The sequence below is a fragment of the Triturus cristatus genome, chromosome 12 (assembly GCF_964204655.1).
Source record: "Triturus cristatus chromosome 12, aTriCri1.1, whole genome shotgun sequence".
NCBI lineage: Eukaryota > Metazoa > Chordata > Amphibia > Caudata > Salamandridae > Triturus > Triturus cristatus.
This window is the reverse complement of record NC_140595.1, coordinates 317,388,738-317,532,916: the sequence shown is the minus strand read 5'-3', so window position 1 is coordinate 317,532,916 and position 144,179 is coordinate 317,388,738. Positions and strand designations below refer to the sequence as shown.

The following is a 144,179-nucleotide window of genomic DNA, read 5'->3' as shown; positions in this document are numbered from 1 at the left end:
TTCTTGCTGCATTGCGCTGCATTACAGAATGATCAATCTGGCCCAAGATGTATGAGCTCGGGAGACTCTAGCTGGAGTAGGACACATATAGGGGTGGAGGTAGTTTTGGGTGCTCACAGGAGAGTCCTGTGGTTGTTAATTTTCCACACAAAAAAAGGTTGTTGTAACAACAAACAATCAGATAATGAGGATTTAAGGTGGCTTTGAAAGAGTATTTGTGCATATAGTGTGTAGTGTACAACTGGATGCACTCCTTGATATTAAAGATCATCCTGTTTTCTTCTGCAGCAAAGTGCACTCCATCTTGCCTATAGAGACCTGGCATTTCAAAATGGACGCTATTGTGATATGTAGAGCCCATACCATGGTCACGGAGAAATGCAGAAATTGCTTAATGGAGATGTCTCCAGGATTTCTCTATCATAGGAGAAAATGGTTATGGCCATTGCCACTTTTGCCTTAGACATATGTTGGAATATGAGGGAAGAGAGACATTAACTGACAAAAGGTCTCCTTCATTTGGATTTTAAGAGCAACACCTGTAATTGTGCCTAGGTCATTACTACCACAGTGCTCACAATCTAAAATGCTTCCAGCTATTAGTAACAATTGATGCCACTTCAAAGCTCTGTGGCTAATACACATGATGGCCAACTGGGGAAATCCAAGATCTCTGTCAATACCACAATGTATGGCATATGCTCTAGCCCACTGGATAAAGCTATGTCCCAAAATCCAGAGGCAAAACATAATGTAGTATGGGGATGCCAGTCACAACAGGAGTGTGCAGCAGAATGAGTATTATTCAGACAAAATCATGCCGTTAAAATCAAAGGGTAAAGAAAGGGAACGTGCCAAAAATTAGACATGCTTTTGATGGCTTATGGTCGGTAGGTTCGGTTAGGAGCTTTCTTTGTCTGTTGTACAGTTATTGGTTAAAGACTGACTGTTCGAAAGGAGTGTGCTATTGTTTTGAGTTTTCAAATGCATTTGTATATTTGCAGAACAAAGTTTCGTTGGTGCAAACTAGCTTTTGGTGTATCAACTTTTGACCTTGGTCTTATCAACCTGTACAAATGAGTTCGCGTCATGTTAAGGGTGGCTCCAGGGGGTACAGTTTCAGCACAGCGGACATGTGCTGGAACCTGAGGGTCAATTTGTTGTTTTGTTTTGGAGTCCTGGATGGGTGGGAAGTCTGCTGTGTGAATGTCTGTGCTGCTAATCTTGACTGTTCTTGCTTCTTCACTGACCTGGCAACAGCCGCCGCCCCATCGCTGGCCACTGTCATGATACTGACTGGAGATTGTAATTGTGTGCTTTATGGGACGTTAGATCGTGAGCCCCCACGGGAAAACACAAAACCCCATATGACTGGCCAACTGAGGGAATTGATGCAGGGGCTTGGCCTGTTAGATGTGGGTAGGGAGAGAACACCCAAGCTGTGGATGGATTACAAAACCTTAGTGCCCTCAACTGCATACCTGTTATCATTGAGTCAACAAATGCACACGGGATAACACTGGACAATTACCTCAACATGCAAGCACCCATCAGCACAGCCACAAGTATATTGCTTCAAAAATCTATAACTCCGGGTTTCTGTATCCTATTCCATTCAGTTTGGTGTCTAAATTAAGATAAAAACACACTCTGTTTTTATAAAGTGGTGTCAGATTGCTCTCCAGTCATGTCGATTACTTATCGCCCATGTTGGTACTCTGAAACTTTTAATACATGTTCCTCTAGCAAAGCCTGACTTCTCTTTGCCACACTAGCAAGATTGAGCTAAGGATTTATTAGTGTTAATCCCAAGGACTATCCTTGAGGTATCGTGTTAGTATTACATGGTGAAGTCTAACCCCCAGACCACATAATGCTCCACCCTCCTACAGTGATACTGATTCTGGTGGTAGTGGAGCACTCATACGTAATCTCTGGTATTAACTGCATGCACAATACAAACATGATAACGCTAACACTTGTCCTACGTGCTCAATTTTGTGGGTTTCGAATCGTTAATGATTGTATTAAAACTTTTCTCATGAAGTCTCTGTATGCCACTCTTGCATAAAATAAGTAGACATACAACAATCAAAAGAAATTGTCAAAAAAGGGGAAGGTCACCGAATGTGCAATGATTTTAATGCATCAATTCAACACACTCCCATGTTCAATAAGCAAAACATTTGGTCCAAAAAGAACCAGGTATTCCATATTTCTACATTACTCCTCAGGGACATAAAAATAAATACCCTACACTAGGATGACCCGTTGTATCGGGTATTTATTTATGCAGCTGTAGAACCCCTGTCACAATTCTGCTACTGTTTTTTTTAGACCTCTGGTATCCCAGATGCCATCCTAACTTAAAGACACTAAGGATGTGCTAAATCTACTGAAGGAGACAAACTTTAGTTCTTGCAATGTATTTCTGATTAGTATGAATGTAGAGTCCTTTTACACTAATATCCCAGAGGAAGAAATTTTTAAATAATTGTTAACCTCCACCTGACATCCTGTTAGGATCACACGATGCCTCGAAAATGTGTACTGGGCTGTGCACACATGGCCCTAACTCGCAACTGTTTTGAGGTTGAGGGAGAGTTCTTTTTACAAACACACAGCACATCCATGGGAAGCACTTTTGCTCCTAGTTTAACACGCCTGTATGTGCATGGTTTTGAGTCCGAATATATCTACAACACTGAGCATCCTGTCAGAGAACGCATCTCTATCTGTAAAAGATACATTGACGAGGTTCTCTGATTTGGAGTGGAATAGGTAATGAAGCAACAACTGTTTCAGAATGGCTTAACTCCCTTGATCCTATCCTGAAATTCACCACCACCATTAGTAATAAGGAATTAGCCTTTCTCGATCTGAAAATTCATGTTGAAGGGGGCGGTCTGAAATCTATGGATTATTACAAACCGGCAGTTTGGAATAACCTACTAAGATTTAAAAGCTTCCATCCCCGTTCACTCAGAGAAAATATCCTAGTCACCCAATTCCTACATATTAGACGTAGCTGTACTGGTGTAGACCTTTATAATAAACATACTAAGGAACATACTAAGGAACTTATTACAAATTACAAGATAAAAATTACCCTGAGCATATCATGAGGGCACAGAAAAGGGCTCAGAATAACAATAAAGAATAACTATTAGAAACTCATGTCAAGAAAGAAACTGCTAGCTTGATTTGTGTGACTACATCTAGTTCAAGTTCAAACTCTCTGAAAAAATTGTGAATGAGCATTGGTGTATCCTCACATCAGGAAACATCTCATTAGAAAAAAAAACACTGTTTTCTTTTAGGAAGAACAAAGTCTAAGCAACATCCTTGTGCACACCCGCCCACAAAAGACAGAAATTATCAAATGACCTTATGAAATAGGGCGTGTATCACAGGACATCATCTGTGTGGTAAGTGCAACGTATGTTGCCTCACTTACTACGCCACTGAACTCAAACTTAGTCTAACCACCCCATGGAAACTTGAACAGTTTACCAATTACTATTCTACCAATGTTGTTTAAGTCCATTTTTACCCCTGCAGACATATATAGGCATCAGAATTATTGAACATTGACGCAGTATAGTGTGCAAAGAAAAATGATTACACAATAGACCAAGCTATTTTGGGGGCAAAAACACATGGAGAAAGACTTGCAGTGGCCCATTACTGCAAAGTTTAAACCCCTACAAAGAGATATGACACTGTCAATCCTGTTCTTTGAACAGCGCTGGATATATAGACTGCATTAATGGATTAGAGATCTGCGTTATGATATTCCATGATCACAACTTAGACGACAACAGAACAACTGAATCTGTCACTGTCATCTGGCAAAAGTATCTTTATGAAGAAAAGAAAAAAAATCAGATGGAACACAAACCCCATAATTCTCTTTGACCTATAACTTTAGCATTAAAAGGGTGACAATAAAGATCAGGAAGTAGGAGAACTTTAGCATCCAAGTGTATGCAAATATATGTATGGAAAAACTCCCCTGAACAAGTTAGATCTTGTCTGGTGCTGAGACTGTGCTTCCTTGCACTTTATGATCCTCGTGTTATGGCTTAAAGCAATCTTATTTTGAACAAATTTCCTTTGAAATAATATATTTATTCACACATCTCCTCGCCCACAAAAAATATTATTTTATTCCTTATTTTTTAAAGGTTTTAAATTCTCCTTTATTTAATTTTGAGAAGCTGTATTATGCAATGATTATACTGTAACGCCAAACACGGGAGTCCTACCACACTACAATTCCCACCAGGCCATGAGCATGAATGCAACATTGATGCGTTTTTTTTTGTCAAAGGTGTTTTTATTTTTAGTAAGGTAAAAAAACAAAAAAAACAAAGAAAATCACGCGGCAATCCCGCCACAATTCCCACGCAGGGGAGATGCACAAGATGAGGGGGGCCGATATGACTAGCAATAGTACCGTTGTCCGGTCCAGCTGAGCTACAATCTAAAGGAGATGAAGTGGGACCGAGTCCAGGCCGCCAGTACAGAGGCTATATAGGCATGTGAAGGCCGCCCATCCAGCACGAACAACAACCTGCAAATTACTGGGGTCGGACCAGCCAATCCCATTACTGCAGGCTCTCCCCTCTCGTCGGTAGGACTGTCACAATATCCAACAAAACTAATAATAAAACCGGGAGAACCCCCCCCTATCCCCAACATCCACCCACCCCCCCCAACCCTCCAGTGGTGGCAGCACACAACCATACTACAGCAAGCTGCTAACGATAATCACATTTGAAACAGATGGAGGGCTCGGATCGACGGCGGGTACACAGCAGCTGGTAGCCCCCGAGATAGGAAGCGCACCAAAGGCCCCCAGCGGAAAACAACATTTTTTGAAGTCCCCCAGAAATATGTCCGCCATTCGCTCCATGCTCAACAACTTCCACAACCTCGCATGCCACAGAGAAATCGCCGGGGCCTCCCTCTTTTTCCAGGCCGCCGCCAAAGTGATTTTAGCCGCCCCTATGCAGAGCCAAAGAATCTTTTTGTCCGCTTGCGTCTGGTGTTCTAAACACGCGTCTCTAAGGCCCACCAGCACATGCTCCAGGGAATCCATGATCGGATACCCCAGGATGTCCTTAACATGGGACAAGATCTCTTCCCAATAGGGGCGGATAACCGGGCAGTCCCACCAAATGCGGCGGAAGTCCCCCAACAAACCACAGCCCCTCCAACATCTGTCGGAGGAGCTAGGGAAAATGCGATGGAGCTTGGCAGGGGGGAGGTACCAATCCATCATAGTTTTAATATGCGCCTCCCGAAGTTCCATCGAATGATTATGTCTGGCCAGATCCCGCCACAGCTGGGACCATTCCTCATCCGTGATGTCACGCCCAACCAGGCCCTCCCACTGACCCATATACCGTGGCCTAGGCGAGACAGCTGTGGTCAGGAGGTGGCTATAGATGAAAGAGATAGCCCCGCGCATGGTCGAGGTGCGGGAAAGAAAAGCTTCAAAGGGGGTAGGCGGCCGTGTCGCCGTCTCCCGAACCGACGGAGATAGGGCCCAGTGTAGCAACTGGCCATCGCGGAACCTCTCCGTCTCAGCAATCCCATAGTTCTGCCCACAATTCGGGAAAGTCAGCGGGGCAGAGCCGTGCAACAAATGCGTGAGGGCTACGCAGCCTCCCTCCCGCCAGGCATCAAAGGGACCCTCTCGAAGCGCAGGCGGAAAGGCCGGATTGAAATGAATGGGAGTGAAGGGCGATGGAAAAGTAGTCCATCGCTCGTCTCCTGAAACCGTATCCCAGACCTTAAGGGTGGTGCGGGTAGGGGTGCTAAGGTAAGCATTCTTGGGCCTGTCCCCCTTAGGCTTCCACACCAGGTCCCAGATCGTGCGACCCGCCACACTCCTATCCATGTGGAGCCAGTGCTTCTCCGAAAGGGGTTGGGTCCACTCCACCAAGACCTGCAGCTGCGCTGCTTCATAGTAAAGATGCATGTCAGGGAGGCCCACCCCTCCCTCCGTCCGTGGCCGCCGAAGCGTGGTAAAGGAAAAGCGAGCCCTGCCACACGAAGCATAAGAGCCCTTACGCGGCGAAAAAAGTCCCCGTCGAGAGCAATAGGAAGAGCCTGGAATAGATATAAGAGCTTCGGTAGGAGCGTCATCTTGATCGCATGGATCCTGCCCAGCCAGGAGATAAACAACGGCTTCCAGCGCTGCAAATCAGTCTGGATAGCCGCCAGGAGCGGAGGGAAATTGGCAGAGTACAGCTTGCCCACTGTGGGGGTCAAGCGGACCCCTAGATACACTAGAGAGGAGTGGGACCACGATAATGGCGAGATCGGTCGAAGCCGGTCCACCTCCGCCGAGGAGAGCGTGAGATTGAGGATATAAGATTTGCCGTAATTGACCCGAAACCCCGCAACCTCCTCAAAGTGCGCCAGGGCCTTCTGCACATGGGGGAGGGAGTGCGCCGGATCCACAAGGGAGAGGAGGACATCGTCCGCAAACAGAGAAATCTTGTGTTGCTCCCTCGTGAAGGGAAGTCCCTGAATGTCCGGGTGCTCCCGGATCGCCGTTGCTAGAGGTTCGATACTTCGGGCAAACAGCAGAGGGGAGAGAGGGAAACCCTGCCGCATACCCCGCGAATGCGAGAAGAAGGGGGATAAGTACCTATTTACCGCGACTCTAGATTGGGAGCCGCTATAGTTGGCTTTAAGCATGGTCACGAACCTGTCCGAGAATCCAAAGGCCCGAAGAGTGCGGAACAGGAACTGCCAGTCCACCCAGTCAAATGCCTTCTCGGCATCCAACCCAATCAACACCGCCGGAATGTTAAACCGGTTGGCCTTTTCAATAAGATGGACTACCCGTCTGGTGTTATCATGGGTTTGCCGCCCCTTGATGAAACCCGATTGGTCAGGGTGAATCAATGCCGGCATCAAGTCCTGTAAGCGCGACGCCAGAATAGAAGAGTAGAGTTTAGCATCTAACTTGAGAAGGGCTATCGGCCTGAATGATGAACAAGCAGATGGATCCTTGCCAGGTTTGGGGATCACCGAGATGACCGCCTCCGCCATAGAGGCTGAGGACACCCCTGAGTCGGCCATTTCATTAAACAGGCGAACCAGGAACTCACAGACTTCCACCGCAAAGGTCTGGTAGAAAAGGGCCGTAAACCCGTCCGCGCCAGGTGCCTTGCGGGGTTTCAGGGATTAAATGGCGCCCAACACTTCCTCCCTAGTGATGGGGGCAGAGAGCAGGTCATTCCATTCGGGAGATACGCGAGGGAGCGGAAGAGCGCGCAGATAGTCCTCCTGAGCAGTGGGGTCCAGGGCGTCCCCCGAGTACAAGGTCGCATAGAAGTCCCCGAAGAGTTCTGCCTTGGTCGCGTCATTGTGCTGCAGCAAGCCCGCGGCATCCCTCACGCCCCCTATGTACTCCCTCTCCCGCTTATGGCGTAGCTGACGGGCTAGGTGCCTCCCCACCTTATTTCCCTGGGAGTAAGAGAGATGGCGAAGCTTCAGGAGAGTGAACTCAGCCCTGTTGTTATAGTGGGCCCGGAGCTTGCCCCTGAGAGCAGTAAGGGAGCGCAACGTTTGCCTGGACGGCTTGGCCTTATGCGCCTGCTCCAGTGTGGAGAGCTCCCTCTCCAGCGCTTCCCGCTCCACCCTCCGCAACCGATTAAGCGCCGCATTGAGGGCCAAGCAGCTACCCCAGACCGATGTCTTAAAGGCGTCCCAGGTAGTGAAGCTCGAGGTGTCCCGCACCGGGTTGAGCTGAAAGAATTCCCGAATCGCCTTACGAAGATCGTTGTAGGAAGACTCGTCCCGCACCAATGACGCCGGAAAATACCATCTACGCGGTGCAGTCCCCTCTGGGCCCACTGGAGGCCCAGCGCCAGTAAGCTATGATCAGAGACGGAGAGGGGGAAAATCTTTGCTTCCCTCAAAGACCCCTGGAGGGACTGGCTATAAAAAACATGGTCAACGCGGGAGTAGGAGTTGTGCACGTGAGAAAAGAAGGTGTAGTCACGAGAGAGGGGGTGCAGAGAGCGCCACCCGTCCAATAAGCCGAGCTCCTCAAACCGCTGACGCGTCTCCTCAGAGAAGAGGCCAGCCTCGGCTCTCCGCTGGTGAGAACAGTCCAATTCCCTGTCCCAGCCCAGATTGAAGTCGCCCATTATAAAGAGGCCGCCCTCCACAAAGTCTTCCATGGAGCGCAACAATTCCAGGAGGAACCTATTTTGCCCCGCGTTGGGAGCATACAGCACTAGAAACGTGCAAGTCCTGCCGAGAAGCACTCCCTTGACAATGAGCCATCTGCCCTCCTTATCACCACGCACCCCCAGAGGCTGAAACTGAAGGGTCGAACGAAACATCAGGGCCACTCCCCTGTGCTTCGACGCCGCCAAAGACATATAGATAAGAGGGAATTGCCAATGTTTGAGGCGGGACTCGTCTCTCCGGGTCAGGTGTGTCTCCTGCAGCCCCACCACATCCAGGTGATGATCCAGGATGTATTTCCAGACCTTCTGGCGTTTCTGGGGAGAGTTCAGCCCCTTCACATTCCAAGTACCTAAGGTAACAGGCATCCTATATTGCTCCCCTCTCTCTTCTCTGCCAGCCCCCCCTCTCACACCACAGCACCATCACCCATCGTCCAGAGCGAGCCAAACTCCCTCTCCAAGCTAGTACCAGCAGCGCACCCCGGCACCATCGCCCCCGAATCACGGCACAGGGAGACTCCAAGCCATTCCCTAAGTTGACATGTGTCTCATCAGACCCACCAACCAGATGCCGCCTCGCGCCCCACCACAGCGAATAAGTAAAGGATCCCAGCCAATTCCGCCCCCACCCCCACCCCTCTGCCCGGAGCCAGGCCGCGTACAATCATTCATCCCAGGTCCTCCCTCGTTTCCACACACACCAAACAACCCCTGTACAGCTCGCACATGCCACCCCCAGCCGCCACCACTGGACCCTCCCCTCCCCAATCCCAACCGATCCCCCCCCAACCCCCCCACCCTCCCCGGGGACCACCCCAACCAGGATCCCACCAAAGAATAAACTGGAACAAGAAAAAAACCCACAACCCCAAATCCGGGACCACTGTGGTTATCCCCCAAGTCCATGAAGCGGGGTCTCTGCCCGCACCCCTCCAACAAACAGGCCCAGGGTGTCTCCTCACAAAGTACATCAATACCCCGTGGTACCTGAAAGGAGGGTGGCCCTCCGGCGGCAAGCAAGCAGAGGCCTCCCGAGTGGCTAGGCAGCCGAAGAAGAGTCCTGCAAGGCAGCCTCCGTCACAGTTGCCACCGAAGCAACCGCGGCACCTCGCTCCTGTACGCTAGTCTCAGGGTCCGGCCGACCCGGGGCGGGAGGGCGCCCCACTCGCTGCCAGGGGAAGGAGCGTCGACGTTGCCTCACCGGCGAGTCCCCAACCCCCAACGGGGGGGGGGACCCGTCGTCCAAACCAAGGAGATCCCTGGCAGCCTGTAAAGAGCGGATCTGAACCAGCCTGTTCCGCCACCGGAAAATAAGCCGGAACGGGTGGCCCCAGGAGTAGGAGAATTTCTGGTCCCGCAAGAAGGACGTCACGGGGCGAAACTCACGGCGCTTCTGCAGCGTCGACGCCGCCAGATCCTGAAACAACTGGGGGCGATGGTCCCGGTACAGCAGCGATGGAAGCCCTCTCGCCTTCCGAAGAATATGCTCCTTAAGTTGGTAATCATGGACACAAACCAGGATGTCGGGGGGGAGCCCCCGCCCCTCTTGGCAACCCCACGCGATGCACCCTGTCCATCCGGACTTCGCGGAGATCGTCCTCTCCCAGGATCTGCAAGAACAGGCCCTCCACGTAACCCCGCAGGTCCCCAGCCTCTCCATCCCATGGCACCGCGCGAATGCGGATGTTGTTCCGCCGGGACCGATTTTCTAAGTCCTCCGCATGGGCTTGGAGGTCCAAGTTCTGCTCCGTGAGCTGAAGAACGTCCTGCTGGAGCTGATGGACGTCGCCGGCGAGCCCCAAGTCATGCTCTTCCAGGGTTGCCACCCTCTCCCCAATACCATCCACATCCCGACGCACCTATCGGAGGTCAGAAGTCAGCTGGGAGCGGAGGCTGGTGATATCCTCCTTGATGGAGTTGAACAGTTCCAGCATAAAGGCCTTGGTGACAGGCGCATCGTCATCAGATGGTTTGGCAGAGGCACTAGCGCCAGGCGGCGTCGAAGGGGTGGCACCCCGCTGCGGACCGTCCCGCCGGGTTTGCCCCCCCGGGTCTTGCCAGACATCGCGCCCTGGTCAGGGAGAACTCGGCGCAACACGCCGCTCGGCTACACGGCACCGCCACCGGCGCTGCCCCACTACGTGTCCCTACAATCGGGGGTAGCCGGTCTCCGGGCAGGCCCCACTTCCCAGTCCGTGCCAAGCGTGGGAGATAAGCAGGCACCGGCAGGCGCTTAGCAGGTCAGAGAGTCCAGCGTAGGGGCCACGCACCTGGCTGCAGGGCGACCCCCCCACACGCCCCGGCTTCCTCAGGCCTCCGAGCACTCTCCACATCCAGGGGGACACAGCCAACAGGAAGGGCAGTGGGGCATGTTTCCCCCAAGCGTTCGCCAGCAGGAGCCCCCCAGGGGGACCGCCCACACAACGGGCCTCAAACTGAGCTCACCGGGCCCACACGGGAATCGCCTGTGTCCGGGGGGGAGCCCTCCGATCCGCGGCTCCCCCAGCAGTCCTAGTGGGCCAAAGCAGACTCCACACGCTTGGCGAGATTGCAGGCCCTCCAGCACCACCACGGGCGGAGCACGCTCCAGGCTCCCACGCCCCAGACCCCCACGAGCGCCTTCCAGTCGTGTCCCCCAATGGCCGCAGCACCTCCACCGCCCACGCCGCTCACCGCTTCACAGGAGTCCGGAGGGGTCTGGACACCACGCCGCGTCACCAGGGCGGCCCGGCAGGCTCGATCTCCGGCGCTGCAGCACTCCACTCTGGGGACTCCCTCAAGCATCGCCCCCGCTGCCGGAGCAGGGGCCAATGCTCCCAGGCATCCACCGCTGAGGCCACCCACTGGACAGGCCCCCGCACTCTGGACGGTTTCGCAACGGCAGCCAGCTCCGCCCCGAAGGGAGGCCGGGCTCCACAGCGCCAGCCCCGACTCTCAGGCGAGGTCCCGGCTCCTCCGTCAGCCGCGCCGCAGGCCACAATCAGGACGGGACAGCCAGCACTATGGGAGGGGCCGCCAGCGATCTCAAACTTCCTCCGTTGCCGCAGGGAACCAGGCGCAACACCAGGCAGGTCCCAGGGGTCCTCGGGAGGCCGCTAAAACAACGCTGTGCAGGCATGGCGCCGGAGGGACCGAGGAGAACGTCCTACTCCGTCGCCATCTTGACTCCGCCCCATTGATGCGTTTTTGATGAAGCCCGAGCTCCTGTTGGACACCCCCGACAGCGCAAGCTTTCTTAATCACTCCAGTGTCTCAGTTTGGTCAGACCATCATGACTGGACACATGGAGATGAAATAGGTTCACAAGTCTGGTAAGCTTCTTGACGAAGTACCTTCTAACAATACCTAAAAAGAGGTGCACATTGAACAGGGGACTGCTAGAGGCATTGTACATCCAGTGCCTTCCTCCTTTTTTGACACCTGCTTTTGATGGCTGTAGGTCTACCTCTTATATGCAAGACTGACAACAAAGAGTTCATGGGAAAAGTTTTAATACAATCATGAAGTAAAGATTCCAAATCCCAAAATTTGAGCATGCTGATTGTGTGCGAGCATCATCAAGTTTGTGTTGTGATGCAGTTATTACTAGATATTAGGTAGGAGTGCCCCACTACCATCAATAATATTTCTGGTGGGATATGGAATCCTTACCACTACCAACTAACACTACATTAATGATGATTGCAAACTAATGCTGTATAGTACGGTCTCAGTAATTAGCGTGAGATGCTTCGGTTGTGAAGAATGATTAATGCACTCCCTCTAACTTTTCCTTGTTGAAACTCTTTTGAATCAAGTGTTTGACTACAGAGGATGCCACCCTCCAACCATACTATGACGCTTGAAGAGCCCAGAGTTAGGGTAAGTTATAGAAAATATGAGTGTGTCCACTTACCTCTCTCTAGCCATGCATGCTGTGCTTATGGTTTGCTGTGTAGTGTCGCCAGTGTGCCACTATGATGTTGGTGTACTACTATGAATGCACAATGCATGAAAAAAAATTACTTATATTTACGCTTAACACATGCAGGTAAATGTACATGTTATTTCCTCTAGGTTTTCCATTATTATTACTTGTGAAGTTAAGACCCCCTTTCTCCACAAATTAGAAGCAGGGATTTCTTGAGCCCTGGAAAATGCCTCTGATCAGTTTTTGGCACTAAGACGGGAAGAAACATGACGGCGGGCTGCAAAATACTTGGGAAGATCCTGGCAGACCGAGTAACTGGTGTGCTTTCACGCTTGGTACACCCGGACCAATGCAGGTTCGTACCAGGATGGAACACCTTTCAGAATATACGTAGGCTATTTCATATTCAGGACGGGGTGCGGACCAGGTTCCCGCGTGCTGCATGCCTTATACTTGACCTGGAAAATGCCTTTGACACCTTGGCATGGCAATATTTATTCGCGGTTCTGCAACGAGTAGGGATGGGACCCCAACTCCTGGCGTACATTAAGTTGTTATACACCGGCCTCGCCACCCTGGTCCGTATAGGCCAACATATCTCTCCACCTATTCTGGTGACCAGTGGGTCACGTCAAGGATGCCCACTCTTCCGGTTATTGTTAGCCCTTGCAATGGAACCGCTGTCGATCAGACTTAGGGAAGGGGGCGAGCTTTGGGGTATACGGCTCTAGGGGCGGATTCACAGTGTATCTCTGTACGCAGATGACCTCCTAATATATGTGAGAGACATCACACCTTTGTGGGCCACACTTGAAGACTTTGAGAGAGGCGCTGGCTTGAGGGTGAATTGGGCCAAATCTATTATATATCCCCTTCATCCAGACACCCCCCCAGTGAGAGATAACAGCCGGGGAAATTAGGTTAGCCTGGAATGGGATCGCTCCTAGATATCTGGGAATCAGGCTGTACCACACTTCGCGGGATCTCCTTGAGGGCAACCACTTTCGGGCCCTACGGGGGATCAAGACACAGGTCGCCTTCTGGCAAACGCTTCCATTGGCCCCAATAGGGATGGTGGCTGTATCAAAAATTATCATAATCCCCCGTCTTCTCTACTTTTTTGTGAATGTCCCAGTGATCCCTCCACGGGCCTTTTTTCAGGAGCTAAATTCCGTACTGCTGACCTTGGTTTGGGGCAGAGGTCGCCTCAGAGTTGCTCTGACGACATTACAGCTCCCACGAGACGGGGCGGGCTGGGAGTCCCATCCTTTGAGGCCTACTTCCTCGCAGCACAACTGCAGTGGATCTCGCGTTGGACAGAAGGGGTGTCATGTGGAGGAAACGGAAACATCAGTGAAGACACTGTCAGCCCCAGAAATCATCCGAATACTCCTCCTGGGGACTAAACCAAATCCCTCCCACTCTGTCTTGGTGAAGGTAGCCAGATCCTGTATAATGCGGAACCACCGTCTTTCTCGAATGACGCCAATGTACTCCACATTATTGCCACTAACGGGCCTACCTAGGGGTCATGGCTACTACACATCTAGGGATTTCCAAACTTGGACAGAACATGCACTCACAGAGGTGGATGCCCTATTAACCGACGGCCAATTGACCTCGTTTGAAGGTCTAACAGAGGGAAGCGGGCTTCCGGCAGGACAATTTCTGCTTCATAGACAACTAATAGCGGACTGTGGAAGAACATAGGACCGGACGGGGGGAGAACCCAAAACACACCCTACACTACATGCGCTATTGAATATGGGAGCAGGGAGACACCTTATCACTTGGATCTACAAATCAATCATAGACCTCACATGTGCACCATTAACGAGATTGCCGTAATCAAGTGGGAGGAAGAATTTGGTCAGGCATTATATGATAAGGAATGGTTAACAGCCCTGGAGCACCATAAAAAAGTGTCGCGTAACCAGTGCTTTAAAAACATCCAATTTAACATACATCGCACGTACCTCACCCCAGAACGGCTCAAACGCTTCTTCCCTGCAACACACTTTGAGTGCCTACGCTGCCACACACCAGAGGCTCCCTTTGTACACATGATTTGGTCCTGCCCCACCATGCAGCCCTATTGGACAGAGGTGCATGCCACATTATTGACGGTCACGGGTCTGACAAGCCTCACCTCCTGGGATGCCAGCGCCCTGGGGATTTTTAAACGGAAATGGCAGAGGAAGGTGGAGACTCGTTTTGCAATTTTGGCCCTACTCCTCGCTAAGCGCAATATTACACTACACTGGCGCTCTTCTAGCGCCCCCCCCCCGATAGCGGCCTGGAGGGGGGCAGACCAAAAATGGGGAGCAGTCGCAGAGGATGCAATCAGGCTCGCGGAAGCACGGGGCGTGCGGAGACATCCCATATCCATGGAGTGGTCGATGCTGCTCCATAGCTTCAAACAGACACATAATACATCCACGAATTGCCAAGCAGTCGCACAAACGGAGTCCGACCCCGCAACACCCCGAGCAACACAGGAACTCCCCGAGAGGGTCCCAACCCCCACCCCAATTCCTTACAAGTCCCAAGGAGGGGACAAGCACCATCGCCACTAAACCTTTTAAGGTTTCGCCTGCACAGCGCGAGAAATCTATTGTTTTTAATATAAACTTAAAGGAGACTTACATTCTGCCTCCTATCTTTCCTGACTTCTCATTGTTTCCTGTGCGTGCCATTTCTATTAGTTGTATATTTTCCTGCATTTACAAATGCTTGTTCCTCGTCTGCTTCTCATATCATTTTCCTGCCGCAAAAATACTGTTAACTTCCGCTTTGGTATATTTTCATAAAGTTTTAGCATTTACTCTTGCAGTATATTTATAACAATTTATCACCTGGAGAGATTAAGTTATTTGCATAGAATCATGGGATGTTGCACGCCCTGCCGAGACTCGAACTGGGATCCCCGGCTCTCCAGTCAGCAGCTCTGGCCACTGTGCCACATCCTCTCAACTCCTGTGTTATCTGTCAGGGAGCTCTTTCCTTCTCCCGGATGATTATTGATAAAAACAGCTCTTCATTCATTACATAGGCGAAACCGATGCATTACCAATGCTTGCTGTGTTTGTAGTGACCCGCGCACACCTGAAGAAACTCATGTATTGCGGGCTGACCGACAGTCCCCGCAGGGGACCCTCATAAGAGCGCGGCCCCTTTAGTGCCACAAGATGGCACACTGGGCAGCCTAGTGTATGGCCTGAGACCCCTGTTGGGGTCCCCTGCGTGTCACTTCCGGCCGGGGGGGGGGTCAGGGAGAGGTATATAGTCCTCCCCCACCCCCCTGGCGGATAGGGAGCTGAGTAGTCGGACAGCGTTTGTGGCTTGACACACAAATCATGGCAAGGCACACATGGGGGGATGCACAATAGACATACAGTCACACAAACCAGAGGGACACCATTCAGTTGTTCGACACATTTCAACAACAGAATTGCCTGCACAAATGTCTGGTCGATGCAGGAGAGTAGGTGCACTCTGTATACAAGGGCATGCTACCAGTTGCCCATGTGAGACAAAACACCCGCCCTATAGCAGGGGAGCCAGGCATTTGCAGAAGTTGCCATTTAACTAGTGGGTTGCGGTGCACAAAGCTGGGGGGAACATGGGGTCATAGCATAATTTGGCTACAATGATTGAGGAATGTTTGTTTTGGCATTCCCACTGCTCGGGAAAGGGCAGGTATTCGTACATGTTGTTCCCTCCTCCTATACGTCAGGTACACAAGGACACCAGTGCTTAATGTCGCCTATCCCATGGCAGAATAGTCACAAAGGGGCGGACAGGCCATTGGCATGCCTTGCCAGGACAGTGATAGCCACTCACACTATCTGGAGCCTCTAGGGAGGATTTATATTGGAAACACAGATAGGGTGCGCTGGGCCCATAACCCCTCACCAAAGTTGCGGGGGCATCATGCTCTCAGGTGTCTTTGAGGGATGTGCAAGTGCATTAGCTCGTGACTAGGCATTTGCAGGGATGCAGAAGGGTCCCAGCGGATCCACCAAAGGGACTGCAGCGAAGCACGTGACACAGAACCTGGTAGTCTGACACCACTACTGGTGTAAGTATCAAGGGTCACAGGTGGATAGCAGGGACTGGGCATTTGTGACCGGTTGAAGTTTCAGCAGGCAGGGTGGGCTGAGTAAGTTGTCAGTCCACGAAAGGGTGCAGTGTCTAAGAACGGGTACCATTCACATATTCCCTCAAACCTGTTTTGACACCATTACTATGTTCGCCAGGGAGCAATCCAAAAGAACTGTAAAATTGTCTGGTCAGTGGGGCGAAGTAATGCACCCTAGAAAGAGACCACAATGTGCAAATTAGCAACCAGTTGGGGACAGGTGTACTTTTGTGGTCTGGAATCACCCCCAGCTCCCGTGGCAGGGAGCTCGGTTGGGGGAGGCGATGGAGCCTGCGCGCAGAAGGGTCATCTGAACTATGCGTTAATTCACTGAGCAGAGGGGATTTGGCTTCCTTAGACATGGGTTGCTACACACCAAATTCACAGGGTGCTTTGAGGACAATGGGGAACGTCTGTCCAGTTAAGCATTGACCTATTCTTGCTGGATAGGGGGAGAGGCACCATAAATAGCTAAAGATAAGGCCGCTACTTTGGGCAAAAGGACACTGCTTGAAAACATTAAGGCCACAGTTTGCAAATTAAGCAACCAGTTAGGGACATGTGAACTGTGGTGGTCCGAGATCACTCCCCGGCTCCTGTGGCAGGGAGCCCGATCTGGGGAGGCAATGGAGGCTGCGCGCAGGAGAGTCAGATGCGCGATGCGTAAATTCACCGAACAAGTGGGGTTTGGATTCATAAGACATGGTTTGCTTCATGCTAAATCCACAGGGTGTGTCGAGGACGATGGGGTACATCTCTCCAGAATAGGCATGGACTTGTTCCTCCTGGACCTAGGGGAGGCCCTGGAAATAGCGGAATGTAAGTAGGAGCGCCGGCCTTGGTGGGGGGCCCTGGCTGCGACGGTCGCCACACCCAGGGCTGTGGCGGAGTTACATGGCGATCCAGAGGCGGAAAGGTACTCAGGGGTACCCTCTTCAGGAGCACAAAGGGTGCTGAGGCCGAATATCCCCAGGAAGTCTGTGCGGTGGACCATGGGGTGCGACGGCGCTCCATCTGTCCTACGGGCAGTTGGAAACCTGTACAACCGGGGGTCACTTGAACGCTCCGCCCCTCGTAGGGGGGGGCGTGAGTTATATGGTGGACCAATGTTTCACCGGAAGTGGGAGGGGCTATCCCCTCACCACAACCGCTAAGCACCGATTGGCTAAGACCACGATGCATGTTGGCCCATTAGGTGGTAGGCCGCAAGGGGCGGCTTGCCTTTGGATCGCCTGTAAGATAACCCACCATGTTGGCATATTTGGTATGCTAATAAACCTGCAGCAATTTTCTCCACCAAAAAGTTGTCTTGTCTGCTTATTTATGCTACCTGTATGTTGCTGCGGGAGGGCTGGTGAGTGTGGCCGATATTGGCACTATGCGGGCTGACCGACAATCCCCGCAGGGGACCCTCATAAGAGGGCGGCCCCTTTAGTGCCACAAGATGGCACACTGGGCAGCCTAGTGTTTGGCCTGAGACCCCTGTTGGGGTCCCCTGCGTGTCACTTCCGGCCGGGGGGGGGGGGGGGTCAGGGAGAGGTATATAGTTCTCCCCTGCCCCCCTGGCGGCCTCTTTGTCCCCTCGCCCTGACGCCGACTCCCTCCCTACCGCTTACCTGGCGTGTCAGGGTGAGGGGAGAAAGGATGTTCTAATCTTTTTATTTGTGTTGCAGGCGGAGTTACATGGCGATCCAGAGGCAGAAAGGTACTCAGGGGTACCCTCTTCAGGAGCACAAAGGGTGCTGAGGCCGAATATCCCCAGGAAGTCTGTGCGGTGGACCCTGGGGTGCGACGGCGCCCCATCTGTCCTACGGGCGGTTGGAAACCTGTACAACCGAGGGTCGCTTGAATGCACCGCCCCTCGTAGGGGGGGCCTGAGTTATATGGTGGACCAATGTTTCACCGGAAGTGGGAGGGGCTATCCCCTCACCACAACCGCTAAGCACCGATTGGTTAAGACCACAATGCAAGTTGGCCCATCAGGTGGTAGGCCGCGAGGGGCGGCCTGCCTTTGGATCGCCTGTAAGATAACCCACCATGTTGGCATATTTGGTATGCTAATAAACCTGCAGAAATTTTCTCCACCAAAAAGTTGTCTTGTCTGCTTATTTATGCTACCTGTATGTTGCTGCGGGAGGGCTGGTGAGTGTGGCCGATATTGGCACTAAGTTTAAATGACTAGAACTACTCATGAATAAACATGTTCACTTCAGGGTGGCTCAGTGTTTACTCCTGTGTGACTGAAGTTGCACCTGGATCGCGTTGTGAAAACTGCAGCCTGTGGACACCATGAAATAGCCTCAGGTGTGCCATTGTAGAACTTACCCATCTGTGTCACCGAGGTCACAGGCAGATGTGTATGTAGGAGCATCATCCGGGTACATGTTTATACCCGAGTGTTCTTTATAACCCCCCCCCCCCACTACTTCACAACATGGCCTAGCCCAGTCTTCTGGAGGCTTCTCGGTTTTCAATCTGCTCTTCACCAGTCTTATGTTGCTTGGAAAAAAACTTCAGGAGCGAAACACATCATCTGGAAACAGCAACTAATCTTATGGAATGTGGGATGCAGCAAAACCTATACAGTGCAATCAGGGACTGGATGGCTGACGGGTTGCATTATGGGTGTTTCCAGTCGCTGTTGAGAAATCTATCAGTGATTTGGCCTGTAAAGTAAAGGCCATGAATGCAGGGCCCGGTATGGACCTGTTTCAAAGTCAGTTTTTAATTACTAAGACCCAGCAGGACACGGGACCCACTCAAAGCCCTACTGATAGCTGTTCCTGTGCGCTCTGGAGCGATCCCAATATGTACTCAGTGACACCCCTGTAATCCTCGAGTGATCCTTCGGGTGTGGCTGAGTGGCCCAAGACGCGCTATTCATTGATGCCATGTGGAACCCGGTGACTCTGCTTATCAAAGAGAGCTTCGCTCTCAAACCTCTGTAATGTATTGCCTTCCCCCACAGTGATGGACAGCAGCCAATGCAGGTTTCAACCTTTCTTTATTCAATTAACACTTCTAACACCTAAGTGCGCCGGGCAGCCGCCTCCGAACGCTTCGTTTCTCTCTCGCGCTCCTTCGCGCATGCGCAGACGTGCCCAATCTGGCCGCCACGCGCATTTGCGTGCTGACGTAGTGCCCGGTCAACTAGACCGCGACACTACATATCTCCCCTTTTTACACCACACACAAAAATATTTACATAACTGAGAAGGGGTTACCGTTCATAGTCTGTTACTCCAGTTCATAGTCCTTAAGCTTGGCTGGTCTCACCACCGCTCTCCTAACTCTGGTGTATCTTACCGGGGTAGCGTGTCCTTCTCGACCCTCTTCTGCGACAGGGCTTCCCCTTCTTCCTTCTAGGGTACCTTTCCCTTCTCTTCCTCCTTTCTCGCCCTCTTCCCGGGTCCTTTCTTCCTTATGTGGTCCTTCTCGTTCATCCTCTTCGTTGATATGATCTTCCTGCATACTCTCTCCCTTTTCTCCGTTCGGTGTTCCCTCTTCGTTCCTCATGTCCTCTGGGGCTGTCACTCCTTCATTGTCCTCTCGGGGCCACTGTAGGATTTTGTTGCACTTGGCCATGCGGTCTTGGGACCATACATTCCCATCACTGAGTAGTGCCGCTCTGTCATACACCTCTTCCACTCTCAGGGGTGGGGAGTATTTGCTGTCTCCCTTCCTCTTGAGAATTGCCAGCTTTACTCTGACCCACTCCCCTTTTTCCAAAGCTGTCTCTTTCACGTTCTTTCTGCTGTTGTAATGGTCAGTATATATCTTCCGCGCTTTCTCCAGGTTATGTTGCACCACTGCAGGTGACCACTTGCTTGTGATTGTCTTCTCCTGCCACACGACATTGTCTTTCGTGAAGGGTTGCCTTCCACGTAAAATTTGAAACGGGCTGTACCCTGTGCTAGTGGGGGTGATGCGGTATGCCCATAGTGTGCTTAGTACCTCCTTTTCCCAATCCTTGCCCCCGGAGATGGCTGCCTGTATAGAGCCCATTATCACCCTATTGAACCTTTCTACTTGGCCGTTGCTGGCAGGGTGATATACCGACGTGTGTTTAAGTCGTATGCTATTTCTTTTGGCGAATTGGTTCCATTTGTCCGAAGTAAATTGGGGTCCGTTGTCGCTAATAATGGCTCTGGGGATGCCTTCCCTGAGGAATACCATTGTAAGGAATCAAATGATTGTCTCGGTGTCCATTTCTTCTTGAATGTGTACCTCTGGCCACTTTGAGTATTTGTCCACTATCACACATATGTACTTCGGAATACCTATGTTGTCAAGTACCAGCCCCAAGATGTCTACCGCCACTTCTTCCCAGGGATTACATGGGTTCGTGAACCTCCCTAGAGCTGGTCTCATGGGTTTCAGAATTTTGTCAGCTCCTTGGCACTGCACACAGTCTCTGACATGCCTCTCCACCTGTAGGTCCATGCCTGGCCACCAATACGTTTGTTTAGTTAGTGCTTTTGTTTTCACGATTCCCAGGTGCCCCTCATGTATTATCTTCAGAAGATGTGGTATTATCTTTGCTGGTGGTACCACGCGGTTTCCTCGGTATACAAACACCCCATCATTTCCCACCGACAACTCGTCCCTGACTTCATAAAATTGCCTAATTTGGGGCTTCTGGTGTCTCCTATCGGGCCATCCTTGCACTATGCATTTCTTGACTTCTACTAGATCTCCATCTGCTCCGTATGCTTCCTTCCATTCTCTCCTGCGTATTGCCCGTTCTGGATCCTCCGTCAAGGCTACCATCTCCTCATCTTCTTCCGTGCCCGTGGTGGCACTGTCAAGAATTCCTGTCATACAAGGGAAACACGCCCTTATGTAAACAGGAGAGCTGTTACATAACTCAAGGGAAACACGCCCTTATGTAAACAGGAGAGCTGTTACATAACTCAAGGGAAACACGCCCTTATGTAAACAGGAGAGCTGTTACATAACTCAAGGGAAACACGCCCTTATGTAAACAGGAGAGCTGTTACATAACTCAAGGAAAACACGCCCTATAAAGGGAGGAACCGGGAGGTACAAGGCTGTCGGATATTGTGTTTACACCGACGTACCTGCTTCGTGAAGAGCAGTGTTCCGGAGTGGTGCTCCAGTAAGGCAAGAACGGAGGTAGGTCGAGTCGTTACTCCCTGGGCCGTGTCTTGCCCCATCGTCACCTGTGAAGGACCCGGAAGCTCTACCGGTCAACCATTGAGCTTCGCTTTTTGACTCGGCTGAGTCCAAGCGCAGTGGCGCTTTTGGTGGTTGGAGTCGTAACTCCCAGCCCGACCAGAGACACAGGGACTGCCAGCTGTAACGCACACCAGGAGGTGTTGCCGCGTTACAGACTCGGAAGTCCACAGGATCGATCGAGCGGCTGCTCTCGGTTCAGTCTTCTTGCTTGTGATTGGGGTATCGGTGACGCATCACCAGGAGGTGACTCCGCGTCCCGGTGCAGTCTGAGGAAGAGGTTGAGCGGCTGCTCCCTTCAGGTAGAGACCCCGGCTGGGTGTTTCCCTGACTCCTCGATTCTCCCCAACACTCTTCGTGCCCCTCACAGCCTACCGATTGGCATTGTCGGCCATTTCATTTCTGCCATCTGTTGGCATACGCCGGGATCGGCGTATATGCAGAGGACGGTTAGGACCATCCGTGCTGTGGGCTGGTAACGTACTTAGCCTGGAGGATTCCAGTGACTATAACTTTTGTTTGTTCTTTGTATTTTATTTGCTTTCATTAAAAGAACTAACCCTTCACAAGTGGTTGCGTCCTCATTGTCGTGTCTGTTAAACGATCCTGAGACGTTCAGGGCGTTACAAAATATCCGACCTTAATAACACTAACTGTCTCCCGGTCGATAACAGACATGGCAACACTTGATGATGTGCTGGCTGCTTTAGCGGCCATGCAAGTTGAAGTGGCTGCCTCTAGGCAAGAAACAGCCGATGTAAAAGCCAGACTGGATGCTATCCAATTGGACCCGCTCACGCCCAGCACCTCCCTCACGAACCAGACCCCTGCGGTAGTAGTGGAAATGCCGGTAGCCATCCCCTTGGCAACACCAGAGAGGTACAGTGGGGATCCTAACACAGTGCAGGTATTCCTCACACAAGTGGCGCTACATTTATCGTGCAAACCAAAGGCGTTCCCCACGAGTCAGGCTCGTGTGGCTTTCCTTATATCCTATTTGGCTGGAAACGCGGCACAATGGGCCGTACCTCTGGTGAGCAGGGACGACCCCCTCTTATGTGATTGGGGTGCTTTTCGCGAGGAATTCCTGAAGGTATTCGACAGAAGGGCTGACTCGTACACGGCGGACCGTGAAATGCTTGAGTTGAGACAGGGATCCAACGACCTGGTGCAGTATCTCAACGCGTTCCGAAGGCTGGTTGCGGAAACCAAGTGGCCTGTTGCTAAACAGACGGCGCTCTTCCATCAAGGGCTGTGCGATGAGCTCAAGGACGCCGTGGCTCATATTGACCCTCAACCCAAGACATGTGAGGGCCTTATCAACCTGGTATTACGGCTGGAACATAGGCTAAGTGAAAGAAAGGGGGATCATGGGAGAAAAGGAAAATCCCTTCCATCCTATGTGACGGTGGGAAGTCCTGAAACTTCCACCGCATCCAAGGGAGAACCCATGGACATCAGCGCAATACGAGCGAGCCTCACAGCCACGGAGAAAGAGTCACGCCGTAAACAAGGATTGTGCCTATATTGTGGCAAAAAAGGCCACTACGTACGTGAATGCCCTGCCAAACCGAAGACGTCACGTTATCGGGCCAACCGGTCGGTAACAGCCGTGGTGGACATACCGGCGGAAAACTAGAGGACTCCAAGACCAGAGAAGGGGCATCTCGGAGTCACTCATCCATGCCTTCACTTTCCAACTCGGTCACTAAGGGACAACGACACCTGTTTATCACGGTGCACGTGGGAGTGCATGACCAGTGGATACCCGTTGTGGCCATGGTGGATTCAGGGGCCACTGGCATGTTTATGGACCACAACGAGGCATGCAGGCTAGGGCTAGTGCTTCTTCCCAAAGCAGTACCCGAAGACGTCTATGCGGTAGACGGAAGGCGATTGGTGACGGGGCCCATCGGACAGCACACGGGGGTCCTTCCGATGAGATATGGGAGGAACCATTTGGAACAAATCGATTTTAACATCATCCGAGCGCCCCAATATGGCGTCATATTGGGATTGCCGTGGCTACAGAAACACAACCCCTTTGTGGATTGGCCAACACATCGCATCGAAATGACGTCACCGTATTGCATCCTGCATTGTGGAATAAGAACGGAATCCCTTGACGCAGATGAGAGCGGGAGTCAGACGGTGGCTACAGCGGCAGAAAAAGATGTGGCTCTCCCCCAGGCTTATCACAGTTTTGAGGATGTATTTGATGAGGTGAAGGCGGAAGTGCTACCACCACATAGACAGTTTGACTGCCAGATCGACCTGGTGCCAGGGGCCAGCGTTCCCAGCGGCAGGCTGTATGCCCTGACGGAGCCTGAAAACGTGCATCTCCGGGGGTACCTGGATAAACTCCTCAAGCTAGGATTCATCCGCCCGTCCAAGTCTCCGGCCGCCTCGCCACTCTTCTTCATCCCGAAGGCTAATGGGAAGCTGAGAGCCTGTGTGGACTTTAGGGCATTGAATGCGATAACCATAAAAAATCGGTACCCCTTGCCTCTCATCAGTGTACTTCTGGAACAGGTCAAGAAAGCTCGTATCTACACCAAGTTGGATTTGAAAGGGGCATACCATCTGGTGCGCATGAGGGACGGAGACGAGTGGAAGACCGCCTTTAAGACCAGGTTCGGCCTTTTTGAGTACCTCGTCATGCCGTTCGGTCTGTGCAACGCCCCGGCAGCCTTTCAGTACTTTTTGAATGAGGTATTCAGAGAGGAGTTGGATATCTACGTGGTCGTATATATCGACGACATCCTCATCTATTCGTCCAGTGTGGAGGAGCACGTACACCACGTCAAAGCTGTGCTCCAAAAGCTGAGGGAAAACATGCTGTTTTGTAAACTCAGCAAGTGTGACTTCCACGTCACATCCGTGGAATTCCTCGGAGTGATGCTGAGTCCAGAGGGACAGGAGATGGCAGAACGAAAGATCAAGGCGGTGAAAGAATGGCCGGTGCCCCAAAGCGTGAAGGACGTCCAAAGTTTCATTGGCTTCGCCAACTTTTACAGGCGGTTTATAGATGGATTTTCAGGAGTGGTGGCCCCAATCACACAGCTACTGAGGAAGTCCAAGGAGTTTGTCTGGTCCCCTGAAGCGAACAAAGCCTTTGAGGCCCTGAAAAGCGCCTTTGGTAAGGCGCCGGTGTTGGCTCACCCCGATCCGGATCTCCCCTACGTGGTGGAAGCGGACGCGTCGGATGTGGCGCTGGGGGCTATCTTGTCCCAACGCAACCACGACACAGGGGTGCTTCATCCCGTTGCGTACATGTCCCGCAAACTCAACGACGCCGAACGCAACTACCATATTGCGGAGAAGGAGCTTCTCGCAATCAAGGACGCCTTCACCGAATGGAGGCATTGGTTGATGGGGGCAAGACATGTGGTATCGGTGTACACGGACCATCGGAACCTACAGTTCATGACGTTCACTAGACACCTTTCTCCCAGGCAGCTGCGGTGGATGATCTTCTTTGCGGGGTTCAACTTCCGCATCACATATCGGCCGGGGACGGAAAACCGGAAGGCGGACGCCCTGTCCCGTCAATCTGCAGTTAAGGAACCATTGCCTGCAACCGAGCGTTCCATCATTTCCCCGAGGATGGTATTGGGGGTTATCCAACCGGATACTTTCCTGAGGGGAATAAAGAGAGGGATCAGGTCATTCGCATGGCGGAGGTGGCTCCTCAGTCACAGAGAATGGCAGCTGAAGGACGGGATACCCCTGAAGGGCAGGTGCCTATTGATACCCACGCCTAGGCTAAGGAAACAAGCATTCATCTGGTGCCATGACTCTCCATGCGCAGGTCATTTGGGCTTTGAAAAAACGGTGGCTAGCATGGGACGGCATTTCTGGTGGCCAACCATGAGAGTGGATGTCAGGAGGTGGGGACAGGAGTGTCCTACGTGTGCTACCATGAAGGCCGACCATGGCCGAACCCAAGGGCTCTTACATCCACTTCCGACCCCGGATAGACCATGGGATAGCATATCACTGGACTTCGTGGTGGGCCTACCGGTAGACCAGGGGATGACGGCAATACTGGTGGTGGTGGATTACTTGACGAAAATGGGGCACTTCATCCCCTGCAAGAGAGTCCCTACGGCCGGGGAATTGGCGTCACTACTCCTAAAGAATGTGGTACGACTGCATGGATTACCTGGGGTGATCGTGTCGGACCGGGGGTCGCAGTTTACTGCGCAATTCTGGAAGACTTGGTGCACTGCGCTGCATGTTAAGACCGCCCTGTCCACCAGCTACCACCCTCAAACGGACGGCCAAACCGAGCGCCTGAACCAAACGCTCAAACAGTATCTGCGATGTTTTGTGGACCAGGGCAGGGAAGAATGGGTCGACTTGCTATGGGTTGCAGAGATAGCCTATAACAACGCCACTCACAGCTCCACACAGTCATCTCCGTTCTATAGCAACTATGGCCAACATCCCAGGTTCTTGCCATTTCTACATCCGTTCAGAGAGGACAGGATTCCCGCCACAGCGGACAGGGTGGCACACATAAAAGACACGTTGATGCGCTCAAGGGCTGTCCTAATAGAGGCCAAGAGAAGATACAAGGCTGCGGCAGATAGGAAGAGAAGGCCCGGGCCACTGTACCGCACTGGAGACTACGTCTGGATATCCACAAGAAACATGAGGTTTCGAAAGAACAGTGTGTTCCATCCCAAGTACATGGGCCCCTATCGAATTACCAAGTGTATGGGTCCCGTGAACGTGAAGGTGTGCTTGCCCCAGTCATTGCGGATACACCCTGTCTTTCATGTATCATTGCTCAAACCAGCACCCTCCAAGCCGTCTGGGACACCTAGGCCGGTATGCGTGGAGTCGGAGGTGGAGTATGAAGTGTCGGGCATACGGGCGTCCAAATGGCGCAGGGGGAAGCTGTGGTACCTGGTTGCGTGGAAAGGCTATGGCCCGGAGGAGCATTCATGGGAACCGGCTGAAGGGGTTCATGCTCCGCGCTTGGTCTCCTTGTTCCATCGGCGTTTTCCTGCCAGCGCTGGACCCGTGGGGAGCCGCTGAGAGGGAGGATGTACTGTCAAGAATTCCTGTCATACAAGGGAAACACGCCCTTATGTAAACAGGAGAGCTGTTACATAACTCAAGGGAAACACGCCCTTATGTAAACAGGAGAGCTGTTACATAACTCAAGGGAAACACGCCCTTATGTAAACAGGAGAGCTGTTACATAACTCAAGGGAAACACGCCCTTATGTAAACAGGAGAGCTGTTACATAACTCAAGGAAAACACGCCCTATAAAGGGAGGAACCGGGAGGTACAAGGCTGTCGGATATTGTGTTTACACCGACGTACCTGCTTCGTGAAGAGCAGTGTTCCGGAGTGGTGCTCCAGTAAGGCAAGAACGGAGGTAGGTCGAGTCGTTACTCCCTGGGCCGTGTCTTGCCCCATCGTCACCTGTGAAGGACCCGGAAGCTCTACCGGTCAACCATTGAGCTTCGCTTTTTGACTCGGCTGAGTCCAAGCGCAGTGGCGCTTTTGCTGGTTGGAGTCGTAACTCCCAGCCCGACCAGAGACACAGGGACTGCCAGCTGTAACGCACACCAGGAGGTGTTGCCGCGTTACAGACTCGGAAGTCCACAGGATCGATCGAGCGGCTGCTCTCGGTTCAGTCTTCTTGCTTGTGATTGGGGTATCGGTGACGCATCACCAGGAGGTGACTCCGCGTCCCGGTGCAGTCTGAGGAAGAGGTTGAGCGGCTGCTCCCTTCAGGTAGAGACCCCGGCTGGGTGTTTCCCTGACTCCTCGATTCTCCCCAACACTCTTCGTGCCCCTCACAGCCTACCGATTGGCATTGTCGGCCATTTCATTTCTGCCATCTGTTGGCATACGCCGGGATCGGCGTATATGCAGAGGACGGTTAGGACCATCCGTGCTGTGGGCTGGTAACGTACTTAGCCTGGAGGATTCCAGTGACTATAACTTTTGTTTGTTCTTTGTATTTTATTTGCCTTCATTAAAAGAACTAACCCTTCACAAGTGGTTGCGTCCTCATTGTCGTGTCTGTTAAACGATCCTGAGACGTTCAGGGCGTTACAGGCACTCTCCTTTGCCGCCGCCCTGCTGAGATAATCCGCTATCTTGTTCCTTGATCCTGGTATATATTCCACATCATAGCGATATTCCAATAGTTTCAGTGTCATCTTCGCTATTTGGGGTGTCGCGCCGGCATGGCCGCTGGACGTTAATACCTTCACCAGGGGTTTGTGGTCTGTCTTCAGCAGGAATCGTGTGCCCACAATAACTGGCGATACTTCCCCATGGCCCATACTGCGGCCAGCATCTCTTTCTCAATCACGCTGAACTTTTGTTCAGAATTCGTCAGTGATCTAGATGCAAAGCTGATCGTCTCCTTCTTGCCATCCTGTCTCTCTTGCATGAGCACTGCTCCCAACCCCTTGTCACTGGCATCTGTCATCAATATCGATTTCCCTAGGGGATCGTACCCTTGGCTTATTTCTCATTTGACTGTGTCAAACTCTTCTTCCGCGTCTTCCGTCCATGCGAACGCTGTTTTCTCCCTCGTGAGCTGCCTCATGTGGTGCGTTTTCGTGGCAAAGTGTTGGACGAACTTACTATAGTATTCTGCCATCCCTAGGAAGGATCGTACTTCTTCCTTGGTGGGGGGTGGAGGAGCATCGCACATGGCTGTCACGTTCCCCTTCTTTGGTGTTATTCCACTCTCTCCGATTTCGTGCCCTAGGTAGGTGACCGACGACATGCCGAAATGGCACTCCTCCCATTCTGCTGTTAGTCCGTTATCCTCCAGGATCCTAAGCACCACCTCCAGCTTCTCGTCGTGGTCTTCTTGTTCCTTCCCCAACACTAGGATATCGTCTTGGAAGTATTGTACTCCCTCTATGTCCTTAAACAGTCGGGCCATTAGCTTTTGGAAGACTGCCGCTGCCGATGCCAACCCAAAGGGCATGCGGCAGAACTGATAGCACCCGAAGGGAGTTATGAAGGACGTCAGTTTCTTGCTCGTGTGGTGCAGGACTACCTGATGGTATGCTGACTTTAGATCGATGGTGGAGAACCACTTCACTCCTCTTGTTCGTGCCAGCATCTCCTCTATGCGTGGTAGCGGGAACTTCTCCACCACAATACACTTGTTGAGTTCTCTGAGGTCCACACATAAGCGCACCTTGCCCGACGGTTTCATGGCCACCACTAATGGTGCCAACCATTCCGCGCTCTCAATGGGTTCAATAATCCCTTCTTTTTCCAGTCGGTGTAGCTCCTGTTGCACTGCCTCTCTCACAGCAATCGGTATGTTCCTCACTTTGTGTGTGACCGGTTGGACGTTCTCCTTAAGCACGATTTTGTGAGTAAATTTTTCCAATTTTCCTATCTTGTCACCAAATATTTTCGGGTGCGCGCTTCGCAGTCCCGCTGCCTTGGACCATTTTCCTTGCAACACCACTAACACTTGTGTGTCTCCTCCCGGATGCAGTTGTATGCCCAATTCCCGTTGGTCCATCCACCCCAGGACCGAGGGTCCCTTCTCTGCAATGTACAATTTGCACTGGGCGCTGCGCTCTTTGAACTGGAAGAGCAGTCTTCTAAATCCCACCATTGGGATAGGTTCCCCTGTGTAGGTGACAGGCCGTATGTCGGGTGGTTCCAGATGTGGGCCTACTGTCGGTTCAAATTTCGCTTCCCACATCGCCCTTTGGACGATCGTGTAGGGGGACCCTGAATCCGCTACTATGTTGATTTCCACTCCTCCGATGTGGATGTCGCACTGGGATTTTCGAGCTCTTCTGCCGTCGATACCTAGTACTTGGTCTTCCACGCACAGGACTTTGTCGTCTTCTTCCTGGCCCTCTTCTTCTTCTCCTGGGTCTTGTGCCACACATTTCACCGCGCGCTGTTTCCACTTCCTGCGACACACCTTCTCGTAGTGGCCGACCAGGCCGCAGAACGCGCACTTAGCTCTGAAGGCGGGACAACGTTTGTCGTGCGCCGCATGGCTCGGGCTCCCACACCTGTAACACTTCGACGTTCCTTCTTTGTCCTGTTTCCACATTTGTGCCGGCTTTCCTTTCCCTTTGTACGTTCCCTTATTTTCTCCTGGCGCCGGTTTTCCTCTACCATATTGGTCGGCGTCTTCCACCTTGTTTATCGTTGGTCTCGGGGCCTGGTCTCTCTTCGCTGCGTCTGCGCAGCGCTTGGTCAGTTCTGCTCTTTTCACGATGGCTATCACGTCTTCTAACGTAGCGTCTCCGCTTTCCCACAATTTATCCTGCACCGTTTTTGCTTGTTGTGTGCATTACAATTTGGTCCTTTATAAAGTCGTCGTGTAGAGCTCCGAACTTACACGTTGTCGCCAGCTTCCTTAATGCCGCCACGTAGTCTTCTATCGTTTCTCCCGCTTCTTGCTTCCTCTGCTGGAAATTGTGGCGGTCGATAGAAGTGCAGACTGCAGGGCGATAGTGGTTGTCTAAGTCTTCAATGGCGTGTTTGAACACATCATCGTCCGCTGGTGGACGGGTGACCGGTGTTAAGTTTTGGAATACTCGTATGCCCTCTGGTCCCAGATTATGCAAGAGTATCCTTTTCCTCCGGCTGCTGGAGAACGCTTCTTCATTCTCGTCTTCCAGTGCTTCGAGGTAATTTTTGAAATATTCTCTCCAGTCCTCCCATTTCATTTGAGGCTCCCCTGGTCTTGGTGGGAACGGGACCGGCGTCGTTAGCGCTGATGCCTGTGCACACATCTTGGTTTCCGCCTGTTTCCTGGGACTACCTGGCGCTTCCGTCCCTTTTCCCCTTCTTTGGGTCGTCTGGGCCTCTTCGGTCCCTTCTGCGCCGTCCCTCCCTGATTCCGCCAGGGCCTCCTCTATCTCTCGCCCCTGGGTCGCTTACCACGCTTCCTTGCACTTGGTTGGCACTCCTGCTTATTCTCGTGCCTCCCTCTGGCTTGCGTCTGCCACTGCCGCGCTCTCTCGGTTCCTGGAGTCTGTCCTGTGACCCCTTGGTGTTCCTGCCCCTGTAGGGCGTTGTCTCCTCTGGTTCTCCTGCTGTTGGGGGGCTTCCTCTCTCCTGGGTGTCCTTCAGGGTCCTCTGCATCCCACCCTCGTCGCCACTGTAATGTATTGCCTTCCCCCATAGTGATGGACAGCAGCCAATGCAGGTTTCAACCTTTCTTTATTCAATTAACACTTCTAACACCTAAGAGCGCCGGGCAGCCGCCTCCGAACGCTTCGTTTCTCTCTCGCGCGTCTCGCGCTCCTTCGCGCATGCGCAGACGCGCCCAATCTGGCCGCCACGCGCATTTGCGTGCTGACGTAGTGCCTGGTTAACTAGACCGCGACACTACAACCTCCTGTCCAAGAGAGTGCCCACGTGTGTTCCTGGAACAAACCTCTGGCCATAGATGCACGAGTTCAAGTGTTTCAACTAAGCAAAGCCAGACTTTAACTCCCAGAACGCATCAAGTTGTCAAATGAAATCTCAGCGCTGGGCTCTGTATGGGATAGGTTTCGAAAGCTATCACTACATAGACTCCAGTCAGTGATCCTATGCACACTCTTAGGGGCTTATTTTCAAGCCCATTACGCCGCCTGTGCGTCACTTTTAATATGGCAAAAAGTGACGTAGAGGCGATGCAAGGGGCTTGCAAATAAGCCCCTTAATGTTTTACACCCCGAGGGACCCGTGCACATCGCCACAGTGGTGTCTCCATTCAAACACCCCTTGCGCAGCCAGTAAGTCACTTTTTTCCACATTAAGAGTGACGCGCCGGCGGCGCAAGGGGCTTGTAAATAAGCTTCCCCCCTTACTCCACCTCCCTCTTAGTGAGCGAGTCATACTACCCCCTGCGTGACCCCTGCGCGCCAAAGGCAGCTGGTGCCAGAGGCTGATGCTGAAGATACGGCCACATGTTGAGCGGATGCCCCACTCCTGTGCGGGGGGAGAGGCGAGGCTCCCTCCCTCCCTCCAACCATTTCCAGATCTGCACATATTGCAAGTTGTTCACATTTCCGTAGTGTCACCATTTCCGCTTCCCCCGCAGCCCTGTTCGGAAGGAAGCCTCTTTGGGCTGCGGTCGATCTTACAGAGTCGGGGCGATGGGGGACCCCGAGGCAGCCGCCCAACAGCCCGGCCTGCAAGCTCTACTTCCCAGCAGAGAGTTCCTGACCTCCCGCAAGGGCCAACTCCTGCTGGGAGAAGCGGTGAGAGGGGCTGAGGCGAGGGGTCTGGTCTGGGATAGCTCCGGGTGGGTTTGGTGACTGCTGAATGTGGGGGTGCAGGATCCGGGGTAGGGAGGCGAGATCTGGAGTTAACCCCAGATGCTCGATAAGTTTAAAGGGGACTTACCGCATGACTCGTTTAACACCTTAATTAAGTTCTTTCTTTTAGTGAACGCCGTGCTGCATTCTGGGGCGTGTGGTTTCACCTTTACAGCTGTAATCAAAGGTCCCGCTATGCAGACGGCTTTTGGCTAAAGACCCATCACTTGGTGAAGGTGTCATGCAAAAGAACCGGTCATGTAGCCGATATGCTGGGCGTGGTGGGGTGCCGAGGAGGGCATGCTCTTAAAACTGCAGTTCCAGTGCGCCATATAAAGAGGCCCCCTTTTTTGTGCATTTTTATACAGTGCGAACTCTACCCGAAGGTATTGGAGCGCTTAACGTGAACACCAGTTACTTTACAGAAGGGCACATTATTTTTTGGCAGTCACGGGGAGGTTAAGTGATTTGCCCAGAATCACATGATGCTGAGCCAACGCCGAGGCTCGAACCCGGGTCCCCAGCTTCAAAGTCGGCAGCTCCAGCCCTAAGGATACATCTCTTGTTGACTGTACGTCAGGCGCGCAACACCCATTGGACTCACAGGGCTTCAGCCCCCCCCCGTCGCGTGTGGCAGCCCGGGATGAGACACCTTCCCGGGCAAAAAAGCAGCCGCACCCGAGCACTTCACAGGTCTTTAAAAGACCATTTGCATGTTAATGAGGCCTTGCTGTTGTTTCACCCCTTCTAAGAGCCCCTGCAGCTCCACTCTGCCTATTGTTTAAAGTTCAGCCCCCCCCGAAATTTTTGCTCAGCCCCCCCCGAAATTTGGCTCTAGTTGCGCCTCTGCTGTACGTTCTAGTATATTCTCTATGCCTGTCATTCAATGCATCGTAGGTGGGTGCTCTCGTCTCTTTTGGAGTTGCTCCTTCACTCATTCTGAGCCTAAGGGAGGTCCTCCTTCACCTAATCAATGTCTCTTGGGGAGGGCCCTCTTACTGACTCAGTGTCTCCTTCTTAGAGAGTGTTCTCTTCACATACCCCCCTTCCCTCGGAGTACCCCTCCGCGCACACTTGGTGTGCTTTCCAACTTGGGCAGGGAGTCCCCCTATGCGCATGTAGACAGATTCTGCGCTTGTTCTTGTCTTATTAGTAAGTAGCCCGTGCGCCGGGGGCACATCTGGTCCCCAAGTGCCATCTTCGCATAATCAGTGCCCCCTTAGAGAGGGCATCTTTCTGTATTCAGTGTCTATTTACTTACAGTCCTTTTACTCATTCATTGTTCCATTAGGGAGTTTCTTCTTCGCACATTAAATCTCCCGTTGGAAAGCGAGTGGGCCAGGGTTAATTTGAGCCGGTGGTTGCAGGTGGGGCCCAATGCCACACATTTTTCCTCATCAGACTTTGACCCGGAGCAAGAGAGAGAAAACCCCGAAAGTGGCAAAGATAGAGGAGAAAGACTGACACAGTGACAAAGATAGAAAGCAGGGATGAGAAAGAAGCTGCAGGAGTGAAATAAGGCGCCAGGGAGTGTCTGGAGGAGGATTAAAGACATTTCACTCTTGTGGCGCTAACCCAGGGCAAAATGTATAAAGAAGTGGTGCAGCGCGATGCTGCGGCAAATTTTGCAACGTCGCTCATTTTCAAAACGCATGAATGCCCAGTATTTACAAGAATACGGCACACCCCTGTGTTTTCCCTAGCACCCGCGCTAAAAATAACTGCCTAGCGGCAACACAGGCTTCATTGCACCGTAGTTCGTGGATGCTTGCATTGCAGCGATTAATATTTAGGTGCAGGAAGGTGTCCCTCCTTCCTGCACATGAACAATAATGGGGCTTTGTTACTTCTACGTGTGCTGCATTTTGCAGCCCACGTAAAAGTAGCAAATCGTCATTAATGATTGTTTATGTGTAGGAAGGTGTCCCTTCCTCCCCAAAAACAATCTGTAATGGTATTTTGCTCCTGCATCTTACACAGAAAAAGCAACAAGCATTTGCAATGCAATAGGTCTCGCATTATAAAAGTGTGAGCAGTTGGCATTGCTAATAATAATGCAACACTAGCTATTGACATTGTAAATGATGCCATTTATTTATGTGTTTGTTTTATAAAATAGATAAAAAAGGCATTGTCATGAACAATGACAATAGCTGAAACTTTTGCAAATGCCAGACCTATTGCATTGCAAATGCTTGTTTCAGTACTGCAGGCTTTTTAAAAGTTTTAGTCACTACTCAAAATGAAATCCATGTTTTCGGCGTTGCCAGTGCTCCTTTATGTTTAATGCCCTAAATGAAACACAATGTTCTAAGCAGATTGCTAAGCAGCATCTCCAGCCCCGATCACAATGTCTCACTTCATGCTGGACAGTGGGCTCCCTGTTTTCATGCAGCGCCAAGACGGGGTGAACTAATGCACAGACTGAGGTCTGTCAGCCTCCGAGGCTCAAAGCATTCCTTGCAACAGTCCGCTGTGTCAAGATATTGCCATGTGTACAGCACATACTCTGCAACAGCAAGTGGTTTCAAAGTTGGGGGTGACTTTCCAAACTTTCCTGAGGTGTTCATCATGTTTGGTGACTGCGTATTTATGCTGACAGCCAAAACAACTGTTTGTGTTTGTGTGTTGTGTGTGTGGTTGTGTGTGTGGTTGGTGGTGTGTTATTGTGTGTGTGTGTGGTTGTGTGTGTGCGGGGGGGGTGGGGATGGTTGTGTGTGTGTGGTTGTGTGTGTGGGCGTGTGTGTGTGTGTGTATGGTTGTGTGTGTGTGGTTGTGTGTGTGAGTGGTTGTGGTTGTTTGTGGTTTTGTGTGAGTGGTTGTGGTTGTGTTTGTTTGTGGTTTTGTGTGTGTTTGTGTGTGTGTTTGTGTGTGTGTTTGTGGTTGTGTGTGTGGTTCTGGAGGAAAGGGGATGTAAAATTAGTGAGAAGTGTGCCAGGAAGGCAAAGAGAGAGATAAAGAGAACAGGAAGTTCAGTGGGGATAGAATGTGAGAAGAGAAAGTGAAGGGGAAGTGAAGTGAGGACAGCAGTAGGAAGGTGTCGGATTTAGGAGGGGACTAGATGGGGGAAGGAGAGTGGGGGCATACTAGAGGAGATGAAATGGGATCTAAAGATGATAGAAGGGCGGGGGGAGACGAGTGAACATCGTTGGAAAAAGAGGAAGATGGAGGGTGGAGACCTAAAAGGTGATAAGATGAGGCAGGATCAGGAGGGGCGAGTACAGAAAGAGCAGAAGCTGTGGAAGGAGAGAAAATAAAATAGAAATGGAGAAGCATGGGGAGGAGGTAGGAAAGAGATGGGGAGGTGAGAGAATAAAGAGTGGGAGAGAAGGACCAGGAGAAAAGGATGGAAAGTGGAGAGAAGAGGGGGGAGTGGCTGAGATAAGGGTGACGATGTAGGTGGAAGAAAGAAACTGAAAAGAGATGGGAGTGGATTGAGACTAGAGGAGAGGGAGGCTGGAGAAGAGAGGGGCAAGAAATAGATAAGGAGGGCGGGGGGAAGCGAGGCCAGAGGAGAGGGAGGCTGGAGAGGGGGCAAGAAAGAGATGAGGAGGGTGGGGGGTAGCGAGACCAGAGGAGAGGGAGACTGGAGAGGAGGGAGGCAAGAAAGAGATGTGGAGGGAAGCGAGGCCAGAGGAGAGAGAGGCTGTAGAGGGGGCAAGAAAGAGATGGGGAGGGGGGGGCCAGAGGGGAGGGAGGCTGGAGAGGAGAGGGGCAAGAAAGAGAGATGGGGGAAGCGAGGCCAGAGGAGAGGGAGGCTGGAGAGGGGGCAAGAAAGAGATGAGGAGGGTGGGGGTGCAGCAAGGCCAGAGGGGAGGGAGACTTGAGAGGAGAGGGGCAAGAAAGAGATGGTGAGGGGGGCGAGGCCAGAGGAGAGGGAGGCTGGAGATGGGGCAAGAAAGAGATGGGGAGGGGGGAGACCAGAGGGGAGGGAGGCTGGAGAGGAGAGGGGCAAGAAAGAGAGATGGAAGAAGCGAGGCCAGAGAAGAGGGAGGCTGGAGAGGGGGCACGAAAGAGATGAGGAGGGTGGGGGGGGGGCAGCGAGGCCAGAGGGGAGGGAGACTGGAGAGGAGAGAGGCAAGAAAGAGATGGTGAGGGGCAGCGCGGCCAGAGGGGAGGGAGGCTGGAGAGGGGGCAAGAAAGAGATGAGGAGGTGGGGGGGGGTTTAGCGAGGCCGGATGAGCTGTGAAGCATCCAGACTGTCCTGAAGGAAATAAAGTGCGAGGTCGAGGTGAGGCCAGAAAGAGTTGAGAAGGGAGGATGGAGAGGGGGGAGAGTAGATGAATTTGTGGCGGTGGGGACGGAAAACGTGCTAGAAGAGAGTAGGGAGGGAATAAAAGAGGTGTGGAGAAGAGAAGGGTTTTACGCAGGTAGAGGGGTAGAAGGACGCTGCAAGGCGAGAAAAGAACATCAGAAGATGAGATAGAGGGGTGAAGGAGAATAGAAGGAGATGAGGACAGATAAGCAGAGGGAGAGAAAATAAGGACAATGAGGCGAGAGTGGAGAAGATAACGAGATACAGATGAGACGATGGCGGTGGAGACGAAAACAATGAGTTACGGATGAGAGGATGAGACGGAGGCTGGAGAAGTGGAGGGTGGGAGAAGGGTGGGGGAGCGAGCATAGGAAAAGGGAGAGAAAAGGCTTCAGAGGGAAAAGTGGAGGGGAGAAGAGGAAGGCCATGAGGCGCAGAGGGAAGAGGTGAAAGAATGAAATGTGGAAGCGTAATAAGGGAAGAAAAGATAGTGAGGGAGGGGGATCAAGGGCGGGATATTGTAAGAAATGGGCGGCAAAGAGAAGTGATGGGAAGGAAGAAAGTGGAGGAGAGATCATTAAAAGAGAGTGCTGCTCTAGAGGGGACACGAGGAAAGGGAGTACTGGGCATGAAAAGGGTGTGTGCACACTTAGGAGTGTGCACCTGAAGATGCGTAAAGGTGGTGAGAGGGAGCAACGGGAGGGCTGGGGAAGTAATGATGTGGAAGAAGTGAGACGTAGGCTGAGATGGGGGGGTAGAGGAGTAGGTGCAATAGCATGGTATAATGAGGGGGAGTGACGTAGGAGAGAAGGAGCGTGTGAGAGAGGTTAAGAGAGGGACGTGTGGTGGTGTGCATCAGGAGGTACTGGGACAAAGGCAGTCAGAGAACGAGGGAAATTAGACATATCACGTGTAGACAGACAGCAAAGTGGGGAGGATGGTTATAGGATTAGAGGTGGCGCAGGTAGAAATGTGAGGAGAGAGGTGAGACACGGAAGGACTGCATGGTGCACGCGGGAAGGAGGGGAGGAACAAGAGAGGGGAAGGAAGCACACTAGGTGGAAAAGGGGCAGGAGATATAACGAAAAAGGAAGAACAAAAACGGAGGTTGGATGGGCAAAGGAAGAAAGAGCCGGCACGCGAACTAGAATAAATAAAACTAAAAAGGAGGAAACAAGCATTGGCCACGAAAGTTATCGCGATCACGATCGCTGTGAAAGTGATCGAGATGACGCGCTAAAACACACAAGGGATGCGCGTGTAAGCAGGGCCGGACTGGGAACCAAAACCGGCCCTGGCAAAGTGCTCGGCCGCCCCCCCCCCCCCGGGGCTTGGGGGTGCCGCTGAGCTCTTTGCCAGGGCCGGTTTTCGGCCGATTTTGTTACAGGGCCGATTTTGCAGCTATGCTGCAAAAACAGCCCTGTAACAAACGGCCCTCAGGGGCCCAAAACAGGCCCCGACCCGTGCGGCGCACAGGGGGATTGCCCGGTGCCCGCTACGGCCAGTCCGGGCCTGCTAGCAAGCTGGCTAAAAAGCTGGGGGGAAAAATGCTACCGCCGGCCACAGGTTGCGCGCACCCGTGCACATGCACTGCAAGCTGTAGCCGGCTGTAGCATTTTTGAATCCCTCACTTAAGGGCTCGCCAGACCAGCGCCCAAGCGCTGGGTCAGGCGAGACCTAAAAATGAGAAGAAATAAAAGTATATATCTGTGTTGCACCAATTTAGCATCTGCTTTTACATGGCGTTAGTTTTTGGCACTGCCTCAGATTTTCACCTCCGTGTGAATCTGGAGCAGCATCAAAAAGCAATGGGTGTTGCGGTGGAACTCCCATAGCAGCACCCATTGCACGCCCCTTTTATGCAGATAACTTTGTGAAAGGGTAGGATGTTTCAAAGCGCAAATCAGCTTAATGCTGCATTGGAAGTATGGTGCAGGCCATAGCGCCAATGGAACGTCGAAAAAAGTGATGTTCCAGTGACACAGTCCCCTTGTACGTATGACCAGGGCTTTAAGTGGGCCGGGTCTCACCGGTGCTGAGCACCAGCAGTTTTTTAAAGGGGGTCTCGAAACGGGTCTCTATCGGGCTCTGTTTTGTGCCCTGGCAAAGACGGTCTGTTATTTTCCGGACTGCAGTGACAGCAGGCACATCTATGTGCGCGTGCTCACACTGCTCACTTGTCAATAGTAGAGAAGTTACGGCAGGACGTCATGCCAGGTGAGCTTATAGGGGAAGGGAAATCCTTTAAAGAGAGTCATTTTTCCTCTGGATTGCCCTTCTCTTTTTGAAACTCAGGAGCAGTAACATTGTCGTGGTGTAACCAGGGCTTTGAGTGGAACTTTTTCAATATTATATAGAAGCCATAGTTGCTGCTTATTTATCTTATGCAATGAACAACCATTGACAAAGCCAATAGTCCTGACTTGTTGTAGGTATGATGTTACTTGTTGTACAGTATATCTGGATGCAATGACAGAAACAGCAAAATACAAGTCGGGCGGCACACGATGCTAAGCACAGATTTTTAGTTTACATATTTTTAAGCCACGCCCTAAATTACATTGGCCACGCCCCTTTGAGAGACCCCCGCCCTCAGTTTCTTCCGCCCACTTGAAGCCCTGGGTATGACCCACAGTTCTCCAGAATCCCAGTGTTTGCTTCCGGAGGAGTTTTCACTGAGAGAGACGTCCACAGTCTTAGGGATGAAGTGCCTTGTCTTGTGTTTCTGCGGGGCCCGGAGGGCAGCATTGTCCATTTATGTGGTGGACTGTGAAGCATATGCTGTTTAAATGTATCCATTGTGGGCATTTTAGGGGGGCTGGGGGGTGCGATCGCTGGCAGCAAACAATCTAAAGATGGAGGTGAGCGAGAAAAGAAACAGGCGGGCATTAGAAGACGGTGATAAAAATAAAGGGATTAAAAATGCCCCAACTTGGCGCCCGCAGCACTTGAGAGATTGGACGGCCTGTGCGCCCCCGGGCTCTGCGTGAGGTGCACCGTGGCACGGTTTATAGAAACGAGGACCACCCACGACATGAGCCTGTTGGAAAAGGTCCAGAAACATTGGCCAGCTCAATCCTGACAGGGTTTATGTGATGGTTTTCAGTCTCACTAGCTGCGCCAGAGAACTCGGTGTATGTGTTAGGCCGCGCGCTGAAACAGGAAACGCGCTATACCAATTTCAATACAATGTGCCCACCATTGGCACATTCTTTCCTTCTTTGCGTTTGAACGTGACTTTTAGACTTCTGTTCGCTTTATTTATTGTTCTTTTGTTTGGACTTCTGTTCGCTTTATTTATTGTTCTTTTGTTTTTTCCCCCCGAAGGACACCACAGGGGGGATTAGGCAATATTTTCAAATACATTCTTATTATCCATTTTATTATGATAGAAGAGGCAAGTTTTGATGACTGATGACTCAGGTGTGACCTGGGGGACTGGGTAAAAGTGCTAAAAGATAAGGGGGGGGCTAATTAGCATACTCCAATGTGCAATGATGTCTTATGAGGTGATGTCACAGGAAGTGCCATCATATCTATGGCTATTTTACTTCAACTCCTCGCCCAGCCACCTCCTGTGTTGAAACGCCTAATGCATACGCATTTAAAATGTTTTTGAAGAACTTGTTGTGTGTGTATACACCTAACTTCGGTGACGTTACTTATGAGATGGCTAGGCTGCTCCATATTTTACTGATAGGTTACAGATGAATTAGTGAACTCTTCAACAACTAGAAACTAAAGACTCAGCTCAAAGTCCAACAGTTTCTCAATGCCTCAAGCTTTTATTTTGCTTCCTTTTTACAGCCACAGGTCTGTTTCATGCCTCCTCTCCAGACAGTGCTTTAAGTGGGCCGGGTCTTGCCGGTGCTCAACACCAGCAGTTCTTAAAAGCAGATGCCAAGAGGGGTCTCTACCGCGCTCTCTATTTTTACCTTCAGGGTGAGAAAAAAAAGCTTAACTCTGCAATAGTACTACCCGTCACTGCTTGTGATGTAACTTCAAAGACACTCTTTTTTCAGTTTGATATAGCACAAACATGAGCACCAGTTATGTTACACAAAGACATATTCATGTTTTGGCTCTAACCTTAGCACAACCTCGCCCACAAAAATAGAAGCATTTTCAATATTTTATACAACGAAGTCTTAGTTGTTGCTTATTTATCTTATTCGATTTACAACCATTGACAAAGCCAATAGTCCTTGCTTGTTGTAGGTGTAATGTCACTTGTGTTATATATCTGGATGAATGGACAGGAGCAGTAAAATACCAGTGGGGCAGCACACTATGCGAAGTACAGATTTTTAGCTTAAGTGTTTTAAGCCACGCATTTTATTACATCGGCCACACCCCTATGAGACCCCCCCCCTCCCCCCAGTTCTTTCATCCCACTTAAAGCCCTGCCTTTAGATATGGTAACTGCTAAGACAGGACTTAACTGACAGGCTCTGTGAGAGCCTTGCCAGAGCAGCCGGGAGATCAGTTATGATGTGGCAACACTGGGCAATGTTCTTGTTAACCACTGTTGCTACATCCTTGTAATGAATTTCCTGATTTAGAATCCGGCGTTCACCCTAATGGGGCTCAGTGAGAGCAATGCAAAACATTTACCATAATATAACAGTGTAAGAAAAAAAAAATTACGCTCAACATTGACAATAGTGGTGGGCAGCAAAAGTAACAGAGTCATCCTTGGCATGTGCTTTTCAATATGAGTGATAGAGTGAAAGTGCATGTGAACCTGGAGATGAAAGGGGAAAAAAAGGGGCATGAAAGCAGGCAAAAACTGAGTACGGTAAAGATCTTTGAGAAAGGAGGGAGGAAGTGAGTGTGTTATATTATGTGTACTTCCATAGCACACAACTCACCTGGGAGGGTATCTATTATAACAATTTCAATTACAAAAAACGTAAAGCAATAAAAGGATAAAAAAAATATGAAAACATGAAATTTAAAAATACTGCATATCCTGTTTCTCTCATAAAGCAAGACACACAAACCTTACAGTGCTGATGACTGTGTTTATTAGCAACAAACACTCCCAAATATATAATTATAAAAAATAAAAAACAATATAATAACTTAAACATTACTTACCATTCAAAAGCACCATCAATATATAGTTCTGAAACCCTCTCCACCCAATGTCCCTACAAAACCAATAACCCACCAAAATGTATGATCTCAGAAAAACATTACAATAAAAATACTACACATTGAAAATAATAAAATGTACATTTAACTTAATTAAGACAACAATTACATTATTTACACAATGAATAATCTAATTAAAAACTACAATAAAGAGGGAGGAGCCTAGCACACATCCAAGATGGTCGCGTGAGCACAGGGCTCCCCGGACCCTCGCTGCTCCTCGGAACTTATCCTGACTTGGTTGACGGATTCTGGAAGATGAACGTTGGCTGAACCCTAAACTCTTTTCAGAAACCAAATCGGACCTGGGAGACCTGATCTATGGTGGTTTGAACTTTTGAGGCCCAACTGATGGCTGTGCCCGGTGCGAAGGTGAACTGTGGAGCCGGGGCATAGTTGAACAACAATGGCATCGGGGCTGTGCCGGCGGCCGTCTCATCACTTTCAGTTTCACTTTTGGATCTCTGAGTGGCTGGACAGTGGAGTTGCTTTGTGCGGCTGGGTTTTTACTCGGCCTTCGCTTCGTGCCTTTGCCTCCGCCTGAACCCAGTGTGCCCAATGACTTTGATCCTCTCGCACCGCCACATTGCGGTCCCTGGTACGGCTCGTGTCGGCTTCGCCCGTGCCACTTTGACGCTTGCTCGGTGGTCCCCTTCGGCGAGCGTGGTTCCACATGGGAGGCAGAGGGGATCCCGAGAGGCGTAAGACCAAGACATCCCTACGTGGGGGACCGGTCCAGACCAACAACAAGGACCGCTACACTCAGGGTAAAGGGTCCCCTGGGACGGCCAGTGTTCTCCCGGATGACGCTGGGGGTGTTCCGTCCGCCCCTCCGGATTTGTCCCTGCAGGACATCATGGGCGCCATTAATGGCATCAAGGAGACCATCGCTCAGCAGTACGAGGCCTTGGCCCGTAAAATCGACACGGTGGCCATTGATGTTACGCTAATTCGGGCGGATCTCTCTAAGACCAATGAGAGGGTCCAATCACTGGATTTGCGGACGTCCACCCTTGGTACGGATGTGTCGGACCTGCAGACTGCTCTCGGCGACCTCAAGTCGACCAACGACGTGATGGCCCGGCGGCTGGAGGACTTCGAGGGACGGGCTCGACGCAATAACATCCGCGTCATAGGTGTTCCGGAGATGTGGCTCTGATTGGGAGGTGGGAGGGACAGTCCCTTTCCTTGGTTTCGGTTTATGTTCCCCCGGGCCTCCAGAACTCCACTTTCTCAGACTTGGGTCGTATGCTGCTTGAGCTTCCTGACAGTCTTTTGCTTATGGGTGGGGATTTTAATTTGGTTGTTTCGGGTGATTTGGATCGATGCCCACCCAGGGCCCTCCCTGCTGCCCAGGCGTGGCTCGGCGGACTCTTGGATACCTTCGGTCTGGTGGATTGTTGGAGGTTAATGCATCCGACACAGTGTCAGTACACATTTCACTCTGGGGCCCATGGGAGTCTCTCCAGATTGGATTATTTTCTTATGCCCGCGGCCCAGACTGCCCGGATTCGAGAGGTCAAGCACTTGGCCCGGGGTATCTCTGATCATTCCCCACTGTGGTTGCTTTTCGGCACCGGGATGCGGTCCGCTGGGCGGATCGCCCCTATTAACCCTTGGTACTTGCGAGACCCCAAGATTCGTGATAGCCTTGTTAAGTCGATTGATCAGTATTTTCTCGAGAATGAGGGGTCGGTGTTGTCCTCAGTGTCCCTGTGGGAAGCCTTCAAAACAGTGCTCCGCGGGCATGCCCTATCCCAGATAGTGGAGGCTAAGAGGGTTAAGAATGAGGCGGTGGTGAAGCTGGAGACTGAAATATCGGGGCTGGAGGCGGCTTTGGAGACGGGTGTCACTCAGGATGGGCTTCATGCCCTCAGCTTGAAGCAGTTTGAATATAAGTCTCTTGTCACTGACGCTGCCAAGAGCATGTATAGGGAGCAACAGGGTAGGTTGTATGATGCCGGGGACAAGGCGGGTAAACTGATTGCTTGGTTGGATAAGAAGGAGAGAGTGAATCGTGTGGTCCCGGAGCTTCGGGTTTCGGATGGAGTGTGTGTGACTGACCCTGGTGAGATTGTGGAGTGTTTTGCTGACCACCTCCGGGCGGTGTACTCCCCGGTGTCTGATAGAGATGAGGATGACTCTCGTCTCTTGCTGCGGGATATTGCCTTGCCCGGCCTATCCGTCGAGGACCGTGAGCAGATGGATGCCTCCCTGTCTGTCGCCGAGATTGCTACCGCGATTCGTTCCCTTCGCTCGGGCAAGGCTATGGGCCCCAACGGACTGCCGATTGAACTGTATAAACTACGCCCGGATAAAATCGCGCCCTTCCTCCGTCGTATGTTTCTGGAGTCGCTCGAGCGGGGTTCCCTTCCCGACGACCAGCGTCTGGCTACTATAGTTGTTATTCCCAAGGACGGTAAGCCACGAGACCGCTGTGCCTCATATAGGCCTATCTCCCTACTAAATGCCGAACCGAAAATCCTTGCCAAGGTTCAAGCTAATCGCTTGCTGGGAGTTATCTGTGATTTGATACATCCGGATCAATGCGGCTTTATCCCTCATCGTAATACCGCTCTCAACTTGCGGCGTCTACATGGCGTCCTCGCTAGGGCGGAGTACTTCTCTGAACCGGCCATATTGGTTTCCTTAGACGCCACGATGGCCTTTGATACCATCGAGTGGCCATTCCTTTGGGCCGTATTGGCGAAGTTTGGCTTTGGGGAGGGATTTATTGGTTGGGTGAAGCTCCTCTATGCTGGTCCAATGGCTCAGGTGGTTGTCAATGGGCGGGTTTCTCGGCCCTTCGCGCTCGGGAGGGGTACTAGGCAGGGGTGCCCGTTGTCCCCTCTGCTCTTTGCTCTCGCCTTGGAACCGCTCGCTGCCTGGCTCCGCTGGGAGCCCTCGATCAGAGGGATCCGGTGGGCCCCGGGCTTCGAGGATCGGGTCTCGTTGTACGCGGATGATATTCTTCTGTACCTCACCTCGCCGCGGAAGTCGCTCAATGTGCTTTTTGATGTCCTTACTACCTTTGGGAGAAATTCGGGTTTGATAATTAACTGGTCCAAATCTTGCGTGTATCCTATCTCCGGTGGCCTTCCTCTCTTGCCGCCTCGGCTTCCGATCCAAACATCTCAATCCGGCTTTAAATACTTGGGGGTATACGTTTCGTTGGATCCGGCGGTCCGCTATGAGCAGAATCTCCTGTCTCCCCTCCGGCGTTTGAGGGCGGACACGGCTCAGTGGTGTAAGTTGCCCTTGTCTCCACTTGGTCGCGCAGCACTGTTTAAAATGATGTCCCTTCCCAGATTTCTTTACGCTCTCCAGAACTCCTTCGATATCATTCCGGCGGCCTACTTTAGGGAAGTGGAGAGTTTGCAGAGGAAACTGGTTTGGGACGGTCGTGCGCGTATCGCTTTGGCAAAGCTGACTCTTCCCTGGTATGACGGGGGCATCGCGCTTCCTGACATTAGAAGGTACTATTGGGCCTCCCAGCTGTCTGCCATTAACCATGCTACGTACGCTCCTGGCTCGAACCCGGCATATGAGATGGATAAATTCCTGCTTCCCGGCGGTAACTATAACAGAGCGCTTTACTCTCGATCTGCCGGAAGGACCCTCACGGGCCCTACTAGGATTGCGGTACGTGTGTGGAAGGCGGCGAATGTAGCTGTGGGCTGGAGTGAGCGGTTAACGTGTGCTACTCCTCTATTCGCCTCTGAGCGCTTGGGAAGCCTCTGGACAACGAACGGCTTTGAGCACTGGGATACGATCGGCATTAGCAGAGTGGGGGACCTATGGGTTAAAAGCGCGGATAAATCCTTCGCGGCGCTTCAGAGCGAGTACGAGCTTAGTGAAAGGGAGTTCTTCCGCTATGCCCAGGTTCGGCACGCCCTACTCTCGGTCTTTGGGGAGGGGACCACGGTCCCTGTTTCTTCGCCTCTCGAGGACCGTATACTCGACGGACACGTCCCCGACAGTACTATCTCCTTGATTTATAAAAAACTAATAAATAATCGGGCTGATCTCTTGGTGCGTCTTCGGGAGGCATGGACGGGAGATGGGGTGGAGTTGGACGACGAGGACTGGCAGTCTGCGCTGTCATCCCCTAAGGAGGTTGCCATCCCAGCCCGTCTCCGTCTGGTCCAGCTTAAGATTCTCCATCGTGTCTATGTGACGGGTCCCCGTTTGGTCTCGATGGGGTTTTCTGACGACGGGCTCTGTAAGCGTGGCTGCGGGCTCAGTGCCACCTTTCTCCACATCCTCTGGGAGTGCCGCGAGGTGGCGGAATACTGGCGCCAGGTGCATGATGTTATGAAACGAGTCACTGGGGTCGCTCTGCTGCCGGAGGTGCGCCGATGTGTTCTGAATGTGTGGGAGCCCAGTGACTATAATGCGGCCCAGGCTCGGTGGGCGGCCCTTGGGAACATGATCGCAAAGAGAGATATTGCGCAGCTTTGGGGTTCCCAACGGCCTCCCACCGTGTCCGTATGGAAGGAGAACATGGACTGGTGCATGTTCAGGGAGAAGACGGTGTATGTGGCTCGTGGTAAACCGGGGGCGTGGGGTAGAATCTGGGGTCAGTGGAATGTGTATCGAGGGACTATCTGTTCTCCCCCCCTGGTGGATACGTCTGAGGTTGCCTTGTCCCCCTGATCCTTGAGGGTTCCTTGCTTACTCTGTTCATCTGAGTATAGATTTGGTTTTCCCGTGGCCCCCCCCTCCCTCTCAGACCCCCCTTTTATTGACCACCCTAGGGTGGTCCTATGTGGAGTTCCTCTGCTATGGTTAGACGCCCTTTCAATGTTTTTCGCCTTGCTTTTTGTTTTTCTTTACTTTGGTTGATAGTTATGTTAAAAGGGTGTATCCTGACTTCCTTTATGTGCAGCTTGATCTCCTGTCATTTAGCGGAGCCCCTGCGGGCCAGTCATTGTTTTTGAACTGCTTGATCATTTCTGCATACTAGCGGCCGGCTCAGGAGGTTGTAGGCCCGTGCTTGTACCCTTTTTCTCTGCACAATAACATTTTTATAAAATTTTAAAAAAATAAAATAAAAAAAAAACTACAATAAAAACTAATTAGTTTCTCAATTACATAATATGCCTAATTAATCAATTAAAGTGCAAAAATCGAAATAAACAATTTATAAATAATTATAAAATATATATTAAACAAACTTCCCACTCCACACCCCTACAAGGCAACACACCAGATAAATAAACAAGGAAAATAAAATCCAAAACAATTCTTTAAATATATTATTGAAGCAAAAAATAACTCTACTAAAAATACATGTCCAGTGAACAAATAGACTTATAATGTACAAACTAATAAAACGCTACAAAAGTATAAACAAATTAGTATTATATACAACAGTGTTATTATATGAAACACTTAAAAATAATGTTCTTACCTGTGATATTCTGTCCGACGATATTCTTGTCATCACAAAACGTTTGAGACTAGATTTGTCTCCAACAAAAGTTTTACAACTACATTAAGATTGTACACCTTCAGATCATGTGTTATACTCTCAGTCTTGCTTTTTAACCAACCTCACTTTGCGTGTTGAGGTTTTTTTAGCCTATAATGTGTTAAAAACAAACCTTCAAATTCAAAGTGCAACATGCTGCTTGCTGAAAAGCCATGGCTGCCTGAGAGTATCACATATGACTTTAAGCTACCTGCTAGTGGAATAAATAGCAAACCAAATTGTAAGTTATGATTTCCTGCCCCCACATCCCCAAATATAAGTCCAATGTTATTTGTGTCAGAAATTAGATTATGATTCGGGTTGGGTAACTGCCCACCTCAAGGAATAATCCCAACCCATGTCAGGTTGAACTCTCAAAGTCACTAAATTAACCTGAGCTCAACCCCCTGGTAGCTATGGCACAGAGCAGACAGGATTAAACTAAGGGCAATGAGTGCAATATTTATGCAGTACCAAAGCAGTAATAAAGTCAAAATGAAAAATAAAAATCCCAAACTGAATTAGAAATAGAGATTAAAATGTAATAAACAAAATGACAAAAAATCAATTAGGGGAACTGGAATTGTGCTTTTAACTTTCTGCAGTATTTACTGCTGCCAAGGCTTATTGGTCACCAGTCTGGCAACCACCCCCTTTACTTGACACAGCAGCTTGAGCAAACACAGCAAAACCTTAATTCTGATATCAGAAAGTACTTTGTTGCCAAGTTTTTGCACCCTGTTCCCCATCAGCATTATGCAAGCGCTAAAACCAACTCTCCTGCGGCTCCCGCTTCAGCACTAAGGACAGCCAGGACAACCCTGCACCCAGGCTTCTCGAGCCAGGAATAATTGAACTGATGGTCGTGGCTTGGTCCTGCGGCCCGCATCGCCTTAACCCTCCCTGGGTTTCACGTAACTCAACCTGAAAGTGACCGATTGTCACTACTACCACATTTTCCCATTGACCACAATGCAACATTTCTGCAGTATTGAATTGCTGTGATTTATGTTTATCTTCTAAAATCCATAACTTTGGTTATATGTATCTGTTCATGTTCGTTTTGGGGTCTAAATTAATATTTAAAAAGTGCTTTATTTTTTATAAATTGGTGTCGGATTTCTTTCGAGTCGTGTCAATTACTTGTCACCATATTGGTACTCTGAAATGTTTGCTCATGTTCCTCTAGTAAAGCCTGTCTGCTCTTTGCCAGTATACGAGGACTGAGCTAAGGATTTATTATTGTGAATCCAAGAACCATCTTTGGGTTTTGTGAGAGTATTGCATGGTGAAGCCTAACCAGCATCCCTCTTTTGAAAAACCATGTCCCTACATGACTCAGTTTGGGGTGATTTACTCATATTTAAAAGGGTGGTTTTTACCTGTCAAAAAGGGTTATTTTAACAGGTTGTACTGCAGATTTAAACGGCCGCAGTCAATAGTAGGCCTGAAACCATGTTTTCCTTGTCACACTGGTGGATGCCAGAATGAGTGCTACAGTGCACAGGTGACTTAACTTACAGGCCCTGGGTGCACATTTTGCTCACTATACTAGGAACTTACAGGCAATTAAATATAGCAATTAGTTATTTGTAGACTTTATTTGTGCATGCAAACAATATTTTTTCTTGCCTATGTTTACATATGTTAATATATTAAAGCCAGGCCAATTGGCTTTGTTAATGCATGTTATTAGGCCTAGCCTGGTATGTCAGACGTTTTTGGGGATTTGGGGGTTCTGGGATAAATAGTTTTGAGGGGGCCAACAAAGCATGATCACCTGTTTCTAAATTGAAAAGAATATCCTCTAAGGAAAGAGAAAACAACACCGGTCCAGCAACCTACGCCATTTGATGGTATAATTCGTGCAATCTGCACCATCATTAATAAGCAGGAAAAGTTTGCTGTAAAATCTAAAAATACATTTTGGCTCACAAGTGTAAGGCCCTTAAAAGCATGTAGTCTTAAGAATAAAGGCACTGGGTATGGCCTTGCAGCAGTTTTAGCTATTTTTTCCAATTTCGTGAAATAAAAAATATCATAAATTAAAAATACAACTATATTTACATACATACATAATAGGTCAGCCCTCTTCATCCATTTATCTGTCAACCACAATTTGCTTCCGCCCACCAAAACATATGACCAATGGCAGCCGCCATAAAACGAAAGTGGGGGGCGGGGGACAAACAGACGGGGGGGCGAGGGATGGGTAAAAGAATATATATATTTTTAAACGTACCTTTCCTTTCGTTGCCGCTGCCTCCGACGCCCGCCTTGGTGCTCTCCCAGCAGTCTCTGGGAAAGCAGGCTTCCTATCCAATCCAGAACCTGCTCTCATACTATGAGAGCAGTGACAGGATTGATCTGAGCTACATGGTCTGCCATTCAGACAGTCCCTGGGAGCCTGCATCTTTTCTCCAACTTGCTTGTGAACACAGCTGGGTTGGAAGAATAGAAATGTGCATGTCTCTTGGGCCAGCCTAAGACGACCGGCCACATTTACATGCGCATTTCTTGGTACCCGCTATTCCTCCCGCTACCCCCCGCCTTACACGCATGCTTAAACCAGTCACAAACAAATTATGTTGTTTTATTATCATTTTATTTTTCGATCACTGACTCTGACGAGTGTGGCGACTCTGCTCCGCCATTACGGAAGAGCCGCCCCTGCATACAACTTGGGTCAGTGGGTGTGCCCACTTGTTCCAGTGACTGTGCCAGAGCTGGGTGCTGAATACCCCACTTTGCAAATTTTGTTTTCTTCCCACTCTATATACTTAGGTTTTTAGTCATCCTTATGTGTTTAAACTATCTGGCAAATGCAATAAAAATTCGTGCAGCGTTAAAAACACAAACCAGGACAGCACCATATCTTTCAAAATATATGCTGTCGCTCTCTTCCACTGCGCTGGTGTTCTTTAGGCTGCCTTGTGCCATGCACACACCCTTGCACTATAGTGCAAAGGTGTCTGTGTGATGTCAAACATAGGTTTTGTACTTGAAGGTCCTCCTTTCCATGCAAAATACTATGCTTGGACATAGTTTACTGTTTTCTAACTTTATTGTGCTGTGCTTTACAGCACACATGCAAAGTTAGAAACGTTTCGAGAAAAGAAAACTTTTTTCAAACAATTCACCGGTCTCAAGGAGGCACACATTTTAGGCGCAATGCACGGTCTACCTTTTTACAGTACAAAGGCCTTAGCATCAAAATCCATGGATAGTGTTATGGGCGCGCCCAAGTACCACCAGTGGGACGCCTCCTTGACGCAAAGTAGCATTACTTTGCTGCACTTACGACCTGCCTTCCAGGGCAAATCAAGGTTGGTGTTCGAACCAAAATCCCAGTTAAGGACTTTGCATCGGTTTGCGTCACCATTTGTGACTCTCCACCAACGCGAAGCTTTCATAAATCTCTCTCAATGTCTTTAGATTACAGTAATCCAAAGCTAATACTACATTTTCTTGCTCCAATATGATGTATATTTCCCTGTGATGTGCATTAAAAGGAAACAGAGTTTCTACAAGTACACCTGCCTGCTTGAAAGCTGTTCTATTAAAATTATATGTGATGGTTACTTTTTTTTTTATAATTAGATTTTTTTATTGCAGTCATGGGTTTCCACATTTAGGCGGTATTATGCTTTCTTTTATGCTTCTTTCTGTTTTTGTGGTTTGTAAAAAGGAATCAAATAAAATATAACCACCACACCAATTTGCCAAGGCTAGATCTACCAGCTTTTTTCCAGGCATATATTTGTATTTCTTTCCTACTTCGTGCTTTTGTGCACAGGAGATATATATTTATGTTGAGTTGCTGTGTAAAATCGTACTGTACTTATGCATGGGAGCTCTTTCCGGTCACGGTATTTTTAGGTCTTCAAGGGGTTTAATTATGCGACATGTAGCAACATCTGCTATTTTAATATAACTATCTTACTCTGGTTTACTACCTAATTTCACCTACATTTTTATATTCTTCTGATATGTTACTCCATGGCGTGTGTTCTGTCTAACCCAGATATCAAATAATTATTTCTCCTGCAATCCTAGTAAAACAAATAGCTGAATTGAGTTCAGACGGCAGCAGAGGAGGCCGAGTGCCTCGAGGGGTTCGTTCATCATAGTTATTTGCGAAATAATTCAAACAAGAAGGTTTGCAAAACAAATTGCAAGAAAACATTATATGCATCGTGACACATGGTCAAATAGATGATGACGCCAGAGATAAAAAAAAATAAAAAAATACAGTAGGCCCTTGTCGTTTGCATGTTTCCTGTCTGTTGCTATGAAAGCAGTTTCTATTTATTTACAGTCCTGCCTTTGCCGACAAACCACAAACGCTGCAACTGTCTTTACAAACCATCCACTGGCATCATAAGAACTCTAGATTGTACCTTAATACAACTCTGAACAAGACACAGGACCGCTCCTGGCGCATCTGTCTTTCTCCTCAGCTTCCCAAGGTCAAATGAAGCTGGCACGGAAAGACTTCAAGAGAGAGAAAGGGGGTAAGAGAGAAAGTGACCAGAGAGGGACGAGAAAGAATGGTTGGATGGAAACAGAGAGATTGAGTGAGAAGACGAATGGAGCTGATTGGAGCATTTTTGCCAGGGCTGCTTTTTATCCAACCTTGCTTTTTACACTGAGCACAACTTTGTTAGGTTATTTCATATTCTCGTGCAGGAGGATGGCGATTTTGTTAGTCTTTCTATCAGCTTTCAAAAAGATAATTTCTCTCAATACTCTTTATTTGAGTTTGTACAATTCTGCTTTGTCCAGTGTGTCTTTTGTATCTGCATCATGCGCCTTCAGACAGTTCAAGTAGGCAGATTTGTTTGCATTTTGATTTTGTTATTACTACCCTTCATGTTCCATGTTAGGGAGTTAATCGCATTCCTTTAGCTTTTGGTACCAGGGTAGTATTTCTCTGGTTGTTGGCCTCTTGTCCTGCTTCACCAGTGCTGTACCTTTTCCTTTTCTGATTCTTGTTAAGCATCAAGCATTTATAGATGTTTCTGTGTGTTTCCCCTATGTTGGTGCTTCACATTAGTTTCAACTTCTTTCCGGGTCTTTGCATCACGTTCCTGGATTCCATATAAAGATTGACAGCGCTTAATTTGTAAAATAAGTGCCAGGGCCCTGACCAGGAGGCCACTGCAGCTTGCACCACCCATCACCCCTGCCAGCGCTGCCAAAACAGCCACTAACCATCTCTCTCGCCTGCAAGTAAAACAATTCAGCTTATTCCAGGTCCCCAAAGGTAAAGGAATGGCTGGGGAGGCAGGTATGAGCAATTTTTCATGAATATCATATTCATAAACAATGGTTGTTCTGCTCTTTTCTACATTGGATGAGTAGCGCCACCATGTGGAAGACTGTCATAAGTGCAGGGTTGACAATTAAGTGCTGGTGCCCAGCACCAATAACTAATTCAGTGCTGGGAGCCGAGCACCGGAAACCACTGGCTCAAATTAAGCACTGAATTGATGCGCGATTGAGAGCTATTGTAGCCAAGAGGGCTGTTACACAGAACAAATATTTTCAGCCCGCTAATTATTTTTTTTAAATAAAAGGCCATCCAAGACATTACTGAACAGGTGGAATACTTACCATTTTTAACTGGGGTATTTCCTGTGTAAATTGTTGTTAAATGATTTATCAGTTTCAGCAGAGGTATTTCTTGTTATTTGTAGTTAGGATGCTGGGTGTTATTCTAGGGTTTGTGTTTGATTCCTGGAATTTATTAGGTGGGAACTCTTATTGGTGGTGTTTTTTTTATGGTCTGACTTCAGAGCACAGCTGTCACAGATCATTATGTTACCATCACTAGAAAGGGGCTTTGGCTTCACCTACGTTTGGAACCAGGAGTACGTTTTGATTGGGTAGAATTTGTGTACTTCCACAAAAAGGTACTTGCCCTCCACCCAGCTGTGTTCATTTTGTTTATTTATCCAGCAGTCTAAGCTTGAACTTTCAAGGTTGCACACATGACACTGGAATACAAGTAAATTGTCTTAGATAACTAGATAATTTATGGTGTTTTTTTCTCTGGCAGCAGCACTGATGGGAAGGGGGCAGTATTGAATTCACATGGACTTTTAGGTTTGGCTTTTAGGTTTGGCTTTTAGGTTTGGCTTGGCAGTGCAACTATTACCTGACCTTTTAACCTACACCAATATTATTCTGCAGTTCTTGGATTCTACACATATGTATCTATTCCCATTTTATTTACGTGTAATCCTTCACATTACCATACAACATTCCTTTAAAGCCAGACCCATTGGCACTGACAATGCTTGTTGTCATTGTTCTGATTTAAGGATGCTTTTCAGTGCTGCTATTGCGTTGGCACTTTTGCCCATTATTGGTATGTTTGTCAAGTTTTAAGGGATAATGGAAAGGTTGGCGGGCAGGCCACCAACCGCGGGGGTAGTGGAGGCCCCACGTCTGCCAGGCTCAAGGCAGCCACCTACCAAATGCCAGGCTGCCTGCTCAGCTTGTATTTGTTTTTCATTCCTGCACTTCCATAATGGAGGTTTGTTTCTGAAAGATAAAAAAAACAAATGTCCTTGATGCATAAGGAGTTTTCTCTCCGAGTGTCAGGGCAATTTCTTCTGTACAGGGCGGACATTCTAAGCATGGCCAATCCAGAGTGAAAAATCAGCATTGAAAGGCCCACCGTAAATGGACAGGTCGTCTGAGCAAGCCAGTACCCTGGAGTATACATTTAGGGGGGATCATGGCCCCCAATAAAGATATGAAATAAAAGAGGAGTACTGGGGATGGATTTTTTTCAAGATATTTACAACTCGTACAATAACTTGATGCCTTAAAGCACACAATGTATTATTCTATTCAAAGAATGGGGCAAATATTTTTTTTTTTTAACTTTATACAGTACATTCGACCAGTAACTTTATGCACAGCAATGGGATTGAAAGCAGATGTCCGTGAAATTATTTAGTCAGCCTACCCGAAGATTTATGTACGTATTTCGTTTTTTAAATGCAATGTTTAAAAAATGTGTTTATTTTATTTCGAAAGCAATTTTAGCATCCCTTTGCAGTAGTCAGAGAATGGTCCTGATGCTGCTCAGGGGCCTGAGGGATAAGAGATGTGTAGTGTTCTAGGTTAAAAGAGGGAGGTGATGTAACATTCTAGAGTGGGTATATGTCACCTGGCTATGTCATGCTGGGTTATTGTATTCTAGTATGGAATGTACTTGTGAGAATGTTACTCCTTGAACACTGTGTCAGTTGCTCTTGGGAGTTGAAGGATGGGGTCTCTTGGATACCTTCTACAATAAAGAACCTGCAATCTTTTCTTCATTGGTCTTACCTTGTTTCTGGATGTCCAATTCCTCATTTTGGCGACGAGTGGAAATCAACAAGAGACCCCAACTCACTACCGCTGTGTTTCCAGTACCCAGACGATCTTTTCAAAGAGTCTGATCCTGTTCAAGCTTGGATCGCTTCTCATCACCGCTGCGTGTGTTACAGCCATTCAACGCTTTTCTTCTGTTGGCGCCTGGCTTTCCCGACGACCGAAGGCACGAGTAAAGTTTTATTTTTTTTAATTTTTTTTCGTTTCTTCTGAAGCCTTCGCACTGTTGCCTAGCAACCAACGAGCTGCTCACGTTCCTCTACGCTCTCCTGCAACGTCATTTTCAAGCGAGTGCGCAGTCTCCACGGCCTTCGCACTGTTGCCTAGCAACCAACGAGCTACTCACGTTCCTCTACGCTCTGCTGCAACGTCATTTTCAAGCGAGTGCGCAGTCTCCACGGCCTCCTACATGGTTGCCTGGCAACCCATTTCGCCTTAAGTCCAGCGTGGTGTCTTCGCTTCCTCCGGTTTCCTGACAACCGAGTGAGCATTCTCCACAACTTCTTGCAGTGTGCTCACCTTCCTATGATGCCAGGAATAATCTCAAGGTACTGTTGAGCGTTTTATTTGCTTTGGTAACGCTGATCTGCACAGCTTTACAGTCTTTCACTGCAGATCTGTTTCGTGATAGTTATCAGCAACGCTGATCTGCACAGCATGGTTGTCTTTCTCAACGCTGATCTGCTCAGCTGATTGTTTTTTTTTACTTCTTCATTTGCAGATCATTTTCTGTTGTATGTGTGTTGGGTCTTTTCCTAATTAGTGGCTCAGGTCACGAGGTGTTATTTACAATTACCTTATTGTACATGGATGGAGACATTCACGATTGCTTGTGGTGTATGAAAGAGAGGTAGTGTTGTGTGACTACCCATTTTATATTTTATTTTGGTTATTTGCTTTTCATTTCTTCTTGCGACCATGCAAAACGTCACTGCTCCTCCTTTCTTTCTATCTTCTCCTGGTGATCCGACCATACCATGGATAAAATGGAAAAAGGTTTTTGCCAATTATGCCAGGGTTTGTGGTACATCTCTGAGTGCAGAGAGAAAGTCAGCTCTTTTCTTACATTGCCTAGGCTCAGAGGGCCAAGAAGTCTTTGAACACCTTCCAGACCTACCTGATGGGGACTCCCTCAATGAGTATGAAATTTGTATTAAGAAAATGGACTTACATTATCTACCAAAAATGAGCATGGTTTTAGAAAGATATCATTTTGGCAAGAGAGTTCAAAGGCATGATGAAACTGTGGAGCAGTATGTTACATCATTGCGCAAGTTGGCTTCCACTTGCTCATTCGCTGGTAGTTTGGAGGAAAGACTTAGAGATCAACTTATGTTGGGTTCTTCGATTGAGAAGGCGAAATATGCTCTTTGGCAGAAAGATAATCCACCTTTGGAAGAAGTTATCACCACATTGAAAATGCACGAACATTCTAAAGCATGTTCGGAAGCCATAAAAAAGGGTTCGGACACTGACAAAAATGCTAACACTGATGTCAAAGAGATCAAAACAAAGTCTTCTGACAATTCCGACAAATTGGTCAAGTCATCTTTACAATCTGGTTCAGGTTCCTCTAAAGTCATACCTCAAAACTGGAATCCTAAATTTTCAGTGAAGTGCTTTCGGTGTGGAAATGCAGGACATGTAGCTAATTTCAAAGACTGTCCTGGATGGAAAGCAACATGTTCCATTTGTAAAAGAAAGGGTAATTTTTCTAAGTGCTGTAGGTCTAGCAAAAATACAAAAAATGTGAGAGAGGTAGACATCTATGAGCAAGATGAGGGTGATCTGATCGTATCTCAAGTATGCGATCAGGCAACAGATGGACCTATAGAGAAGGTGTTGATTAATGACAATCTTGTAGATATGTTGTTCGATTCTGGGGCCAAGATCACTTTGGTGCCAAAAACTTTCTATGAAAAATATCTAACCACCAAAGTGAAACTGTTTAAACCAGATATTATCCCTAGAGGTTATGGTGGTCAAGTTATAAATCTTTTGGGATATTTTATGGGAACAATAGATTTTAAAGGGAGGATCACAGCAGGGAAGATTTATGTCTCAATGAAAGGGGACTCTTTAATCAGTTGGTTACACCAACGTGATCTTGGGGTTTATTTAGATCCCAATGAATCTCCTTCGGTGTGTTTGAGGGATCTATCCACTGTTGCTTCCATTTCTGATAACAGTGTATGGATAAGTAAGTTTCCTAAAGTCTTTGAAAAGAAACTAGGGTGCCTTGCAAAGTATGTACATCTCATTAAACTAAAAAAGGATTCTAATCCTGTGGTGGCTAAAGTCAGGAATGTTCCTTTATTAGTAAGAGGCAAAATGAAGGACGAGCTAAAAAAATTGCTGGATAGTGGGGTCATTGAAGAAATTGAAGCTACGGAGTGGGTTTCTCCGGTGGTTATGGCCCAGAAGGCCAACGGAGAGGCCAGGCTATGTATTGATTTGAGAGAACTAAATAAAGCTGTGGTTGTAGATCATTATCCTCTTCCAAACATTACGGAAATGTTATCCTCGTTAGGTGGGGCCACACACTTTTCTACACTAGACCTATCTTCGGCCTACCATCAGGTCAGACTCCATCCCTCGTGCCAAGATTTGACGGCCTTCATCACGCCGTTTGGCACTTTCAAATTTCTTAGAATGCCCTTTGGTTTAATATCGGCTGCATCAGTGTTTCAAAGGGTGATGGAGAATACTTTACGGGATGTTGCTGGAGTCAAAATCTATCAGGATGATATCCTTGTTTATGGGTCAAGTTTGGGAGAACATAATGAAAGGGTAAATCAAGTTCTCTCTAGGTTGGAAGATTCTGGTCTCACCCTCAGGTTGGATAAGTGCAAATTTGATGTAAAACAGATTGAGTATCTGGGGCATGTAATTTCTGGGTCAGGGATCAAGCCAAAACCCTCTCTGGTAGAGGCCATTTGTAAGTTGAATTATCCTACAAGTAGAGATGAACTCACAAAATTCTTAGGGATGGCAGAGTTTTATAACAAATTTGTCCCTGGTTTTGCTCAAAATACTGAAAAGATCAGGGTGTTACTAAAGAAAGGTTGTGAATTCATATGGGATGAATCTTGTAGTGCTGAGTTTGACTTGATTAAGGGTTGTCTGAATAGAGCTCCTAATCTTTCCAGTTTTGATCCTACTAAAGATTCCTATGTTATGACTGATGCTAGCTCCAAAGGACTGGGTGCGGTGTTGCTACAGCCTGGTGAAGTAGGGGACAATACAATTTTGTTTATATCTAGGCCTCTTAGAGGGGCAGAGTGTAACTACTCGGTGGTTGAGAAAGAGGCCCTAGCTGTGTATTGGGCGGTTCGTAAACTGAGGAAATTTTTGTGGGGTAAAGAGTTTGTTGTAGTCTCTGACCACAAACCATTGAAGGAGGTTTTCGGTAATAAAGGTATTGACCGTGTGTCACATAGGATAAGGAGATGGGTTGTAGCGTTGCAAGACTTTGAATTTGATGTTCATTATTTGCCAGGGGCTAACAATATTCTCGCAGATTGTTTGTCAAGGCTTGGTGGCTCCACAGTTTCTGATGAAGGTGATGATGAGGAAGATTATTTTCTTGGTGAATATTCTGGAGAAGAATGGAGTGTGTGTTTAGTCACCCAGGGGGTGGTTAGTGAGGAAGAATGGAGTGCTGAAATGAGGGTTGATGCTGTTCTTCAACGTGTTGTAAGTTTTGTCCGTGATGGGTGGTGTGAGAAACGTTTGTGTGATGAGGAGATTAAGGGTTTTTGGAATGTTAGAGAAGAGTTGTCTTTTTCAAATGGGCTTCTCTTTAGAGGTAGTAGACTGGTTGTTCCTGGTGCAGTGCGCCAAAAGTTAGTTGAGAATGCACACTCCAGTCATATGGGCATTGCGAAGACGAAGGAAAGATTGAGGGAAGTTTATTGGTGGCCTGCAATGGACACTATGGTTGAAAGATTGGTGCGCTCGTGTCCTCAGTGTGCGTTGAGTGACAAAGTTCTTAAATGTAGGACTCAACCCATGGTTATCAGGAAGCAAGCAAATGGTCCTTGGACAGATATAGCCGTTGATATTCTTGGGCCGGTTAAGGTGAAGTCTCGTGATCAGTATGTTTTGGTCTGTGTGGACATGTTCTCGAGGTGGCCAGTCATTAAAATAGTAAACAGTGTTGATTCGGCTGCAGTTATTAAGTTTCTTGATGATCTATTTGCTGGTGAGGGTTTGCCAGCATCTGTGTTGACAGACAATGGTGTGCAGTTTGTGTCCAGGATTGTGGAGGAATTTTTCAGTGAAAGAGGGATTACACATAAACGGGCTGCTTTGTACCATCCCGAGTGTAATGGTGTTGTTGAGAGGTTTGTGAGGGTGCTCAAAGAGGCCATGCAGTTGGCATTAATATCTGAATATGACTGGGAGGAAGCAGTCAATAAAAAAGTATATGAGTATAGGGTCACGCCTCATTCCTCTACTGGTGTATCTCCTTTTACTTTGTTTAGAGGAAGGGTGCCTAGCACGCAGGTGAATCCTCTTTGGGTGACATCCAGAAGGTTGGAAGTGGGTGGTGCTATTGACAAAACTGAAGGTTGGAAGGATCGTGAAATGGATAAAATGATAAAGAGAAAGGAGTTGTATGACACTAGAAAGGGTGTTAAAAAAACGGTTATTCAGGTTGGTGATTGGGTCAGGGTAAAGCTGCCTGAAAGGAAATTTGGTAGGTCAAAATTCGGTCAACCAATTAAAGTAATCAGACTTCTAGGTAATGCTGTCAGAACCCAAGATCATAGAGTTTGGAATCTTAACAGGGTTGCAAAATGTCCTTCTAAATGTGTGGAGGAAAGCTTGTCTTTTGCTTTACCAGTTCCTTCTCTTCCTTCACCTCCTGTGTCGTCAAGGCCAGTCAGGTTGAGGAGAGTTCCTCAAAGATTTCAAGATTAAGGCTTATTATTTGTTGCTGTGCATTTTTATTTTGTGTATTGGGTTTGTTGTGTTGGTAAAGAGGGAGGTGATGTAGTGTTCTAGGTTAAAAGAGGGAGGTGATGTAACATTCTAGAGTGGGTATATGTCACCTGGCTATGTCATGCTGGGTTATTGTATTCTAGTATGGAATGTACTTGTGAGAATGTTACTCCTTGAACACTGTGTCAGTTGCTCTTGGGAGTTGAAGGATGGGGTCTCTTGGATACCTTCTACAATAAAGAACCTGCAATCTTTTCTTCATTGGTCTTACCTTGTTTCTGGATGTCCAATTCCTCAAGATGTCTATCATAGCTCAGCAGCTGCTCTCTGCTTGCCTATTGGATCTCCACCTCCGAAAGTACTTTCCATTGGCTGTGCATTTTTCTAGCATCAGCAGTAATGATGTGGTGCTGTAGGAAGTCCCGCCCACTGCTCTGTAGGAGGGAAGTCTCACCAGTTGAAATCAGAATCAGTTGAACGTCACCACAGACAACATCTGGGTCATTTCAGCCACACTTGGAAAAGGGAGAGATTCTTGCTTTGTGTTTTAAATGCTGCTCTACATAAAAGAGACATAGTAACAAACATAAGCATGCCCATTATAATTACAAGAAGGTTGTGCTGAAGTGGCTGTACACAAGAAAGGGGGCAGTTCACTGTGAGAGGCTGGAATAGGTCTATTTGAGACTTGTGGCCTGGAAGGGAATGCCAATTCTGACATAATAAAGGCTCCCAAAACTAGAGGAAAAATGAGTAATGTAGGAGTTCCTTGGAAATTAAAGACCCTTGTATCACAGCCCAACTATGAAATGAAGAAATAACGGGTCGAATTAAGTTCAAACTATTGAAATTCAAGATGTGTGCAGGCCTCTGCAGCCAGCAATTTAACCTAACAAAGCATCTTACTAAGAAGGGACCCTGGGTTCTCTCAATTAAATAAAGAGTCATGCAGCAGGCACATTAATCCACCAAGACATATTTCACAACTGTCTACCTCTGGAAAGCCTGTTGGGTGCAGCAGTGTTGGTCACACATAAAACGTACTTGACTCTGCCCCAACTCTGCTTATGAAAAAATAACTATTCTATCAAGCAGTATTTAGGTTTTCTCATCGGTCATTGCCTCTGAAAGTCTGGGAGGATTTAAACAGTGTAAGCCATGTAACATACATTTAAAAATGGGAAATTTCGCGAAAGAAGCAGGTCTGAGAGCACCATAACTAAATATACCACTCAGTAACATTCTTCGGACACTGCAAACTCTTGTTTATCACACCTGATCTGAAAGGTGAGAGGGGAGTAAAAACGATGCCATTTTAATTCTCAGCCTTTCAGCTGCTAATGCCAACTAGTATTAGAGATTTGTAATTAAAAGTGTGGCAGCCATTTTGGGAAGTACAATTAAAGGCACTGCAGAACCTAAACAAAGCAGCCATGTGTAGAAGTACTGGCACTGTACCAATAAAATTATAAGAACTGAGCTTGGTGGCAATTGTCGTGTTCCTTTAAGACTTAATAGCAGTGGAGGGTAGGGCCAACTGAAGCCCAAGATGGTAATTCAGTCAGTCGTTTTATCTTCCAACTGCACCTTATGGTGATGAGCTAATGTACATCGGAATTATCCCTTGCGTGGGGAAAGTGACTGTGAGCCTTGAGGGATGGTTTGGCTTTCTTTCTAGGGACAGTAATGACAGGAACCGAGCCAGTGATCTCCATGCAGTGGCAGCAGACTGGAAACTATGTGTGAAGACAGTCCTAACCGACTTGCGTGGTCCCCATGGAGAGGTTGGATACGACCTGAGACCTGCTTTGTTCCTGGTCTGAACAGAGGGTGAGACTGAAACTCCATGGGCCGATATTGAACCTGGGCCACTAGCTGTCTTTCTGATGGTCCCTCCAGGGAAATGTGTGGCAGGTGGGAGTCAATTGGGAAATAAAGTGTGGCTCCACTGCTGCAGATTGCATCCAAAGTGTCCATTTTGGTAGGAGCGCAGTAGGGACTGGCCCAGTGAAGGACCTACGCTCCAAGTGTGGACTACTCTGAGCATGGGACTGGACACTCCATTGTCAACCAGAGATGCCCAGAGCCAGAAATTGCAATACTACCCCTCACACAGTGAAAAGGTAGAAAGGATGTAGCCTTACTGCTAGAGTGGTTGACCTCGAAGACTGGGGAACCGGTTTCGAGTCTCGGCAACGTCCTCAACATCCTGTGATTCTGGGCAAATCACTTAATCTCCCCGTGCCTAACAAAAATTAATGTGTCCATCTGTGACGAAACTGGTGCTCATGTAAAGCGCTCCGATACCCGATGTCTCGGGTCTACTTTGCGCTATATAAAACTCTAAAAAAAAAAATAAAAAAAAAGGTAACCTGAACTTGAGGTGAAAATATTGGCAAACTGCACGAAATGAGAGAGAGGACTTTTTCTGTCCCTGGTCCACCTCAGTCAGGAAAGGACAGCAGGAGGTGGTGGTAGACTCGCCTGATTATATGGAGCATTGTCCAGGGATGCAGGCAGGCGAAACCTTGCTAAAATACATCACTACTTTGTAAACAGACCGGATTGCCAGAACTTCTGAAATTGAGGCAGCAGATGAGGTAGTCCAACAAGTTTCAGGGACTAACTGGTAGACTCACCACTAGGGATCAGAGTTTTGCAAACAGCAATGCAGATGTTAACTCACTGGTAGCATGTGTGTTAGCTGCCAAACTGCTATGGAAGGCTTGGCCACCTTCAATTTTTAGGTCTTGCGCTGGTCTGGCAAGACATTTTGTGAGGGCTCCAAAAAGTGCTACCAGGCCAGCCTAGACCTACAGTGCATGTGCGCAGGCGCGGGCGCACGCATCGCGCTTTCTGGCGATTACTTTCACTTTTGCGGCTGCACGGCCGCTTTGATGTTTGATCGCGATCGTGCCACTTTGATGTTCTCCGTGAGGCTTCAATAGATTGCAGCAGTTAAAACAAGCATTGGCATAGCCAATAGGTGTCGCTTTTGGGACCTTATAAGTGTTTAGTTATGCAACTGTTGCATGGCTAAACACTTATAAGGTCCCAAAGGCGAGACCTATTGGCTATGCCAATGCTTGTTTTTACTATTATGAGTATGCTGGAACTGGACACGCAACTAGATCTTTTGGACAGTATGAGAAGCGGAGGAGGTATCTCCTATGAATTCCTGGTGCCCAGGCCATGGTTCTGGAAGAAAAGTTGAGTCAAAAGTTCGAACCAATTTTGTGTGTGCGGCTGGACATGCAAACACGGCGGAAACTGCTTTTAACAAATAGAGCCTAGGGCCTTCCATTTATGTCACAAAGAGGGAATAGTTCAGCGGGAAGTATGGTAATAGGGGTCCGCCAGTACTCAGAGAGGCGGGACTGAATCCTGAGAGGATAATTGTGATGTTTGGGTAGAATCAAGTACAGCTCTTTCCAGGACCTTCATCCAGACAGTCTAGTGAGAAAGTGGGAACTTTTAGTGGCCAAAGGAGTGATGGCTGCAAAGGGGACTGACTGCACCAGTGGGCTTTCCAGTGAGACTGAGTATTGAGCACCAGGTAAAACTGTACATTTCTCACAGGCGGATTAGGTGAAATCCTTCCTGGTGGGATTAGCTGTGGACTCTGGGTGAACACTGACTCATTTTGTTTCCCATTTTGTCTGGTTTCATGTTATCGGGAGTTTGAGTTATTTGAGTCTGGGCCTGGTCATGTCAGGATCATCCTGCAGAGGTGTGACACACAGTACTCGGACCAACTTTAGAAGACTTTGTATATCAATATACTGTCTTGCAGCGGTGATTGTCTGTGTAGTTATCTAGCCATAACTTTCCTGTAAGCAGAGGTTATGGCAATGAAGTGGAGACAAGTGACAAGGGCAGTGGTATTGTGTGCATTTTTAACCACTGTGCATTGTTTCAATAGATATTACCCTAAGACTTTATAGCAGTCCTGCTGAACAGTGATGTTAGCTTTCCACACTGCCTCTCTGCATGTTTGATACCTATATCTCTTGAGGAACATAAAGCACCGGTTGGCAATAGCATAACCTTACAATACTTGACCTCTCTTGCTTAAATTGCTAGAAAGTAATATACATTCTTACATGTAAATAGCGCTTGATAATAGATTCCCTTTAGAGATGCTATGGGCTTGAGCTTTTAAAAGATGTAAATCTGAATTTTCAGGATCACTACCTCACTCTGATGAAAATTCTGAGGATGTATGGCTGTTAGGTTTTCAGAAAGTGTCCCAGAAGTACATCTGGAGAACGTTTGTAAATTCCTGATTTGTTTGTACACATTTAGGTCAGATGTAGAATCACAAACCCTGCAGTCAAAAAAATCACAGAGTTTGTGATAGCAAAAAGGCTTTTTTTGTAATGTACAAAATCATTTGACCAAGTCTGATTTTTTTTTCTGACCAATAGAAGGAGTTTTGCGACCCCCTACTGAATCGCATTTTTGAAGGTGCATAAAAGAGGCATTCCTTCCAAATTATGATTTGGTACACAATGCATCAATGGTGCAATTCCGGTCCCAAACCACTGGACAATTACCAACACCTCAAATGAGGTGGTAACTTATTTGGAAAGGAAAAGAGGTCCTTTTGGAACACCTTCCCACTTGGGACTTGTGTCGGTAGCCTTGCTACCCCTGATGTTTTCTCAACCGGGAAACGTATTTCTTTTAAATCTACATTGGTGCCTTTATGGTGCTCTGGCTGCTTTAAACAAAAATGTTTTCCATTTGGGAACACCAACAAATGGATGGCAGTTTGTTGTCCACATTCGGCCACCATCCCTGTGTATGTAGCCTATCACAGAGGGTTGCAATTTGCAATTGATATTGATTAGGCAGGTTGCTGCAAGGCCCCCTTCAATGGTGTTTTTTTTACAAATCAATGCAATAGTACATACATTGGTTCATAAAATGAGATAATGCTCACAAAAAGTCAGTATGCAATATATAACAACTTTTGCATCGATTTTATAATACAGCTGGCCAGAATCATGTATTTTTCCTTGCATAAAAAAATGCTAGTGCAAATAAGTTCTCACCCTAAAAGCGATCGCTTCCTGCAGTTGACAAGAGTAAATCTCTGAATATTTTTGTGGCGGTTGTAGGAAGGTGGGGTATTATGTGGTGATGCTGATTGGGCTCCACCATGCAAAACTCTTACAATACCCCAAGGATGGTCCTTGGATTCACAATAATAACTCCTTAGCTCAGTCCTAGTAGAGTGGCAAAAAGCAGTCAGGCTTTACTAGAGCAACATGTGTTAAGCATTCCAGAGTACCATCATGGACAATAAGTAATTGACATGCCTCGAAAAAATACAACACCAATTTTTAAAAAGAAAGTAGAATTTTATATAATTTTAGACACCAAAATAAAGTAAATCAGAGAAGTAGAACCAAAGTTATGGATTTGTTTAGGCAAAATTAAATCAGTACAAAACAGTTCTGCAAACGTTATCATTGCGTTCAATGTGAAAAAGCACTAGTGACAGTCGGTCACCTGCAGGTTGAGTTGTGTGGAATCCAAGGAGGTTAAAAGTGATGCGGGTCCCAGGACGAACCCACAACAGTCAGTTCAATTTTACCTGGTTTGAGAAGCCCACATGCAGAGTTGTCCTGGCTGTCCTGGGAGCTGAAGCGGGAACCGCGGGAGAGCTGGTTGTGCGGGCGGGAAACGGTGCAAAAAGTTGACAACGAAGCCACTACTGACATTAAAGGAAGATTTTGCATAGTTCCCTTGAGGTGCAGCATCGAGTAAATGGAGTGGTTGCCAGATCCTTGGCAGCGGTAAGCACAGCAGAAAGTTATTTCGACGTCTGGGGGAACATGCTAGCCACCTGAAACATTGTGGAGGTCAGGATTACATTTCTCCCAATCCACTGGACCATCTACTTCTCTGCAATTCGTTGGAGAGCCTGATGGCCAGTGAATATTTGGTTCTGGTACATTGTTTTTATCTGGGGTTTGAAGGGGACTAGTGCCACTAGTCCAGGGGAGTTTGGTGATGCCTTTGGCTTTCAAAGGGGCCCCTCTGTCTGGGTGAACAGAGCTTTGGTCCAGGACGAGTAGCAGTCGTGCAGTTCTAAAAAGGTTGCCACAGGTGCAGAGTATCACACCTTTAGTTTGTGCAGCTTCTGTTGTCGCAGACTCGGGTCTCTTCTTGTGTTCTTTGTTGCAAGTCATATCAGAACTGAGGTTCTGGTGTCGGGTTACCCTTAAATCCTACATTTAGGGGTGTGGGTGCAAGTGACCGATGGGCTTCTAACCCCAGCAGCTAATTCACCCCTGAGGTGACCACATCTGGGGTGTAGGTCACCTTTTTTACCCAGAACCCTCTATACCACTTTCAAAAGTGGCAGAAGTCTTCCTTAGTGGTGCAGACCAGGTATCCGACACTAGAGGTGTGGCTAGCCTTCTGGGGGTGTACACCTCCTGAAAGCCTAATTTTCTTGCCTGTCGGGTTCAAATGTGCCTCAGGGCAGGGGGAGGGGGTGTTTCCTCATTTGGGAGGTAGCTTGGTTGCATACAGGTGGTGCAGCCTTTGAAGCTCATGCCTTGATGTGCCACTAAACTAGCTATTCTGTCAGGGAGGGAGGTGGGTCCTCCTTCCTGTCCAGGCCATTGTTTATGACTCATGGGAGAAATCCCACCTCATGACAGGGGTTAGATTCCTGTCTTGGCTGCAGCAGGTGCAGGCTTTCTGCCAGAATACAGAAAGGCTGGGGCAACCTCCAAGGTAGACCTGGGTAAATGCCATATCATTCTCAACACAAGATGCAAGTCCAGGGTGAGGAGGCACTTTGTTTGATACCAAACAGGACATATTTAAGCAGTACCATAATGGAGCTGCCAACCTCCAGTTTACCCGGGTGCCAGCCCATGTTATCCTATGGTCTGTATCAAGTATAGTAGCCTGTAATGGTAAAGGCCACTATAGGAACCTGTAAGCTTGCACTTGTGTCCGCACCTTTGATATAACACACCCTGCCTCCTGGGCTTAGGAGGCCTTTGTAAGAGGTCAGGCCTCTTTTATCCCCCCTTACCTGCAGTCTGCCACCCCGTACTCACAGTGAGCTCCATTGATGTCTGGAACCCTATAAAAAAGGAAAGAAAGGGTTAAAACACTAAACTCAACAGCAATAAGGGCTCTAAAGACCAGCTGTCAATTTAAACAGGAAGGCAGGCCACCGCATGGAGGGACCAATCCCAAGGAAACTTGTGAGAAAAAAGGAGATAACCGACCCAGAAGGGAGAGCAGGCGGGAAGGACGAGAGGACCGACGGCATGAAGAACCAATCAGACCTTGGATAGAGCCATGCTAGCCTGATGTGTCAGAGCACCGGAAGGCATTGGCGGAGCAGGATGCAGCAGGAGGACGCTGTCCTCAAGGAGAAGACGACAAAAGAGGAAGCAGAAGCCTAACTGTCCCGGACTATAAGAAAGAGGAGAGAGGAGACCTGGTGCGAAGACTGGTGGTCTGCCCCAGATGAGGCTGGGGAGCTGCCAGAGGCAGGGACTGTTGTTGGGTAAAAGGAGGGAGGAGGGGTTGCAGGGGTTTGTGGAGACTGTTTTTTTTGTGGTTGTTTTCACTGTGGTTTTTTCACGCATGATATTTAATTTGCAATACATCTCCCAGAAGCCACTGAGCATCACTAAACTGCTGAGAAAAGAAAGTGGATTGCCTAAAGTATTTTTCAGGAGACTAACTTGGATTATATTGCGAATGCCACAAACATGAAGATGCTAAAAAAACAACCCTTAGTCCTGTAAAACCACAACCCTGATGTCATTAAGACTAACACTATACGTCTGATAGGGGCTATAGCATTTGGGAAAAAGACGGAGAGATTATCTGTCCTTTTAATTCTTTTGTGTCTTTTTCACCTTTATTTCTCCTTCTAGCAAACAATAGTGTATGGTGATAGGTTATTGTCATCCTCACCCCATGTATATACTTACTGCTGTTTTTCTTTCTCCGAGATTATGGGTCCCACACCACTCTCCGAAAGATCTAAGAAAAACAAAGACCAGAAGATTAACCCATCATCAACCCTAGAGACGCCATTTCCGCCTCATTTATTTTCTATACATCACAATTGAAATAAAAGATGCCATTGCTACACAAACCCAGCTTCTTATACATCCATCATAGTCTCTTACAGACATCCTTAGGTGTGACTGGCATGTATTAAACATTGTGCATTTACTTTGCTACACATGGTTAGGGCAAAGTCGAGTTTGAGCAGTTTGCATTGCTCATGCAGTCTGCAATGGCAGACCTGCTGTCAGCAGTTTACTTGGGTCACTCGGGGTGGCACAAACAGTGCTTAAGGCCCTGGTGTCCCCTTTAACACCCATGCCCTGGGTACCACTGGTACCATAAACTAGGAACTTATAAGGGGGGTAAAGTCCTTGTCAATTGGGGATGCCAATTCACACACACCAGTTTAAGGGAGATAGCACTGTCACTGGGGCCTGGGCAGCAGGCTCTAGTACACTTTCATAATCAATTATCAAAGACAAGGAACAATTTGTTTGGAGACGGTGAGAAAAGGATGGTAGTCGGTTAGCAGAACCACGGTTACGGGTGGAGGGGAGTAAGGGATTTTTGAAAATCAAGGGAAGGAGTTTTGATATGGGAGGGAAGGAAATAGGGAGTAGAAAGGGTAAAGTATGGCGTAAAGGCAGAAAAAAGAGGGGAAAGATAGAAGAGATTAGGCGGGGTGTTGCAGTCCGAATGGTTTAGAATACGAGTTACTAAACGGGTGAGATCTAGGAGGGAGATAGAGTGCTGCCCGAAATAACAATGTTTTTTTTTTTTTAAATGATCGATTTTGAATTGCATGTGGTTATTAAGGAGATTTGTAGGTCAATTCAGAAGACTAAGAATTTTTTGAACATGAAATAGTGTGGAGGATGATTTTTAATGTATGTATTATTGTTAATTTCAGTGTCCCCTTACGAAGAGCCCATCTGGGCCCGAAATGCATTGGGTTAATAAACTGCTTCTGATGAATACAGCGCTTGTACGTGTTCTGAATTAGAGGTTCGGATGGGCCATTTTGAACATGAGAAACCTAAGAAAATTGCTTTTCTTGCATGACAGTTTGACGAAGCTATAAGAGTGTAAGAGTGAAGAAGGATACGAGTTAACAAGAGAGGAAAAAGGTTTTTGAAAATACAAGAAGATTGCAAATGCAGTAGTGGCAGTGCCACTGGTCTGGGGTGAAAGGTCGCCCCTATTTGACGTAGTCTTATTTCCACAATCAGTTCTATTTTCTCTAGAACATTAGTAAAATGATTGTGCAAAAAAATATATTTCCAAACTTAATATCATCAGACTCCTCAGATCGTAATCTGTCGACGCGGACGCGTTTCGGCCTCCAAAAACATCTTGGCCTCCTCAGGACAAGGGCGAGGGAAACGACTTGTGAAAAACAATTCCGTGTGCCTAAAATCCGGACCAGGATAGTCAGCGCTCATTAATCAGGGTGTCTAATTCCAGTCATAAGCTGTGCGCATCCAATTAATGGAACAAGCCCTGAAGTCCACAAAAATTCAACAATTCAAGCTACAGGTACCAATCTTTTATAGTTTCCAGAGCTTCCGAGGTGTTGTCAGTCACAATTGAATCATACGTGGTAACGGCACGAAGCACTGAAGCCGCCGCAAATTATCCATAAAGAGTACTACTCGGCGTCCCACGTGATTTAACCCCTACTTTTTGCAATGGCAGCAGAGCCACTCAACATCCTACTATGCGGCGGCAGGGAGATATGGGGCATCCCCCTAGGGGATAGAAGGCATGCTGTCTCCTTTTACAAAGATAACATGCGGCTGTGGTAAAGAGATTCTGCAAGGTCAAACACTGACATGCCAACACGCCTTGAGATGTTCAACCAGTATCTGGCCTGCGGGTCTACAGGGCAAACTCTTGCCTCTTCCTGCCCTCCCCTTCTGTCTCATAGATAGTGCTTGACAAGGGTGGCAGCGCATTGCCCTAACAGCAGTGGACCTTCCAATACCTATAAATTCACATTTAACACTGTGATCAAGACTTGCTTGTTGGCAATCTAGCACATGCAGTATCAGCCCTTCGAAGCCTAGTGTCCTTTTGAAGGATGTTGACACCATTAGTGATGGGCAGGAATGCCCTCTCAAAACTGGTCATGCTCTCTCGCTTGCTCTATTGTTTTGGCAACTTGCCGCTGTATCGGACTGTCAAGGTTTTTTCAGATCCCTTAACACTGTTCTGGTTTTGCATTTTGGTCGAAGCCAGCTAACAATGGCTAAGCTTTGCCACCCCACATCTGTGGACAGTTTTGGAGTACCAAATTTTATGTATTATTTCCTTGCCTCTCAGCTCCAGTGGCTGTGCCGCAGGACCTCAGGCAACTGCTTGGAAGACCAGTTCGACAGAACAGCCCTGGTTCCTTACTAAGATATTCAAACATTTTTGTTTGGGAAGTCACTCTGCTCGTCTCTCTCCTCAACTGCTCTAGATCGCTTACCAGTGCTACTGTGGAATGCTGCGCTTTACAGCATGAGCACTCCACACCCGTGTGCAGCAACAATTCTACTAGTGAGCCTGCTCCATACACATCAAGCAGCACACACCTGTGTGCAGCAACAATTCTATTAGTGAGCCTGCTCCATACTCATCAAGCAGCACACACCCGTGTGCAGCAACAATTCTACTAGTGAGCCTGCTCCATACTCTTCAAGCAGCACACACCCGTGTGCAGCAACAATTCTACTAGTGAGCCTGCTCCATACACATCAAGCAGCACACACCCGTGTGCAGCAACAATTCTACTAGTGAGCCTGCTCCATACACATCAAGCAGCACACACCTGTGTGCAGCAACAATTCTACTAGTGAGCCTGCTCCATACTCATCAAGCAGCACACACCCGTGTGCAGCAACAATTCTACTAGTGAGCCTGCTCCATACTCATCAAGCAGCACACACCCGTGTGCAGCAACAATTCTACTAGTGAGCCTGCTCCATACACATCAAGCAGCACACACCCGTGTGCAGCAACAATTCTACTAGTGACCCTGCTCCATACTCATCAAGCAGCACACACCCGTGTGCAGCAACAATTCTACTAGTGAACCTGCTCCATACTCATCAAGCAGCACACACCCGTGTGCTGCAACAATTCTACTAGTGAGCCTGCTCCATACTCATCAAGCAGCACACACCCGTGTGCAGCAACAATTCTACTAGTGAGCCTGCTCCATACTCATCAAGCAGCACACACCCGTGTGCAGCAACAATTCTACTAGTGAGCCTGCTCCATACTCATCAAGCAGCACACACCCGTGTGCAGCAACAATTCTACTAGTGAGCCTGCTCCATACACATCAAGCAGCACACACCCGTGTGCAGCAACAATTCTACTAGTGACCCTGCTCCATACTCATCAAGCAGCACACACCCGTGTGCAGCAACAATTCTACTAGTGAACCTGCTCCATACTCATCAAGCAGCAAACACCCGTGTGCTGCAACAATTCTACTAGTGAGCCTGCTCCATACTCATCAAGCAGCACACACCCGTGTGCAGCAACAATTCTACTAGTGAGCCTGCTCCATACTCATCAAGCAGCACACACCCGTGTGCAGCAACAATTCTACTAGTGAGCCTGCTCCATACTCATCAAGCAGCACACACCCGTGTGCAGCAACAATTCTACTAGTGAGCCTGCTCCATACACATCAAGCAGCACACACCTGTGTGCAGCAACAATTCTACTAGTGAGCCTGCTCCATACTCATCAAGCAGCACACACCCGTGTGCAGCAACAATTCTACTAGTGAGCCTGCTCCATACTCATCAAGCAGCACACACCCGTGTGCAGCAACAATTCTACTAGTGAGCCTGCTCCATACACATCAAGCAGCACACACCCGTGTGCAGCAACAATTCTACTAGTGAGCCTGCTCCATACTCATCAAGCAGCACAGAGACTTTTGGGTACTTCTTCCAAGAAATCCACCTTTGAGGAGCTTGCTGAACACTATAGGGTCCAACATAGCCAGTTCCTGACTTGTAATGAATTGACTGACGTTTTGTGACACAATTATCGTAAAGGCCATGGATGAGCCTCCAGCACACGAGGTATTACAAACACTACATACCATGGGATCTGGGTGTCACTTAATCAGGTAGATAACAAAAGCACTTGCCACATACACAATGTTCCCATTGGCACTGCTGAGAGAAGTGGAGTTGGGCAGAGCATTCAATGATGTTGAATGGGACCATATATTAGCCCTCCCTGCCACTGTGTACAGGAATGCCAGATTTAAGTTCATTGGTTTTTTATTTTTCATGAGTGTATTTATCCCCTGCGAAACTCAAAGATTTTTCCCAGAAGCGGATATCGCCTGCTCGAGATGTGGGCCTCTGGGCACAGACCTGCGTCATATGTTTCGGCAATGCCCCTCACTGACGGGCTTCTGGGAGATGCCAACAGTGCCATTGTCTGGTGCAGGCGCGCAGAAATGTGATTTCAGTTTTCTCATCCCATGAATCTTTTTAGCTGACTGAGAGGCTAAGGGAGTCAACATTATTAAAACAGTTAAACTTCCATGTGGCCACAACTAAAAAGGACCAGGAATCGGTAAATGAAGTTACGTGGGTTAATTAATTACAGGTTGATAATGAATCCAATATATATGCAAATCAAGAACATTATAAAGGTACAGAATTACGACTGGCAAGCTGAAACGTCGAAAGATATTCAGATTCAATAGCATAAGACATGCAATGAACGCAGTCACAGCAATACAGATACTGAGAAATAGAAGTTGGTTTTCCTTAAAGTAACTCTGATCCTCCTTTAGTCATGAATAGATTCTAAAGTAGCCTAATCCAAGTTCTAAATCCAAGAAGCAAATGAGTAATTAGGGAAAGGTCTCAGAGGAATTCAGAAGTGCGTGAAGGTGTCAGCATAGTGAAAACTCAAGAAGTCTTCTAAAAATGAATAAGTGCTTGGCATAAAGCTACACACTTGCAAGGAAAACAGAGAGGCCAGTACCCCTCAAAGTCAAAAGGGATATGAATCTGATCTCTAACTGTATGAGACTAAGCAAACCAAAATGTTTCAAGAACAGTCCTATTTTTTCCCCATGTCACCAGAAACCCAATTGTTTCTCCTCACCAAGGTAGGGTTCGGTAACTTCCTTTGACTTTCTCATCCCACAAACCTAGACAGTCTCCGCAACCTTGAGTGTCTCCTCGTTCCTGACACACAATGAATAGGAAGCTTCTTATGCTAGTTTGCTCTTCACATCCTTGCCAAGATGCCTCTTCCCAGGCCTCATTATCAATAACACAACACTACTCCTTTCTCTAGCTAAGAAATCATGAGAACACACCTGCAAAAGAAAGAACATGCAAGGCAAGCAAAAATAAATTAAAAAATTAAGGCCGTTAGTCAAGCTAACTTTAGTTAAGTAGTTCAATGTGCATTTTGAATATGTGATTATATATGCATATGTAACTTTAGAATAAATGCAAACGTGAATAAATGGGTTCATGACTACATATGGAATGTATGTTAATAAACCCAGTATAACTAGAAACAAATGTAAATGCGAATAAGAATTACATGTTTTCACAGTCAGACTAAAATCTAAACTACATACGTTTGAGTCTCTAGTTTCTACAGTGAATACATACCAATAATGTGTTTAAATGCTACATTTCATGTCAATAAAGTCAAAGCACACACGTATATAGTGTTAGGTGCATGTGAACATGGCGCTTCTGTAATGTGTAAGGGTAGAGCCTAAACTGCGATGCTCCACTGGTGCACTAGGGACATTTAAGAGTTCTAAAAAACATAAAGCTCTGACCCACTTTTTGGTCTTGGCCCTGATGCTGGCGAAACATTGCATCACCTGACACCGGAAGGTTAGTGCCCCTCCATCTGCGACTGAATGGCACATCTCAGCTCTTTCGTGGGCTGAATCTGAAAGAATGGCCCTCAGGCACAAGGGCGCCAGAGGTCTCCGGAAATGCCCCCTGTCATTGGACTGGGATGAGCTTACCTCCAGGTTTGAGGGCCTCTCTAGAAATTATACTTTTCACCCATAGAAGGCACGTTCCAACCCCGGTTCGGAATTGGCACAACCCTCATCTTACGCTCATAACATATGCCTGACTAGGCTGCCAATCATGTCCCTTATTAGCCCCTTCCCAACACACCACTGTTATCAACTAAGGTATAACACCCTGCATGCCTGTAGGTGCAGTAACCTCTTTCTCAACTTATGCCCAGCACATAATCAAGTAGCGTCATCGCGTCCCTGAAGCACACATTACATTATTACAGCGCACTTGCACCAATGTAAAAACTTCGCTCCCTCCCTCATTCAATCAATCAATCAAGACATTTGTAAATCGCGCTACCCACCCGGGAGGGTCTCAAGGCGCTGGGGGGGGGGGGGGGGGGCTGGGGGGGGGTGCTGCTACTGCTCGTACAGCCAGGTCTTGAGTAGCCTCCTGAAGGTTAGTAGGTCTTCAGTCTGCCGTAGGAGGATGGGGAGGGTGTTCCAGGTCTTGGCAGCTAGGTGGGAGAATGATCTACCACCGGTGGTCGCTCTTCGGATGTGGGGGACGGTGGCGAGGTTGGTGGAGCAGAGCTGGCGCTTCGACTGTAGAAGGTGAGTCGTTTGTTGAGGTATGCTGGTCTGGTGTTGTGAAGTGCTTTGTGTGCATGGGTGAAGAGCTTGAATGTGATCCTCTTGTTGACGGGAAGCCAGTGCAGGTCTCTCAGGTGGGGTGTGATGTGGCTGTGGCGAGGGATGTCGAGGATCAGGCGTGCAGAAGCGCTCTGTATGCGTTGCAGTCGTTTCAGTAGTTTGGCCAGGGCTCCCGCGTAGAGGGTGTTTCCGTAGTCCAGTCTGCTGCTGACGAGGGCCTGGGTGACCGTTCTTCTAGTGTCGGTGGGGATCCATCTGTAGATCTTTCGGAGCATGCGGAGGGTGTTGAAACAGGAGGATGAGATGGCGTTGACTTGCTTGGTCATGGAGAGTGTTGAATCGAAGATGAATCCCAGGTTGTGTGCGTAGTCTGTGGGTGTTGGTGCTGCTCCCAGGGTCGTCGGCCACCAGGAGTCGTCCGAGGCAGATGGGGTGGAGCCGAGCATGAGGACCTCCGTCTTGTCCGAGTTCAGCTTCAGACTGCTGTTCTTCATCCATTCGGTGACGGCTTTCATTCCTTCTTGGAGGTTGGTTTTGGCGGTGAGAGGGTCCTTGGTGAGGGAGAGGATCAGTTATGTGTCGTTGGCGTAGGAGATGATGTTGAGGTTGTGCCGTCTGGCGATCTGGGAGAGCGGGGCCATGTAGATGTTGAACAATGTTGGGCTGAGGGAGGATCCTTGGGGTACGCCGCAGATGATCTTGGAGGCTTCGGATCGGAAGGGAGGGAGGCGGACACTCTGGGTTCTGCCGGAGAGGAAGGAGGTGGTCAAGTCCAGTGCTTTGCCTCGGATTCCTGCGTCGTGGAGGCGAGTGCGAAGGGTGTGGTGGCAGACCGTGTTGAACGCGCCTGATAGGTCCAGATGGATGAGGGCCGCAGTCTCGCCATTGTCCAGCAGGGCCATTAAGTCACATTAGGGTCAGTCCCCTCAACAGTACTACTTACTGATCCCCTCATGTCTTATATGGGTCTGCAGTTTTTCTAAAGTTTGTTTCCACTCCCATTCGTTGATGTTTCATGATCTGTGACTGATGTACCATTTGTGGCATGATGGCACTACTTACCTGATGTAGGACCTTTCTGTATCTAGTTATGAACCTTTTCAGTTTTTTTGTTTTTGGTAAAAAAAACAATAAACCGATTTTTTGAGAATAAAAAATGCAGTGCAAGACACTGCCTGCCTGGCTATGCCTAAGTATTTTGAACATTAATTAAATACGGTTCCATGCATAACTGTGCTTTAATCAAAACCAAGGATTTTACAGTAAGCTTCAAGAGTTCAAGAGCCTCTCTGTTGGAATTTCTTATTTGATAAAAAAGTGTAATTAGCCCATTTTTATCTGATTTAGCACCAATATTGGGTCTGCATAATTGTGCACCTAGATTAGACCAGACGGAGAACCACAACAGGAGCGGGACAAGCTAAATTGTGTCCTGTAAGTAGGAAGGACTCAGTTTGTGAAGACATGAATAATGCAGACTACTCTGCGAGAGTGCTTTGAAATGACTTCCAAAACATTAATTTTTGTGATCTACTCACCCAAAGGTTTACTGGACCTCTGATCAAAAGGAGAAACGTTTTCCAAATAACAACTTCTTCCGCTATTTGTCTCTTTTCTGTCATCTGTATTTTCTCTTTCTCTTGATCACTTCGGATTGCAGTGTGCTAGACAATGTAACTTCATGTTCTGATGTTAGACCAGAAGAAACACCAAACAAATCGTTATTACTTCAGAGTTACTGTCAATGCAGGGTCTGGAGGATTAGTTATTCTGTCAATGTAAATTTGATACTTGTATAGCACACTACTCACCCGCAAGGGTCTCAAGGCGCTTGTACGAATACCGCTGTGGAACCCATTCTGGCTTTCCCTGTGAGGCGTCCACTCCTGGGCACCCCCAAGGTGGAGGCCAGGCATCCTTAGCGTTGTGGGGGCTGTTGTGGAGATTAAGCAAGCTATTGCCCAGAGTTGCAGAGTGGGACTCCATGATTGGAATAGGCACCGAGGCAAGAATTATCAGGTCCGTGGAATTTTTTTGAGCCCAAGACCCGCCGAGGCGGGGAATTGAACCCTGGTCCCAGGCTAGACCTCTGCATCAGGGTCTTCCGCTCTAATCATTGAGCCACACTTCTCCAATGTGCATTGTCAACCTGTGTCTTGGACTGACTCGACCATGGGTGACTCCTGTTTATTCAATCATACAGATTATGAGGGTTGTGGTCAAAGCAACATACAGGTTTTTATTTCGGTAATAATATCATTTTCCTGATTCCAGTTTAAATCAAAACTTTTTCAGTAAAAAATGGCAACTGCCTGCCTTGGATGGCATTGCATGTAATAGCTGTGAATTGACTCTGTTTGTCACTTTCACTTCCAGGTGCTGTCATTCATTATTTTCATCTGTTATGTTGCATCCAATGCTGTGGCGTTCATGACTGTCCCCCTGATAGAGCTACTGCTGGCAGTGTTCTACTTCTACGCATATGCGTCCAAACTCAACGAGAAGTTTACAGGGATTCACTGGCCTGTCGGGGTAAGTGAGATGTGAAACTTCACCTTACATACAGTTAATGCACATTTCAAACCTAATATGCAGAAAGAAGCTAGAAAAAGTCCGACGTACAACATCTGGCTTGTACTGTAGGAATGCTCTTTTTCTGCCAGTGGAACAGACCAAGCCCATAAAGGGTCTGGAGCTGTAGGTCATGATACCTCTGTTTTTCAGACTTATATGATGGTTGCTGTTTTATAATGCACATGAAGATTAAGGGTAGCATTAAAGATTCTTATTCATGTTTAGATTTTCAGTTTTCCATGAACACTCCTCGAAAGATTAAACTGTGGCAGCTTTCCAGGAGTAGTCTCAGAAATCTTTGTGCCAACAATTTGTAAATGTAAATGCAGGGCTCGAGTCGGGGTACCACGCGGGTGGACGTTGTCCCTCCACTTATTTTACCAGGAGCTAGATAACTGGAGCAAATGGAGCTACACATTCACTCTTTGGCCTCTCTGGGGCGAGATCGGAGCTCATTCAGAACGCTACTCACACGCTGGCTTCTCTGATGCAATCGCATCTAAGGGGTGAGCGAGGGGAGGCAATGAGTCTGATGGTGCAAGTCACCTTTCGTGATGTCACTTCCTGTCGTGACGTCAGCGTCCCCCCCACTTCTTTTTTTAGGACTTGTGCCCTGTGTAAACCCAAAAGTAGCATCATACGTACAGGTGTAGATTTGCAATATTGTTTAAAAAACAAAATAGGGCTGCACACAATTGTGTGTGTTTGATATCACCATTAGCATATAACACACTATTCTGTCCATGAAAATCCCTAACTGAGCATATTTCGCAGTCTTTCGAGCACTGTAAGAACATATTTGTTACCCTCTCTCATATTGTGACATACTTCACTATTACTGCAGAGATCAGATATTTATTAAAGATACTTATAAAGAAAAAGGCACTGACACAAAATAAAACAAAGCTTAATATATTTTTCATAAGTGTATTTTAAGTTAGTGAAGAAACTCAGTAGTTTAATTCTGTGGTTCATAAGTACCACTAGCAAGAAAAATAACATCTGTAGCCAAACTCATCATGCAAAGATGGTCAACTTACTCACACCAAAACCATCCCTAAGAGTGAGAAAGGGAATGAGAAGATGTAGGTGGTTAATTTGCTCTTTCTGTGAAAACAGATATTGCCTATTGGTGCGATTTGTATTGGCAATATTAACTGCTATATCATGAATACTGTAGGCCTGCAGACATGCAACTTGATATCATCCCAGAAACCATTTTTCTTTCTCTACATTGTCTGTCATGGGCCATTTGTCTATCTGCCTTGATCCCTGACTGATCTCGACATGTTTATAGAACAACTATCTATGAACATTTCAATGCAAATTTTCCAAGGTTCTTCACACTGACCTCTACCAAAGAACGACCCTCTTCATGCTGCGACCGTTTCCTTTCACATGAGGAACTTCTAGATTTCGTCTTTCTTCTAGCTCTTGGGAAATGTGGGGAGCAAGGATGTCACTAAATGAAGATTTTTATCCCAAGGAAATGCCTTCATGTTAAGAGACAATAAGACAACTGTGTTATGTGGCAGGCAATCCTGGATCATGAGAATTCACTTCATTCTAGGCCATTTTTGATTAAGGCATTTAAGAGAAGATGGAGAACTGTGAATTATGCTTTCTAATTAATGCACATCCTCTGCTCACAGAATGTCAATGGGTTTCAGGGTAACATGATGGGTCCCTTTCTCTTTTTTTGTCAACTCTGCCGGCACTTGTCAAAACCAAAGGCCTTCTGGACACAGTTAAGAAGTTTACTAAAACAAAACACACACCATCAAAATAAAAGCTTAACTCAGCATCATTTTCTTAGAAATACAAATAACATCATGTTCTAGATGACACACCCTGACACAACACGTGTAATCACTGCTGCTTTGTAATCAATGGAATGAAGGCTATTATAGCTTTGAACAGTCTTGTTATCAATTTCAGGAAGGTGTCAGACACATATGATGAACTTAGTGGGTGTTATTGTGTACAGTTCCTGGAGGATCATGTAGACCCTCTATACTAGAATATGTGTTATTTCACTATTCACCCACACATCATACACCCAAGCCTCTGGTAAGGTTCTATTCTGGGCAATGGGTGGTCTATACCACACATTTGCCTCCCACTTATGTAGAGATCAGTGCGCGTCACCTACCTCTGTGCTGCTACTAAGAACAATTCCACAGCTGAGGAAAGGGCAGCCAGTGTTCTTTCAAGGCTTGCCTGGTCGCTTGGTCAGAGGCAAAGAAGGATTGCCTTCTTTAGTCTATGCATTTCTCTCACTATTTCAATTCTCTTAGAATCTGGACCCATCGGGCAGCGCATATGAATTATGTTTTGAAGATTACTACAAGCTGCAATGGATGGCAACTACTTTGTTTTGCATGGATTGAGCCCCTATTTGCTGAGAAGTGTACCCCAACATTTGAGAGTGCTGAAAGGAGTACAATCATCTTAAGGTTTGGGCTGACAGGCTGGATTTAGAAAAACACCTTGTCATTTCTATTCCTGTAGATGCCAAAAAGGTTCAAGAGAATCAACAAGGCTGTACCACTATGGTGTGTTGGTTGTGCCAAACCCTTCATACTGTGGCTTGTGCCAAGCAGAACCAGTATGTTGCTTTTATCTGCTGGGATGATAGTAGTGTAGCAGACTATGCTTTCACCCTTATTCTGCAGCAGGTGTTCATTTCACAATATGTTAGACAATGAGGAGTCTAAGGATACTACCAGCTGATGGACAGAGGGATACAACATTCAATGCGTGCCAGTACAGCATGCATTGGGAAAAAAAATACCGTAAGTTAAGACTGAAATGACTAAGAGAAAAAGTTAGGCCTTTGATAAACTAATTCACCAATGTATCCTTGAGAGACAGAATAAAAGTGTTGGGACTAATAGGTCCTATGTGCTTTCTATAATCCATGATATTCTTGAACAACACACATCTAATGCTTAAGGATTGGTGTTCTAACTGTAATGTTCCACAAATGTGGGATTATGGGAAGGGCAGCTGAGGTCTGTAGGTCCATCTCAGTGCTAAATCAGGGACATACTTTGCTTTATTAGACATCGTGAACCTGTGGACAACTCCCCAAGTGTTCTTGGTGGATAGGGAGAACCTTTTCTGATTAACTGTGGAATTTTGACTCCTTATTCAGGTAAAGAGTTGGGCCCTCTTAGACGTCAACACTGCAGTTCTTTTGGAGAGATAGTGATTGCACCAATCCACAAAAATGATGACAACCTTCCCTGAATGCATGAAACAGTCTTCTGCACACCCCTGAGGGATTGGTGATATTGCCCACAATGCTTCCTAAACTTTCACACACATTCCGGGCGCAACCTTTTGAACAAAATGCTTGATAGGTGTACATGCCTTGTAGACACACTGGACTTTATCGGCTATATAGTACAAAAAACCATGGTGAACCTAGGCTCCAACTTGGAATGGACTTGATGGAAGTAGATCTGCACAAAGGGCCCACTCTCCCGTGACTGTATGGACGGATATGATGGGACATTCAAAGCCTATTTTAGTTTTAATTGTACTTTTGTGCTATGTTGGCCACGCAAACAGATGTGTTTTCGGAAACTCAAGTTTTCTCTTCTGGCTAGCAAACCTGGTTCCGCACCTAGAGAAGAATGCCGTGGGAATGTATTGTAATTTGGGATCCTGGTCACAAAATAATACTTTCTTATCTTATTTATTTATTTATTTATTTTAAATGAAGAATTCTTATCTTATACTGTCACACATTTGTTAGCGCTTTTATAGTTACCAGTAAAGTGTCTATCATTTACATTCACTTGAGGAATTTCCTCACTAAATAATTGCTTTGACTTCTCTGGCATTTACCTCTTGGTTTCTCCATAAATATATATTTACATTCAATAGTTTCTGCTGCCTCCTCAAAAATGATAGGGCTCACTTGTGCCTTCACCTCAATTTGTTTGACGTATTTCACACACGTTTTGGGACGAGAAAATGCGTCCTCCAAGGGCACAGATTAATTGAGGCCTTCATCTATTCCACTGCTTTCTGAAGGAAAACACCAAATGAGTCTGGGTAGCCCTTTCCCTCCCTTCGAAATAGTGATGTACCAACGTTTAACATTGTCTCAGACAATCTTTAACATATATATCAGACGCCAGGTAGAACCTCTCTCCTCTTAAACATGGCATACCACTTGCCTAACCCAAATATCCAGAGAAAGAAAAGCAGAGCTAAACTTAAATCTAAAATTTCAAGCATCCTATGATTCTCCAGTGGCCTAATAAATACTCTAGGTAAAAAAAACACAAATGGTGATGTCTAGCTTCTTTCATACAAGACAACACAAAACAAATCCTTTCCTTCAGTTTGCTGAAAAAAGGTCCGCAGTAGAATTTGTTGGTAGACATGAACATGATTACAGCTGTACTCTGAACTTGGGCTAATCACATGAACACCTACGTTTGTCCTCCTTACATAGGACAGAATCCCATAGTAAGTCTATAGACCTGCTGGGACACATCATACCGTACTTCCCTATTTAGCAAAATTGGAAATTAAGCTATTTGACATCACACGACAGACAGCAACACCAAGCCTTTTCTTCACGGGAAGTTTCATCAGTTCAAAATTAGCAGCTACTTCAACTCGCCTAGAAGACGGCTAAATAACGCAGCAAATCTCTAAATTTGTTTTAGACAAATATGAGCTACTGCAAGATATTATCCAGCAGTACTAGCTCAATTGTCAGTTGTTTGGCTATGATCTACACATTGTCTCTGCCTGAAAAGAAAGGTGTGGATACTCCAACAAAGCCAGATTCTTAAAGCATAATAGTATTGAAACCTCACTCTGCCTTCAATGGAGGTAAACTATCCAACAATGAATGAGAATTCTGGATATATTGTTGACCACTGCGTAGATTGCCAACATAATTCCTCCATTGATTATGAGCAGAATGTCCCTTCAGGCGTGCCCGTGAGCACTAGCCTTTGTGAACCATCTGCAAGAAACAAAAGGAAAATTAAGCAAGGGCCAGTCCCCGGTCATGCTAAAAAACAGGGGTCTACAAAATCCACAGGGCCTAGTCTTCAGCAGTTTGAGTCAGTCCAGCACCCAGCCCTGGTGAAAGAAGCGGGGCTCACAATCTGGACTGGGAAAGCACCATGGTCCAATCTACTTCTGGTTCCTCCAAGATCTATACAATCCCAAGGCTGGCTACCCGCAAGTGATGGGGCCAGTTGTACGATCATCAGTCCCAACACAGATCAGAGGTCCTTGCTGCCCATTGATTCATCTGCTTCCATAGCAATTAAGCCTACACCTGTGCATGGGGCAAAGCCTATGCCCACTCCACGCTGTAGTAGAACTGGCCAAGAGCAAACAAGTCAAGATGGGGCTACTTGTACCAATAGGCCTCATTTCCAGGAACCAAACCCCAGTTGTGTACCTCACGTACCAAGCCCTGTTGGAATTTGTCACCTGATTGCTGTCCATATGTCGCGGCTTTGGTTGGTGTACCATCACTTCCCTCTAATAAAGACAAATCACATCTGGAAGTTTAAAATAAAGTTTGCTATTAGCTTACACAGAACATTGACTTCTCGGATTCGAAGTACAGTGATACTACTGGTGAGAATAATTAGGTGGAGTGGTCAATCTGTAAAATCAACAGAAGGGGACTGTGTGGTAATATATTGTAGGCTCCTGATATGGCTCTTCGCTTGATTAAAACTGGCTGCAGACCGTGAAAACTAGGAGGTTCTGCCAGCATTGTTCCCCTAGGATATTTTCCCAAACCAAATTCTCCAAGGAAGCTGAGTGGGAGAGGGAATTTATTTTGTCAAGCTGATCCACCAGGTGCCTTCATTGTTCCCACTCTTAACAGGTACTAGCTACAAACTGCCCTGGAAGCCAACAACTGACTTTCTTCTTCTATTCTGGCTCAGGATAGGGTGACTGGCTTGGAAGCATCTATGGAAGCCGGATACGGGGCCGATATATTCCAGACTCCCTCAGTTGATGGCTCTTTTCACCCAGATTCTGTTACCCATTGATTGCCCTTCTATTAATGGCAATAGTTTGCAATTGCTCATAGGTGATGGATCTATACTTTTAGTAGCTGATGCCCTTGGTCTGTACGCCAATAGTGGCCCTATAATTTATGCCAAAACCTGCACAAAGCTTTTCTCTTGGAACCTTGCGGGCATTATGAACAAACTTGCATGCCCAGATTGGTTTAACTTTGTAGACTAATTTGATATTTGTATGTTTCAGGAGACCTGGGCTGTTACGGCACAATTTCGATGTGGCTTTGCTAGCTTTGGATGACCAGCATCTACATCTGGCTAAGGCTGGCCCTCAGGAGGCCTCACGATCTGGATAAAAACCACCCTGGAATGTACACTTAAAGAAATTAAACTTGACTCTCCTGATGTGCTGTGTATCACTGTGCGATTACCCTGGGGGGTTCGGTTTGCTTGCATAATGTGTATTATAGGCATGAAAGTAGCCAAGTCCACTTAGCTATCATTGATCTAATCAATGCTCATTTGTCATTCCTCTCAGATGGCTCTTACAGAATTGGGCAGGTGATTTTAATTGTAATTTTAAACATCTTGGTATCACCACTGGTACCATTAGTGGGGAAGAGGACGAAGTGTGGGCATTGCCTGCGCACTAACTTTTGTCTTTTAGGAAGTGGTTCGCCACTGCCCTGCAACTAAATGCCTTTGTGCTTAATAACGTCCTTAGAGCCTGTAATGGGAGAACACCATCGGACAAAGAGGGGAGAAACACGTTCAATCGGCTGGGTGTCACTAGTTGTATCGATTATATGCTAATGGATATCAGGTTGTGGCCGCAAGTTATAGATATGGAGTTGATATCCCGACAGGATAGCGACCACAACGCTTTGGACCTCACTCCGAGTCCAATAGGTCCCAACATTTCTACACACAGCAACAAGCCATTTGATAGGAGGCTTATACCCACTAGCAACCATCGTAGGTTGAAATGGATTGCCATTGCTGGCACTCCGGCCATTCATTCACAGATGAGGCGTGGTCGCTGCCCTGGAAGCTGTACTGGCCCTGGGAGGGAACTCTCTTGCAGCCGCCCCTGCAGCGGATCTTAACGCCATACCTTGTTTAGCTCCCTAAAGGAGCTCTTTTAGGGACAGACTATGTCTCTCTCTAAAAGAATTAAAGTGGCCCCCTGGTGCACTAAGGCTTATAGGCTAGCAAGGCACGCCCTGACGGTCGCTATCAAAGGTGGGTTTAGAGCCTTAATACAGAAGGCAGGATCTCTCACAAACCTACTATATCAAGGGCTAAACTAGAGTCTGACATGGATAAATGAGAAGCTCTTCTGGCAGACGTCAAATGGAAAGATCATTGTTCCTTTTGGCAAATTCTGGAGGGCAGGGGATTGGAATCCGTTGCTCCAATGTCTAGTAATATAAAGGCTGCTACATGGGTTAATCACTTTTTTGGTCTTTACGCAGGTGGCACGGGGGGAGGGGGAATCACGACGAGTGTGAATTGGGGGGAAAACAAACAGTAGGATTGACAGGGAGCTGTCAAGAGAATAGTGTTCCATATGGGGCGGACCCAGGGAGCAGGAGGTCAGCAATTTCTGTGTAATTACTGCCAGTGAAGTTGCTAATGTGATAGACTGGATTAGCTCAGGGAAAGTGACAGGATTATATAAGGTACCGGGGGAGCTGTGTAAAGGATATATAGAGCCCCAGTTTTCCTTGTATTTTAACAGCATTATGGGTGGGTTACCTATGCCCCATATGTGGGCAGGGGCTGAGATTATCCCGGTTTTTAAGATGGGCATGAGGTCCCTCCCTTCTAGCTACCGGCCAATTAGCCTTATCAACGGCACCCCGAAGCTTTTCAGTCAGATCACGCTAGGCAGACTGCAAGATTGGATTGATGATGTGAGCTTGCTAACACCTTTACAAGCTGGGTTCTGGGCTAGGACTAGTACCTCTAACCAAGTTTTCCGCTAGCAACTATTACACTGGAAATATGTAACAACGGGGGGGGGGGGGGGGGGGGACATCTATATGTAGTGTTTGCCGATCTTCAGTCAGCTTTCAACCTTGTCCCAAGGGCGGTGGAAGGTCCTGCTAGACCAGGGAGTCCCTAAATATCTTGTAGACGTTATCAGCAGGCTCCACTTGACTGCTCCCATTCCAGTAACTTGGGGAGTAAAGCAAGGATGAGTCTTAGCCCTGACTCTGTTTTTAGGTCTCGGCTAGTGATGGCTGCGCTTGCGCAGTCTCGCTCGAGAGATTTAATGACTTTCAGAAGTGGGGCTTGAACCCGCCCCTCTTCTTCCCTCTTCTCCATTGGCTGGCCTCTTAAATGCTGGTCAGCCATTGGAGAAGAGCTTTGTTTCTCCAAACAAGCCCCGTCTTTTTCGGTTTCAGGGGCGTGTTTTTTCGCTCCTTTCTCGTTTTGTACTCCCTGCCCCTTTTACATGTGGTGGGCGTGTTTTTTTTGTTGTTTTTTTTACATCGGAAGATTCGGCCATTTTATGCGCGGTCATTACGGAGCGGGACGTGGGGTCGCCTCTTCCTTGCTGCTCGGCGTTTCCTGGATCGGCGTTTCAAGTCCAGCGTTTCCTGGCTCTGCGTTTCAAGGCCCCTTTCAGGTAAAAGCACTCACTGATTTCTGAATAGGGAGTAAAAGCGTTAAGGTAACAATGTTGTTCCTGCTTGCATTTCACATGGTTCACGGGCGGCAGAGAAGTAACAGGACTCTGTCTTTAACTTCTTAGAGAAGAAAAATACAGTGTCCGCTTCTGCTCTGCCGCTTCAGCTGCCCCCCCCCCTCTCTTTCATTCCTCCCTCTCTTTCTGTCTAGCAGTTCTTCTCTTACTGAAAACTGTGACTTCAAGACGAGGTTCTCACTCTCTTGCCTCTACTTTCTTTTATTTGCTCCCCTGTGAAATCCTAAAAGATGAGCGCGTCGCAGTTTCAGCATTTTATTTACCTGTTGAATCAGAGTGCTTAGGCGGACCCTTTCAACGCATCGCACATGGGTGCCTGTGCCCCCGCTCCCACACATTCTGTGTGCCGGCAAAGCCCTCCGTTCTCTTTGTGCGCTGCTTTTTCACTATGTTCCTGGAAATATATAAACACTTTACAACCTATTTCGTCCTTACCTTTTCTCAGCAACTTAATTCTTCAGGCGTAGTTAACGACATTACACTGAGAAGCAAAATAAAAAGCTAACAGACACGGAATCCCGTAATGTCATGATGCCCCCTCCCTGCCATGCCCTCGTTCGATTTTACTCCACCCCCCTCTCCAGTGGTCCCTGGGCAGCAGGAAGCACCACACAAAGAGACCACACACAGACTGTTTGGATACACTCGGAGATTAGTTTAACTGTAGCTGAAAAAGTTGTGCCTACAGAGGGGATGCCTAAAATATTACTGCCAGCTGCTTAAGCAAAATGCCTGTGCACACACAACGCAAACACACTTTGTGCAAACGGCTGGGGATAAAAACTTTCACAAACCACATTTGGGCTTTTTGACTTATAGTTTCTGCACACAGCGCCACAGACTGCCCCTTGTGTGCTCGAAAGAGTCCTAATGGTGTCGATAGGGGGCTAACAGAAGCGAGCGGGGTCTGCGCATCCCAAAGTTAAAAGGACAAAAATGCAATAAGGCCCAAGGGCAAGACGCCCAATGACTTCCTAAAACAAGCATTTGCAAAATATTTAACATTTCAAAGTGAACGTGATGATTTTCAGAATGTGTAGGAATGAGTCCTAGTGTAATGTAACTGGTGCTTATGTAAAGCGCTCCAAACCCTTCGGGTCAAGTTAGCGGCAGCAAAAGCAGTTTACTGCAGCTCCCCTCTCCCCCTGCCCCCACCTTCCTTTCTACGCCCTCTCGTGCCTACTGTCCATTCCCTACTCCCGCCCCGTTCCCTGCTCTGCCCAGGTCCTTGCTCTCCCCCCCCCCCCTTTCCGGCTTTCCCATATCGGAGTGTGTCCAAAAATAATATTTTTTCCAAACTTATCGCTGCCTGCAAACCACTCTTGCCAGGGGCTATGGAGCAGGATTCACAAATACCCTCAGGCCTGTGTGTGTTGTGGTGGAGGGTCAAGCTGAATGGGTGTCGCAGCAAACTGTTTTTTAGGTCTCGGCTGCGCTTGCGCAGTCTCGCTCCGAGATTTAATGTTTTTCAGAAGAGGGGCTTGAACCCGCCCCTCTTCTCCCCTCTTCTCCATTGGCTGGAGACGATGTGGCACTATGGCCAGAGCTGCTGAATTTGGAACTGGGGAACCAGGTTAAGCCTTAATAACCAGTCCACCTGACCACTCTCCTGAGAGAGCACAATCTCATGCTAGACCTTAGAAGGCTTCGCAAGACCTTAGAAGCGCTGGTGTCTTAGCACCAGCAGGTGGACCCTAGTACTGGCAAGTCTTGGTTAACCTTCAAGGTTTGTCCACCACAATCCATACTGAAGTTCACCTCCAGTCTTGCTAGCAGGCCTATGAAGCAGCACAGCCAAGAACAACAGTGACTCTGTCACTTAGGTCACAGGACCCTTGAGAATGGCCAGCTCTAGGGCAGTGCAACAGGTGAGACCGGGCGCTGACTTTGGGTGGAGACATTATGTTTGCAAGTAAATTAAGGTTTTACAAGCGCTTGCTGCCTCCTTCCTGGCCTCCAGCAATTTTCGGCAACAATAAAAATGTCATGATGACTCTGGTGTTTAATGTTCTTCCTAGAGAGAGATCGGAGTTTTGTCTAGTGGAAGTTTTGACTCCTGGAAAGGTAGCACATAGGGTTAATGTGCCTGCAGCAAAGAACATGTACCATGCAGATACCAAAGTGCACATAATGTAAATAGGTCAGTGGGCTACTGCGTGTGTGTGTGTAGGTGGCTCTGTGGGTGGCTAGTTGTGTGTGGGTTGCTCTATGTGAGTGGCTCTGTGGGTGGCTCTGTGTGTGTGGGTGGCTTTGTGTGTGGGTGCAAATGCAATAGGTCTCGCATTTGAGAGTGATTAAGCTATTGACATTGTAAATAACAATGGCGTTTCTTTAAATGTTTCAAAAACATAAACAAAAATAATGTCATGAGCAATGCCAATAGCTCTAACTTTAACAACGCCGAGAGCATTGCATTGTAAATGCTTGTTATTATATGTGAATGATTTTGGTGGCCCAGTTGGGGTAGTGCAAGCATAAGGCCTCGAACCTAGCAAACAGGAAGGTCCCAGCGCTCATGTTTGTGGACGACACCTTACTGGTGGTCTCCAAATCCCCTAGGGGTAGTCAAAACCTGTTAGATCAGTTTGGAGTTTTCTGCAGACAGAGAGGACTGGAAATCAGTCTTGTCAAAACTAAGTACATACTATTGAACCCTTGTCCCACGCCACGCCCACATCAGGCTCCTAATGGTGTTCCATTGGAGAGCGTTCGCACATTTAAATACTTAAGTTACACTATTTTAGTAGGGAAACAACCTTCCATATGGTCTGCCTGGTGGCCCGATAATCTAGACCTGACCCCTATCCCAAAACCCGAAGTAAAAAAGTAAAAAACTTGTTTTTTTATGTTTGACTGTACTTTATCTTTAGATTGTGGGATTTCTTCCCGAATCTGCAAGAACGACAGTGGTTCAGACACTGCTGATGTCCAGACTAGACTATTACAATGTTCTTTATCTCTGGGTCACCCAGAGCAGACTAAAAAGGCTTCAGAGAGTTCAGAATGCTGTCGCACGGTTGCTTTTGAATGTTCCTACTCTTCCACCGGTACTGCTCTTTGAAGCTTCATTGGCTCCCTATCCAGGAAAGAGTCTTGTTTAACCCCTTGTGTGCCGCGCCCTTTCCCCGCCCTGTGCCGGCCGTTACATTAGCGGGCGGGGTTTATGACGAGCTGGACTCGTCATGGGCACAGCGCAACCGCGGCCCATGACGAGTCCAGCTCGTCATGGGCACACAAGGGGTTAAGCGACTCTGAATCGGTCATAAAATCCTGCACCAGAAAGGCCCTCATCACCTCTTTTCTCTGATTATGTTATCCCATTCAGACAGATGCCTTAGGTCCTCAGGGACCACTTTGAGTGCGATTCCCAAGATAAAAAGAACACATCTGGGTGGTCGCTCCTTCAGTTTCCTAACTGCTAAGTTGTGGAACTCTCTTCCTCTTGGTCTGGGATTGGAAGGTTCCGAAATTGAGTTCTGTAAAAAACTCAAAACAGGGTTCTTTAGACAACTCTAAGCAGTATAGGAATATGTTACAGGTCGCTTGTGGCCTTGGAAGCCTAGCGCAGGCACACTCTGAATGGAGTAACCATGTGCTCTATAAAATTCTTAACATAACTCTCATGGAGCAGTTCGGCTGGTCGTCCCAGATACATAAGTGTAGCCTTAGGCTTGAACACTATACAGAGGGTATTTTGAGGGCCCAACACAGCTCCACTTTTTGTCTAATATCCCCAGCCCTCCAAATGTATAACTCACAAGCACTTGGGAGGTCTTTATATGGTGGAGAACTTGGGGGCACAAGAATGTAAGCGAGATGGAGATGGAGTCTGTGGAGAATCACCAACCTTCCAATTAGTACCCCACTTATTCCACTCCAGCTAGAATTGGGCCACAGACCCCTCGCCCATAGAGTAGGACTCAGACCACTGTTGTATTGGAGAAGGGTCTGGGCATCAGCGGATCTAGTGTCTTATCGCATGGGTTTAGAAGAAACGGTAAAGCTCCCCGAGGTTGCTAGGGTGCCATGGTTCCAGTACATTAAAAGTCGTTTGATTGAGATTGGGTGTGAGAATCTCTGGAGGAATCTGGAGACTGCTTGAAGAGTACCTTAGTCTGTTCTCAAAGGGGCATGTGGATGGTGGTATCATCATGAATGGGAGGGTGGGCTCTCTGACATTAGTATTTGGTGAGTTGAAAGATGTCTACTCTTTAGAAGAGTACGCTTGCAAAATCCCTGTACATTACATTTTGGATTGGGTTTTTACCACTTTATACAGTTACTGCCAAATGGCAACATGCCTACAATGAGTTCGACATGTCTTGTCCTCTGTGCTCTAAGGCAAAAAAATGTGTTGAGCATGTTGTCGTCTTCTGTCCACTTTAGCACACTTGTAGGAGGAAATGGATATTACCGTTATGTTGTGGCATGGGGACTAGGGAATTTAAGACAGCAGCTACGATGCTTAGAACCAACACTGCACAGCCATTTGTATTTGCTGGTTCCCGCTTCCTGCTACATGTGTTGAGATGCAGACATCAAAAGGTAGTCCCCTGATAGTTGTAATGGCTGTATATAGGTCTTGCATCTGTGAGCTGTCAAGACTGAGTGGAGGTTTATAATGCATATTTTGTTTTTTTTATTAAATAGGTCACCACAGCAAGAATTATATGTGTATTGCTTACTATGATTTTAGGATCTTTTAGCGGAGACTATACATTTTGTGAGGTTCATGAACTCAGCTTGTATTCTGGACAGTGTTTGCACTTTATTAGTCATGCTGCTATTGTTTGGATCTTTTATTCTTTTTAATGCTAAAACAATTTTATGAGATGTTTTTAAGTGTTTATTAAATTGATGTTTTACCTTTATGTGCTTTTATGGCAATTCGCCAGACAAAGATATGATGATGATGATGATGATGATGATGATTGCAATGACTTTAGAGGAACAGCTGTGACAACAACTGTCATGGAGGCACAGAGATCATAGTAGGGTTGGCAGTCATCTATAAAGAAGGCAGTAGCCTGTCAGGGTGGTGGAGGCAATGATCTCCACCCACCTGGTGGACAGGCAAGCGGGACTCCTACCAAACTCTAAATTAGCCCTCATGTTTGTTCCCCTGTCAGATATCACAGTTAGGGAATCCAATCCTTGAAAAGAGCTATAAGAGTTAAATGCCTATGACTCAGACAGTTGTGCTCCTCAGAGGTACCACCTCCGGTACCTGGTGGCATGATTCCACACCACAACTAACATGTACTTGTTGCCTGCTGCACATAGGGGTAAAATAGACCAACAATGTCACTATTCAGCTACTCAATTGGAACACCTACTACTGGTAGAGGTTCTAATGGTACCTAGTGGTACCTCTGGATTTATCACTCAGTTTTCAAGGAGGATGGGTTCTACACAAACCTCTGCTCATCTTTGTGCCACCAGGGCGAGTAAAACAGAGTCTAACCAATCCCGGGTCTTTTAATTCCCAAGAGGCCTGCTAATTGCACTTCATGGGCTAGTGACAACAGGATGTTTTGCAGCGTGAATCTTTCTGGATTCACTATGCTGTGCATTATTCCGCGATCTGGTGGTTGGGTCCGGATTCGTAGTCTTTCTTTTTTTTTTTGTGTAGCCCAGCTGGGCGTCGACGTCCCACCATTTGGTGTACCTCTCGTGACGTCGGCGTGCTTCCTGCGGAAGTCCCACCTTTGGGGCGCCATCTTCAGATTCTTTTTTCCGCCGTTGGGTCTGGATCGTCATCGAGAAGCTCCAGAGTTTTAAACGAAGGAAGAAGGAAAATACGCCAGTTTCATCGAAGGAGAATTTACAGAAGACTACATAGAGGAAGGAATTACAGCCGGGACGGCGAAGAAGGAGGAGATCCTCGAAATTCTTTGACGCCCATAAATGCGCACTCAGGGACTCTGAGCGCAATTGACAAGACAACATTTAAATTCTGCCCTAACTGCCACCACAAGTACGCGCAGAAGGACCAACATCCAGTCTGCAACCTTTGCCTGCCGATCGACCACGAAAGCAAGGACTGCAACGCCTGTTCCGCATTCACGCCGAAGACACTCCGGGTGAGAGAAAGACAGAGGAGAGCCAACTTCAACATGGAAGGCAAGGGTAAGGCCCCGTCGCTGTACGATCTGGGCCTCTCCACCGACGATGAGGACAACATCGCCAAAGGACCTGATGTCTTCACGGTCGCAGAGACCGATAAGAAAACGCCTGAAGAGGTAAGAGACACGTCGAGTACGAAACCCCCGAAAGGGCCCCGAAAATCTGAAAGTGACTCTCGAAAAACTGAGTCAAAGTCCTCAAAAGGAACACCGGCGCCGAAAAGTTTGACGACCGCGAGTGGATCCAAGGACAGAAGGCCCAGCGGATCCTTCGAGAAGGATTCCCAGGTGCCGAAGGCCGCCGAAAGACAGAGTTCGTCGAAGCAGGCCCACGAGGTGGGCCGCTCGGCGACCAAAGACAAGGCCGCGTCGACGCAAGCTCCGTCGAAGAGACCTGCGATCGACGCCGAACACGTCTCCGAAATGGAGAAGAAAAAGAGAAGGCTCGAGGCGGAGATGGAGAGCATCCTTCAGAGGAAGAAGGAGTTCGACGAAAAAATGAAGAAATTCAAGATCCCAACGGTCCCGTCGACGGAGGTCGTCGAGATCGAGGAACAGGAAGAATTCGACGCCGAAGAGCTGTCGAAGGATCCGGAAGAGGAGGAAGAAGGCCCCTACTATGAGGGATAAGATGAAGAAGAGGATCAGCAGTCGATCTACGGCTCGGCGACGTCGACGACTCAGGAGCTGGAATGGCAGGACATCGACGCCGAAAATCCCGAAGAGCCCGTGGAGACTTATCCTTCGAGGCCTTCGCCGCCAGACGACATCGGGGATAGGACATGGTCGTCAAGAGCGCTGCAGCAGCTTTTGGGGTGAAATTGGACGAGGAGAAGCCAAAAGCAGATATCCTACTCAAGACTCTGCTCCCCATCCAGACGAGGAGCCAGTTCCTCCCCATGCTCCAAAGCGTGATGAACCAAGGGAAGGAGGTGTTGAAGGACCCAGCAACATGCCGGTCCATCACGCCCAGAACGGAAAAGAAGTACAAGCACTCCTCGCAGGATCCTCCTTACATCAAGGGATCGGTCACTGCCGACTCCATCATTGCTTCCACGGCCAGGAAGAGAGCCAATGTGCCGGCGACCTCGGGACCACCTCCTGATAAGGAGAGCAGAAGGATGGACCTCACTGGAAGGAAGGTAGAAAGAAACGCCGCAATGCACTGGCGCATGGCAAACTCTAATGCGCTACTGAACAGGCACCAGTACCAGCATTGGGATGAGATGGGGGAACTAATCAAGCATCTCCCACAAGAGTACTGACAAAGGGCTTCCCATCTAGTGGAGGAGGGGAAGAATATCGCCAACTCATGCATTAAGACTGCATTGGACAGGGCCGAGACTTCAAGCAGACTAATGGCCATAGGGATCACTGAAAGGAGGCAGGCCTGGCTCAGAATTTCTGGATTCAAACAAGAAGTCCAGAACAACATACTGAACACCCCTTTCAACGGTGAAACGCTGTTCAGGGCACCGGTGGACGAGAAGCTCTCCCAACTGAAGAAGGAAAATGAGACGGCAAGGTCCATGGGGGCCCTGCAATTCAGAGGGATGAGAAGAGGTACCCCAGCTCGGAGACCCTACGGAAGGGGAGGTAACCAGCAGAGAACGTCTCACCAGGCATTCCAGCAAGGACAGCAGGGTGACAGTCACAGCCAACAAGGACAGCAGAAGCAGAACTGGCAGTACCAGCCTCGAGGCCAGTCCTTTCGCGGGAGGGGAAACGGACGTGGCCAAAGAAGAAGAGGGGGAGACCAACCCTCATCTAAATGACTTCGCACGCAAGGAGATGCTCACCACCAGCATACCCCGAGGGGTGAAGCGCAAAATAAGCACAGTGAGGGGGGTACACAAAACAAGCGCCTACGAGCATACAACACCGGTAGGCGGAAGACTGGGGCTTTACCTTCAACAATGGCAAAAAATAACCTCAGACAAATGGATACTCAACGTCATACAGCACGGATACTGCATAGAGTTGGAGAAAAGACCTCCAAACATGAAACCAAAGAGAAGACAACGCTCTGGTCAAGAGTTTGCTCAACTCAGGGAAGAGGCGCAACAACTACTCCAAAAGGAGGCCATAGAACCAGTGCCATGCAGAGAAAGGAACAAAGGAGTGTACTCAAACTACTTCCCGGTCCCAAAGGTGGACGAATCACTAAGACCCATCCTGGATCTACGATTCCTAAACAAATTCATAAAGACGCAAAAATTCAAAATGACATCGCTACAAGAAGTGCTACCTCAAATACAAGGCGGAGGCTTCATGTCCACCGTGGATCTCAAAGATGCCTACCTGCACATCCCGATGAACAGGCGCCACAAAAACCTGTTAAGGTTCAACATCAACCAGGATCATTACCAATTCACAACCCTGGCATTCAGTCTAAAGTCCGCACCAATGGTTTTCACAAAATGCCTTGCAGCAGTAGCAGCGTACCTGAGGAGGGAAGGGATTCATGTGTATCCTTACCTAGACGACTGGCTAATCAAAGCAAGTACTCGCGACAAGTGCGAGGAGCACGCAGAGCGGGTGACAAGAACACTAACAAGCCTGGGGTTCTCGATACACTGGGGGAAGTCATCAATGGAACCAGAACAGGTAAAGATCTTCCTGGGAGCGCAGATCAACACCTTAGACAAAACAGTCATGCCCAGCGACAGGAGAACAATAGCCCTGTTGAAGGAGACACGTCTCTACCAGAAGGGGCGAGCTCTGACAGTGAGAACAGCGAGCAAGATCATGGGCATGATGGCGTCATGCATTCACCTAGTCCCCAATGTACGGCTTCACATGAGACCGTTCCAGGAATGGCTGCAACAACAATGGTCAGAAGCGAACGGAAGTTGGAAAGATCTAGTGGTTGTTACGCACGCAGTGCAAGAGGAGATAGCATGGTGGAACAGGGAGAACATAACTATAGGAAAGCCCTTGACACCACCAAGCCCAACTGTGACCATTACCACAGACGCATCCCAGATAGGATGGGGAGCGCACATGAACAAGCTCAGAGTGAGGGGTCTGTGGACTCCAGCAGATGCGGTCAGACACATCAACTACCTGGAATTGAAGACCGTACTGCTAGGCCTGAAGGCCTTCCAGAGGCAACTATACAACCAAAAAGTGTTAATACAGACGGACAATATCACCACAATGTTCTACATCAACAAGCAGGGAGGAACACAATCGTTCCCCCTTTCAACTCTGGCACAAGAGATTTGGAGATGGGCCATCCCACTCAAAATAGACCTGCTGGCGATACACCTACCAGGGAAAGACAATGTGGAAGCCGATTGGCTCAGCAGGCAGACCTCGGCATCCAACGAGTGGGAGCTCAATGGACAGGAAATGCAAAGGCTATTCAAAAGGTGGGGTACACCAACAATAGACCTGTTTGCAACACACCTGAATGCAAAATGTCCAAACTTCGCATCCAGACAACCAGAAAAACAATCCCAGGGGAATGCCCTATGGATAAATTGGTCAAGGACATTTGCATACGCTTTTCCACCAATTCCACTGATACACTGGGTACTCAACAAGTGCAAGACCAGCAACATGACAATGATCCTGGTGGCACCACATTGGCAAGACAGACATGGTACTCAGAAATAGTGGAAATGGCACAGGGACCTCCACACAAATTCGCAAAAAGAAAGGACTTGCTCTCCATGCAGTACGGAGAGGTTCTACACCCAGAGCCAGAGAGCCTCGGGCTGGCAGCTTGGCTCCTGAAGACATAGAGTTCGCACACCTTAAACTACCTCCAAGCACTATGCGAGTGCTGCGGGAGGCAAGGAGACCAACAACACGGAAATGTTATGGGGAAAAGTGGAAAAGGTTCACAATGTGGTGCAGCAAAAATAAACTGCAAGATAAAGTGACAAAGGAATCAACGGTGCTTAAATACCTCACACACCTTCTAAAGGCGAAACTTTGCTCATCGTCGCTGAGGGTCCATCTAGCGGCGATCGTAGCTTACACACGAGGTGAGACAGGAGGAAGCTTCTTTATGTCACGGGTAGTAAAGAGATTCCTGGAAGGGGCAAAAAGAATAGCGCCACCGAAGAGGATGCCGCCTCCGGCATGGAACCTCAACATAGTCCTGACGGAACTTATGAAGGCGCCCTTTGAGCCCATCCACAAGGCCACCCTCCAGATGCTAACTATAAAGACAGCCTTTCTGGTGGCAATAACCTCACTGCGCAGAGTAAGCGAGCTGCAAGCGCTAACGTTGCAAGAGCCCTACATCCAGATACACAAGGACAGAGTCGTAATGAGAACGGACCCACACTTCATGCCAAAGGTGGTGTCAGCATTCCATATAAATCAAACAATTCAAATACCAGGTTTCTTTCAGAACCCAGCAACAAGCGCAGAAAGGGCACTGCACACTCTAGACGCTAGAGGGGCGGTGATGCACTACATCGAGAGGACAAAAGAACACAGGAAAACCAAGCAGTTTTTTGTGTCCTTCGCAACCAGCTTCCTGGGTAGACCAGTGACAAAAAGCACCATCGCACGATGGAATGAACTAACAATACAATTCTGCCACAAACAGGTGGGGCAAGAAATATCCGAGGGGCCACTGGCCCACTCCATAAGGAAGAAGGGAGCAACAATTGCCTTTCAGGCAAATACACCCATTCAAGACATATGCCTGGCGGCAACATGGGCTGCGGTGCACACGTTCACCAAGCACTACTGCGTGGATATACAGATGAACAAGGAAGCACAAGTAGGACAGAAGGTGCTTCAACATATATTCAACGATTAACGCTCATCTTCCACCCAGCCGCCACAGAGATAACAAACCGCTACAAAATCTATGCACAGCATAGTGAATCCAGAAAGATTCACGCTGCAAAACGAATAGTTTCTTACCTGTCGGTGTAGTTTTGCAGCTTGAAGATCTTTCTGGATTCACTAGCGAACCCACCCACCTCCGCCAGGAAGATGAGGCAAGAGAAAAGAGGGTGGAAGGACAAAGACTGAAATAACAAGATAAAACTGAAAGGATATATATAAGGAAGTTACTGAACGCCTAGGGTTAAAAAAAAAAAAAAAAGAAGAGAATGGAAGGGAAAAAAACACCCGAAGATGGCGCCCCAAAGGTGGGACTTCCGCAGGAAGCACGCCGACGTCACGAGAGGTACACCAAATGGTAGGACGTCGACGCCCACCTGGGCTACACAAAAAAAAAAAAAAAAGAAAGACTACGAATCCGGACCCAACCACCAGATCGCGGAATAATGTACAGCATAGTGAATCCAGAAAGATCTTCAAGCTGCAAAACTACACCGACAGGTAAGAAACTATTCGTTCCTGTGCACTAGGGGAACCACTAATCTCCTGGCTCAGAATTCACTGACTCACTCAATAGTAATCCACCCTGCCAACCAAATTTTTTTTCTCCAATTACTCCCTTGCTTACCTGTTCCTGGCATTCCTTCCAAAGTCCCACCACTATAGAGTACTGAAGTTTTGCCTAGCAGGATTCCTCGCGGGCAGGTCCTCCAACAGCTAACAAACTGTATAGCTCTGGCAGCGCCCCAGACTACATCACCTGGTCCACTGTGGGTACCTCATCCTCCTGTTTGGAGTATGGGCAACCAGCCTCAAGCCCAGTACTTCTCAGATATGGTTCTGATAAACTCACTAGCCTTCTCGGGTCCTTGTACATCTGGGATAATCTCAGCTTCTCCCTGAGCCTTTACTCTTGTCATCACAGCTGGCATGGTCATGCCACGTAAGCTACTGGCCATGACCCAAAACCTGGGGCAAACCAAATCATTTAAAAAGAGCCATTCAGCAACTTGCTTCTCTTTGACCACTGCATGGACCATAACACACTTGCCGTTGACCTTAACCTCAAAATGAGCAATGTTGTCTCCACAAGCTGTGAATCCTGTGCCATGAGGGAGATTCTCCTCAGGTCTGAAACACCTCCTCTGTGTAAGCACCTGTATCTCTCAGGGTAGCACCTTTCTCCCATTAATACCTGCTTCCTACACAAATCCCACGGTATTTGGATGGATGTGATTTAGCTCTTGTTGAAATTCACAATATGCTATTATGAGTGTTTCCGCACCCAGAAATATTGGGTCTGAAATCTCCAAACCGGATAATTCGAAGCCAGAGATGCTGCAGCGGCTGGGGTTGGGGCTGTGGCAAGCATGGCCCCTTCTGCTGCCGCCCAGAGGGGAGAAGTTTTGTTTTGCGACATGAAATCTCTTCCTATTGCATTCCTTTTAGATAAGGCAGGTTACAGCACAGACTATTGAGTTATGAGGCTATAGAACCCTTTGTTAAGGAGCCTCTAACAGTCTTGTCTTGTGTGGAAAGAAGCAAATGTGGCAGCGCTTACGGATGTCAGACAATATAATTAAGGTGCTAGAAAAGGCTAAGTTAACTTTGCTTATTCAACACATATGAAAACATCCTTTAACGTTAACTTTAAACCTTACAATTTGACAATAAAGTCAGTTAGCTCTGAAATGCCTTTAAACGGTGCTTTACATAAACTGTCACTGGCCCAATAAAAGAAGTACAACAGCAATTAAGTTATAAAGCTTACTTTAGTTTTGATTATCCTTATTTTGTATTAAAGCAACACCCATGCTGTTATACGCAGAATTTTTACAAATACTACATTGGCAAAGGGAAGAAACTGACTTTAATTGTTGCTGGAGGGCTATGCAAAACCAGGATCTTCCACTCCTGCAACATTATTTCTACCACCCATGTTAATGTTGTTAGTTCCTGGGGTCTTCTCTCTTTCTCCTTCTGCAGCATAGCAGGCACCTCCTAGCTTCAAGGTGGGATAAATATTCTGTAGGCTTGGCCACACAAAGGGGGGGTTTAATGGCCTACTCTCGAGTGATCTGGTTCCACCAGACACACCCATCTCCAAGAGGAGAGAAACAGGGGAAAAAAGTTAACACAGGCAGGACTTTCCAGGTTCAACCACTAGATGGCAGAATATGCACAGTATGTGAACCTAGAAGAGCTTCAGGCTGCAAAACCATGTTACAGGTAAGTAACTTGTTTCTTACTGCTCCCCTAAGACAGGCACAAGCATGCCCATCACCCCTACCCTGACAAATATCACAAACCATTACAACATATCCTGGACCTCAGATGCATATGCAGAAGATTCTTTGGATTCTTAAGAGGGAATCTTGCAGAGTTGTAGGGGGAATCATCTTTCCTAAATGTAGGTGTCTTTGCCATCCTCGGTTTCTCTTTCTCTAAGACTACCCTTTCTCTCTCTTCAGTGCTGTTTCTCTTTCTTGTCTTTCCTATTTCCTTTACCTCTCCTCTCTCTTTATATTGATCGCTCTGGCCTATTCTTCCTTGTCTCACTGCATTCTTTCGTCTTGTTCCTGGTGAGTTAATCTCAACTTCTCCCACTCAAACTCTCTGGCCTTCTCCTCTTCATTAGCCTTCTGGAGTGCCAACTGTACCCATATTACAGGAAGGGGATCATGTTCACCCCTGTGGCACTAGTGACAAGTGACAGACAGTTAGTTATTGATGTGCAGCTTATGGAACCCATTTTTTTTAACAATTACAAAGGGACGAAGGGCTGAGTAGACCAACCGAGTTTCAATCCTGTGACCGTGGGTTAGATACGCATTCCTGGAGGGGATGCATCAGTCCCCTCTAGAACTGGAGATCTTTCACAATTCTTTTCTTGTCCTCAAATGGTGAGTTTACACTCTGCTACCTTATTTCATGATGCTAAACAAACTAGTTTCGCACATTTCCCAAATCTATGTTAACTGGATATTGAATGCATCTAATTACCCCGAATAGGACTGGTTGGCCAATTTGACTAATTATGTAATAGCAAAATGTGACTGTGTGTGCATGGTTGCATTAAATTAAAGACACACAATTTCGATAACCCTATAATACCAGCAATAACATCACTGTTTAAACATCCTTTCATTTCTTTACAGAACTTTATCCACTGCGTAATTGCCGCCATCTTATATTTTGCAATCTCAATAGCTGCAGTGGCCCAATATTATGATGGAGCATCTAAGGCAGCTGGCGTAAGTAAAGAACTTATTTGGCTTGTTTACACTAAGAAAAGACATTAAAAAAATCTGCGTTCTTTGTTTAAATACATAAATGAGCATTAACGTTCTGTGCTTGAATAATAACCACTTACCGAAGCGTCTGCAAGTACTGAAGTCTGCTGAGTACAACTTGACAACAAACGGAAACAACAAATGTTAACAATAAATGGAAACAACAACAAACGGAAACAACAAATGGAAACAACAACAAACGGAAACAACAAATGGAAACAACACCAAACTCACTTTACTGAGGAGACAGCTAAACAAAGCTAAGTCAGGAAGAGCCCAGTGCATCTTTGGACAATAAGCAGAGGCTGGTTACTGAAAGCCGTTTGGCTAACAAGAGGAGTAGAATTTTGCCAGAAAATTTGCCCATAATAACAAGAAGCAAGAGATGGTGAAAAACAGCTTTAAAGATGAAGGTAACTTTACAGCATTTAAAAGCACAGCAGCTACTCAGTTCAGCAGGTTCTGACAGGAAGTTGTCTGTTAGTTGGAAGCTATGCAGACAGCATGCAAGAGTTCTGATGGATATTTCTTCCTACAGATTCCTCACCTTATGAATATCCCGAGGCGCCAGACTGGTTCCAGATCCCCTTTCCCTCAGCAATAGAGCACTGCCAGGTAGAACCACAGAGCTACAATCATAGCTTCATCTTCACAGGACGATGTTAGCCTACATATTGTGCCATCTGGCTCTCTGGTGCCTGTTTCTATTTTTTGTGCCTAACTGATGCACCCCCGGAACTCTGCTTCGGTGCTTACCGAATTTCCTTACAATGATAGCAGATTACCTTAAATGTAATGTACTAATATCTAATATAAGTAATCTCCGGCGCAGATAAGAGTGGCGTTGGTCTCACAAAGCAATCCGTAGCCAGGCAGTGTGCATTTGTGAAAGCATGCTACAGTCTGAAAAATGCAACAGAGAAATCTCGAAGTCTGTATTTGTGGCAAGAAATATGCAAGGAAGGTTTGAAATCACGAGCAAGATTTTTTTTTAATAATCACTGGATAACGTAAACCGTAAGTCGCTCTGGGAACTCCAGTGCTCCTATTCCATCTTTGAGACGTCAGTAAATAAACTAATGGCATCCAATCCCTGGTTAAGGGCAAAATTACTTTCTCCAAATGCTGCTACGCCTGGATGGGTATTCAGAACTGTGGTAAATATTCTTTTTACCTAAACTGAATTTCATACGGAATCTTTAAAATAAAGTAAAATAGCTCAGAATAACAAGAGGCAGAATCCGTGGTATAAGAGGTTTTCTAAATGGGCTTTATTCCATCCAAAATGGCCGACTCGAGTCGCGGCCTTCAGGTTCCGTCACCACGAGGGTTCAGGAAGTGAAGTACAATACTTTATTGACAAGAAGTAACTTTTATAGGTCATACATTTACAATGAAACAAGTGCAAAAAGGCGTAACAATTGATAAGATAAATTAACATAGTGATACGTAATTGAAACTAGGCGTAATAAGGAGCAAAAAGAAACATGATTGGCTCTGATTATCTTACATAGGTGGATCTATACGATAATACTTAACATAGATGCGTGCGCAGCAGCATGACGTGTGATTGACGTGCAACTAGGGGGTGAAGGGGACTTGACATTTAGCTCTACATGTGGAGACGAGAAGTCTGGGGGTCATGTCAACCTAATCCCAAATCATATCTAACATCCTATGTTTAGAGAACTATGTTATCCACAAGGAAGGACTCTCGGACAGAATCTATTCTATACTAACTGTATGTGCGTGTACAAGCGTCTAAGTGCCTATATGAGAAGCGAGGGGCAGAAAACTTTCCATGGCAACAGGGCTATGAATCACTTGCAGGAGGACGGAAAGGCTGAGTCCTTTGCTTGTGAGCTAAAGGAAATGTTTACCTAAATCACTAGACAGGAATGCATCGGCTGAAGAGCAAAATAGATAATTCGAAGGTGAAATACAGCTTCTTGGCAGGCAGGCGAAAACTGGCCGAGGCAGGCACCGTTAGCTGCACAGGGAGTAGGACAAAGTTCATGGATACAGATGCGAGCTCAAGCTGAAACTGTCAGAGACAGAGAGCAGGGAAAGGCTTTGAGGAAAGAATCGGGCCTACTTGCCTGAACTGTAAAAATGGAGTAACTTAGCCATATAAAGTCGGTGGCTTTTCATACTTAGGAATTGAATATCCAGCCCATTGATGGCGGATCTGACAGAGAACATGTCGACGGTAGACACACATATGTTTGCGTCTTGGAAACTGGAACTGGAGGGAACACACATGCATTTGTAACATGCATATAGAACCGTTGGGGTCCAAGATAGGGGACGCAACTGATCAGGAAAATCCACATTTCCACATTCCCTCCTTGTCCCCTACTTGCCCTTCAAGAGATATCAATCTTCATCATTCCATCGATTTGCTCATGGAGCATCATTTCTTCTTCCTTCTTTTTCCGGCATTTTGAACGAGAACTTTGATATGGAATGCATGATGTGGCACACAGACCACAAATCGCTGGTCCACATTGTAGGCATAAACAACAACTGAAGAGCATAAAAAGGCCAATACCTAGGAAAGATAGAACTCTCCATCCCCAGGCTGATATCACACTCCAAAACCACCCGGACCACGTCCAAGTGCCTGGATTCTCGTGTATCTGGCTTACAATCTTATGAAGGCGTGTTATAGCTTTATATACAGATGGCGAATTTTCTGGTATGAATATGCAGCAGCTGGATCCGATGACCCTGCAAGCTCCGCCCCTATCGGCCAGGATGACGTCAAGGACAAGACGATTCTGGAGAACAACAATTCTCATCACTGATTGTTCCTCTGTCAGATTGCCTAGGGCGGCTATAGTCTCGTTTACTACAGCTTCAAGAGTCTTGGTGAGTCTGCGTATCAGCTTACTATTTGATATTGTACCTATATAGGGAAAGATACCTTTATTGAAATCTACATACTTGTCCCATGCCGTCTCAGTATAATCGACAACTGGGAGATCTCTACGCTCTCTTTTGTGTACTAAATGAACATTTCGATAATAATCAGGGGGAGCTAGGAAAACAGGTGGCAAAAGGAATGCTATGTAACAGGTACCATCCCAATCTAGAGGCAGACGCATATATGCCGTCTGACCACATATAAAGTAAGAATGGCGAGAAGCTCTAAATGAAGATTTCCCTTGATCACTATATTCTACTGTAGTAACGCATTTGCTATGGCCCATGTGTATGGAACCAACTTTTCTCACACATAATTCACCCTTAACTGGAAATACTGACATAGTGGGCAGAATTAATTCAACTTCGGATTTGACGTTCAAAATCATGAGATTAGGCGTAAAATTACCTAATTTATACACTTCATTTTCTAAATCAGTTCCTGTTCTACTGGGGTGACCCTCCTTATTAGGGTGACAGACTTTGAATAAAACTAGATTCAGATTTCCCCATATCCAATGTTGTTGATAAACTGCTGTGTCTGGGTCTATGGAATTTAGTAAACTAAACCATGCTCCACAGGAGCCATTGTGTGTGAACGGATGTGGAAAGAAAGGCAGAACTCCTTTGTTATTCTGATAGGGAGGGAGTCGGCCACACACCCAACAATTGGTGGCATTACTAGTCTGATGGGAATGATGTAACATACTAATGAAGGTGTTATTGCGCAGCGCAAGTCTATAAGATAATTCATGTGGCGGTAGGTCACTAAAAGAATGTTCAGCAGTAATATTATAAACATGTCTAGAAATAGGATGATATATGTGCAAAATCACACTCGTAATGATTATTAAAACACTCAATAAAAACAGAATTAATAATGTCCTCACACAGTAGCTACGCAGTGATTTACAATACGCCTGTCGTTTCAACATTTCTCTGGTATTTTCTCTACTCAGGTCCAAGGGATACATGTCAGAGACAATTCAACCGCTTCACCTTGGAGAGGACTTAAACAATCAAATTGCTCGACTGTTTGGGCCTAAGTTTTAATTTATAGTTCTGAGAGTCATTCCTTTCAACAAAGGGAAGTTTTGAATCAGTCTGTGAGGGAGTGCAGGGCACAGTGTCTATATCCGAGGATAGTCCATGAAATTTCTTAACGTGGCTGGAATGTATCCATCCTTTGCGGCCCTCCACTTTCACGGCTGTTCTTGTGGTCAGCAGGACTAGCTTCGGTGTTTTCCACCTGGGCTCCAATTGGGTTTTCCGATCGAAATTCCTCACAAACACCAGATCCCCCGGAGCAACGTCATGGGGTTTCACCTCAGTGTTGTCAGGAAAAGCTGCAGCTACCTGTGAACGACAAGATTGTAGTGCAGACATCAAGGAAGCCAGGTAATCTGTCAGCATATTACAATTAACATCAGTTATTTTACGTGGTACAGGCGTCCCCCACATATTTGGTGGCCTTCCGAAGATCACCTCATACGGGGATAGCCCTGTTCGAGAGTGTGCTACCATTCTTATGTAAAATAGTGCAACTGGTAAGGCTACTATCCAGTCAACACCTTTCTCCTTACATATTTTAGACAATCTGATTTTCAAAATTTGATTATGTCGTTCCACGAGACCTGCTGCCTCGGGGTGTCGGACACAGTGGAATTTCCACTGATATCCCAACAAAAGTGAGACATGTTTCATTAATTCGGATGAGAAAGGCTGGCCGTTATCTGAATATACAACACGTGGTAGCCCGTACCGTGGGAAGAATTCTCGAACTAACTGTTTGGCAGTAGTCGGGGCCGTGTAATCTGATACTGGGTACGCCTCAGTCCATCGGGAGAGAGCGCAGACAACTACAAGAACATATTTGAATCCTCGACATCGTTCCATCTGGATATAATCCATTTGGAGCACTTCAAAAGGATGATCAGGAGTCTGGAATCCACCCTGTTCTACGGGAACACTTTTTCCCGGGTTGAACTGACAACATATCATACAGGTACGGACCTTTTGTTTAGCTGCTGCTCGTAAATGTTTATTGAACCAAATGTGTTGAATGCTATCTAGCATAGCTTTTTCTCCTAAATGCGCCGGGCTGTGAATTGTAGCTATAATGGCTTGGACCATAGAGTCAGGAAGAAACCATACAGATTTCTCCTTCGTCATCCATCCCTGATCTGTCTGGATCCCTCCTAGTTCAGTCCATTTCTTTAATTCTTCTGCAGTAGCATGTGTCTGTATGTCAATTACGTCAAGTGCGGGATCCTTAATTGTCATACACTGTGTTGGTGTCTGAACTATTGGCTTTGTCATGTCTAATGTGCGATTCTGAGCAGTCTGTTTAGCTGTTCTGTCAGCTAAATCATTGCCTTGAGAAATGATATCAGTAACCTTCGTGTGTGCTTTACATTTCATAATCGATATAGCAGTGGGTAGATGTATTGCGTCTAACAAGGCATGAATGAGGGGTCCGTGCTGAATGTGGGCACCATGGGAGGTTAAATAACCTCTCTCTCGCCACAGTACGCCGAAGTCGTGTACAACTCCGAATGCATAACGTGAGTCAGTGTATACATTAACTTTCTTATTTGTGGCTTGAATACAGGCTTGTGTTAGAGCAATAAGTTCTGCTGCTTGGGCTGACAAAGTATCTATACAATTTGTCTCAATAACTTCAGTGTCTGTTGTGACTGCATACGCGGCCACTAAATCTCCTGTACTTGTTCTCATGCACGATCCGTCTACATACAACGTCAGGTCTGGATCTAACAATGGAACGTCTGTCAAGTCTTGTCTAGGTTTCGTCTTTATTTCAATGATTTCAACACAATCATGAGCTAGTGGGTCTGTTCCAATTATAGGTAATAGTGTAGCAGGATTCAATGTATTACACCGTCGGATCTCTATGTGTGGTTGAAACAATGTCAGTTCATAACCGGTAAGTCTTGCTATGGTCAAGTGTTGTGTTTGTGTTCGGTTCACAAGAACCTCTACTGCATGTGGTACTTGTACTGTCAATGGATGTCCTAATACTATGGCATCACTTTGTCTGATTGCTAAAGCTGTCGCTGCCACTGATTTCAGGCATGCAGGCAAAGCCTGAGCTACGGGATCTAATGTACTGGAAAAATAAGCACATGGCTTGCGTGATCCTGCTTGATCCTGAGTGAGTACTGACAAGGCAGTACCTTCACGTTCTGTAACAAAGAGTGTAAAATGTTTGCTATAACATGGTGTTGCTAAAACAGGTGCTTGACATAAAGCTTCCTTTAGGCTTTCAAAAGCTTGTGTATGTTCCTGAGTCCAAGGGAGAACAGTCGATGTGGCTGCCTCCTGTGTGGTTAGCTGAATGAGTGGTTTTGCTAGAAATGCGTACTGAGGGATCCACTGCCTACAATATGAAGTGAGGCCTATAAAAGCCCGCACTTCCTTTTGTGTCTGGGGTATTGACATGTTAGCAATTAACTGGATGCGATCTGGTGTAAGCTGCCTTCCCTCCTTGGACAGCGAGTGACCAAGATAAATAACTCGCTGGACACAGAATTGCAGCTTAGAAGGAGACACCTTGTGCCCCTTGTCGGCTAGAAAATGTAAAACTGTCAGAGAAGCCTTTTCACATTCAGGTTCGCTTCTCGCGGTGATCAGCAGATCATCGACATATTGAAGCAGTGCAGTATTGACTGGCATGTGGATACTGTCAAGTTCTCGTTTCAGTGCTTGGCTGTAGATGCTGGGGCTTTCTGTGAATCCTTGGGGAGCGCGTGAGAATTTAAAGCTGCGCCCATTTAAACTGAATCCGAACAAATATTGGCTTTCCGGATCTATTGGGACGCTGAAAAAGGCATTCTTGAGATCAATTACAGTAAAGAATGTTGCTTCGGAATCAATTGCTGTCAATAATGATGATATATCAGGGACCACAGGAAATTGTGGTACAATGCACTTGTTTAGTTCACGCAAATCAATAACCAATCGGTATACTGGTGGGGCAGTAGGATCAGTTCGTTTAAGAATCGGAATTATCGGTGAATTACATACATTGGAGTCTGTTTCTACAACTACTCCCTGGGCAATTAGCTCATCAATGATTTTCAGCAAAGCCACTACAGCATCATGCGGTAACTTGTATTGTCGCATTCGTGGTAGTACCACTCCTGCTTTCAATGTGACTCGGTATGGTGTAATGTTCATGCAGCCAACATCCGTAGGGCCTTGTGCCCATAGATGTACTGGTAAAGTCTGTAGTCGGGGATCCATGTCCCTAGACACATAGTGACCTTTAAAATCACGTAGAAACAACCTTACTCCTTCCGGAGAACAACATATTATGGCTCCTAGTGCTTTCAGAGTTTTAATTCCTAACAGATTTTCTGGGCATGATTTAGTAAGCAATAAATCTGTAGTTCGTGTCAAAGGTCCTATCGTAAGTGGGAGAGGCTGTGATACTTCATTAACAATAGGTTTTCCTGAAAAACCAAGGGAAACATTTTGAGAGCCTGAGAGGGGTGCCCCTGGAACTTCACTACGTTTTATAGTTGTTCGACTTGCCCCTGTATCGAGTAAGAATTTTCTATCTTGACCTAATAATTCACTATGTACATACGGTCCTTCTTGATCTACAGGAATCTCGATGAGCGGTAAGTCAACTTCCCTCTCTAGGCTTGTTCATGCGTAACGCTGATACTCAGGATATTCATATTGTGCAGTCTGATACATTTGTCGTGTTGTGGTTTGTGTGGCAGTAGCAGGCAACGGTGGTGCAGCTGGCACAAACTGTATGGGCTGCTGTGAGGCTGGCATGGACTGTTGCTGAACTGGCATGGACTGTTGCTGAACTGGCATGGACTGTCCATGCTGCATAGCTCCTTGTTCATTCTGATCTTGTCTAACTAATCGTGGTCTCTCTTTTGCAATACCTGTAGCTATATTACGTTTCAGGACTGGACAATCGTGTACATAATGGCCTAGTTGTTTACAGTAATTGCAGGTTCCTTTTACAGGAGCTGCAGAATCACCAGAATGTGTCACACCCTTTTTGTGACCCTCTGCTGGTACTGTCTGAGAAACTAGCATTTTCATTTTTGTATCCTTCATGCGTCTATGCTCGTGTTCTTGTTCATCCCTAATTCTATTGTGATGATACTGTAACATTTGTAGCATTTGTGACGGAGTGTTACTTTGCCAGGTACTCTCGAATTTCAATATTCTATTCTTCACTGGAGGCAATGCATTTTCCACTAATTTTGTCACAAATAAATGTGGATATGAGTCACTACTTGCTTTTATACCACTGTTTATACCAAAACATTTTTCAAATCGAGCATAATAATCGCTTGTGTCTTCATCTTGCTTTTGTTTGCAGGCTGTGATTGCACCCCAATCTTCCTTTTTTGTAGTTAATAGACGTGGCAGTACCTGTACTAGTAAACCTGGTAATAGTTTAACTTTATCCCCGAGCCCTGAACCTGCAGTTCGGGCCCTTTCTTCCTCTGCTAATGCTGTCCAGTCTATCTTTTGGTCTCCCACTTCCCACTCTTTTTCTTTCAGTTTTTCATAGATGCCAGCAGGCAAAAGCACCTTTAATATCGTCATAATATCAGGAAAGGTGTACTCTCCCATTAGTAACATGTCTTTAATTTCTCGGTGGAAACCCGCTGGGTCTTTGTCATGACTAGGTACTACTTTCTTCATTTCTAATAATTCCATTTTTGATATGGGTGTGTAAACAAATACACGGTGAAACTCATTGTCTTCGCCTTTTATTGGGTGCACTTCTCGTAAAGGATTTTGTCTATCCATATAGTACGGCGTTCTTTCTCTGTGGGGCAGCGAGAGAGAATCCGGATTTACAAAAAGGACATACTGTTTACGTGACACTAATATCTCTTTAATTAGCTTGTTACTAGAACCTCTCCATCTGTTCGTGAGTAGTTCCGTTAATATATCAGGTAAAGGACCAGGGTCAGCATGTTGGCTCTTATATAATATAAGGAGTTGCTGAATCATATAGATTCCAGCTAAACGTTGTTCATCTGCACTGAGATTAAAAAACGTGTGTGCTACGGTCTCATCACCGTATTTTTCAGGACTGTCAATCCAGTGAACAGCTGATCTGGCTAATTCTTGCTCATCCATGGAATCGAGGAGGTGGTAACCCCTTCGTTCTCGTAGTATTTTATCTGCGGCTTGAAACAAATGTTCAGGAGACTTCAGATTTATTACAGGCGTCGGATACGTTCTGCTATTATTTGGGCATACAGAGTGTATGGGATCAGAAAAACATCTAGCATTATCACAGGATCTTCCTCTGCCTACATAGGCTATGGTCTCTGACTGTCTTGCGGAATTCCCTGATTCGGACACTTCATCTTGCTCGAACTCGTCTGTTCCCAATCTTTCTTCATGAATACGCTCTATTTCTCTACGGATTTTTCGGCACATGGCTATTATACAATTTTGCTTATCGTGTCTCCCTTCTGATATATTCTGGCTCCATCTTGTAAGAATAAGCATTGCATTCGGGTCTACCCCCGGACGGTCTTGATTTCTGATCACACAGTTTATGAGGAAACGTAACAGTTCCCCCTGTATCTCTACTTTCTGGAATTCCATAGCTCTGTTAATACATCCTGGATCTCGTCCTGTTTGAACAAAATGATATATGTTATCTAGATGCGTAGTCATTCCTGGTAACCTTGCTAAATACTCTGCGGCTCGCCTGATGCGTAATGATGCCAGGACCATTTCGTCCTCTTTACCAACCACCGGGTCATATCTACAATTTACAAGGAGTTCCTTAAGCGTACGTTCACTTACGAATTTAGGTGTACGTGAATGCGCTGATTCTTGAAAGACAAGTTTATTTATTCTGGGTGGTGTAAAGGTATTGCTAGCACCTCCCGTGGCCCCATCTGGGGCGTCAGGTGTGAATGGGTTCGTTGAACGTGACACAGCAACTATGGGTGTCGATACCACTGTAGAATCGACTGCGGGGACAGATGTGCTTGCCGAAGCTTGTATCGGGACTTGCTGTTGCACGGGGTCGGATACCTGATCCTGACGTTGAACCCCTCCGCCAGACGGTCTATGTGGTGTGGCGTTAGCATACTCGGGAGCTGTGTCGTCTAGATATGAGGAAAGAAACATCTTCTGCGGTTCTGGGATGCCCTTTTTGATGTACCTTAATTGGAAATAATGGGGGTGGCAAGTCTTTTGGCATCCCTGGAACAGCCTTAGGTAGTCCTTCGGCTAGAAGGGGATACATACCATTCATAAGAGCATTTCTTTGTCTATTTACTTGTTCTGACTTCACTCGGATACCTTCCTCAATTAATAGATTTTCTTGAACTTTATTTGAACTTTCTTTACTCCTCTCTTCTTGTCTACGTGCTTTTTCTGTACGTCTATGAGATTCTTTACGCCATAACTCAACAGCGTCTTTCTGTGACTGTCTGACCTTTCTTTTCCATAACTCTTCCTCCACTTTCATGATGCACTCTGCATCCCAGGTTCCCGCTGCGGGCCACCTTTGACTTTCCGGCAATCCCTTGGTATAATCTACCCATAGATCAAGAAACAATATGGCATCTAAGCCATGCTTGTGGTACATAAAATGCCCTGGAGTGTCCCTAGGAGGAATAGGAACTGCTTCTTCAAGCACCCCTTTTCTGGTAGTAATCTGTCTTAACTTCGAGAAGAGCGGCATATTGACAACTGATCTGATACTTACTCTTGAATTCACTTAATACGAAAAACACAATAATGAACAGTGAACAAAGAACAATCATTCATACCACAATATGCAAGACATTTGAACACTTTAAACATTGAACATTAAACATTTTAACAATAACCGACAATGATGACAGTCTGCCTAACTAATCACCACGCTGAATTCTTGACAATAACTGAATACTTCGGAATACTTGATATACTGCTAAACAGTACATATACACTGCTAAACAGTGCAGACCGGATTTGTGTACCCAAATCCGTCTTGACCGGCACAACCTATGTGCGCGTCAACACGCCTCCTCGGCGATGGTACTCACCGAGTAGCTCCTTGAAACGGAAGGCCTCAGAGAATGGACAGGACTCGATGACTGCGGACAGCGGACCCTCTGGACATCGGGATTTCGAAAAACCTGGTGGGCTTCTGTATACCTCGGATCTTGCTCTCTCAGCTAGGCTCTGGTCGGGATACTTCGCACTTCTCACCGCCTCGTCTGGGTTGATCGCAGCCTCAGTCGCCCCCGCTTGACCGGAGGGAGCTTACAGGAAATCCTGCTGGTACGCGTTTATGGTCCGTCCAGCTGTGGCAGGAGACCGGGCCTGCAACGCACCGCCGGCGCGTGAGATGAGAAAGTGTCCCTGTTCGGGCGCCATTATGTGGTAAATATTCTTTTTACCTAAACTGAATTTCATACGGAATCTTTAAAATAAAGTAAAATAGCTCAGAATAACAAGAGGCAGAATCCGTGGTATAAGAGGTTTTCTAAATGGGCTTTATTCCATCCAAAATGGCCGACTCGAGTCGCGGCCTTCAGGTTCCGTCACCACGAGGGTTCAGGAAGTGAAGTACAATACTTTATTGACAAGAAGTAACTTTTATAGGTCATACATTTACAATGAAACAAGTGCAAAAAGGCGTAACAATTGATAAGATAAATTAACATAGTGATACGTAATTGAAACTAGGCGTAATAAGGAGCAAAAAGAAACATGATTGGCTCTGATTATCTTACATAGGTGGATCTATACGATAATACTTAACATAGATGCGTGCGCAGCAGCATGACGTGTGATTGACGTGCAACTAGGGGGTGAAGGGGACTTGACATTTAGCTCTACATGTGGAGACGAGAAGTCTGGGGGTCATGTCAACCTAATCCCAAATCATATCTAACATCCTATGTTTAGAGAACTATGTTATCCACAAGGAAGGACTCTCGGACAGAATCTATTCTATACTAACTGTATGTGCGTGTACAAGCGTCTAAGTGCCTATATGAGAAGCGAGGGGCAGAAAACTTTCCATGGCAACAGGGCTATGAATCACTTGCAGGAGGACGGAAAGGCTGAGTCCTTTGCTTGTGAGCTAAAGGAAATGTTTACCTAAATCACTAGACAGGAATGCATCGGCTGAAGAGCAAAATAGATAATTCGAAGGTGAAATACAGCTTCTTGGCAGGCAGGCGAAAACTGGCCGAGGCAGGCACCGTTAGCTGCACAGGGAGTAGGACAAAGTTCATGGATACAGATGCGAGCTCAAGCTGAAACTGTCAGAGACAGAGAGCAGGGAAAGGCTTTGAGGAAAGAATCGGGCCTACTTGCCTGAACTGTAAAAATGGAGTAACTTGGGGGCGTGGCCAAGATGGCGGGGTGAGCGGACGCTTCCTCCCGTAGCTCCTCCGGCCCGGCCAAGCTAAAGCCCTTTTCTTATGCTTCTCTCCCCCCGCTGAGGCTCAGCGCGGGAGAGGAGCGTGGCGGAACATCAGGGGCATACACCGGTGCTGTTTTTGTCCGGATCGCCCCGGGGGAACCCCCCCAAAAGTTCGCCCGAGATCAAGGGACGACGGCGGCGAGCCCGAGGGGCGGAGCGTATTGAAGAGCTGTCCGGGCGCCTCGGTTGGGCCTGGTGCTGAAAGTTGCGGTTTGGAGGGGATCTGGCCCGCCGCTTGACGGTGACTGAAGGAGCCTGGCAGGAAGGGGCCCAACGGTGTGGACGGCTTAGGACGGGTGCCCCGGCACTCGGGCTGGTGATGGCGACACCTTGCACTGCGGAAGCCCTGACCCCTAGCCGAGGTACGGCGGACTCTCTGATGGGGTCGGACCATCTGGCCCCCTGTGCGTGACAATCGGGGGCCGGGGGTGGAACCTATTTTACTGCGGGGTGCCTCGGGGCCCCAGAGGTGTCGCCGGGCCTAGTCGTTTTGGCTTGCTCCGCCCGGCCGCCATTTTGTCCCCGAAGGAGCAGTGGTGGCGGTTTCCGCTGAAGTCCTGGCTGCTGGCGGCGGGTGACCTCCCGCTATTGCTGGGCTGCCTACCGGAGGGATGAGCTGTTGGGACCCCTCCGCTGCGGCCTCCTTGGTTGTCTCCCGCTAGCTCTTGCGGCTGCCGGTGACCGGACTAGGCCGCCATTTTGTCACCTGTGACGCAGCGACCTCACTTGTGGGGGATACCCGGGCCGAGTGCTAGCCGGCGGCTGAGCTTCCCTGGGGCACTTGGACCAGTGCCCGACTGCGGAGCTGGCGATGTCTGGAAAAGGAGGCCCGAAGAAAGGGGACCGTACTCTACCGGACATGCTTGGCAGGGCCCAGCACTTGCGGGACAGGGCACAGCCCTCACCGGGGCCCTCCCGGGCTCCGGCAGATGTGACTGGAGGGGAGCCACCCGTCACGAGGGCCTTTATGGAGGAACTGTTTAGCTCCCTCAGGGAGGACTTTCAGACACTGAAGCGGGAGGTGGCCAGCGAGGTCCGAGAAGTGCGCAGAGAGGTGGAGGGCCTAGGTGAGCGTGTGGAAGCGGCGGAGACGGAGGGCCAACAGCGAGCGGAGGAGATAGTCCATCTCCAGCAGGACGTTCTTCGCCTCCGGGAACAGTGTGTGGAGCTCCAGGCCCACTCTGAGGACCTTGAGAACAGATCTCGGAGGAACAACATCCGAGTGCGGGGCGTGCCGACTGCGGATGAGGGGTCCGATCTGGGGGGCTACCTGCGGGCCCTGTTCCGAGAGATCCTGGGGGAGGCTACGGACTTTCCCATCAGCATCGACAGGGCGCATAGGGTTGGCCGTCAGCGCCAGCCATCGGCACCCCCGCCGGACATTCTGGCCTTCCTGCCCGACTTTTCACTAAAGGAGCGTATTATGGCTGAAGCCCGCAGGAAACAGCCCCTGACCTTTCGGGATCGGCCAGTGGCGCTTTACCAGGATCTCTCCGCCATCACTCTGCAGAAACGCAGGTCCTTTAGGATTGCCACTGACTTTTTGCGCGAGCATGAGACGCCGTACTCTTGGGGTCACCCCTTCCGCCTGATTTTTCGGTGGAACGGAGTATTACACCAGCTACGCTCCTTGCAAGACATTTGTGGTGTCCTGGGGCTCACGGCAGCGGAGGAGGAGGGAGCTACGCCGTCGTGGAGGTCCTCGGAGGGACGGAATCGGCGGAGGTCAACGAGGCGGCGCTCAGCGACCAGTGCAGGGCGCCCGGACTCCCCTACCATTAGGGCGGACAGGGCTGACGCCCTGAGGGCGGCGGCCGGGGACTCAACCGGCTCCTCTAGCGTGGCCTTGACGGCCTAACACGCACTCCGGGGGGAGATGTCTTTAGCTTCTTAACATGCTTGGCACGGGGCGGGGGGGTTGGGGGGAGCGGGGGGAGGTGAGTGGCCGGACGTCCACTTTGCTCTTCTCTACGGACTTGCCCTTTGGGGCTTGACTGAGACTATGGGGTGTTTGAGTTTGGGGATGGCTAGTTGCCGAGGGTGGGTTTTGGGTGGGGGAGGGGGTTGTTTTGGGGTTGGGAAGGTCCCGTCCGATGTTGTCTATGCCCGTTTTGTTTTGGCTTGTCCCGCGCTGCGGCCCCGCGCGCCCCGCCCGCTGATTCCCTACCCATTGCATGGCGCTCCCGATCCCTGTGAGGAATGCCGGGCCTAAAGGTAGTGACCCTTAATGTTCAGGGTCTGAATAACCCGGTGAAGCGCAGAGCGATCCTGTCGTTGCTGGAGGGGACGCAGGCGGACATTTGCCTTTTGCAGGAGACACACTTATTGCCCCGAGACTGCCATAGGATGCGCTCAGCTAAGTTCCCCACCCAGTTCTTTTCCTCGGCAGCGAACAAGACAGCGGGGGTGGCCATTCTCCTAGCGAGCTCCTTTCGGGGGGAGGTGTTGCATAAGTGTGCTGAACAGAAGGGGAGGCTCCTTGCGTATCGCATGCGCCTGGGAGGCATAGCATTTACAGTTGGCTCCGTTTATAGCCCAAACGAGCATCAGGAGCGCTTCCTAGATTCCGCGCTGGTGGATGTCACTGCTTCCCCAGACCGACACATTATCTTGGGCGGAGACCTCAACATTGTCTTTGACTCTGGGATGGACAGATCGGCCCAGCGCTTCCCGCAGACGGGGGAGCTGTCCCAGGATGGGAAGGCCCGGATTGCGGAAATGGACTTGCATGATCTCTGGCGCTCCCTGCACCCCACGGATAGGGACTACTCTTTCTTCTCGCACGCACACCGCACCTACTCACGGCTGGACTACCTCCTGGTGAGTGGACCGATGCGTGCCGCTGCCACGGCGGCGGACATCGGGGTCCTGTCCCTGTCTGACCACTCTCCAGTCACCGGCGTTTTCCGGTGGCCGGCGGCCTCCCCCTCTCGGGGGGCGTGGCGCCTCCGGGACACACTTCTACACAAAAAATCGGTGGTACAACGCGTCGGGGAGGTCATACGGGACTATCTCACTCACAACAGCAACACTGACACTTCGCAGGCGACACAATGGGCGGCACTGAAGGCCGTCTTACGGGGGGAATTCATCTCTATCTCTGCAGCCGAGAATAAGGAGCGGCAACTGAAGAGGGATGAGTTGACAGCTCAAGTCCGGGAGCTTGAGCAGGTCCACCGCCGTACGGGAGCGCCGAGGGTATGGAGGCAGTTGCAGGCAGCGAGGAAGCTCCTCTCGGCTCTGGATCTTGATAGGGCGGAGTACGCCGCCTTACGCTTGAAACATGCCTACTACACTGGGGGGGACAGATGTGGCAAGCTCCTAGCACACCGGCTCCGGGTCGCGCAACAGCGCAGCGTGGTGAAAGAACTGGTGGGTGCGGACGGGGGGGTTGTCTCCGGGGACGCGGAGGTAGCGGAGACTTTCCGCGGCTTCTACGAGGCGCTATATGCTGAGGAGCCCTCCTCGCCACGGGATGCCGATAGCTATCTGGAGTCGGTGACCCTCCCGGTACTGGACCCGGCTCAGGCTGACCACCTGGAGCGGGACATCCATGTGGAGGAGGTGATTTCGGCTATCGCGCGGCTGACACATTGCAAGGCCCCGGGCCCGGACGGGTACACGTCGCTCTTCTACAAGACTTTTTGCACGACCGTGGCCCCTGTCCTTACGCGGCTGTTTAACTCCTTCTCCGAACCGGGAGCCATCCCTCCGGATCTCCTGAGGGCGACGGTCGCGGTAATCCCGAAGCCTGGGAAGGATCGGGCCCTCTGCGGCTCGTACCGGCCCATCTCGCTCCTAAATGTCGACCTCAAGTTGTACACGGGGATTCTCGCATCCAGGCTGGGTCCACACCTCCCCGATTTGGTGGAGGCGGACCAGGCTGGTTTTGTGCCCGGTAGACAGATGGTTGACAACACCAAGAGAGTGGTGCATGTTCTGGAGAAGGCCTCAAGGATCTCGGGGGAGCGGATGTTGTTGTCCGTTGATGCGGAGAAGGCCTTCGACAGAGTTCACTGGCCGTATCTTGAGCGGGTCCTCACAAAACTGGGAATCGGCGATAAGTTCCGCACCATGGTATTTAATTGCTATAAGCATCCTTCAGCGTCGGTGCGGGTAAACGGGTGTAGCTCTGGTGGCTTCGCCATCGAGCGCGGCACGCGGCAGGGCTGCCCTCTCTCGCCGCTCCTGTTTGCCCTCTACATGGAGCCGTTTGCTCAGAGGATCCGTAATAATCCAGATGCTGTCGGGGTCCGGATGGGCCGGTACGTCCACACCGTGAGTCTCTACGCGGATGATGTCCTGCTGACTTTGGATGACCCTAGGAGGTCGCTACCTGCTTGCCTCCGAGAGTTGGACGCCTTTGCGGGGGTGGCCGGCTTCAAAATGAATATGAGCAAGTCGATGGCATTAGACGTGTCCCTGGCTGCGGACACCAGGAGGGATCTTCAACGGCTCTTCCCCATGCAGTGGTCCTCGTCCACGGTGCCGTATCTGGGGATTTTGCTGGCGCCTACATTATCGGAGATGGTTACGGCCAATTATGCCTCCCTCAGCAGGAAGATCAAGGACGAGCTTGGCCGATGGAACAAAGGCCTGCTGTCCTGGCTGGGGAGAATCGCGGCGGTCAAAATGACGGTGCTGCCCCAGATACTATATCTTTTCCGAGCCCTTCCGCTCCAGCCCCCGGTGGGCTGGATCCGACAAATGCAGGCTGACATCTCCCGCTTTGTCTGGCAGGGCCGCAGGCCACGCATGAAGAGGGTCCTCTCCACGCTCGCTCCGGAAGCGGGGGGCCTCGGCATTCCGGACCTCCGTAAGTACTTTCAGGCGGCACAGCTTCGCTATCTGGTGGAGTGGAGCAGGTGGGAGTCCGACAAACATTGGCTTTTTCAAGACCAGGCAGTGGCGGGCCGCACCTTACAAGAGGTCCCATTCTTGCGCCGCACGCACCGCCCCCCTAATCTTTACGCCTCCTTTGTTACGCGGGTCCCCCTGCGTGTGTGGGACGCGGTCTGCGAAACCCGGGGCCTCACCACCTTCCCCTCGCCGCTCTCGCCCATTGCGGGCAACCCGGACTTCTCCCCGGGGATGGAGCCGGGGGTTTTCTCCCACTGGGTACGGGCGGGCTGCAGGGCACTCTTCCAGATCTATGGTCCGGAGGGCGTGGTTCCTTTTCAGCAACTCCGCCAGGAGTTCGGCCTGACGGAGCTGGACAGACTGCGCTACATGCAAGTTCGGCATTGGGCCCTCCAGCCTCAGGTGCGTGCCACCGCTGCCCGTCCAATTACACCGTACGAGCGGTGGTTGGCTACTCGGACCTCCGACGCTAAACTGATCACTGATCTGTATAAACACCTACAACCCCCGCCGTTTCACTACTACAACCCGGGGAGGGAGCGTTGGCACAGGGAATTGGGTAGGACACTCAGCCACAAGGAATGGGACCAAATTGCGTATCGGGCTCGGCACTCTGCATACCACACGGGCCTTACGGAGACATTCACTAAGGTGTCCACATACTGGTACTACACCCCGGAGAGACTGTATGAAATGCATAAACACACTGACAAGGGGTGCTGGCGGAGCTGCGGGCAGGAAGGTACCCTTACACACATTCTATGGGATTGCCCAGTGCTGACCGCCTACTGGAAAGAAGTCTTGGACGAGGTGGATGAGCACTTTGGGATAGAGCTGCCGCGTCTCCCGGCGTATGTCCTGCTGGGCCTCCCCAATGCCCTAATGTACCCACTGAAGTCCCGCAGGGGTAGGCAGATTGCAATAGCGCTGGGGTCTGCGGTTCAGAACATTCTGGTCCACTGGCGCACATCCACCGTCCCCTCCATCACCGGTTGGTTGCATAGGCTCTGGCACGTGCTGGGGATGGAGAAGCTGTCGCTTACGGTTGCGGGGGAGATAGACCAATTTGAAGAGCTATGGCAACCCTTTCTAGCGCTGCTGTCCACTGAATTCCGGGAGCTCACCTGCCCGAGGTACCTTAGGCTTCTCAGGCTGAGGCCGCCGGTGACCCCGGCGGACTAGCTTACATGTGAGATGGGGACCCCCGGGGAGGGGGGGGGAGTGCGGGGCTCCTGGCTAGGGCTGCTTTGATGCGGGACCATAGGACGGGGGGGAGGGGGGAGGGTTGTTGTTTTGTTAATGGGAGGATGGGGGATGGGGGGGGGGGATGGTGTTCTGTTGAGGTGTTGATGGGGGGGGATGCTCTTGCTCAGCTTTGGGGTCTCGGATACGCGCGTGGGATTCCACAGCTTGCAATTCTAGCGTTCAGTCACTGTGTTCTTCCCTCTGAGCCACCGCGCCACCTATTGCCAACCCTCTGGAGATACATCCCCTCTTCTTTGACTGTATTCCATGTATCCTGCCTCCTATCCCCCTCCCCCATGGTTTGTTTTGTTTCAATAAAAAGTTTTAAACATAAAATGGAGTAACTTAGCCATATAAAGTCGGTGGCTTTTCATACTTAGGAATTGAATATCCAGCCCATTGATGGCGGATCTGACAGAGAACATGTCGACGGTAGACACACATATGTTTGCGTCTTGGAAACTGGAACTGGAGGGAACACACATGCATTTGTAACATGCATATAGAACCGTTGGGGTCCAAGATAGGGGACGCAACTGATCAGGAAAATCCACATTTCCACAGAACCATAAAAAAACTAGTACCACAACCACACCTGTAAGAAGGTTTCTCGATCATCCGCTTAAAACAAATAATCCTTAAGTATAGATTTGGGAACCTGCCAGTGGTGGCTCCTCTGCTAAGGCGGAGGAGCGTCGCCCCACTGCTTTGAAGCAGTGAAAGAAAGGAAAAATAAAATGATAATAACTTGCTGTTATTATCATTTTATTTTGTCCTTGTTCGGCAGCTTAGCGGGGCGGAGCTGCCCTGTTGACAAAGCAGTGCTGAGGAGTAGTGGTAAGCGCACTGAACTGTGCATGGCGCTTTGAACGGCCCTCTCGGCCAGCCAAACAGTCAAGCACATTTAGCATTTTCTCCACCCAGCTTGCATTACAGTCTAGGTGCAGAACATGTCCAGGCCCCCAGCCCCCGTCTGAGTACCGAACCACAGCGCTCAGACCAATCACAATGCTGCATTGAAGCGTTGTGATTGGCTCAGGGGAGCCTGGATGTGCTTCTTATTCAGTGACACCGGCCAGACGGAGGAGAGATGATGTGAGAGACGCGGTCGGAGGCAAGTGTATTTTTAGGTCTCGCCTACACAGTGCGCATGCGTTGCATGGGAAAAAGACTTTTAGAAATTGGTCCGGTTTTGCAGGCAAAAACGTGCATGCGTTGCATTGCTTTGAATGGCAACGCGTGCACGTTTGGCGATTCCCTTGCGGGAGCGAGCGGCGCCATGTGTTAGCAATTATCGTGCTCGCTCCCGCAAGGGAAATGGTGCCTGCTCTCGGCCGCATTCCCCCCCCCTACTTGCGCGAGGCGTGCGCGCTTGTTTTTTTTTTTTCTTTTCAGCTCTCGATGCGCTCTGGGTATCTGCTGTTGATGTGTTCAGGTTTTGGGAGCTGTCCAGCCCGACACCGGCTGCCATTCTTGGACACTCACAAACCAGCGGGCGGCTGTTACGAAGCGCGAGCCGGCCGCAGGACGGGCACTTTCACAACAGGAGGGCGGGCCGAGTCCAAGTGCTATACGAGAACGCGGGGCTACTGATTCAGGGAAAGGAAAACACGAGCGACGCCCCTACGGGGAGAGTCAATAAGGGCCATTGACTGTTTCAGGGATTGCTCGGCGTGTGTGCGGTAATGCACTTTCCATGCGTGGAGTCTCGCTGCGCCGTGTGTGACCCTGACTCATGCAATCCTCGTCACTGCCTCGGAACCTGTGCTCACAAACAGGCATGTTTTGGCAATGTGAGGGGAACTTCGCCGCATTATGTAAAATATGGCAGAGCTCTTCCCGGCAATTTATTAGGCAGCAGAGCAATACAATTGTGTGTGGTTTTCTGCTTGAAACAAGATGCCGGCTGCTTTTTTTAAAACACGGTAGTAGAGGGAAGGCAGTGGGACCTCGCAGACACCGTGACTTCTGCAGAGGGCTGACTCATTGTTTTTAAGAAGAAAGAACAGTAGAGTAGCAGGTATGCCATGGACCCTGGTTGCAAACAAGAAAACTCCAATTTGACTGTTGTTGCCAGCCATGCACAGCGCCTGCACAGTGGGCAGCATCAGATAAAACAGGGCTGCTCTTCAGCGCGAGACACAAGGTTGAAAGAGTCAAAAGGCCTTTTCTCTCACTGCCACTGCATATGTTAGAGGCGCTCTCAAAGGCAGCCTCTGTGGGAGGTCAGCTTTGCTGCACCCCACTATTTACCTCTTGAGGCGACTCCCTCTGCGGCTCTTTCTAAATCTATGAATGCGTAAACTGCTGTTAAATAACAAATGTTTATAGAGCACATCAGCCCTGCTATACATTTCAGAATGTTTCAGATAACTGCAACACAGTAAAAACAGAAGAACAAAAGATGCTTCTGCCACCGTCGGAATTCCCTCTAGATCCCTTCATGATTCTATCCGATCAACCGTATAACTGGCCACGCGGTCTGTCAAGTCAGTGGCAATAAGATTCACTAATTGTAACCAACCCGTTTGAGCACCTGCAAAACTCGCTGCTCTGTAAGGGAATGGACGTGGCGACAGATGGCATGCCCTCTAGAACCTTTAACGGGGAGATGTCTGACCAGTTATTGGTGCAGTCCAGGCAGAAGCAGCGATTTTAATTTCTAAAGCTTTCTCTCCAGGACCGGCACAGAGGAACGTGGAGTGGTGTGTATAGGAGGGCGGGGCTGTGGGGGATAGTCTCTATCCCTCCTATTAAATCCTGCAATGTCACGAGTGCTATGCTCTGTGCTGGGCGTACTTGGTCTGGCACGTTTTTCGTTTGGCCAGGGACGGCTTGCCTGGTCTTGTATACCATCAAACACGACAAAGAACATACGGAGAGCCCCACTGTGACTTATTAGGTCTCGCCTGACCCAGCGCATGCGCTGGTCTGGCGAGACTTATTGAGAGGGCTCCAAAAAGTGCTACCAGGTCAGCCTAGAGCTACAGTGCATGTGTGTGGGCGCACCGCGCTTTACCGCGATTACTTTCACGGCTGCACGGCCGCTTTGCATAGCCAATAGGTCTCGCCTTTGGGACCTTATAAGTATTTAGTTATGCAACTGTTGCATAGCTAAACATTTATAAGGTCCCAAAGGCGAGACCTATTGGCTATGCCAATGCTTCTTTTTAATAATACTTTTTGTATATATGGCACAATCAATTGTCACCCGTCAGAAAATACACAGCACCACAGTGGCCGATTCCAAACCAAACACTTTCCTGACCCTTACTAACATGCTTTTAACAGACAGCTTCTGTGACAAGAAGGTCAAATTCTATCAAGACACACTCGGCCTTCCATTCTTTCGAGGTCAGTAAATTGATTACTATTGCTCTGGATAATAGGGACACCCATTATTGCCAGTGATCAGACACAGCAAAAATACAGCGTAAAACGTTATCAATAACGGCATCTGCTAGATTTAGAAGAAGGCAGAACAGCAAGGACGTAGTCCAGTTTCTTTCAACATGGATTAAGATTTCAGTGGGCAAAATCATTTTTGTTGGGATCAGGTGATGAAACAGCAGGGGAGAGATACTCTCAGGACACGGCAAAGAGAGGCAGCAGCAAAGTATTCAAAACTAAAGGCCACAAGAATCTATGCCATAAAGTGGCATCTTTATATTTTTTTAATTCAAAATAATCTTGGTGGACTTCGTGGAGAATTTCTTCTCTCAACCATTTGTCAGTTTTTTCTAGTTTGCTAACTCAAGACATTTTTTACAATGCTTTAGGCTGCATCACCCATTGACCAACTAAAAGGATAAACAAGCATTGGCATAGCCAATAGGTCTCGCCTTTGGGACCTTATAAGTGTTTAGCCATGCAACAGTTGTTGTTGCACCAAGGATATTGTGCTGGATAACTAAACACTTATAAGATCCCAAAGGCGAGACCTATTGGCTATGCCAATGCTTGTTTTTCTTTTAACACCCTCCCACCCTGCGGCCATCACCAGATGCCTGATGGCCGCTACTGGAACCTGCCTTCCCTCAACCTCAGCCCAGCCTGGCTAAAGTCGCTGGAAAATGCGTATGTAGGCTTTGCGGGGCAATGAGAGAGGATTTAATCCATTTTGTCTGAATCTGCAAAAACTTGTTACGTCCCCAGAGGCCCCGATCACCCCAGCATTTGAAGAAGAGGCGCGTTAGTTCCACCAGAAATATTAGCTTGTTTTGAGCTGAAGGATATAAGGCTGAAAGACTGAGCCTTCATTTTGTGAAATTCATGACAGCGGTAAGGCTGAATTTAAAAATACAAGAGTCTGCAGGAAAGGGGGACCCAGGTCATAACTAGATTGAAAACAAGCTTTTGTCAAACAGCACAAATGAAGCCAATGACTGCCACCTACGTCATTGTGCAGACCTAGTTGCTCTTTTTTTAGTGCCTTTTAGCATTGTATACGTACTATGTTGCGATGATTTTAAATAATTGTGCAACAAAAGTAACTTATTATTGTTAATAATGGTTTATCTGAATCCAACATAACATCCTCATTTCCTACTAGGTATTCGGCTTCATCGCAACCATAGTCTATGCAGTGGATTTCTACTTCATCTTCAATGACCTAACACAGTTTATCAAACAAGGAGATTCGGCAGACCCTCCACAAACACACAGGTCAGAAGAAAGTAAGTACATACATGGTATTGCTTTGATACTTGTCTTGATAAAAAAATGTCTTCTGCATTATTTTGCAATGTGCTTAATCCCTTTTTCAACCATGATCTTTCAATACAATACATGCAATCTCTGGGGACACGGCATACGGTGGTGACCACGCTAACATCTACAAAGAACATAGCATACTAAATATTAAGGAGCCCAGTTCACAAAGATTTTTCTGGGTCTTTTTCTTGAATTACTCCGGACTGCCAGGAGTAAGCTAAGAGTATGTTGCAATTCAAGAGCAACTCTGGTTACCATACGAATAGGCTACAAGTCCTCAGAGCCAAATCTTTAATCTGTGAATTCGGCCCTAAAACTTTCTCTATACAGATAGTGAGTCAACATGTCAGAAATTACATGTTTCTATTGCAGAGCCACTATACTGAGAATATGTGGTTTATGTTGATAACTTATTTTCCAGTGGTGGCTGGCATCTACTGCGGGGGGGGGGAAACAAAAGAAAAAAAAGAAAAAGAAATGCACTTACCGATCCTGACGTTGGAGACTAAGCCCTCCTCGCTCCGACCTCGTCTGCTGCTGGCCCAGCAAACTCCCTCGACCAATCCAGGACTGCTAACGTGCTGTTAACCAGCATGTGCGCAGTGCTCTGATTGGTGGGAGCGGCCTCTGTTGCAGCTCCAGAGGGTACTCGATGCCTGCACTTGCTCTCAACCTAGCGGTCTTAAGACAGCTGGGTTGAGAGTGATGCAGCGCGGAGGACATGATTTGCATATTCTCCTTATGTCACAGATTCTTATTCACAATAGCTCATTCATACACTCATTCATTTATTGGTGGGGCCAATAACACCAACACACTCGTCATTCAACCAAACTCACTCAAATCTGTACTCAGGAGAATAAGGTGCTGGACATGTGGGTACCTTATTACCTATCAGGATTAAATTGTATTTACATTATATACACCTTCTACATATACATCTTCAGAATCCCGACCTTAACATCAAGGCACTCCACCACTTGGTCGATGGACCAATTAGTTGGACTGGTTGATGGTGACTTAGAACCCGCTAAATCACAATTAAAGCCTAGGAAACATTTGGTATTTTCTGTAATTAAAGAACCACAAACTCATTTCTTATTATTTCAATTATTATTTATCTAATCAATAAAAACTTCTCACGTTTGCATTTATTAATTACAGCTCATAATATAAATTTTTAGTTTTATTAAAGAGTAATCAAACATTTAGAAAATAATCATTAATTAGGAAAAAATGAAATTAGTCAGTTACCAATTAGCAAGCGATGATGGTCTCAGATCAAATAGAGAGTTCACTGCATTCTCAGGTAAAACTCCCTGGACAGGCTGTCTGACCCACAGCAAAGGATCAAACCGTCAGGCAGAAATATAGGATGCACAGCAAACTCTTCTCTCAAACACCAATAAACCCAAGGCAAACCAATGGATCAATACCAGCTCAGTGCAAGCCAACGCCACGAATGATCAACCCAATAGACTACACCCAATGGCGGATGATGGTCTCTTATACCAGTTTTCCCTCTTACTTCATATTAACTCGGCAACATTTAGGGGCAGAGGAAATGTTCTGATTGGACAGTTCGGGGTTATCTGTAGGTTACGGAAAGTTTCTCAGCGCAAAACCGGTTCTTCATGATGACTTGGCATGGGAAGGCGCAAATTGTCAAATTTCATTCCAGCTTCCAGGCGAGAGCAGTGAATGTAGCACTTCAAGGAAACGAAGTCATTGTTTCACAGGTTCTGTATTGTCCTTTCCGCTGTTCCCACATAGTCATGTATTTGGCTGGCAGTCAATTCCAATTCCTGTCCTTGGTAGGGAACGCGGTGTCAGAAGTTCATATTACTTGGTGATCTCCAGAGCCATCCGATCATGCGCAGAAATCATCGCGCTCACATGGTGGCATCTGCTTCAGAGAACGCCATCTTGGGTACTGCGGCCTAGTAGGCCCGAATGCCAACTTAGGCAAAAATAGACATAACAGTAATTAAAATATAGAAATGAAGATGCTAATGTTTAAACCCACACTAATCCCATTATATATTAGTATTTTCCTACCTGTGGCAACATTTAAAGCAATAATACTTACCATTTAATGAATTTAAAGCACAGACAATCACAAAGCAACATAAATCATGCAATTCTACTATTTCACCACAATCTAAGATTAGTTTGCGTACCATAGTTAATTAATTAATTAATTATTCTGCCATGCAATTAGCAATTTAGTCCCACGTGTATATTGTGTTTATCAAGGTGCAAAAGTTGATTAATAAATTTTCACAGCAAACATGTTTCTTAAATTAATTTTAGAATGATTACGTAGTTAGTTACATGCAAATTAGAGGAGGTATGCAAAATTTTGTTTTACCTGTTCCATCAAGAGGTTTAAAGCGCGCATGTGTGGCGGGCCGTCTCAAGACGGCTGGCCAAATACACATGCACACTTTAAACAAGTGCAAAAGGCAGGCCTTTGCCCACCACTCCTTCATGCTCACTGACCAGGCCCCGCCCCGTCCTGATGCTCGGTTCAGGACAGGACGATAAAAAATAAAATAGTAATGAATTACCTTTTTATTTTTTATCTCTGGGGCTTTGGGGGGCTCATAAGTGAGGCGATGCTCCTCTGCTCCAATTGATGATGCACCCCTGTTATTTTCGGATTTTTTTTTCTGCGATAGGAGTAGATGAACATAGAATAAGGACCCTCTCTCCCCTGGACACGTAACCCAAACAGTTGGCGGAACTGGCGACCGTAATCAGCGGAGAAAAACGTTAAGACACAGGACTTATCAAGGCCCAGGCTTTGAGCACAAGAATAAGACAATGCAGTGGTCTTTACTCTTGTGAGGCAGCATTTGGAAAATAATTACGAGTGTTTAACAGGGGATACTAGTTTGATTGGGATGGCCTTTCATCCGCTAAATATTCGGAAATCAACAATAAAGAAGTCATCATTTTGTTAATAGTAACGGGGATATCTGAATCAAAATTGTGCATTTAAACTCGAGCCTTGAAAAAGCCCAGGGGGGCAAAACATACGTCGGCTGCTGTTGCTTTTCATGCTATAAAGAAGAACTTGATTCAAGACTCTTCTCTAATTCCTCAATCGAAAGGACATTTGATTAATGGCAAATTGAAATTTTTTTTAGTGGCAAAAAATTCCAATCCTACTGTGTGACGCTTTTGGATAACAGATATAATGATCTGGTGTGCCCTGGTGTTTTTTGGTTTAATATTGTTCTAGGCCTTTTTAGTCCTAGTATAAATATACCCTGGTGGGTGGGTATTGTAACATCATAGGAGCACCCGTAAGAAACATTCTTGAATTACAAGTTCTGGAACTATTACTGTCAATGGATGTGCAGATCATCAAGCAAACGCATGGTCTTTTGGAATGAACGTAACCCAAACATGATCATACAGTTAGATTTAGTATTACAGAATGACAATCTAAGTTCCTGTGGCACCGGACATTGGTTTTTCCATATGTCAGGTCTGTTCTTGTGGGAGGATCTGTGAAGTCCCCTGAGTCTTGGTTATTGATCTGGTGTCTTCCCCAAGAAAGTCTTTCCCATTGTTTGCTGAATTCTTGTTACGTCCTTGCTAGATTACAGAAAATCCTTACCATTCGCTATATCCCATGGGTGGATCTGCCCACCTCCAATTAGTTGGTATTGTTTTCTTCAGATGGTTAGTAGGAAAACTAGTTTCTTGCTTCCCTTTTTAGATTACCATGTCATCTCAGGTACCTCTGCTGTGAGTGTGACTGTGTTATCTATGATATGGATAATTTCTTTTATCACTCCTTCTCAGTATGTGCTTATTTTGAAGCAGGGCCATAAGACGTGTGACCATGTAGCCTCCTCCCTGCATACCCACCAGCATCTATCCCTTTGTTTAGAGTTAAAACAATGGAAACAAAATGGTGTTTAAATCCATTTGTAAAGTATTTTCAATACAGACTCATTTGTGTTGGTACTAAAGTCCCCTTTTTCTGCATTGATTACCTGTGTTCTTGGGAGGAAGATAAAGCTAACTAGCAGACCCTCTTTAGGGGCCTCAGAGCAAGCAGGGACTCCTGGGCCTCAACCGTGGGGCTGAGGTCATTTCCCACTGCTGTCCCAGGGCTTACCTTACTACGGCTCTGCAAACTGGGCCAAGTTCAACCACTTGCACACTTGATTCTTAGTTTAGCGAGGATGTGCAATCACTCACTTCTCAGGGAGGTAGTGTGGGATGCTCAAGCTGAGCACTCAACAGTCACCCCAAAATCTTCAGTGTCCAACAAAGTTATTGTCTTTCAAAGAAATAAAGTACTTTAACCATACAGTTGTACTAAGTACCAAAAAGTAAAATAGATTCTCCTGAAAGGCACTACACCCTCCCTGCTCCCTCCCCTTCTCCCTCCTAGGCAGCCCCCTAGCAATTGGTTGCCCCATCACAAGAATCCTGGAGATGAAATGAATCCAGCACAGGTGAAGTTCTCCGGCCCACAGTCAAATTTGCACTCAGTCACTTAATCTAACCTCCTTTGGTAACAGATGACATGTTTTGAGTCCTCGTTCGCCACTAGTAGGAAGGTGATAGTTCACGGGGTCAGGAAGGAACCTGGGACGCATCTGTCCATCCAACTTCAGTCTCTAGAGCCATGGTGCTGGTACATGTTCATACCCAGATAGATGGGCTCCAAAGCGGTGGGATGATGCGCCCCACATGGGCCAAGGATAGGTGCAGCCCGGATTAGTTTGAAAGTGGTCACAGACGTTGCAGTCTTGATCGGACCAGAGATAGGTGGAGCCCCAGGTGAACCTACTTCAGTCTAAGTAGTTGTAGTCCCATCTGGGCCTTTGTTACTCTAGCAGTTGCAACCCTTGTCCGTGTCTAGAGTAATGTTGCTGTTGCAGACATGTCTGGGAGTGCAGCAGTCATGCAATTGGACCCTCGTGTTGGGCTCCAGTAATCATGCAGTTGCACCTGCAGTGCCCTTATGTCTCGTCGTTGTTTCACTGTGCTTCAGCAGTGCATTAATGGAGTCTTGACACCGCTGTTCCTGTGAACATCTTTGACTATGGGGTCTTTCATCCCCTTCACTGCTGCCATGGTGTGGTTTCTTAGCTCTCAGTTGTCTGTCATTCCAGAAACCCCCTTACTCACCTCTTCAGCTAAGAACCATAAGTGGCAGACCCTTTTACTTCTGACGCCTCAGGGTTCCCTGGCCAAACTTTTTTGAATGCAGGGCATGGTGCCACAAACAGGTTGACATGGTGCGATGGTGCTTGCACCAGAACACCTCATCATGTCTATAACTATATGGTGCTTCACTGTGGTCCCACTGACATTAGAGTTGTGTTAACAGCCCCCCTCATGAAGCCCCAGCAATGATTCCACTGCCTGTTGCACATGTGGAGACATGATAGGTTCCACAGATTACTACCACTGGCCCCCAATCTTCTCTGCCACATAAAGGGTTTTTGGAGAAGATGGCATTCTGCTGCAGATTGGGCAGCTGGTAGTCAATGCCCCCACTGCCCTTTCACATTACTGCAGTTCCTACTGCTTGCACTCTTTAGTCCACAATTATTTTTGTTGTCGCTATTTCCTGGAACCTTCCTTCCTTCTTGTGATCTCGTCAGCACTTCTATGGGTTCTACAGGTTAACTTTTCTTCTATTGCCTCTCCCTTTCCACCACACAGGGGAGAGAGGTTCAGATAGCCCTACATGGGGAGTGAATGCCGGGTGACAATTGCTGAAGGAGCCAAGAAGCGTCCTTCTTCGCCACTCCTCTGGACATGTGCTTTAAACCATTCGCCATCCTTTGTGCCCATCCATGATCTGTTTAGTCGATCTATATTCTTTTGGCAATGTTGTCTCATGAAATAGAGATTATATGTTAGCTGACTTCGTACTAATGGTGCGCACATTGGTAAACCAACAAGTGGAGGGCAAAAGAAAATCTTTTTAGTAACGTCCAATTCTATTGAATTTCAGTTAAAGATAAGCGTATCTAAATAATTTCATACTGTAATGGTTATGGCATACACATCATAAAGCAAGTGTATATATGCCAAAGGGACATTTGCCAATGATCGCTTAGCATTGTTCTCTCCCGTTACGCCTCACAAGACCCCTGTCATTTCTCTCTTTAGAAGTTCTCAGTCATATGCTGGCCCCATATCTACATGTCTCCTACTGCTGAGCAAACACCCACAAAGCATGAGGCAACAAGGGGTGCCTTCTCTGAATTCCCTGTAGGGTTCCAGAAACGCAGATAGAAAGAAAAATCATAATGTGAGAATAATGAAGAGGAGGTAAAGAAAGGAGGAGTAAACCAAAAAATAATTGGAAAAAAGCAGGCATGCGGCAGGAGGGTATGATACAAGAGCCTGGTTAAACCACCGGGGGCTCGTAAGGGGGTCTACAGCAAGTATATCAATACTTAGGTCCTTTTACACTAGTGATAGCCCTCTGGATCACTTGAGAACAATAATATTATGTGTGTCTCTTAACCTTTTAAGTGTTGGCATCTGCCCTAAGCCAACGCCCATACTCCCTCCCCACTGTCTGTCAGCCATTGGCCAATTACAGGGATCGCTGTAAAGGTTTCTCTGGTGTTTCTTTTCTACCTTTTTAAGGTTGGGCTGCTGGGGAAGAGCTTTCCCAGTAGCCCAAGTGTGTGTATGTATGTATGTAAGGAGCCCACTATGGGTGAAAATGGCATGAAACTACATATCCCAATGTGCACCGCAAATAGAGGAAGCTACTAAGCAGGCACACCGGGGGCCTTAAAAGTAATTAAATACACATGGGATAGTGCTAGCCAACAAGACTGCAGAGCCATTATGCCTATGAAAAAAAGCACCCAGCTTTGAAACGAGTTGGCGAGAAGGCTCAATGACCGATGGAATGTCACTTTCATTGCAATAAACCTTGGTTTTTACCTACCTGCTGTCGAGTGCGTCCTTGCTGCAGAGCGATTGGTTTACAATATATATATATATATAGATATATATATAGATATAGATATATATATATATATTCTCCACAAAAAGGCTCTGTTTTCGGCAAACGGTGCTCTATGACGGTGCGCTGTGGAGACGGCGGAGCCCAGGCGTTATTGTATTAGCAGCAATATTCCTTTCTGAAAAAATTCTACACGCACTCCCGGGCAAATACTTATATTTCTCTTAGTTTATTGCTGCCAAAATGAACTAAGAGCAATATAAGTATTTGCCCGGGAGTGCGTGTGGAATTTGTTCCGAAAGGAATATTGCTATATATATCTATATCACACACAAAAGGTTGCCATTGGAAGATGCCACACGCGGAGGGGTAATGCAAAAATCACCGCAGACGGCAGGATTAGACAGCTTGCTTCAAACCTCCCAAATCATGCCTTTTGGGTGGAAAGCATCAGCATTGCCGCAGTCCTGCCAATATATACCTGCGGCTGAGGCCCCCTCCGTTCCCTCAAGTGTCCGTGTACCAAACACTCAGGATCCGCACAAGGAGCGGCGGGGCATTTTCGCGACCGGACCAGCCGCAATAAATCACACACAAAAGGTTGCCCTTGGAAGATGCCACACGCGGAGGGGTAATGCACAAATCACTGCAGACAGCAGGATTAGACAGCTTGCTTCAAACCTCCCAAATCATGCCATACGCGTTTCGAGCATCATCCATGCACTTGATCACTGGCTGCAATGACGAGGAAAAACGGGCTAGATGAGAACCATCATTTTATTGGATAACAAGCCCCGCCCTTTGTGTGTGATATATATATATATATATATATTTTTTTAAGGAAATGTCGATCAGCGTGCATGGCTCTTTTTGACTCGGTTCCTTTCACTGGATCAGAGCTTGGGGAATATCTCAGCCCCCTGGCACCAATTTAAAATGGGGGAGGTATCACTGGTAAAAAGGGAGAATCTCCCCTTTCCAATGATCTCTTCCTAGTGGATTCCTGCTTGAAGGTCACTGCAGGAGGGTGATCTCCAAGCAGGAATTCACCCACTAGCCACCAGGGATAGGGCTGACACAGGATAGCGTTGTCACCCCGCCCACGGGCATGGGCCTGTGACCCTCCCCACAGCCAGAGCCCATTAGACTTTTTCTCTTCCACCCCCCCACCCCTCCCACAGGAGACAAATTGGGGTATTCTTCCACAATCTGGGTAGATGGGTATAATCACCATCAATTTAACCCTCCCTTTGAAGGGGCTGAAAGCCCACTAGACTCAGGTATCTATCTTATTGTTGTAGAAAAAAATGATGGATGTGTATGTGGACCACCATGTTGTTGGGTCTATTCTCTAACCCTAAAATCCCAAAAGTCTTTCTGCCCTCCAGGTTGGGTGCAGAGCCCCATTCTCGTGGCAAGCAAAAAGGTATTTAGTAGTTATGCTATATGGAACAGCAGAGTAGGAGTAAATCCTGATTTCCTCCTACTTGACATGATGAAAGGTTACACTATTCGGGACCATGCTCTGCCACCCAAAGAAATCAACTAAACCCTGCCATTTTGAAACCTAGACACAGAGAGGTCTCCCTAGTGGTGTGCTTTGCAAGGATCTCACAATGTTTTCTTCCACAGAAAACCCTGAAAACCACAAACTTTCCCTAAAACCATGCATTCTTCTCACATTTCTGTGAAAGAAAGTTCCAGAATCTGTGGGGAATCACAAATTTCCTACCACCCAGCGTCCCCCCACTTGTCCAGATAAAAATGGTACCCGGTGTGTTTGGCTGATCCTAACACTCGCAACACAAAAGGCTCCAAAGCGAAACATGGAGAAATAGGCAGTAGGGGTAGCTGCGGTATTTGGGCCCGGTCTGGACTGCCACCCAGGGAAATCTACAAAACCTGACATTTCTGAAAACTAGACACCTGGGGAATTCCAGGGTGGTGTGCCTTGCATGGATTCCATGGAGGTTTCTTACACACAATGCCCTGCGCACCTCAAACTTTGCTAAAAATCACACATTTCTTCCATTTCTGTGATGTGAAGTTGATTAATCTACAGAGATCCATAAACGTCCTACCACCTAGCATTCCCCCACTTGTTCCAATATAAACAATACCCCATTTGTGTGGCTGAGCCCAGAGACTGCAAGATGAACAGATCAAACCAGGATCAATGGGAGTCAATTTCAAACCTTGCAGGGAATTGCCATTGATTCTGGTTAGATCCTTTCCTGTCATGGCCCAGTCACACAAGTGGATTTTGCTGGATACAATATGTTGTTTCCAGATTGAGTTTTGGGTGTATCGTGAGGCAGGTGCTAGGCCCAGCCAAACAAGTGAGTTACCATTTTTATCGAGAGGAGTATGGGAATACATAATAGTAGAACATTTGTTATTACCAATTCGATTTTTTCAGCATTAGTGCCTTCCAAATGTAAGCCAGTGTCCTAGAAAGAAGACATTTTGCAAAATGCCCACTAATTCACAAGCTAGTCAGGGTACCCTTAAATTCAGATATCTACAAATAACCACTGCTCCTAACGTCATTATAAAGTATACATTTCAGAAATGCATAGGTTCCGTTCATACCCATTTTTGCTTCTTTATATTTTACCATATGAATTTCTCTATACTCGGTACACAATGGAAAGCCATTGCAAAGTGCAGCTCTGTGTACCTTGAGTTCTTAGGGTTCCAGGAGTCCCTACAAACACTATGCATTCCCACGATCAGAAGGGTCTAGCGGAAGTAACAGTATATTTCTTTGTAAAGTGGCCTACATGCCAAGAAGTTACAGATGAAAACCTTGTCACAAATGGCTGGTTTTCCTACTCATTTTCATTTTTCTTTTTTATTTCAACATTTGTTTCTTTGCGTAAACAGTGAGGGATCTACACAAAAGACCCCTTGCCAAAATTGAGTATTTTTTCTACCTTATAGAAATGTACAGATTATCGGCATTAGCCATGTGTTTCATAACAGTTTCCACCACAAACTGTAAGTAAGTTGAAAGCCTACTTACAGTTTGTGGTAAAAACAAAATATTTTATTTTTGATACATCTCCCCATTATCTTACAAGCTGAAGAGATGGTGATTTTGGAACAGCAAACCTTTCATTGACACCATTTATAGGATTAAAAAACACACTTTTTTGTGCACCACTTTTTTCCCCAAAACCCACCCAAAGTTTTAGCTATATTTTTATTATTTTCGCGGTCCACTGCAGGGACTGTCCAGTGGAATCCACAAACCCTGTGTACCCTAAATTGGTGTGGATGCCTTATGTGGAAGATAATTTTTGCAGGACGAAGTGCAAGGTACCCCAAACAGTCAAAATAGGACTCATCACTGGAAAAACCTCAGCAGTTGAGGGGTTAAAACACCTAGGAAGACTTTGTGTCTTCAGCCCCAGATGTGGTGTGGCCAACGCAGGCACCCTAAGGGGTGAAGCATCATCTCTATACAACAAATCCAGCAGACTATGCCTGCTTATTGTTCTCTAGAAAAGGTATTTAATGCCGTCTTTCATCACATTGAGCTTTGCTGGGCTCTAGCACCATCACTTAAACATCTCTGGATTCAAATTCTTATCAGAGCCACTGAGCTCCCTCCTCGTTGGCAGTCTGTTGTGATATTCTGCCTCCATCCTGTGTGTTCTCGCCTGCCCTATAATTTTTCCTCTCAGTGGTTTTGCAGCTCTACTTCTGGGGCATTCTCCACATGTATTATTTCACTTTCACAGAAGAGTGCGAAACTCTGCTCTGAACAGAAGGTATAGCCTACGTGCCACCCCAACACACCCATAGTGGAGAATAACCGTAAAATGGATATAAATGGTCAGAAGCCTTTTCACCTGTACCATTTGCAGAGGAGTCCTTCAACTATCTCTTAGTGAAGTGTATGTAGTCTCCCATACCTGTGATCCTTTACTTCACACTGATCCTCTTGTGTGTGACTGTGCTTACGTGTTCATCTAAGGTCTAAGGTGACTGCATGCAATATGAATGGCTTTCCTCCCCAAGCCCACATTGTTAGCACACAGGGTGATAGTCCCCTGCAGCAGGGTTACAGCTGTTTACAGCTGTTCCATGGAGGAGCATCTGGTGGTTCGAGGCGTTTCACCCTCAGCTGGTTTCTGGTGACAGGCTACGTTCAGTTCAGACCTGCCATGAAAAAAGGACTACACTAAAAAGATTAGTCTGTTTGTGCAGCTGTATAGATACATCTTCCCATGTCTTGCCTGTGCTTGTGCTAATATCACATTCCTGTGGCTCCCTTCTAAGTACTGTGTTTAGTGTTGAAATGTAAATAATGGAGACCATGTTCAAGAAAACTACTCTGCCTCTTTCAAATACAAATTCTGCTGATCAATTAGTGCTTGTCTTATTTGTCCACTCTGGCAATATTCTGGTATATTTGCACTGTACAGGGTAGACGTAATTATGATTTGTGGAGGTGGTACACCTTTGCATTGGTCCTGGTTTTCCACTAGTTCTATGAACTTCTGAAGACAATGTAGCTTTCCACCAAATCTACAATTACGCCTAGACAATCGCAAGGCCCAATTGAGACCTGTGTGGAGGATGACCCTGAGCCTCCCCAAAAGCCTTGAGGTCCTACACCCTAGTTAACTGTGCCTTACATCCTAACATCTGTATTACAGAGGGACAGGGGGTGTGTTGGACCACCAGTGTTTTGCCTGTGGTGTGACTACACTGCAGGTTCACTGTCCTTTGTTTATGGGAGCTACTGTTGCCATAGACGCAGCCCACATAGGGCCAAAGGGCATTTGGATACTCTTGCCCTCTTTCTTCTATCACATTAAGGCTATGAGGGTTTGCTGCAAAAAAAACAGACCCTGGCATTATCAGGTGAGGGGAAACCAGGTGCATATCTCATAGCCTTTGGTCCACTCTCAGCCCATCTAACACACTGTGGGCTTGATTCATAAAGGACCTACACACTCGCAGCACGAGAATTCCCATTGTGAAGATTCCGCCCTGAGTGCTGAGACTCCTCCATGACTGCAAGGCCTCCGCCACAAGTTTGGAGGCCCTTTGTGAATCATGCCCACCGTCTGTATTATTTAGAATTGTGATGCAGTGTTCTGTTAGAGGGATAGGCTTAAAACCATGGCCCACACATAACTATCTGAGCATCAGCACATCAAACCCAATTTTAGGCTCTTTCGTAAAGCAGAGTGATCAACAGTGCATTGCTTTCATTAAGGAAGTGAGCCATCACTCATACTTTTATTGGAACACAGGGCCTACATTGTCCTATGGAAAACAGTACCAGATGACAGCTAGTCTTTGGAATGTAGAGCTGCCAATGATGTGTGGCACATATCACAAGATAGGTTTAAACAGAATAATGCAGCTGTATATGCATGTGTGGATGGATGTCTCCTTGTGTCTGTGTGTATGTCTGTGTACGAGTGTGTGTGTGTACGAGTGTGTGTGTGTGTGTGTGCGTGTGTGGACGTGTGTGTGTGTGTGTGTAAAGGTATGAATGTCTTCTGCACATCACAGTATTGACTCATTTCATGAATTTTTGGCTTCCTGGGATGTCTCTTGGATTAGTCAGATAACATTTGAAGATGACATGGATTCAGATATGCTTAGCTCAGTTGAAGAAGGCAGCACCTTACCTTCTTCCATCCCAGTCTTCGATGCCTTTTGGGACACCTTGATCGCCAAGATACAGGCAAGAGACACAAATCTGGCTTCCTCCAATTTGGGCCTATCCAACCCTATTACGTACATATACCTGTAAGTGAATGAAATGAAATGTCATTTATAAAGCGTGCAGATGCTTTACCAAAAGTGTCTTGGCGCACAACAGCTTGTAATATGGAAAGATAGTTAAAGTTTTAAGGCTTTTTCTGTTTCCAAATCTCTGAGCACTTTAGGAAGCAGGTTCAAGTTTTTTGCTGTCAAATAAGCAAAGAAGTGTCTCCCCATTCTCTGCTTGTGTATCTTAGGGATACATATCAAGCCCTTGATCGAGGAACTTAGAGTTCTACTAGGGACATATATATTAATATCTCCTTTGTATATCGAGAGGGCCAGAAAGATGTAAGGCCCTGTAGGTGATAGTAAGAGCTTTGAGCTGTATCCTCTTTTTAATGGGGGAACAGTGAAGGCCTTCAAGTTTTGCCTAGTCTTATACAATACGTCAAAATAATATGGGCAGCAGCATTTTGGACTATTTGAAGTTTATTAAGAAGTTCTCTTGTTAACCCTAGATATAGTGAATTTGCATAGTCTATCTTAGCTATGATCATAGCATGAATTACCATCTTGCGAGAATGGTCATGTAGGAATACTAAGATCTTCTTTAAAGATTTTAAGAGCAAAACCTCTTTTAAGAGGAAAAGAGGACACCTCTGGAAGCAGTATAATTTATGCTACTTTTAGTGACCCTCGTCCATCACTTTCAATACTCATGGGGATGTACCTTCCACCTCAGCCATGATCATCTCATCCACACTATTGCAGTACACAGACGATACCGCTGTCTTTGATCATATTCACAATCACCTTTAAAAAGTGCCACCAACACTTGAAAATGATAAGCGCAACACAGTAGGGATGAACATTAAAAAAAATGTTCTTTTGGTCACAGGAAAAAGAACAGGAGCACGGTTTCATTGGTGGACACAGAGTGAGTGGCCAATTTTCTTGGTATATGGCTTCAGGAGCTTTGTAGTTACACAAGTCTTCTTTTTTGGCAGACACCTATGGCAGCTTCCTTTTTCCCATGCTCTAAGCTGCTTAAATCCTAGGGATCCCATGCCACTTACTCACCATTTTGCACTAAGGCCATTCATTGTCTACACTTATCTATAGAGCTTAGGCTTTTCCAAGGAAACTCGTAAATGGCATGATCTAGTACAATGTCGAACCCACAGAACTTTGTTCAAACTCCCACTGCAATGCCAAATGTCAAATTTGGCTGCAGTATAATTTGTAGCAGCAGGATTTGCCTTTTGAAGCACAATCTGATACGTTCCTAAAATGCTGTACGCTCAGTTGAGCTTCATGGAATTTTGTGGGGGGTGTGCAATTTGATGGTATTATTCTGCTAGGTTTCATGTTCACCGACCATAATTGTTATCTTTCTCTTATGCCTAGAAGCTGGGTCTCTGCCATTGTTGCACTTTATAAATGTATTTAATCTACACTACACTACACTGTACATTTACTAGGACCTGCTTCAGAATCGAACTGGAGTGCTATGGGAAACACTAAGATTCACTAACAACCCTTTGATGTTTTAACTTAAGGGTGCTCAGCTAAACTTGCTTTTAAGGATATAAACTTAGATTACAAAACATTTGAAAAGTTGGGTCTTTGTAGCATGAGGTGAACTACATAGATCTTGCTAAGAAAAAACTCACAGGTTAAATGCAAGTTTTGAAAAAGTGAAACACTGTTATATTTGAATGCTTTGATGTCCAATCTAACTAGAGGACAATGTGTCTAAAATCCCTTTTTAATCCACTGGGAGAATTTTGACAAGTATGGAAGCCTTTAAAGATCTGTAAAGAGGGCTGTAATCTCCCTGGTACAGGAAGGAAACGCTTGTCCACATTATTTATTTTTGCCCATCCTCTGATATATAACTGAGACAGTGGCAGAAACCCTTTAATTGGGCTGTGATTCACCCATACTATGAACATTTATGGGAGTAGCCTAGAAGATCTTAAACAAAATTAATTTAACACTGGATGCAATAAGTAAAGACACATGAGCATTGAAAAAGTGTTCTTTGCTGTTATATTTTGAACCAATTGTTGTTGGGGAAACACTTGTATCAGGTTGTTGTCAGAAAGATTGTGTATTAAATTGATCTGCCATTGCATGCAACTTTAAATTCAGTACATAATGGTCAGGCAAGTCTGCAGGACGTAATTTAATGACTGACTGAAACCAAGTGGCTATTCATTATGAATTGCAAAAGCACACCACAAGTATACATTGGTATGGTTTTTAATAACCTCATAAAATAAACTACTACAAGGGAAAGCAAAAACATGAAAATCAGAAAATGTATTCTTTGATGATGGATTTGGGATATGCAATAAGATGTGTATCAAAATAAGGACAAGTTAACTGTGTTAAATTATTGTTATCAATGTTCTTGCGATGACATGATCATGAATGTATGAATGCAAAATACACATTTTATTGCAATAACAATAAAAATGGGACAGATATCCAATAAATTCCTCCTGTTTAAGCAACATTTACAGCATAAGTAACATAATTCTTTTAGTTCTAATTCCATGACATCCGACTCTTAACTCTTCTGCTTAAACATCATTGTAAGATTATGTTTCACCTGTCAACATTAATGAGTCTAGATACTTACCATTTGAGCTACATTTTGTTTAAGAACCTGTAAAAATTTACCTGAACCAGAATGTGACTGTGTGGACTCTTCTTCAGTATAGAAACGTGATCTAGGAGATTGCTTTCCTAAATGTGGCGGTAGTACATTTGTTGATATATATCACTTTAGCAATAAACAATCAACTAATCAATCAATCAGGAGATTGTATAGCGCGGCTACTCACCGGTGAGGGACTCAAGGCTCAGACTTATAAATGATCTGTTACCATTTTGACTTCTTAGCTCCAGCCATGAATTTAAAAAAATAATTTTCAATGTGAAATTTTGGCAAGAAAGATTAAGCACTACAGAGGAAACAATGGGTCTGTCTCTAGATCAGGATTTAGGAATAATCCTGCACATGTAATGTATTCTTACTGTAACTAGGCGCTCTTCTCTTTTCCTTACAGACGAGGACTCTGACTCAGACTGAAGATCAAAGTGCCAGTATTACTGCATTCGGTTATGGACGTCCATCTTCTTCAACTGCCACCGACAACTATTGTGTTGTTCTCCCTTTTCGAAAAGGAAAATCCCTCTCCACATAATTATGTGCGAGAATTCACAGAAACTGAGCCAGTGTATGAAACATAGCAAACAAATGAGGTGGTACTCGTTAAAAGGCATATAAAGAAATGTACGGAGAATGCTCAGATCAAACAAGCAGGTCTTTCAAGCATCTTTGCCCTTCACTGTACTGTTTTATGTGATTAGTCTGTACAGAACTGTTTAATTTCCAAGTATCTGTGACCAAAGATATTGATATAACTGCTAACAGTCTATTTGTATTGTAAACGTTATGGCAGTGCTTTGCACATCCTTGTGTGGATCTGAGTTGGTGGATCTGAGCTGATCAGGAGGAGCTGCCCTTATGCTGTGTAGGATTGACACATGGTGCCCAGAAGGAGTGGGACACCAGCTGAGGTCTTGCTTTCTCATACTTGATTACAGGGTTAGCTCGCTTCTAACAAAAGCAACCATCCAACAGGGGATGCCTGGCTTGGAACGGGTGCATGTAGACCAACAAGTGTAGACAGACAGCTGCCTTATGTTAGTTGGAACCCACCGAATGAGCAATCACTACATGTTGTAAGTTGATATCACCGGGCAGGTGGGCCAGGTGGTTGAACAAAACAGAAGCACATGCAATTAGGCAGCATACAAAACATTGACACGTGAACTGTGCAATAGCTCACATCTATCACAAATATACTAAGGGAGGTCCATGGGTAATTTTTAAGAAAATGTATATAGTGTGGAAAAAAGTTGGTTCAAAAAAGAAAATGCTTATTAATACTGAAGTTGCTAAGGGGTCTCTGGTGTAAATGTATACCTGGGAGTCTCAGATAGTGACTCTTGTCTTTAAGGTTGCACACCCAAGCTCATTGCACATTTTTCATTAAACAGAAAAGGAGCATGCCACATTTTGTTTTTACAATCTGGGGAAAGATTAATAAACGGAAGTAAATTTTTGTGTGGGTGTGTTTTTTGTTTTTTTTTAGAGATGGGTCTCATGATCAAAGAATCTTTATTCGGCCAACCTTGGCCATAAAAGACACAAATCAATAAAATACACTTGAAATTATCATAAACAATATAAAAACAGCATCATTATCCCCTGCAATATTACGTAGCATTAAAATTTTATGTTAATCCTTGTTTCATACAGGCAAAACACTCGGCACTATATAGCAGCAGATTATGAATTATAGTAGCAGCATACAAATAAAGTGTAAAGTGCATAAAAAATACAAATACATCATAGTCAAAAACAATAAATATCTAAAGCTAGGGTGCTTTTATATCAATAAAACTGATATTATCTTTCCATTGTTTTCCTGGCACAAATTGCTGCTTTAGGAAATGCACTAACCCTAAAACAAATCATTGGTGTATTCAATGATTGCAACTTGTGCAAAGCCTGTACATATCTATGGAGCCCTTAGGTTTTTAATAGGGGTCTAAGAAAAAGTCTTAACAAATAACTGAAATAGTTACAAAAGAACATAGAAAGCAGTAGTGATTGCGTAGCAACCCCGTCACGAGGACAAGCCTGGGTAGTTTCTCCCAAGGCATTGGTTGACCTTCCAATACTCATGAGTCACCACACTGAGCCGGATCTAAATCGAAAAAGGAGTGATCTTTCACATTGTGTTAATTCGAGTGAAAGGTAAAAAAACAGGCTGTGGGCTAGCAAGAGTCTGATAGGAACTCATCACAGTAATAGAGATGGGTCTCAAAAGTGTTCTTTGTCATTAAATGTTTCATAAGAATAAACTGGCGCACAGCTTTCTGGCAAGACAGTGCTTAATCTCTCTTTACCTAAGGTTCATACTGGGTTTCTGTTTTGGACATCATCACTTCAGAGAGAGAAATTATCACTTTATTCAGAGAAAGACAGTTTATGTCCAAAAGCTCATATTTAATGGGTCATTAACATTCTCCAGTACTGGATCTTTCATAGATTACATGCTTGAATCAATCACTGTAGTCAAAGTGGGAGTCCCTCATTAACTTTAACATAGCAGTACAAGTCACTGTCTGCCTCACTCGGCCCAAACAGTGCCCCTTTATTAGCACATTCAACTCATTGTAAAATGCCCAGCCTTCAGTCAATGAGGTAAGAGCTCCGAGCCTCACACTTCCCAGAGGTTTTCACACCTCAGATTTCCACTAAATGTCATACAGAAGCGAGTTCCAAAGCTTTGCTCTCTCCATCAGCTCAGATAAGTGTACAAGTTACCTCAGAAAAACTCTTTGCAACCCCATTTCAACAACCATGTGAAGAAATGGAGTGTATTATATGTTGTGCGACCTCACCATGTAATACAGTTACCAACCCCTCTAGGACCAGTAGGTTTCGGCTGTCAACCCCTCAGCTCAATCCCGGGTAGCTGTGGCACTCAGCAGCAAGGCTTACAGAGAGGAACTATTGTAGAGCATTTAAACAGCACCAAATCTTTAGGGGTGACTTACATATATAGTAAAAAAGGAGGTTAGAGCTTTGCCATTACCTTAAATGTCAAAGTCGATTTAGCTGTTACAATCTGCCCTTCCAGTCTGCAGTGTCAGACTAGGAGCCATATTTCACCTTGGCCTGCTCAAGGCGGCACATCAAGTGCTGCAATCCCTGGGGAACACTCTAAATTACAGGTCCATATGCTAGGGACTTACAAGTAAGTTAGGCTATACCAATTGAGGACAAGCCAATTAAATATGCACCATTTTAAGGATTGGAGTACATTCACTGAGTCCTGTTTAGCAGGGCGTAGGGCAATTTAGAGCCATTACACCAGTAATCAGTATTCAAAATGGGGGCAAAAGTGGGGGTAAGCCTGCAAACATTCTATTTCTTTAATGGCTACCACCTGTAAGGGTTTAGGAGCTGGAAAAGATTAACATTATGTAGAAACCTAAGAAAAGCATGTCCAATGTTTGTGATTCCTGTGGAAAAATTAGAGTTTTGCAACGTGAATCTTTCTGGATTCACTATGCTGTGCTTTATTCCGCGATCTGGTGGTTGGGTCCGGATTCGTAGTCTTTCTTTTGTTTTTTTGTAGCCCAGGGGGGCATCGACGTCCCACCATTTGGTGTACCTCTCGTGACGACGGCGTGCTTCCTGCGGAAGTCCCACCTTTAGGGCGCCATCTTCAGATTCTTTTTTCCGCTGTTGGGTCTGGATCGTCAACGAGAAGCTCCAGAGTTTGAACGAAGAAAGAAGAAGAGCACGAGTTTCATCGAAAGGAAGTTAAGCGAAGACTACAGAGAGAAAGAACATAGAGCCGGGACGACGAAGAAGGAAGAGAACATCGAAATCTTCGACGTCCAACGGAGAATGCGCACTCAGGGACTCTGAGCGCAGGAATCGACAAAACACCGTTTAAATTCTGCCGTAACTGCCACCACAAATACGCGCAGAAGGACCAACATCCGGTCTGCAACCTTTGCCTGCCTATCGACCACGAAAGCAAGGACTGCAACGCCTACTCCGCCTTCACGCCGAAGACCCTCCGGGTGAAAGAGAGGCAGAGAATAGCCAACTTCAACATGGAAGGCAAGGGTAAGGCCCCGTCTCTGTACGACCTGGGCCTCTCCATCGACGATGAAGACAACATCGCCGAGGGACCTGATGACTTCACGGTCGCAGAGACCGATAAGAAAACGTCTGACAAGGTAGGAGAGACGTCGAGCACAAAAAACCCGAAAGGGCCCCGAAAACCAGACACTGACTCGAAAAAAACAGAGTCTAAGTCCTCGAAAGGAACACCGGCGCCGAAAATTTCGACGACCGCGAGTGGATCCAAGGACGAAAGGCCCAGCGGATCCTTCGAGAAGGACTCCCAGGTGCCGAAGGCAGTCGAAAAACAAGGTTCGTCGAAACAGGCCCACGGGGTGGGGCGTTCGACTTCGAAAGTCAAGGCCGCGTCGACGCAAGCTCCGTCAAAAAGACCAGCGCTCGAATCCGATCATGCCTCCGAAATGGAGAAGAAAAAGAGAAGGCTCGAGGCAAAGATGGAGAGCATCCTTCAGAGGAAGAAGGAGTTCGATGAAAAGATGAAGAGATTCACAATCCCAGCGAAACCGGCGACGGTTCTCGACGAAGTCGAGGAGCAGGAAGAGTTTGACGCCGAAGAGCAGTCGAAAGCTCCCGAAGAAGGGGAAGAAGATCTCTATTATGAGGGAGAAGAAGAAGAGGAGGAGGAGCAGTCGATCTACAGCTCGGCACCGTCGACGACGCAAGAGCTGGAATGGCAGGACCTCGACGCCGAAAACCCAGAAGAGCCCGTAGAGACATATCCTTCGAGGCCTTTGCCGCCAGATGATATTGGGGCGTACAACATGGTCGTCAAAAGCGCAGCTGCAGCTTTTGGCGTGAGACTAGAGGAGGAGAAACCAAAGGCAGATTTTCTACTCGAAACACTGCTACCCATCCAAACTAGGAGCCAGTTCCTCCCCATGCTCCAAAGTGTGATGAACCAAGGGAAAGAGGCGTTCAAGGACCCAGCAACATGCCGATCCATCACGCCCAGAACAGAAAAGAAATACAAACACTCCTCACAGGACCCGCCAGATATCAAGGGATCTGTCACTGCTGACTCCATTATTGCATCCACGGCCAGAAAAAGGGCCAATGTCCCGGCGACCTCGGGGCCACCTCCTGACAAGGAGAGCAGAAGGATGGACCTCACTGGAAGGAAAATAGAGAGGAACGCCGCAATGCACTGGCGCATGGCGAACTCAAATGCGCTACTGAACAGGCACCAGTACCAACATTGGGACGAGATGGGGGACCTAATCAAACATCTTCCCGAACAATACCAACAGAGGGCTTCCGATCTAGTGGAAGAGGGGAAGAATATAGCTAACTCATGCCTTAAGACGGCATTAGACGGGGCAGAGACTTCAAGCAGACTGATGGCGATAGGAATCACTGAAAGGAGGCAGGCCTGGCTCAGAATTTCAGGATTCAAACAAGAGGTCCAGAATAATATACTGAATACCTCTTTCAACGGAGAGACACTGTTCGGGGCACCGGTGGATGAGAAGCTCACCCAACTCAAGAAGGAGAATGAGACGGCAAGGTCCATGGGGGCCCTGCAATTGAGGGGGATGCGAAGAGGTACCCTGACTCGGAGACCTTTCGGAAGGGGAGGTAACCAGCCGGGAACGTCTCACCAAAGTTTCCAGCAAGGCCAGCAAGGCGAGAGCCACGGCCAACAGGGGCAGCAGAAACAAAACTGGCAGTACCAGCCTAGAGGCCAGTCCTTTCGCGGTAGGGGGAACGGACGAGGACAAAGAAGAAGAGGGGGAGACCAACCCACCTCAAAGTGACTTTGCACGAAGAAGATGGCTCACCCACAATATACCCCCGAGGGTGGAGCACAAAAGAAACAAAATGGAGGGGGTACACAAACCAAACACCCACGAGCATGCAACACCAGTAGGCGGAAGACTGAGGCTTTTCCTCCAGGAATGGCAAAAAATTACTACAGACAAATGGATACTCAACATCATTCAGTACGGATACTGCATAGAGTTAGAAAGGAGCCCTCCAAACAGAAAACCAAAAAGAGGGGAACACTCGAGACAGGAGCTAGCACAACTTGCAGAGGAGGCACTACAGTTGCTCCAAAAGGAGGCCGTAGAACCAGTACCTTTCAAGGAGAGGAACAAAGGATTGTACTCAAACTACTTCCTGGTACCATAGGTGGAAGAAACACTAAGACCCATCCTGGATCTACGGTTCCTAAACAAGTACGTAAGGGCGCAAAAATTCAAAATGACGTCCCTACAAGAACTACTCCCATAGATGGGAGACTGGAACTTCATGTCCACAGTGGATCTCAAAGACGCCTACCTGCACATCCCAATGAACAGGCAGCACAAAAA

The 144,179-nt window shown here is 47.3% G+C and overlaps 1 protein-coding gene across 2 annotated transcripts; it reads left to right on the top strand.

Moving 5' to 3' along the window:
* Positions 1-31,343: 31,343 nt before the first annotated feature.
* CMTM3 (CKLF like MARVEL transmembrane domain containing 3) lies at positions 31,344-139,261 on the top strand. Of its 2 annotated transcripts, none has more exons than XM_085640000.1 (5): positions 31,344-31,685; positions 76,074-76,229; positions 99,100-99,195; positions 122,265-122,388; positions 138,200-139,261. In XM_085640000.1, exons 1-5 carry the CDS (start codon positions 31,581-31,583, stop codon positions 138,220-138,222), a joined length of 504 nt encoding a protein of 167 aa, XP_085496126.1. In that variant the 5' UTR covers positions 31,344-31,580; the 3' UTR covers positions 138,223-139,261. The 2 variants fall into 2 exon arrangements, with proteins under 2 accessions (XP_085496126.1, XP_085496127.1); XM_085640001.1 differs by having other exon boundaries at positions 31,452-31,685; positions 122,265-122,377.
* Positions 139,262-144,179: the final 4,918 nt, after the last annotated feature.

Excerpts from the sequence above, each read along its gene's own strand:
- CMTM3 (XM_085640000.1), top strand. The coding sequence starts at position 31,581 with ATGGGGGACCCCGAGGCAGCCGCCCAACAGCCCGGCCTGCAAGCTCTA. Across the intron at positions 99,196-122,264 it reads GAGCATCTAAGGCAGCTGGC|GTATTCGGCTTCATCGCAAC; the intron begins GTAAGTAAAGAA and ends ATTTCCTACTAG. Across the intron at positions 122,389-138,199 it reads AACACACAGGTCAGAAGAAA|ACGAGGACTCTGACTCAGAC; the intron begins GTAAGTACATAC and ends TTTTCCTTACAG.